The 134,107-nt window shown below is 53.6% G+C and overlaps 6 protein-coding genes and 3 non-coding genes across 22 annotated transcripts in view; 7 read left to right on the plus strand and 2 right to left on the minus strand.

Moving 5' to 3' along the window:
• Positions 1-1,948: 1,948 nt before the first annotated feature.
• On the minus strand, positions 1,949-11,182 carry TRUB2 (TruB pseudouridine synthase family member 2). Its single transcript, XM_021691313.2, is given in 9 exon segments — positions 1,949-2,060; positions 2,063-2,293; positions 3,045-3,181; positions 3,716-3,788; positions 6,466-6,547; positions 7,689-7,750; positions 8,894-8,968; positions 10,576-10,707; positions 11,043-11,182. Coding segments are annotated over 9 exon segments (993 nt in total). The 5' UTR covers positions 11,152-11,182; the 3' UTR covers positions 1,949-1,968.
• A 123-nt stretch (positions 11,183-11,305) lies between these two features.
• Positions 11,306-20,530, plus strand: COQ4 (coenzyme Q4). Its single transcript, XM_021691381.1, has 7 exons — positions 11,306-11,573; positions 11,650-11,784; positions 12,867-12,963; positions 13,502-13,604; positions 18,659-18,788; positions 19,316-19,409; positions 19,922-20,530. Exons 1-7 carry the CDS (start codon positions 11,504-11,506, stop codon positions 20,088-20,090), a joined length of 798 nt encoding a protein of 265 aa, XP_021547056.1. The 5' UTR covers positions 11,306-11,503; the 3' UTR covers positions 20,091-20,530.
• Positions 20,531-25,175: 4,645 nt separating this feature from the next.
• On the plus strand, positions 25,176-39,645 carry SLC27A4 (solute carrier family 27 member 4). Of its 4 annotated transcripts, none has more exons than XM_021691380.1 (13): positions 25,176-25,212; positions 27,325-27,491; positions 30,033-30,427; positions 31,637-31,795; positions 32,940-33,009; positions 33,118-33,209; positions 34,014-34,123; positions 34,333-34,542; positions 34,807-34,933; positions 35,566-35,703; positions 35,870-36,034; positions 36,130-36,276; positions 38,784-39,645. In XM_021691380.1, the coding sequence occupies exons 2-13, from the start codon at positions 27,331-27,333 to the stop codon at positions 38,939-38,941; spliced, it is 1,932 nt and encodes a 643-aa protein (XP_021547055.1). In that variant the 5' UTR covers positions 25,176-25,212; positions 27,325-27,330; the 3' UTR covers positions 38,942-39,645. The 4 variants fall into 4 exon arrangements, with proteins under 4 accessions (XP_021547055.1, XP_021547054.1, XP_021547052.1 ...); XM_021691379.2 differs by lacking the exon at positions 25,176-25,212 and adding an exon at positions 25,735-25,781; XM_021691377.1 differs by lacking the exon at positions 25,176-25,212 and adding an exon at positions 25,853-26,009.
• TRNAR-UCU lies at positions 25,267-25,357 on the minus strand. The gene is given in 2 exon segments: positions 25,267-25,302; positions 25,321-25,357. It is a non-coding gene; the product is annotated as a tRNA-Arg (tRNA).
• A 6,730-nt stretch (positions 39,646-46,375) lies between the features above and the next one.
• Positions 46,376-63,109, plus strand: URM1 (ubiquitin related modifier 1). Its single transcript, XM_021691289.2, has 5 exons — positions 46,376-46,450; positions 50,641-50,711; positions 59,056-59,137; positions 60,446-60,494; positions 60,823-63,109. Exons 1-5 carry the CDS (start codon positions 46,416-46,418, stop codon positions 60,889-60,891), a joined length of 306 nt encoding a protein of 101 aa, XP_021546964.1. The 5' UTR covers positions 46,376-46,415; the 3' UTR covers positions 60,892-63,109.
• An 11,100-nt stretch (positions 63,110-74,209) lies between these two features.
• On the plus strand, positions 74,210-74,422 carry LOC123326597. The gene has a single exon (XR_006541200.1). It is a non-coding gene; the product is annotated as a small nucleolar RNA U3 (small nucleolar RNA).
• Positions 74,423-82,394: 7,972 nt separating this feature from the next.
• CERCAM (cerebral endothelial cell adhesion molecule) lies at positions 82,395-92,964 on the plus strand. The gene is made up of 13 exons (XM_021691415.2): positions 82,395-82,591; positions 83,997-84,107; positions 84,281-84,398; positions 84,957-85,091; positions 85,198-85,402; positions 87,389-87,508; positions 87,838-87,914; positions 88,016-88,122; positions 88,980-89,112; positions 90,780-90,907; positions 91,082-91,285; positions 91,674-91,920; positions 92,410-92,964. The coding sequence occupies exons 1-12, from the start codon at positions 82,395-82,397 to the stop codon at positions 91,918-91,920; spliced, it is 1,782 nt and encodes a 593-aa protein (XP_021547090.1). The 3' UTR covers positions 92,410-92,964.
• Positions 92,965-105,724: 12,760 nt separating this feature from the next.
• ODF2 (outer dense fiber of sperm tails 2) overlaps positions 105,725-134,107 on the plus strand; it is a 33,806-nt gene continuing 5,423 nt past the window's right edge. The window contains exons 1-16 of one of the 11 annotated variants that reach the window (XM_021691534.2): positions 106,348-106,511; positions 109,198-109,288; positions 110,174-110,290; positions 110,572-110,697; positions 116,241-116,411; positions 117,265-117,425; positions 118,212-118,341; positions 118,943-119,074; positions 124,241-124,312; positions 125,993-126,064; positions 126,181-126,297; positions 126,937-127,122; positions 127,756-127,865; positions 129,332-129,467; positions 133,099-133,209; positions 133,306-133,410. In XM_021691534.2, coding sequence (XP_021547209.1) covers positions 106,348-106,511; positions 109,198-109,288; positions 110,174-110,290; positions 110,572-110,697; positions 116,241-116,411; positions 117,265-117,425; positions 118,212-118,341; positions 118,943-119,074; positions 124,241-124,312; positions 125,993-126,064; positions 126,181-126,297; positions 126,937-127,122; positions 127,756-127,865; positions 129,332-129,467; positions 133,099-133,209; positions 133,306-133,410 — 2,001 coding nt within the window. Of the gene's footprint in view, positions 105,840-106,347; positions 106,512-106,836; positions 106,869-107,803; positions 107,836-109,197; positions 109,289-110,147; positions 110,291-110,571; positions 110,698-116,240; positions 116,412-117,264; positions 117,426-118,211; positions 118,342-118,942; positions 119,075-124,240; positions 124,313-125,992; positions 126,065-126,180; positions 126,298-126,936; positions 127,123-127,755; positions 127,866-129,331; positions 129,468-133,098; positions 133,210-133,305; positions 133,411-134,107 lie in introns of those variants that run through there. The other 10 variants (XM_044920544.1, XM_044920547.1, XM_044920551.1 and 7 more) reach the window with 10 other exon arrangements.
• Positions 119,769-119,959, plus strand: LOC123326590. Its single transcript, XR_006541199.1, has one exon. It is a non-coding gene; the product is annotated as a U2 spliceosomal RNA (small nuclear RNA).

Here is a 134,107-nt window from a genome sequence, read left to right on the forward strand (position 1 = left end):
GGCTTCCCCTCCGGACGCAGACTGGAACCTTAGCCAGAGGCCAACTTGCTCCTTTTAGCCCAAATGTTCTGAGTGGGAAAATAGCCACATGGATAGAGGTTAAAAGAGAGCCAGGCCCAAACAAACAAACAAACAAAATAAAACAAAAAAACACCCCATCCACATGGGATCAAAGTGTCCAAAGCCTAGGAAAATCAAATTGGCAGGAAAAAATGGCTAAAAAAAATGTTTTAAGATTTTATTTTTGCAAGAGAGATTGAGAGAGAGAGGGCTCGCCCACGCATGCACACGCCACGAGGGGGGAGGAGAGGCCGAGGGAGAAGCAGACTTCCTGCTGAGCAAGGAGCCCAGGGCAGGACTCAATCCCAGGACCCTGGGATCATAACCTGAGCCGAAGGCAGATGCTTAACCCACTGAGCCCCCCAGGCACCCCCAAAAATTGGTTGTTGATCATTTTCCTGAGGGTATTAGAATAGAGCCTTTTTAAGTAGTCTCTATACCCAGCGTGGGTCTCCAACTCACAATCCCAAGATCAAGCATTGCCTGCCCTACAGACTGAGCCAGCCAGGCTCCCCTAGAATAGAGCCTTTTGACACTGTATGCCCCATATTTATTTAACCAGTCCCTTACTGATGGATGGTAATGGCATTTCCTATTTATTACTATTACATTGTAGCTATGACCATCTAAGTACCTAAAACTGTCTGCAACTTATGCCAGAAGACAGATTCCTGAAACTGTAACTGCTGAGTCACAGAGCAGGAGTATTTTTAATTTTGACACATACTACCAAGTTACTCCTAAAAGGTTACGAAGTTGCACCTTCCTACCAATAGCACAGACTGCCCATTTTCTCAGATCATCACCAATATTGGATATTCTTTTTATTGTTTGGAAAGGCAAGGAAAAGTCGTTATCATTTTCATCTGTATGTCTCTCATTTTTAGAGAGGTTGAGCATCATTTCTGGTTTATGGGCCATATGGATTTCTTTTTATATATATAAATACACAATTCATGTCATTTGTCCAATTTTCTTATCTTTTTCTTATTGTTAATTTTTTGGAAGATTTTATTTATTTATTTGAAAAAGAGACAGCACAAGCAGGGGGAGAAGCAGAGGCAGGGGGAGAAGCAGAGGCAGAGGGAGAAGCAGGCTCCCCGCTGATCACGGAGCCTGACGCGGGACTTCATCAGGGGTGCAGGACCCTGGGATCATGACCTAAGCTGAGGGCAGACACTTAACCGAATGAGTCACCCAAGTGCCCTTTTTCTTACTGTTTTATAAGAACTCTTTATATATTATGGATATATATTTTTTAGATTTTTATTTACTTGAGAGCGAGCGAGCGAGAGCACGGGCACATGCACACAAGCGGGGGGGAGGGACAGAGTGAGAGGGAGACACAGTCTCCCCGCTGAGCAGGGAGCCCCGATATGGGGCTCAATCCCAGAACCCTGAGATCATGACCTAAGCTTAACTGACTGAGCCACCCAGGTACCCCTGGATATTCATTCTTAAACATATTACAAGTATTTTTATCTGTCTTATCATTAGTTTATCATCTTTTCCTCCATATAGAAGTTTCTCCTTTTCCGGGGCGCCTGGGTGGCTCAGTCGTTAAGCGTCTGCCTTCGGCTCGGGTCATGATTCCAGGTCCTGGGATCGAGCCCCGCATCGGGCTCCCTGCTCCGCGGGAAGCCTGCTTCTCCCTCTCCCACTCCCCCTGCTTGTGTTCCCTCTCTCCCTGTGTCTCTCTCTCTGTCAAATAAATAAATAAAATCTTAAAAAAAAAAAAAAAGAAGTTTCTCCTTTTCCATTGGGTCAAGTCTGTTGATTTTCTTTCTTACAGTTTCAGAGTTTTATGTCACATGTTCTTCCCTTACTCTTGCATTCTGCACAGTTATCAGTTCCAGCTCAGAACAATTCTTATCTTATCCATCCACTGTCCCGCCGGCCCCTGGCCTTTCAATGCCCTGCACAGCTCTCCAGCCCCGAGGCAGAGCTTGGCCCCCTGGAGTCCCAGGGCTGGCCTGGACCGGGAAGCTGCTGGGTGCCCAGCCCGGCCTCAAGTTCTTCTCCAGCTCTGCTGCCACCCGGGGAGCTGCGGCCTGGATGGCATCCTGGATGCTGTGTAAATCCCACTGGGTCCTCAGAAGGGCATCGTCTAGGGTGAAAAAGCCATCCCGCGTACGCCGCACTTGGGAACAGACAGCGGTGGTCTTCAGCTCCAGGCCGATCTCATGCACCAGCCTTCTCAGCTGCTTCTGTGTCTCATGCATGCACTGTACCTCTGCCAGGGGCAAACAACGGGTCTGAAGGCTGGGAGCATGGCCTCTGGTATCTGTGCATCTAAATCCACACCCCTGATACCTCTTGGCTGTGTGATAACCTTAGCAAAAGACCTTAGCTCTCCAGGGCTTTGCTATTGGGCCAGCCCTGAAAGTTGATTAGATGTGCAGAATCTTGGGCTCCACCCAGACCTGCAGAATCGGAGTTTGCTTTTTTTTTGAAGACCCCCAGGAGTTTTGTGGGCAGGTTAACTTCCAGAAGGCTACTCTGGTCTAAGACTTGAGGCTCATCTGTAGAATGGGTGGGTGTGAGGAATCTTAAGAGATAATGTACATAAGGTGCTTATCATTGGGAGAGTCCTGATCAGCATTCAAGGAGCCCTTGTTAGTAAGAGGAAGAGAGAAGAAAGGAGGGAGGGGCCAAGCTGGGTGGGACTGGGGAGATGAGGGTGCTGTCTGATGGCCCACTGCAACCTGAAACACTGGGAGGCACTGGAAATGAACCACCAAGTATTAACTTCTCGCTAAGGTCTGGTTTCAAAGTGTAACTTGGCAGCATATAGGACAGGATTTGATCTGAGTGCTGTGTGGATGGGCCAAGTCCAGTCGGGGGCTGAGAAGGAAGCTGGCCCCTGGCGCCTTAGCCAGCAGAGATCAGGGCGGGCGTGTGCTGGGGTCTACAAGGGCATTTCACAATGACTCCCCAAACCCAGGAGCCCCATCTCATTGCTCCAACTTCCTGGGGCAACGTACCAATGAGGAATTCCGGAGGCGCAAAGAAGATGCATCGGATGCCCGTTACCAGCATCGGGGACTTGCCCATGGGACGAATCAAGCCTCTCACAGCCATATCATAGGCCTCCTGGGTCTGCAAGTCCAGGTTGGAGTACCTGGGGATCAAAACGGGGCTGGCGTGGGATGGGGAGCTGGGCCCACTGTTTACCCCTGGCCCTGCCCCACTCATGAAGAGCTTTCCTAAAGCTCTTCTTTCGCTTTCCAGCTTCCCTGCCCCTCCAGCTGCCTTTTTCTGTCTCCTCCAATCCCTAAATGCAGGCTCTGCCCTCCTCTGCAGTCTCCCTAGCTTCCGGTCAAGCACATGCTGCCTGCTCCCGCCCCTTGCTTCTAGGTCATATGATGTGGGTTCCTGGCTTCCCTCTCCACTAAATCATATACTCTCCTTGAGGCTAGCTGGGGTCTCTTGTTCCCCCTTGGTCTCCCCAGGGGCTGGCCTGGCACAAAGAAACACTTCTGCGTGCTATGGAAGGAAGGGCTGGTTCATGTCTGCTTTTGGGCTCTAAAAAGAAGGTCCATGGAACCTGCCCCAGGGTGGGCGGAGCCTACAGGGAGCCCAGTGGGTACTTCTTACTCTTCCAGCACCTCCTCAAGGGCCCCTTTCAGCAAAGTGTGGATTGGGCCCCACTTACATCACCAGGGCCTTCTGATGGGAACCTTGGATCAGGGCCAGGATGCGGTCCAGCTTCTCTCTGGTCACATGGTCTGGAAAAGCCAGGGGATGGTCAGCACACGAGTGCCTGCTGAGGACAGGCAACAACAAACTGGCAAACTCCCTTCCCTCAAACCAGCCCCATCCTTGGAACCTGGAGGGGTCCCAGAGCACCCAGGGCTCCCATTTAGGGGTTATGAGTCCTTTGAGACTCTATAAGCCCAGGAACCTCTTCTCAGAAAGTTATGCCTGAACTCAGCATTGTGAGGACATTTTTAAGGGGTTCACAGACTCCAAGTTAAGAACAGTTTCTTTTGGAAATGAGGCTCAAAGCCGTAATATGACTTATCCAATATTCTAAGCCAAGTCCCCTGAGCCCCAATCTGGGTTCTTTTATGCCAGAGACCCTGGGAGGGAGAGGGCCATCTGTCTGAATGCAGACACAGATGGCAAGAGGCAGTGGCTCTGCCTGCTGGTACCATCGAGTGACTAGGGCAGGCAGCTGCTAAGCCCAGGGATGCTCACAAACTGCTAAGAGGCTGATCCTGGGGCCCAGCTGGGCAAGCGCCAACTTCTGGCTCCAAAGCCCAGAGTTCTGGGCACAGGTGTGGTGATCAAAGGCCTGCCAGCTTGGAAGGGCCTAGCCTAGGCCTCTTTCTTTTTTTTTAAAGATTTATTTATTTATTTGAGAGAGAGAATGAGAGAGAGAGAGCGCACATGAGAGGGGGGAGGATCAGAGGGAGAAGCAGACTCCCTCCTGAGCAGGGAGCCCGATGTGGGACTCGATCCCGGGACTCCAGGATCATGATCTGAGCCGTGAGCCACCCAGGCGCCCTAGCCTAGGCCTCTTATCCCCTCTCTGGCTTTCTTCATGCCGTTGTCTTATCTGAAATGTACCTACCACTGCCTCCTCCCTCCTCATTTACAGCCCAGCTCAAATGCAGCCTCCTCCAGGAAGCCCTCCTAGAGCATGTCACTTCTTTTTCCTGCGTCCTGGGTCTCTTTCCGAGCATTTAATTTGTTTTGGTTTGGGATGCCTGGGTGGCTCTGTTGGTGAAGTGTCTGCCTTCAGCTCAGGTCATGGTCCCAGGGTCCTGGGATCGAGTCCCACATCGGGCTCCCTGCTCAGTGGGGAGCCTACTTCTCCATCTGCCTGCAGCTCCCCCTGCTTGTGCTCTCTCTCAGATAAATTAAAAAAAAAAAAAGTCTTTAATTTGCTTTGGTTTTAACATTATTTTTTAGTTATATAATTGACATATGAATCTTCTTTAAGAAATTTATTTTTTTTAAGATTTATTTTATTTGAGAGAGAGCACATGCACACTTGTGCCCGCAAGGAGAACGGACAGAGGGAGAGGATCTTAAGTAGGCACCCCTCTTCTTTAAGAAATTTAGATCAGGGGGCACCTGGGTGGCTCAGTGGTTTAAGCACCCGACTCTTGATTTCTGCTGAGGTCATGATCTCAAGGTCGTAAAATCAAGCCCTGCGCTGGGCTCCACGCTCAGCGTGGAGTCTGCTTAAGATCTCCCTCTGCCCCATGGGTGCCTGGGTGGCTCAGATGGTTAAGCGTCTGCCTTCGGCTCAGGTCATGATCCCAGGGTCCTGGGATTGAGTCCCGCATCGGGCTCCCTGCTCAGCGGGGAGCCTGCTTCTCCCTCTGCTTCTCTCTCTCTCTCTCTCTGTCTCTCATGAATAAATAAATCTTAAAAAAAAAAAAAAGAAATTTAGATCAGCATTAAAAGCACCTCCCCTTCTCCAAATTCGGGCTTCTTCCCTACTAGAGTGTCAAATTGGTAACTGTCTTTGGACATGTTTTGTATGCTGATACACCCACATATACAGATTATATAGTGTTACTCTGCCACATTCTGAATCCTGTCTAGAAGATGCAGAGGTGTGTGTTTGCTCTCCCTGCTAGACTGGGTTCACTGAGACTGGGGGCCCCATCTGGTTCATCAAGACCCTGGCACATGGCTGGTGCCCAAAAACATCTGTCAAATAAGAAAATGTAATAGATCCTATGGAAAGTGTTAGAACGTAGGGAGGGTAAGAAGTGAAGAATGAGCCATCGAACCATCTATCCACCTCCCCCCACCTACTTCTCCATCCATCCACCCAACCAACAAGCACCTCCCATGTCCCAGGCTCCGTGCTGTGTGTAACCACAGGAGTGGAATGACATGGTCCCTGTTCCCATGGTGACAGTGTGGTGGGAAGACAGATATTAAATAATCACTAATCATGGGGCGCCTGGGTGGCTCAGTCGGTTGAGCGTCCAATTCTTGATTTCAGCTCAGGTCATGATCTCGGGGTCTTGGGATTGAGTCCTGTGTCAGGCTCCACACTCGGTACATACAGTCTGTTTGAGATTCTCTCTCCCTCTCTGCCTCTGCCAACCCCCACCCCACGCTCGCTCTCGCTCTCTCAAACTTAAAAAAAATCACAACCATTAGTTGATTACTGTTCTAAGAGTCCATCTAGTTCATCTGGGGGTTAGTGGAGCTTCCCTGGGGAGGTGACATTTATGCCAGGTGGGGAGGCACCGGGCAATTATACCTGCAAGACAGAATGATGTGCCCAAAGGCCTCCAACAGCCAGCCCAAACTCAGTGTGTTGCAGTCACTGAGGGCTGCAAGGCCTGCGTGGGGGTGAGGAATCAAGGGAGAGCAAATGCAAAGGCAGCCATAGCCACTCTCCTCCCACGGCCCTGGGCGCCTGCGGGCTCTCACCATATGTTGACTTCTCCACCAGCCGCCCATCCTCACAGAAGTCATCTGTTGCTTTGCCCAGGAGACCACGTACTGTATAATCCTGCAGAGATAGGGAGGGGAAGATGGGGTCAGATTCCCTGCTCGCCCTCAGCACTGAGGAGGGAGGTACGTCCGGCAGCTCCCACCCCCAACCTGCTAGACAGGCTCCCCTCAGGGAGCCAGGCACTCAGCCCCCACCCAGCCACCCCACTGTCTCCCCAGGGAAAGGCACCAGACTTCCCTATGACAGCAAGCACCTGCCCGCAGAGGATGGTGACCACCCTGTGCCTCCACGTCTCTCCTCTCCAGCCAGACCTGACAACTTATCATGCCAGGCCCCTCCCAGTGCACCCTGTCAGCTTCTCCCCAGCCTCCAAATATGATCTGTGCAGTTAACGGCCTCTGCCATAAGGAAGGGATGACGACAACAGCAATAATAATTTACTGAGCATTTACCATGCGCCAGTGACTGTGCCAAGTATGGTGCAGGTAGTTACTAACTTAATCTTCAGAGTAACCCTATGGAGGAGGTACTATTATCTCCCCCATCTTACAGACGCAGAAATGGAGGAAGATGGATGTTAAGTAATCCACCTGGGGGCCCACAGCGGGCAGAGGGGCAGAAGCTGGTTTGGCTCCAGATCTGTGCTCTTAACCACTAAAAACGGAGGCTCTCTAACGCAGCACCTCTGTCCCCTCTCATGGTGCCGGATTCCACAGCCCCAGCCCAGATGCAAGCTCCCTGATGCCTGGATGGTGACATCCACCTCTCAGTCTTGGTGGGGTGGGGAGGGGTGGGGGGAATGGAGTGCTGTCATGATCAGGCTCTGGGGTCAGACAGATCCAGGTTCAAATCGCAGTTCCATTCCTTACAGGTTGCACGACCCTGGGCAAATGACATCCCCTCTCTGTGCCTCGGTGGTTTCATCTGTAAGGTGGGTTAACAGCAGATACCACTTTGCGGGGAGGGTTTGAGGCATCCACAAGGGAGTCCACGTGCAGTGCTCAGCAAAGAGCGGCCGGCATGCAATAAGGCCAGCGGTCATTACCATGCTATCCTTACAGTCTCCCCCAGCACACGGCCATGAAACAACGCTGGCTGATGGCCTGGGTATTCCCCCATGCAGTGCTCTCAGCTTCAGATTCCTGCCAGTGAGCCCCAGGGAAATGGGCTAAACAAGCTGTCCCCAGTGTCCCCATACCTTGGTGAGGTGAGCATTGTACATGCTGGTGAGGAGCCTGCATCCATGTCCCACGCCGAGCACTGGAAGACACCCAGGCTGATCTCATACCTGGCTCCCCCTTCTCGTTTCCCTGAGACCTCCAACCCCCACAACTACCACGAGAATCCTTCCATCTCCAATGCTGCTAAAGCCAGCAAGAGGGCAAGGACAGCTTCTTCTGCTGGGGAGCAAGTGAGCTCCCCTGGGTAGATATGAAAATGTAGGTTTCGGGGCCCACCCACTTGTACTGACTCTGACTCATGGAGGGGCCTCGGATCCTTAGTAAGTGCCCTAGGGGGTTCTGATGCACTCCAAAGAAAGGGACCAGGGGCCCAGTCACACAGACCTGCCCTCAAATCTGGGATGGCTCTAAGCATGTCCGTTAGCATCCTTGGGCCTCAAGCTCCCCATCTGTAAAATGGGGATACAAGATCCTGTCTGATCCCTGTGGGTGTTGTGAAGACTGAGGCAATACACAGGAAGAAGTGAGCACAAAGGAAGGGCCCAATAAAGGGGCATTGTGGCCACTGCCTGCCTTTTCCTGGCTGTTTCTCCCTCTGACTGGACGAGAGAATGACCCTCCATTCACTCCTGGAGAGGGAGGACAGGGAGAGGGAGCATGACATCATGTCTGCCTGCCTGTGCCCCAGGAAGTGAGACAAGGGGACTGTGACTACCGCGCATGGAGGATGTGGCCACCACCTGACCCTGGGGACACAGATGGCTCATGACTCAAGGCTTTGTGTGTCCAGCTCCAGCGACATTCAGACCCTGGCCGGTGGGGCCAGAGTCACACGCTTGGCTAACCCACACAAGTGATGACAGTTTGTGCTCCCTGGACCAGGGGCATTCACTAGCCACATGACCCAGACCAAGTCACCTAAGCTCCTAGAGCCTTCTTTTCTCCATAAAATCATAAACTATCTACCAAATAAGGTTGTTGTCATGAAAACACGTGCACGAAGGACTTCATACCACATGTCGAATGCAGGAATCACTTGATAAAAGTGGGCAATTGTGCCATCCCCCCTTCCACCAGCTGACCAGACTTGGGGTAGGAAGCAGGGGAGGAGGGCAGCGGTGGGAAATGGCGGTCAGGCTGGAAGTGGGCGGGGTTCATGGTAGCTCCCTGGTCTTCTCCCGAGACTGTATCACTGCACCCCTGGGCTCACCACATCACCTACCAAGCACCCCAGATGCTTGAGCATCCAGCCGGTGTCCCATGCCAACCTTCAAACTGGTGAATGCTGGTCCGCAGACTAGAAAGAAACAAACGAGGTCCCTCTGCTCAATGAATCCAGCCTCCAGGATGACTTCAGCCTGCGTCATGGCCTCATTCCTAGGATGTAGCCTCATGGAGCCCAAACCAGGATCAGGTTGGACTCTCAGACTTCCCCATGTGGAATCTGGGGCCTCGAACCATTTCCTCGGGTCCCTGGGCCCAGAAAAAGGGCTTGTTACTCTACCTATCACCATTCCCCTGGTGAGAGAGAGGCTTTGAGGGGACTGCGCAGAACATTGGGACTCAACTTTCCTACTCAGCTGCGGCAGAGAGTCCTGGTCACCCCAGTAAGAAAATGGAGGTGGTTAAGTTCCTGAAGGCAGGGCCTGGGTCCCAAGTTCTAACCCTAGAGCCCAGAGCTCATTAGGTGCCTAGGAAATAACTAGTGAGGGACGCCTGGGTGGCTCAGTTGGTTAAGTGTCTGCCTTCGGCTCAGGTCATGATCCCAGGGTCCTGGGATCGAGTCCCTCACTGGGCTCCTTGCTCAGCAGGGACTCTTCTCCCTCTCCCTCTGTCCCTTCCCTTTCTTGCACTCTCTCTCAAATAAATAAGTAAAATCTTAAAAAAAAAAATTAAAAACATTTTTAAAATGTGGGTTTTTGTGTATCAATTATATCTCAATAACGCTATTAAAAAAAAAAGACTGCATGCAGGAATGAGCCAGTAGCATATACACTTCTACAGAACAAGAGGTATCTGGGGGAAGGATACGGGATGGTTAAGCGCCTACTGAATCCAGCCTATGTTACTTAATGTCAACACTGAGCCTCGGTTTCCTCATTTGTGCAATGAGAACAGGAGCCACCTCACAGGGTTGTGGTGAAGATTTAATAAAATGGTACTTGGTAAAAGCTTAACACGGTATCTAGTACAGAAGAGATCCTCGGTACATCATACTTGTTATTGCTACACTGGAGAGTCACTAAATATCACTGCCAAAGGGATTTTAGTGGTTTCCGGTCAAGCCCCTCAGTCTTTCTAATCTTGTCTAGTAACAGGGAACTCATTATAACTAGTTCCATTCTTGGGCAGCTTTGTTGACTAAAAAAGTCACTCTTTCCCAAGAGCCCCAAACTCCCACCTTAGGACTTCTACCTGAGGGTCTCAATTCCCATTTGGAGTCCCAGAATAGTTAAAAGGGGTCAGCAAGCTACAGTCCATCCACAGGCCAAATTCTCAAGCCTGTTTTTTTTTTTAATGGCCCATGAGTTAATTTTTTTTTTTCATTTTTCAATGATCACCCCCCCCAAAATCAAGAAAATAATATTTTGTGACATAGGAAAATTATATGAAACTCAAATGTCACTTTCCATAAATAAAGTTTTATTGGAACACAGCCAGGCTCACTGCATTCCATATTGCCTATAGGTTCTTTGCCCTATGGCAGAACTGGGCCTGCAAAGCCTAAAATATTTGCTATCTGGCCCTTTCCAGGAAAATTTGCCAATTCCCGGTCAAATACTTCATCCCTGCTGTGGCCCTTCAAGGATCTGGAACAAGAGTCTGAGCACCGACTGGGACACTGACTCTGGGCAGAAACTGCCTGGGAAGTGACACCCAGGCCCCAGCCTGAATGTGCCTTACCCAGCGGATGGTTGGTGAAGGTGGGCACACTGGTGGCAGTGAGAGTAAGCTCCTTCTCTTTGCCGTCTCCCACGGGGCCCAGCAGAAAACGAACACGCTGTTCAGGGGCAGGAGCCTTCCCAGCATTGACACCTGAGTACACAAAGGTAAAAGACATCAGGTCAATTCTGTCCGAACACCTGGGGGAGGTGGGACAGGGAGGTATGGAGAAGTAGAAGAGAAAGCCCACGATGCAGCGAATAGCAGCAGTTAAGAAACAGGCTTGGGTTCAAATTCTGACTCTATTACTTATGACATCTGAACGCAGGGGAAAGTGAGGAGTAATGGAGTACACAGATTACATGATTAGGAAAGCGCTCTGTCCAGAGGACTGGGTCACATGACTTTATTTTGCCGGGAGGATCAGAAGCGGAGATGGACTCCCGGAGAACCAGAGCGGGATCGTGGGTCTGGTTCGAAGCGCTCACCCTTCAGAAGCTGCAGCTCCACGGTGTCCCGCACGTGCTTCCATTTTAGCCCCGGGGGCTTGTAGACCGCGAAGAGCCCGTGCAGCCGCGCTAGGCCGCGGGACCCCATGCCCGAAGCCAGCGGCGCCGGCTGGTGAAATAGCTGCACCTGAACGGAAGTGCCGCCCGGTCCCACACCCAAATGTGGTCCGGACCCTGGGTGCCGCCACGTTTCGCAGGCGGAAAAGGTTCACGTCTTTATTGGCCTCGGGGAAAACGCACGGAGGAGAGGGCAGTAGTGCCCGGCGCTGAACCCCGAGCAGGGATCACTGGGGAGCCTTTCTGGGAGTGAGGGGAAATGGGGAGAGTTTTGCTTCGGTGGGAGTAGGTGGTGGACAGGTCGCCTGGGTTTCCTTCTCTTACTTAGCGATAGGGCCCTCTCCTGTCCGTGCCTCCTTCAAAGCCGGCTGGTGCCCGCTGCCATGGGGACGCTGCTGCGCTCGGCTCTGCGCCCTCTCCGCCGAGTCGGCGGCCTCCGGGGGCCGGCTGCAGGCAAGTGGCAGAGGCGGGAGGGAGGCCTGGGGCGCCAGGCTCGTCTGACCGCGGCCTTTTTTTTTTTGCCCAGTAGATGTGCCGCTCCGAGGCGTGCGCCACGGCGCCAACGGCCTGCTCTACCCGGGGCACATCCCCACTTCCCCGCTGCAGAAGGCGCTGCTGGCCGCCGGCTCCGCCGGAATGTCTCTCTATAACCCGTACCGCCACGGTAAGGTTGCCGGCGCTCCCGGGAGGGCAGCGGGGGGTCGGCGCGCACCCTTGCCTGGGGAACCTGGGCAGGTGCCCACCTCTCTCTCTACCCCGTCCCCTAGGGGTAACGAGAATAGACTAGGTCGGGGTTCCCAAATCTGGCTGCATCCCATCATCACGCGCAAGGTTCACAAAAATGCAGATGTCGAGGGCCCACCCTGAGCTCAGTCCGAATCAGCCCGAGCCTGGGGAGGGGAGGAAGGGCCAGCATTTTTAAATAAACTACCTACCGGAAGATTCTGTCATCCAACCACATTGAGAACCTGTGTACTAAACAGATGATTTACGAAGTTTGTTATAACATACATTAAATTATAACACCCCAATAAAAATTAAAGTTTATGAGGTCAGACACCCCGACTGCCCTGTTGCATTGTATCAGCATGTTTTAGATTGTGCCCGGCACATAGCAGATGCTCATGGTTGTATGACTGGAACATCTTAGGGTTCTACAGTACTTTTCTCATTCTCAGGATTCTAAGTCTGGAAAGGATTATTACTCCTACCAATTGAAATGGCAGTGCTAACTGCTCACTGAGCCCTAATGCTGGTTGCTCACTGCACTAAATGTTTTATATGCATGACGTTCTTGACTTTTCACATTAACCCTGTAAGAAAGGTGTTCTCCACATTTCATAAATTAGTGCCCTGAGGCTTGGAAATGTAAAGCATTTTGCACAAGTTCACTTAGACAGTGATTGCACCTGAACCCAAACCTAGCACTCTGATTCAAAGCCTGTAATCAATGGAGGCATGATAATCCGTTGTAATAATGGGTGTAAAAGTGACTTATAAACTCTTTAGAGCACTGTGCTAACCAGAGCCACATCAGCCCGTTAGATAAATACAATGATAATGACTATAGGTACATATATTGAACCCTTACTGTGTGCCAGGTGACTTGCTAAATGTTTAACATGAATCCTCGTAACTAAGAGGTAGATAGGGTTTTGGTTTATCATGTAGGAGACAGGCTCAGATGGGGTCCAGTAACTTACCTAAGATTATATCTTCCATTTGTCCCCATTTCTTTCCTTTCAGACATGGTCGCAGTTCTAGGGGAGACCACAGGACACGGTGCCCTGAAGGTCCTCAGGGACCAGATGAGGAATGATCCAGAGGGTGCTGAGATCCTGCAGTAGGTCCCAGCTGTGCCTGGGGGATTGGGGACATTCTCTGGGGATCCTGACCTCTCTGGAGTCACACTGTGTTCCTCTAGGGAGCTCTTCTTGATGCCCAGGCCATGGAGGGCTGCGCATGCTGGGCACTGCCCAACTCCATGGGTGCCATTCACACACACACTATGATGACCCGTGGGTAGTGCAATGTGGTGGCCTCAGCCCAGATCCCACCACAGGGCCCTCTGCCTTCCCTAAGCTCCCATAACAGGCTAGCTATAACCCCCACCCCCCTGCAGTGTCCTTTGTGGGTACCCTGATCCCACCTGAGGCTTGCTCCCTAGATTATGCCACTGCGGGCAGGAACCATGACCTTGGCTTGCGGTAGTCTCCTCAGTCCCTGCCACTGTCCTGGCCAGAAGCAGGTCCTACAATAGGATTTGTGGGCCCCATCGTTGCTCTCTGCCCCTTCACTTCCCAAACCTTTGCTCTAGCTGGCCTCGCACCTGCCTTTGCTGCTGCCCTCCCAGTACCTAAGTCCTTCCTTCTGTCTTGCAGGGAGCGTCCCCGGATCTCTCTGTCTACCCTTGACTTGGACAAGCTCCGTAGTCTGCCTGAGGGCTCCCTTGGCCAAGAGTATCTCCGTTTCTTGCATGTAAATGTGAGTTTCCAGCTTCTGTGCATTTGGCAATCACTAGGAAAGGCAGAGAAGGGCATGGGAGTGATGTCCTGAGGAAGGAGGAGTCCTGATTGGCCACCATGGGCGGGTGTGTTTTTTGTCTCTTGTGCCAAGGCTTTGTCACGTTCTATGGGACAGGCAAATGGGCCAGGAACTCCAAGCAATAATACTGGCCAGTATCCAGTAGCCGCTTACTGGGTGTCAGCTGCCAGACTCATACCTGATCTTGCTGAACCCTCCCAACAGGAAGGTTCATGCTTGACCCTCCCTGCCGAGTATGTCCTATTATTATCCCCTTTAATAGATGAAGAAATGAGGCTCAGAGCACTTAAGCAACTTGATGATTTCATACACCCAGTATGAATGGAGGCAGTATTCATACTCACATCATGCCTTTTTTTTTTTTTTTAAGATTTTATTTTTAAGTCTGTCTCTATACCCAATGTGGGGCTTGAACTCACAAACCCGAGATCAAAAATTGCATACTCCACCGACTAAGCCAGCCAGGTGTCCCCAGATCATGCTCTTAACTGCTGTACTATGTCCTCGTGTTCTAGAGTCAGTGTTTTCCCCAGGGTATGACAAGTTGTGGCACTCTCTGCCCCAGGCAGGGAGGATAGGAGCTGGTGGGGAGAGTCCCAACTGCTGAGAAACTCATTCATGTGTTCAGGATCTGCCAATTGTCACCCATTGTTCCAGGTGCTGGGGATAGAATGGTGAACCAGACAGACAAAGTCCTGCTCTTGTGGCGCTAATATTCTGGTTTGGGGAGGAAATCAAGTAATAAAAGAAAAAATTTCATATAAAAATTCAGGTCAAATATTTATTGACTCCTTGGAATGTACAGCACTGTTCTCGGTAATTGAGATACAGTGAATGAAACCAGCAAAGAGCCTGCCTTTGTGGAGCTTCCATTCTAGCAGATGGTGCTGTGAGAACAACATCCTGAGAGAGGACAAGGAGGCGGGGTCAGAGGTGGCCACTTCCCATAGGGAGGTCACAGGAGGCCCCTCTGAGGAGACTCGGAAGAGGAGGAGCCAGCCCTAAGGAGAGATGAGGAGGAACAGGGGTTCTGGCAAGTGCAAGGCCCTGTGTGTTTAAGAAGAGGAAAATGGGGCACCTGGGTGGCTCAGTGGGTTAAGCATCTGCCTTCAGCTCAGGTCATGAATTCAGGGGCCTGGGATCGAGCCCCACATCGGGCTCCTTGCTCAGCTGAGAGCCTGCTTCTCGCTCTGCCACTCCCCCTGCTCTCACTCTATCGCTTACGTGTGCGCTTTCTCTCTCTCTCTCATAAATAAATAAAATCTTTAAAAAAACAAAAAAGAAAAGGAAAAATGAAAAAAGGAAAAAAGAAAAGGAAAAGTGAGTGGAGGACAGACGGCCGGTGGCTGGGAGGAGAGCAGCCCAGACCCTGCCAGCCACGGGAAGAAGTCTGTCTTTTGTAATAGGAGCAATAGAAGACACTGAGGGTTTCAAGTAGGATAGTAACGTGATTTATAAAAGGACCTTAGGACACAGCTGGGCCACCTTCCCTGTCCCAACCCTTCCATCCCCGTATACACACATCTCATCAAAGCACCTCTTCAAGTGGTTCTCCAGCCCACTGCAGGTTGCTCTAGAACTAGGCTTCTTAGCCCCCAGCACTATTGACTTTTCGGGCCAGATAATTCTTTTTATTTATTTATTTATTTATTTATTTATTTATTTATTTATTTATAATTTATTTGAGAGAGAAAAAGAGAGCATGAGTTGGGAGGAGGGAGAAGGAGAAGCAGACTCCCTGCTGAGCAGGGAGCCTGACATGGGGCTCGATCCCAGGACCCTGAGATCATGACCTGAGCTGAAGGCAGATGCTTAAGTGGCGGAGCCACCCAGGCGCCCCAGGAACAGATGATTCTCTGTTGGTAGGGGCTGCCCGGTGCTTTCCAGCGTGGTCAGCAGCACCCCTGGCCTCTCCACATAGATGCTAGCAGCACTCCCACTAAGTTATGACAGCCCTAAATCTCTGCAGACATTGCAAATATCCCCCGGTGGACAGTTGAGAAGCTACTGCTCTCGAAGATTATTTGTTCCTGAGAAAATAAACTGCTCCCCATACTCTCCTGACACTTGATCCTGCCCCATTTTCCACCACCTCCTCAGATGTTACCAGGAAGCAAGTTACTTCATCAGTGGGAAACCCACCAGGGTGGCCGCCTTCTTCTGAAGTCCCCAGAGCCTTTCATCTTGCTGCTGTTGAGGGGATGGGACTGCCAGGACCTCCCTGGGCAGCCTGCCCAGTCTCAGCCCTAGTTGTGATAATAGCCATAGAAACTGTGACACTTGTAGGGCACTGAAACCAGCAGCCCACAGAATGTGAAGGAACAGCAGAGATTGAGATCAAAGTTCAAGGTGAGGCCACCTTCCCTGAGGCTGTCATTGGTAGGGGGTATGGTCATCTTGTGGCATTAAGATTATGGGCCTGGGCTCTGGAGTTAAGAGTAGCCTGAATTAGAATCCTACCTCTCTTCCCAGCTTTATGGCCCTGGACAAATCATTTGACTTCTCTGAGCCTCATATTCCTTATTTGAGGTCAGGGGACCTAATGTTTATCTTCCAGGGCACTTACATGGCTTATAATTAATGGATATTAAGGTACTGGCTTTGGAATCCAGTAGACTTTGTTTCAAATCCTGATTCAGCCACTTGATTAGCTGCATGATATTGGGCAAGTTACTTAACTTCTCTGAACCTCATTTTTCTTATCTTTATCTGAGGCTCCTAAAGTATCTACCTCCAGATGGTCATAAGGATGCCTAATGATGATATATGTAAAGGACTTCATACAGTGCTGGCACGTAGTAGGTACTCAATAAATATAATTGCTATCACTCTGATCACCCTCAGCTTTGCACAGCATGTAGAACTCCCTCAAGAAGAAATGAGGAACCGGGACCCAGGGAGATCACAGACACAGACCAAGGCACTGAGCCAGCAGCCCCAAAGAAATGAAGACGTCAGATCCTTTGGCCTCTGGACAGGCTGAGACCATGCTTTGGGAACAGGAACACTAGGCTGCTCCCATTCTGCATGGGTGCTGCTGAGGACTCAGAGAGGCGATGGGTGGATCAGAGAGGGACAGTTCATCCCTTCCTGGGGTCAGAAAAGTCCCTGGAGATAGAACAGTGAACAAAGCAGCCAGCAGCCATGTGCAGCTGAAAGACCACTACGGCACCATTCACAGAAAGCGAACCCAAGCCGATAGGTCACTTCCAGTCTGCTGTTAGACACTTCAGTAAAAGCAAAAAGAGACAGGTGGAATTAACTTTAATAGCCTATTTTATTTAATCCAGTGTACTGAAAATACTATCATTTCAACATGTAATCGATCGTTCTAAATTACTAAGATTTCACATTGTTCTCTTCACACCAAGTCTTTGAAACCCAGTGTGCATTTTATGCCACTGCAGCTAGGTTGGAACTGTCCCATTTCCAGGCTCGGTGGCCACATGGGGTGAGTGGCTGCCATACTGAAAAGTCCAGGTCTAGAAGAGGGGCACATACAATGCACATCACAATACAAGGTACGGGATGCTGCAAGAGACCGTAATGTGGACCTTAGCAGTCTGAAGGTCACAGACAGCCTCCCTGCAGCGGGGACACTTAAGGCGAGTCAGAAAGGACAGGTAGGAATTGTCAAGGTGCAGCTGCAGGTGGTGGGGGAGAGCACCCTAGGCTGGGAGCAGCTCATGTGAAGGATCGGGGCCCGGGCACCTGGCTGGCTCAGTGGGTGGAGCATGCGACTCTTGATCTTGGGATTATGAGTTCGAGCCCCACGTTGGGTGTAGAGATTACTTTAAAAAATTAGGGATGCCTGGGTGGCACAGTCAATTAAGTGTTGACTCTTGGTTTTGGCTCAGGTCGTGATCTCAGGGTCCTGGGATCGAGCCCTGCGTTGGGCTCCGCACTCAGCCCGGAGTCTGCTTGGGATTCTTCCTCCCTCCCCTATGTGTGCATGCACCATCTCTGTCTCTCTCTCTCTCTCTCAAATATATAAATAAATTTTATTTATTTGGGTGAGGGAGAAGCAGACTCCCCACTGAGCAGGGACCCCATGCGGGGCTCCATGACCTGAGCTGAAGGCAGACGCTCAACCAACTGAGCCAGCCAGGTGCCCCCCCCCCCAAATTAAATCTTTAAAAAAGAAAGTATCAGGGGCCCTGGAAACTTCTTTTTTCCTTTTTCTCTCCATTTTATTTCTACTTGTAGTTAAAAAAACATAACATGGTGTAACTTAAGGTAAGATAACATAAGAGTTGCCATCTCAGGGGTGCCTGGCTGGCTCAGTCAGAAGAGTATGTGACTCTTGATCTCAGGGTTGTAAGTTCTAGCCCCACGTTGGGGGTAGAGTTTATTTATTTATTTATTTTTTATAAGTTATACATTTCTTTTTTTTTTCTCAAGATTTTTTATTTATTTATTTGACAGAGAGAGAGAGAGAGAGTGAGAGAAGGAACACAAGCAGGGGGAGTGGGAGAGGGAGAAGCAGGCTTCCCGCTGAGCAGGGACCCTGATGCGGGGCCCAATCCCAGGATGCTGGGATCATGACTTGAGCCGAAGGCAGGTGCTTAACAACTGAGCCAACCAGGCACCCCTAGAGTTTACTTTAAAGAAAGAAAAAAAAAAGAGCTGTCATCTTAACCATCTCTAAGTGGACAGTTCAGTAGCGTTGAATATATTCACATTGTTGTGAAACCAACCTCCAGAGCTTTTCCATCTTGTAAAACTGAAACCTTATCCCCTTAAACATCGCTTCCCCCTACCGCCAGGAGCTGCTTTGCCATAAATTCCAACAGGCTTGGACATTATGTGTGGGGAGCCCATGGGGGTGTCAGTGCCACCGTGTTCTCTACCCGAGGACTCCCCTGTTGGCAGGTATGGACGGAAATGGTCCATGGTATGAGTTTGGTGGGAGTGGTTGACAGTCAAGAAGAGGCTGGCCAGTTTGGCATTGGGAACAGTTGGGAAGAGATCGAGGGGAGGTTCATGGTTGTCAGAGGGTCTCCCCAGATACCCGAGCACCCACCCGATTCGTGGACGATGAGGAGCTAGCCTATGTGATCCAGCGGTACCGGGAGGTTCACGATATGCTCCACACCCTGCTGGGGATGCCCACCAACATCCTGGGTGAGTGGTAGCCCCCAGCTGCCTTGAGAGGGGGGATGGGCAGAGTGGGGTGGGGTGTTGCAGCCAGCCTGTCCACCCGGGTCTGACTCACACTAGCTCAGTGCCTCATTTTCTGCTTTCTGAACATCTTGGTAGCATCCGTGCCACGCAGCGCCTCTCCATCCCACTGCCTCTGTGGTTCCTAAGCTGATGTAGCAGCATCCAAGCATCGGGGCTCCCTGCTCTGAAACCCTCCACAACTCCCTGAGGCCTGTAGGAACCACCCTGGACTTCTCAGCCTGGCTTTTGGAGTCCTCTGCGCTCTGACCCCAAGCTTCCTTCCCAGCCCTTACCTCCTGCTCTTCCTTAGACCCTCACCTTCACCCCAAGCCAAGTGCTCTAAGGCCCAGATGGGCCAGGACTGGGCATGGCCAACCCTACAGAGATCAAAGAGGAGCAGATGCTTTGCGCTGTTCTGCCAGGAGCACCATGGCCTCTCTTCCTGGGCCCTTCTCACCTCCCACCCCATTCCTCGCCCTGCCCCCCAGGGGAGATCGTGGTGAAGTGGTTTGAGGCTGTCCAGACCGGCCTGCCCATGTGCATCCTGGGTGCCCTCTTTGGACCGATCCGACTCAGTGCCCAGTAAGTTCTCAAGTGGTGAGGGGTTGGGGAGAGCTCAGAGGAACCAGGATCCAGGAAATGGGACAAGCATGCAGCCTTCCTGAGCAGCCCCAGTGGTTCTCCAGGAAGCCAGGGTAGAAAGAATGGGGCAGGAGGGTGCAACTGGCCTGGCGCAGGGTCTCCAGTGCAGTGAGTGAAGCCTGGATGTTTCACAGGACTCTAGGGTCTCCCGGGCCAGGCCTCAGTGTTGGTTCAGAACATGGAATTGAGGGGGTGGGGCAGCAAATCCAGTGTTAGTTCCTGGAGTTAGGTAGCCCTTGACTGAAATCTGGGCTTTGGCATATTCAAAATGTATGGCTTTGGACACAAGATTTTACCTCACTGAGTTTCTGTCTCCTCATCTGCTAATGGGGATAATAACTACCTTCTTTTTAAGGTATTTGTGAGGACTGAGAAAATGTACATCAACTTCTGGGCACATAGTGTGCCCAGCCCTGGGGACCTTATGTCTTTTTTCCTCTGCTGCCCCACAGGAGCCTGCAAGTGCTGGTTTCAGAGCTGATCCCATGGGCAATTCAGAATGGGCGCAGAGCCCCGTGTGTCCTCAACTTGTACTACGAGCGGCGCTGGGAGCAGCCCCTGAGGGCTCTACGGGAGGAGCTGGGCATCACAGACCCCCCACCGTGCATGTCAGGGGCCTGAGCTGCTGCCCACACCACCACCCAACCTCCCCTAGAGGCAGAGGATTCTTTGGCCATTACCTTTGTTCCTTTTCTTTCAACACTGACCCTTGGACTTCATTTGTCATAATTTGTCACAAGCACCGTTGAGTGGCTTTGAGGACCACCCCAGGAGGGAGCACGCAGGGCAGCGGAGCTCCCAGGAGAGCCAGGAGCTGCCCAAAGAGCACCAGATGTGAGTGAGAATCAGTCGTCCAGCCTGGTGCTGGGGTGTGTCAGGTCCACTACTCCTGTTCTGGACCCATCCCTGCCAATGAGGGTTTTCTGGGCGCCAGGCTGGGTGTCCTCCAGGAGGAAGGGCTATACCAGTCCCAAAGACCTGAGAAGGGACAGGTGAGTCTCTATTGTCTGAATAAAGTCTGCCATCAGACCAAGTGTCCGCTTCTTCGGCCTTTGCCCAGGGCTCCCCATGGCTCTGGCGGCTTTGGGCCTTTGAGCACCAAGGACAGACATCCCCTCCAGCCTGAGCTTCAGCTACTTGTCCTCTTTCCTTTGGTCTGAAGCCAGACAGACTGTGATTCAAATTCCCAATTCCTCCATTGTTTTCCAGCAGAGGGACTTAGGGCAAGTTTGTTCCCCTTTTCAGCCCATTTCATCATCAGGAAAAGGGGAAGAGAACCAACACCCACTTCCTAGGGTTCCTGTGAGGATTCTGGAAGGGCTTCCAAGGAAGGGCCCCAGGGGCAGAAAGCGATTATTCCTATTGTGTTCACAGGTGAGGAGGCAGCTGTGAGGCTGCTGGTTCATCTTGGAGTGGCACCCAGGCATATTCTTTGGGTCAGGGGCAAGGAGTGAAAGTATCATTGCAAGAGTGGCTAGCCCTGTCTTGGGATTTAGAACCAGAAACACTCTCAAGATGGCAGAGCCTTTAGAGTTTTGGGGGGCCAGCTCCCCATTGTGTGGATAGGACAACTAAGGCCTAGAGATAAGCAAGGAATTGCCTGAAGTAACTAGAACACATGCCACAAGACTTCCTGGGTGTGTTTCCTGTGCCTCAGTTTCCCTATCCATAATAAGGGCTACAGTTCTATAGCTGCACTATGTGCCTAAGCAATTGAGATGCACACATTATTGCACTGATGCCTCCAACAACCCAAAGAGATGTGTTATTACTTCTATTTTACTAATGAGGCAATAGGAGCAGAGCTGGGACTAGAACCAGGGGTTGTCTGAAACCTGCCCCACACTGCCACACCAGGGCCTCAGCCTACCTTGTGCCGACCACATCCCAGCCCAGGGCTCCCAGTGACGGAGGTGGGAGGCTGGAGGCCTACCTTAGATCCAGGGCCTTTTCAAGAGGGAAGCCTTGTCCTGAGCTCTTTGATTTTCTGCAGAAGGAGGAGGAGATTGGGGTGAGCTTTCCAGACCTAATCCATCTTTGCAGTATGGGCCACCTTTCCGGATCTGTCATGTTTCCACAGCTTTCCAGAGTCCAGGCACCCCTACCCCCACATCAGTAAAAGTCAACAGTGCCAGGTTTGAGGGAAAAGGTCAGGCTCACAGAATGCCTTCTCTGCCCAACTGGGGACTTCACCTGCTCCAGCCACTTGGTACCTGAATAACCCTGAGCCTTTACAGCATTGGAGAGATGGGCACTGGGCATCATGATTAGCTGGGAATGGAGTCTGGTCTCCAGATCTTAAGGTGGCATTTTTGCCACCAACTCGTGACTGGAAAAAAGTTCTACTGGCAAAGAGCTACCATTTCCTTAGTTCTCACCAAAGCCCATAAGTCTCTGCCAACTTCTACCTAGAAACTTCATCCTCATCTCAATAAACTATGTTGGCCTTCTTCCTATCTTTGGGAATAGCATTCTGTCCCCAGGTCATCACATGGTCAACTACTTGTTATTCACATTTGTGTTCAAATGGCACCTCCTTGGAGAAGCCTGTCCTGCCCACCCACTTGAAGAAGTGCCCTCCCGCTTGCCGCACCACACCATGTCACCTTCTTTTCTTTCTGGCACTTACCACTCTGAAATTATCTTATTTGTTCATTTATTTATGAGTTCTGTGTCAGCCCCAGGAGGGCAGGGAACCTCGTTCTTTCCCCTCACTGTTGGGAATAGTGCTTGGCACACAGTAGGGGCCTGCTGCTTCATTAGTTGAAAGAGTGGGCGCTAAGCCCAGAGCAGAGAACCCCACAACAACCTCACTTCACAGTGAAGACCGGGGGTCTCAAGTTTGGGGAGCTTGTTCTGGGACACACAGGTCTTGAGTCCTCTCCAGGTAGCTCAGGGAAAGCTCTCTTTCCCTCTGCCTGACAAAAGCCATTTGTAGCTAGCCTCAGAGCAATGTTTGGGGACACAGGCTCTGAGGACAGACAGACCTGGCCCTGGCCCTGCCCCTGACCAGCCCTGCACCCTTGCTGTAGTCCCATCGACCCTTTGAGCCTCTGGCTCCCCACCTGTAACACGGGGAGAGTATATACCTATCCCACAGCAGGGCCATTATGCATGTGTAGTGATTTAGCACATAGTCCGTGTTTAGGAAGTAGAAGCTGTCATTTTCCAGGAAGGTCCTTCGAGCTCTCTGAAGTCACCATGTACACAATGAAGCCAGAGGTGTTTATTTTGCACACACCCAGCGTGTGAGGACTTCCATAGTTCAGAGGTCCTAATGCCAAATGTAACCATCATCTACAGGATAAGCATCCACGGTGTGCCAGGGGCCAAACCACTTCAGTCCCTTGGGGAACTTTAGTGCCTTCGAGTGAGTCCAAATGTCGGTCTCTCATCGGGCAAGCCTGGAGGTTTAAGTGCTGATGTTAATTATCCAACGAAGGGGAGATGGGGATCATGTCAGTGGAAAGGAGCCCACTGTGAGGTCAGCCTAAGCTCAGCCTGTCCCACAAACAATAGCACCCAGCTCCTGCCCTTCTTAGGAACCCTCAGTGGCTCTTCACTGCCCCCAGGATAAACTCCTCAGCCTGGCACACAAAGACCTTTCCAGTCACATTTCCCACCACACAGCCCCCGGTCTGTGTATCCTGACGCACAAGCCCACTAGTCTCTGGTTATTTCCCAAATACCTTCTGAGTGTTGGCCAAATGCTGGGGGTCCCACAGCGATGGAGACAGCTGCATCCCCGCCCTCTCGGAGTTGAGCGGTTACAGCAGCTGAGGGCCTTTGACGTGGGCGCATCATCTTGTTGAGTCCGTACCCAGCCCTAGGAGGCAGGGACCATGATGACTGTATCCCCATTCTATAATGAGGACACTGAAGGGGCACCTGGCTGGCTCAGTCTATACAGCATGGGACTCTTGATCTTGGGGTTGTAAGTTCAAACCCCATGTCAGGCGTAGAGATTGCTTAAAGATAAAATCTTTTTTTAAAAAATGGGGACACCAAGGATCCATGAGGAGAGGTGACTTGCCCAGTGCTTCAGGTGGTGCTAGGGGTGCATGCCAGATGTACCTGACTGGGAAGCAAAGAAAAGTCATAATGTGTGGTGGGTGTTGACAGAAGTATGGTGAGCACTTGGTGAGGGGCAACCTATTTAGTGATCTAATCTCCACTTGCCTCTCTGGGTGTCCAACTAGATTGTAAGCAATTGGAAGACAGACTGTTTTGTTACCTCTGTGTCCCCTCACATCTCCCCCTCAGGCCTGGCCTAGGGTCTGGGTAGAGTATTGCTTTGGCTTCACCATCGTGACCAGGCTGGGTGGAGAGCAGCCGGGCTGGTCACCAGCGCCGTCTTCCAAACTCTCCTTTGCCCACATTATATATGACCTCAGCAGATAATGTGGAAATGATCATGTCTATACCTGTGGATCCTGGCCTGGATCAAGTCAGAGCCTCCAATTCACTCTGCCTGTCATTCATTCAGCAAACATTTATCAAGCTAAGCCCTGTGGACATAATCAGAGGTAATCTTCATGTCTAGATCTTGCATGTGCTTTGTGGTCAGTAAGCTTGTAAACTACAATAATAAATAAAATAGGTCAAACACTAACTCAAAACTCTGTAAGGTTTGAGTACTAGTAGTATGTCCTCATTTTTATATATAAGAAGTAGAGACTTTGAACTTTCAGCTGAGAAGCTGTTCCATATCTGTTGGATGCCAATGCAGAAGCCCATCACCACTGCACCACGCTGCCTCTTGAATGTAATAGCGACGGGGGAGGTGGAGCTTTAATTTACCTAGGTTACCCCAAAGGATGCACTCTATATTCTGGAAGAAATAAGTCCAAGTACTTCTCAGACCAAAATTTCATTTTTTTTTTTTAAGATTTTATTTTTATTTATTTGAGAGAGAGAGAATGAGAGACAGAGAGCATGAGAGGGAGGAGGGTCAGAGGGAGAAGCAGACTCCCTGCCGAGCAGGGAGCCCGATGCGGGACTCGATCCCGGGACTCCAGGATCATGACCTGAGCCGAAGGCAGTCGCTTAACCAACTGAGCCACCCAGGCACCACCCAAAATTTCATTTTTAATCCCTATGACTAGACCCTGAAAACTGCCCCTCTCCCCTTTAAGGACTTCTTCCTGGACTAAGGAATTAGGGGATGTATTTAAGGATAAGTGGTGGGGCCCCTGGGTGGCTCAGTCAGTTGAGCGACAGACTCTTGATTTCCGCTCAGGTCATGATCTCAGGGTTGTGAGCTCAAGCCCCATGTTGGGCTCCAGGCTCAGCATGGAGTGTGGGCTTGCCCCTCTCCCTCTGCTCCTCCCCTGCTCACATGCTCTCTCTCAAATAAATAAAATCTTTAAAAAAATAAATAAAAGGATAAGTGGCAATTGTGCATGCCCAACATGTTTGGTTATCAAGGAACCAAGTTTTCAGAGGCCCAGAGCCACACAGGACTGGGAAGCTGGCAATGACCCAGGACTTGGCAGGTGGCATGACAAATCCGGTCGTAGGCTTGGAAGCTAGTTGCTTTGCTGCAAGGTCCAGAGCCATCAGAGGCCAGTTAGGTACAGGTCTTCAGGTCCGTGCCCTTTGTACCACCAGGTGTGCCAGACTGCTTACAAGATACCATGGATGGGAAAGGACGCCTAGGCACTAATCCTGACGTCACGTTTATCGCTGTCCCAGATGCAGAGATGCCAGCCTCAAGTCTGCAGATCTTCTGAACCATGTGAAGGTACTAGAGGCCGTAAAATATCCACATGGAAGTGAGGGCAGAGCTATCAAAATTCGACTCTGGTGGGACTCGAACCCACAACCTTTGAATCACCACACCAGGATCGGCTAGAAGTCCAATGCGCTATCCATTGCGCCACAGAGCCGGCTACTTAAACTTGCCTCAGCTCACCTCCCTGCCTACACGGCCCTTTCAGCGTTCTTCTAGGTGTGGCGTTGGCCTCTGTGGAGCCCTGCCCTTCTCTGCGCGCAGACTCCGGATTCTCCGCCCACACTGCGGGCGGGGGCGCTCCCCACCACGTGCGAATGCCAGTGGCTTGCAGGCTCTGGGCCCATACTCAGCCCGCCCGTCTCCTTCCCTCCCGGGGGTCTCCGCGGCGGGGCGGGGCTGCGCAGCGCGGACTACAACTCCCAGCGTACCGCGCGGAGCGCCGCCCGGGGCCGTCGCGCGCGCAGGGCGGGCTGGGCCGGGCGGCGTCGGGTGCGTTGGGGCTGCGCGGCGCCGAGGTCTCTGCGGCTCCCCGACCGCGGGGAAGGCGCGGCAGGCGGTGCTGCGGGCCGGCGCAGCCGGTTTGTGTTGCAGGAGGCGGGCGGGGGAGGAGCGCCGCGGGCGGGCGGGGCCGGGCTGCGGGCGGGGCTGGCCGGGCTGCCGGGCCGTGCAGGGCGCAGAGCCGGTGGAGCTCTGCTGAGACCCGGCTCTGCGCGCCCAGGGGCGGCTCATGTCCCCCGCGCTCCCCACTACGCTGCCGCAGCCAGGTCGCATCTGGACGGGGCGCCGCGCGGCGGGGCCGACGCCGGGTGAGCATAGACCAGGCCAGTGGGTCCCGGGAGGGGAATGTGCCTGGCTGGGTCGTGGGGCCGGCTGGAGTGAGGGGGTTCCCTCCTTCTCTGTCTCCTTGCCGAGCGCTCTGCTGCCCTGGCTGCTTAGTTAGGGGCGAGGGCGGTTCGCAGTGACCTGGGACGGGGGCCCGAGGGATGTGGCATCCTCTTCCCTTCGTCCCATCCCCCAGCCTTCCGGGACGGGTTTCTGTTCTCTGCCCTGGCCGGCTCTGGGAGCCCAGAGATCTGAGGACCTTAGAGACTTTGGCACTGGGTGGGGGGGCGCTTTTTTGGCCCCCCCCCCCCCCGGCTTTTGCTTTTTGTGTGGAGAAGGGGGGCCGGGGGCGGAGATGGTCTGTAAGGCCTCCCTGTGGTCCAGACCATGTCTTTATCCTGGCTTGGAGACTGTCGGGCTGCATCACAGCCATGACCTTCAGCTCCTCCCCAGGAATAGGAGAACCCCGAAAGAAAACTGAGTCCTATCTGCTGTCTCTTGAGCAAGTCCCTAAAGCGCCAGGAGTAGAGACCAAGAGTCCTAATCTCAGTCATTCCCCTTCCTGTATAGCCCAATCCCCAAAGATTCATCTGAGTGGCTTGCTGAGTGTGTTTGTAGGGGGTGACTTCAGGGCCCTCCTGCACGCCCTCAACACCTTTCCCTTTTAGGCAGTCACCTCTCAGGCACCTCCAGGCTCTAAACCGTTTGCTCTGTCGCCCTCTGTGGGCCAGCAGATACACGGCACTGTCCGAGTTTGTGAGCTGGGTCAGAGCCAGGCCCCTTCCCAGGAAACTGCCCCTTTGGGTATTGTGGCTTGGCCTGGTCATCCAAAGACCCAAGGAGGTTCTTTGGATGAGGAATCAAGCCAGACACGCTTAAGTTAATACCCCTCTCCAAGCCATTTTGGTTAGAGATCCTGGATGTCAGGAGAGTGGACTGTCCTGTTTTGGCTGGAAGGGCTTCGGAGAGCAATTCCCACTACACCCATAACATAGACGGGGAGACTAAGGCCTGAAGTAGGAAAGGAACTAACCCAAGGTCACAGGGAGAGTTGGAGGAGGAGATGGGACTAAGGGGCTAGAACTCAGCCTCTGCCTCTTAGGCATGGAACTCCTCATCTCAAGTCCCAAGCGTCTAGCCTGTCCCTTCAAGACAGCCCTGGAAAGGGACCGCATTCTCAGGTACCACTCAGTATGACTAATCCTCACTACAGGTTGACCCTTGGGATCATAGTGGCTGCCTGGGCCTGGAGGTAGGGGACATAGACATTTGGCTCCACTGACTGCTCTGTATCCACAGGCCACAATGCTGCTCGGGGCATCCTTGGTGGGGGTGCTGCTGTTCTCCAAGCTGGTGCTGAAACTGCCTTGGATCCAAGTGGGGTTCTCCCTGCTGTTCCTCTACCTGGGGTCCGGAGGTTGGCGCTTTGTCCGAATCTTTGTCAAGACCATAAGGCGTGATATCTTGTGAGTATCTGGTCCAGTCCATCCAGCCCTGATTCTCCTATAACACGATGGGCTCCTAATTCCCAGAATCTCTCCAGATTAGGCCTCTACGAGCACAGGACCCCTGGGCCCCAGAGGAGCAGCCTCTCTCTGCTTTATCCCCTTCCGCTGGCAGTAGTACCTGCTATCTCCATCTCCAAGGTGAAAGTCTTCTCCTAGGAGATCTCCATAACTTGGTGCCGTTTAGCCTAGGGCAGATTTAGGGGCCCAGGACATACACTGAACACCAGGTGTGTCAAGAAGACATCTGCAAAGGGTCCTAAGGCTAAGCAGTAGCTTGTAAGAAAATGAAGAGAAACTCTGTCGGAAGGGCCCTGTCCATAAGTCTGAGCGGGCACAGAGTTCAGAGCAGGGCCCCGAATCAGGTATCTGGGAAACCTGCTCCCCAAAGAAAGTCAGCTACTGTTCACAGGGCTCTCCTGTACCAGAAACACCTGCTGCTACCTGCTCTGTGTCAGGCGTCAGGTTGGCTCTGGGGCCCAGGGAGGAAGAAGGCTGACCTAGTCCTGGGCCCAGCTCAGACTGGTCGGGGAGATAAGCAGGAGATACAGTAAATCCCTAAACTAACAATACCAGCGGGCAGAGACCCTGGCAGTCTTGCTCACGGTGGTGTCCCAGTGCTCAGCACAGTGACCCGCACTCAGAACAGGCAGCTCAGCACCTGTCATCTGAATTGATTTTAAAAGGAGGTGCTGAGTGGCCACTGCAGGAAGAGTGGTAGCAGAGAGCTGTGGGAGTGTGGGGCAGGGAGATGGCATCAGGCCAGGACCTTGGGGAATCAGAGACCACCTGGAAGACAAAAAGCTGTGGTTGAGAGGCATCTCCAGGTGATGGGAGCAGGGGATTCCAGCCAGAGGGCACAGCATCTGACTAGGCATAGAAGTCAGGGAGCTAGAAGCTTTCAAAGGTCAGAGGGGCCAGGGGCAGGGCAGGAAAGGGGGATATTGCCAAGTGATTTTTTTTAAATTATTTTTTATTTATTTTTTAATTTAAATTCAGTTAATTAACACACAACGTATTATTTGTTTAAGCGGTACAGGTCTGTCATTCATTGGTCTTATGTAATACCCAGCGCTCATTACAACACGTACCCTCCCCACTCCGCAATGTCCATTATCCAGTTACCCCATCTCCCGACCCCCCTCCCCTCCAACATCCTTCAGTTTGTTTCCTAAGATTAAGAGTCTCTTTTTTATTTATTTATTTATTTATTTATTTGAGAGAGAGAATGAGATAGAGAGAGAGAGCATGAGAGGGGGGAGGGTCAGAGGGAGAAGCAGACTCCCTGCTGAGCAGGGAGCCCGATGCGGGACTCGATCCTGGGACTCCAGGATCATGACCTGAGCCGAAGGCAGTCGCTTAACCAACTGAGCCACCCAGGCACCCAAGATTAAGAGTCTCTTAACAGTTTGTCTCCCTCTCTGGTTTCGTCTTGTTTCGTTTTTTCTTCTCTTCCCCTATAATCCTCTGCCTTATTTCTTAAATTCCACACATCAGTGAGATCATATGATAATTGTCTTTCTCTGATTGACTTATTTCGCTTAGCATAGTACCCTCTAGTTCCAGCCACATTGTTGCAAATGGCAAGATTTCGCTTTTTGATGGCTGCATGATATTCCTGTACGTGTGTGTGTACACCACATCTTCTTTATCCATTCATCTGTTAATGGACATCTGGGCTCTTTCCATGGTTTTTTTGTTTGTTTGTTTGTTTTGAGATTTAATTTATTTTTTGACAGAGAGAGACAGTGAGAGAGGGAACATAAGCAGGGGGAGTAGGAGAGGGAGAGCAGGCTTCCCGCCGAACAGGGAGCCCGATGCGGGGCTTCATCCCAGGACCCTGGGATCATGACCTGAGCTGAAGGCAGACACTTAATGACTGAGCCACCCAGGCTCCCCGCTTTCCATAGTTTTTGCCAAGCAGTTCTACATTTAGTGAAGCTCTGGGCCCGATACTGAGTGGGGCCCAGGGGACAAGGTGGTGAACAGGATGGAGCCTTACCCTTGGTGGGCTCACCGGGAGGGAGACTGAACAAATCTCAAACTTACCCTTTATTTACTGTGGCAGGGGTCTAGAGAAGTGCAGTGGGAGGTCCCAAATGAGTTGGGACTTTGACTTGGGCCCTAGAGTTCAGGAAGGCTTTGATCAAGCAGCAGACTCAGAGCAGAGCTTCAAGTGTCATAGGTGTTGAACTCTGGAGCCAGAGAGGACCAGGGCCCTGATCTCAGCTTGTGAAGCCCGGGCGAGCCGTGGTGCTGCAGAGCCTTGTTTCCTTCTCTGTACTGGGGAGGGAGGAATCGCCAGGTGCCTGGTGGTATTGTGCAGCATTGGTGGGCTGGTACCTCTGATGGTGCCCGGCACATGGCTGCTGGGAAAGGGGAATGTTGGCAAGTGATTGGGCTCGGGAGCCTCAGGCCTGTGGGACAGCAACCTGGGCCAGGGTATCGGGACCCCCACTCCCAACCCCAATAGTCATGGCTCCCTTGCTTGCTCCCACCTAGCGGCGGCCTGGTACTTCTGAAGGTGAAGGTAAAGGTCCGGCGGTACCTGCGGGAGCAGCGGACAGTGCCCATTTTGTTTGCGTCTACGGTACAGCGCCACCCTGACAAGACAGCCTTGATCTTTGAGGGCACAGACACCCGCTGGACCTTCCGCCAGCTGGATGATTACTCCAGCAGCGTGGCCAACTTCCTGAAGGCTCGGGGCCTGGCTTCAGGCGACGTGGCTGCTCTCTTCATGGAGAACCGCAACGAGTTTGTGGGTCTGTGGCTGGGCATGGCCAAGCTGGGTGTGGAGGCCGCACTCATCAACACCAACCTCCGGCGGGACGCTCTGCGCCACTGCCTGACCACTTCCCAGGCCCGGGTCCTCGTCTTTGGCAGTGAGATGGCCCCAGGTGAGCCCCGGGGGTGTGTCAGGCAAGGAGACCCATAGGATCTTGCACAGACCACAGCCCCCCTCCAGGCCTGGGGGAGGCTGCGTGGCTCAGAGGTGAGGGCCATGAGCCCTGGTGTCAGACAGCCTGGGCTCTGCCACTTGTAAGCTGGAGATCCTGAGTAAGAGACTGGAGATGTCTGTGACTCAGTTACCTCACTGTAGTACCTGCCACCTATCATTTTCAAGAAGATACTTCTCCCGAAGCGCTAACAAAATGGCTAATGCTAGGTGAGCCTGCAGATATAATGGTAACCATTCTTGGTGACTAATTAGGCCTCATTTGCCCCCTCTATAAAATGAGAACAAGAATGTATTCTCTGGTCTCCTGCAGAGCTTATGTTTTATTTGCTGCCACGATGAGCACTGACTGAGTCCTGAGCTTGGTGCTTTACAAAAGCAGCTCTCATCTTCACAAAGCCTGGTGAGGTAGGGATGGCCGTCTTGGCTTTATAGATGAGGAGACAGACGTTCAGAGTGGTGTGAGGAACTCACTTAGGGTCACGCCGAAGCAGGATTTCATCCTGGGCTTGACTGCTGTGGTGTGGGATGACGGCAGGGAAGGTCACTGACGTGCAGGGACGGGGAGAGGAGGGAGGGTTGGACAAATCCAGAGGGAGGCAAAAGTTGAGCCAAGGGGGGCAGGACTGGCCTGTGCCCAGCGCAGGTGAGTATCTAGACCGCTGTCATGCCCAGAGGAGCCTGAGGGAAGGTTCCCACTTTCTGAAGAGGCTGGAGGCTGCTGACCTCTGACCCTCCACACCTCCCTTCTAACTGGCCCCCACAGACGAGCATGGTACAGTGTATAAGGACGCAGACCTTGGCATGCGGTAGAGCTGGCTTGGAGTCCCAGCTCCAGCACATTCTAGCTGTGAGCAGGCCCTCCCATTCTTGGAGCCTCATCTTCTCATCTAGGGTCTGCTGTTGGTGCCTACCTCCTGGGCTGTGTGAGCAGGAGCGCACATGTAAGGAACCCGCTATGTAGTTAGCCCGCAGCTAGGGAGCTCTTGCTCCCATCAGCGTCTTATAACGAGGACCTAGGTGCTTCACCCATCTTCCTCCCTGCACACAGCCAGTCTCCCCTGACAACACGCCAGCCCTGACACGAGCAGAGGTCCTGGGGACATGAGGTTCCCTGCCTCCCTGCTGATTGGCCCTGTCTCCCCTGCAGCCATCTCTGAAATCCAAGCCAGCCTGGACCCCTCGCTCAGCCTCTTCTGCTCTGGCCCCTGGGAGCCCAGCACGGTGCCCGCCGGCATGGAGCACCTAGACCCCCTGCTGGAAGATGCCCCCAAGCACCTGCCCAGTCGCCCTAACAAGGGCTTCACAGGTGGGCCTCCAAACCCACAGAGGGATTCTCAGATGGGCCCTGGACAGAGCACTGGCCCCAGGGCCAGAGGCCTGGGTTCTTCTGCAAACTTGCCGTGTGACCTATAGTGAGTCCTGTCACCTCCCTTTTTCCATCCGGGAAGATGAGGACCGTGACCATGGGGTCACTCTGAAGGCTAAACAGCCAATGTGTGTAAAGATGCCAGGCACAGTGCCAGGTACTTAGGAGCTCACAAAACCTGATCCTTTGACTTGTTGAACAAGCCTTCATTGCTGCCCAATCATGAGCACCAGGATCATGTGGAACCCAGGAAACCACTGGGTCTGAATTTCGGCCGGGGTTGGGCCAGGGGCTAGACCCTCTAAATATTCACTCAGCACTTGTTCGGTGCCAGCCCCTGTCAGCCTGGGGTCCTCTCTCTGCACTGGGCTGCCCTACTTCCCCGTCCCCTCCTCCAGGCAGCCTTCCGACCCTGCAGCCTCTCCTGTACTCCACCCTGTCCTGTGGAGCCCCCGGTTTGCTGCACTGGCCAGAAGCTCGGAGCTGGCGCTGAGTTCATGCCTCAGCCCCACCACTTCCCTTGTGACCCTGAGCCCCTGAGCTGCCCTCTCTCTGAACCTCGGTTCCCACAGCCATAACAGTGGGGCTGGTAACAGAATCGGTTTTATGGAGTGGCTTTGGGGCTTGACAAAGATACAGTGGAAAGCTGGGGTGTGACAGGAAGTGCTCAGGAACCAGTCTTTGTTGGCGTCGTGGTCATTTTATCTCTGTCATGTGTGAATTTTGTCTCCCGGGTGCTTTTGTAAGTGATTCGAGGGCAGGCTCTCTGGAGGGGTCAGCCTGGAGTGCCCATGCCCAGCCCAGAGCTGGAGTCAGCAGGCATCCAGAGGGCGTGAGGTGATTGATACGTGACATGCAGTCATCCCACACGTTCCTGGCCTCCTTAGAACCTCCTACCAGGGGGCTGGGGGGTGGCTGAGCCTCTGCAGAAACGAACGTGACAGTCCCCCATCTGGGCCACAGGGTGGGGTAAAGACATGCTCTGCGGTGCAGAAGCTCTGTGGACACTCTGCTCCCTGCAGCCAGTGTCTCCCTAGCCCTGGGCGGTCTCTTCTCACAACCGCTACTTGTCTGTTTTCTTCAGATAAGCTCTTCTACATCTACACATCGGGCACCACCGGGCTGCCCAAAGCCGCCATCGTGGTGCACAGCAGGTAAGGAGCAGGTGCTGGGGGGGGTGGGGCACGCTGGGGGGCAGAACCTGGGAGCCCCTCCTCCTGCCTCCCAGGGGCCTGCGAAGCGCTCTGTCTGTGCCCTCCCAGGTATTACCGCATGGCTGCCCTAGTGTACTACGGATTCCGGATGCGGCCTGACGACATTGTCTATGACTGCCTGCCCCTCTACCACTCCGCAGGTAACACAGGGCCCACCCTCTCAGCCTCCGGCGCCCCGGGGCCTCAGGAACCCCACCCTTCTTGGGGTGGCAGCATCTTGTGGGTAGAAATCTGGAGTCAAATCTGGGTTCAAATTCAGATGTGGCCATTGACTGGACTTCTGAACGAAGTCGGCCACACCAGCCTCACAATGTGTGTGGCCGTGTCCCGCAGTTCTGGCCCGGCAGTTCGTTTCCACAGGCGTGCACAGCCTTGCGGCTTGGGAAGGGAAGCACAGAGAAGAGCAGAGATGGAATAATTAGAGTTCCTGCCCTCAAGGTGCTTAGAGTCAGGTGTGGATTTAGGGCAGGATGAAGAATTGGAACTCATCTGACTTTAATACAAGAAATGGCATTGTGAGTATGGAGACAGGCAGGGAGCAGGAGCTTAGCTCAAGAGAAGAGCCCAGTGATGGTCAGGTAGGCTTCCTGGAAGAGGCGCTCCCAAGTCAGGCAGATGTGAGGTGCTGAAGCCAGGAGAGCTAGCTTGCTCCCCCTCTGGCTGAATGGCAGCATTACAGGTACAGGAGCAGGAGCTTGGGGCCAGCTCCAGGGGCCCCAGGGACAGTCTAAGGAGCATGCACTCGATCCCACACTGGGGAGGCACTGGGGAACCATGCGAGGTGTCTGACGAGGGGAGAGGTGTGATTAGTTTGTGTTAGAGAAACAGGACAGGAAAGAGGGACTGGGGAAGGGCCTTTGAGGAGATGGGCTGGGCAAGAGGAGATTCTGGAAGGAGGGGTCTCCTAGCTCCCTGACCTCCATGTGCCACCCCTTCGCCTTCAGGAAACATCGTGGGAATGGGGCAGTGCCTCCTCCATGGCATGACAGTGGTGATCCGGAAGAAATTCTCAGCCTCCCGGTTCTGGGACGACTGTATCAAGTACAACTGCACGGTGAGTGAGAAGGGCAGAGGATGAGCGTCCCTGTGCTCTCATGACCCATCCGCCCCATTTGGGGACGTCTGCCTCACAGCCGAGGCCGATCGTTCACTGGGGGCAGCATTTCCGTTGTTTCAATGGGGAGACTGAGGCCCAGGGCCTGTGGGATTGGGAGGTGAAGTGAGAGCAGCTGTGGGCCAGCCTCACACCAGGTCCGCCCCCAGATTGTGCAGTACATCGGTGAGCTGTGCCGTTACCTCCTGAACCAGCCGCCCCGGGAGGCAGAACACCAGCACCGGGTGCGCATGGCGCTCGGCAACGGCCTCCGCCAGTCCATCTGGACCGACTTTTCTAGCCGTTTCCATATCCCCCAGGTGGCCGAGTTCTACGGGGCCACTGAATGTAACTGCAGTTTGGGCAATTTCGACAGCCAGGTCGGCCGTGGGACAGTGGAGGGTGGGCGGGGTGCAGCGCGGAGTGTGGGCGCCGGAGCCCCTGCTGTGTGGTCGGGGCGGGCGGGGTGCAGCGTGGAGTGTGGGCGCCGGAGCCCCCGCTGTGTGGTCGGGGCGGGTGGGGTGCAGCGCAGAGTGTGGGTGCCGGAGCCCCCGCTGTGTGGGTGGGGCAGGGCAGTTGTGGGAGTGTGGACACCAGGCCTCCCAACACTGTCCAGTCTCAGGCCCAAGTCTTGGCCTTTGCAGGTGGGGGCCTGTGGCTTCAACAGCCGCATCCTGTCCTTTGTGTACCCCATCCGGCTGGTACGAGTCAATGAGGACACCATGGAACTGATCCGGGGGCCCAATGGCGTCTGCCTTCCCTGCCAGCCAGGTGTGCCCCAGGGTTGGAAGTGGGGTCAGAGCAGGAGAGATTGACCCGGGAGGGAGATGGCACTGGGCTGGGTGAGTGGGGAGCCCTTTTCTGACCAGTGGCCATCACTCAGCTCTTAGGGCCACAAGTCATTTATTTTTTGTCCATCTGTCCTTCCATTCCTTATCCCCTCTACCCATCAGTCCATTGATTCACTGTTGTGTGGAGGACCCCCAGGTTGATCCTGGCCCAGCCCCTCAGCTCTGTGCCTGAGTCCTCTCATCTGCGAGTGAGGCTGACGGCAGCACCATCTCCTGGAGTTGCCCTGGGGATCATGTGTGCTAAGGAACACACAGAGCCAGGGGCCCAAGGAGTGCTGGCTCTGGTCAAGCTGTCCATGTAGAGCTTGGCCACCCTTTCGTATCGTTTGTCGTTCCATATGCTCCGTGCCCAGACGCTACTGAGTGCCTCTGTGCATCAGACCCGCTGGGAGCAGCTTCCCTGCCCCCGGGGCTCCTGCGCCAGAGCGGGATAGCGTTTCTGTGGGAAGCAGTGTGAACAGAAGTCAGATCAAGATGCAGAGCGCATTTGGGGGTGGGGAACGGGTAGAGGAGGCCATCAGAGTAAAGCTGCTTTGCCTTCTCTGCCCCCAGGTGAGCCGGGCCAGCTAGTGGGCCGCATCATCCAGCAGGACCCCCTGCGGCGCTTCGACGGCTACCTGAACCAGGGTGCCAGCAATAAGAAGATCGCCAAGGATGTCTTCCAAAAGGGGGACCAGGCCTACCTCACCGGTGGGTGGGCACCAGCCCCTTTGGGGGTACAGGGTGGAGAGGAATGAAGGGGCCCTCCCCCACCTTCAGAGAATACTGCCCCAGTCCCAGCCCTCCCTGTCAAGCAGATCCTGGGGTCTTGTGAGGCCGGCCGGCCCAAGCCTGGCCTCATACTGCGCCCCTGTAGGCGACGTGCTGGTGATGGACGAGCTGGGCTACCTGTACTTCCGAGACCGCACGGGAGACACGTTCCGCTGGAAAGGGGAGAACGTGTCCACCACTGAGGTGGAGGGCACACTCAGCCGCCTGCTGGACATGGCCGACGTGGCAGTGTATGGTGTCGAGGTGCCAGGTATCCATGGGGGCGGTGGGAGGTGCCAGGCATGTGTGGGGAGGCCCTGCTCGGGGGCACCGCCGGCTCCTCACGGTCCACGCTGCCGCCCCCAGGAACTGAGGGCCGGGCTGGAATGGCTGCTGTGGCCAGCCCTGCTGGCAACTGTGACCTGGAGCACTTCGCACAGCTCCTGGAGAAGGAGCTGCCCCTGTACGCCCGGCCCATCTTCCTGCGCTTCCTGCCTGAGCTGCACAAAACGGGTATGTCCCCGCCCCTGCTGAGCTCCCAGGTTCCAGGCCTGTGGCCCTTCTTGGCTCCTTTTGGAGAGACCTGGGGGGGCTGTCATTTGCCCTTCAGCCACAGCATTGCTGTGTCATTGGTAAACAGACCTCCCTGTGTACAAGTGAGCGGACTGAGCCCTCAGAGAAGGTTCACACGTCCATGAGCAGAACAAGCGTTTACTGAGTACCTACTATGTGTCTGCCAGGCCCTGTGCTAGGCCTCGGGGATTGAGGTGACAAATTCTGATGGGACCTTTGCCATCTTTGGGGAGGAAGCACAGGCAAAGGAATTCCAAGGGCAAAGAACAGAATACAGATCGAACCGACAGAAAAGCAAACAAAGGGGGGTACGGTGCCTGGGAGGCTCCCTGGAGGAGGTGACCTTTGAGCTGAGACCTGAAAGGAGTGGGAGGCATTCCAGGCTGGTCCCTAAGACCGGAGGGCACTTGGGCACGAGAGGAAGGGAGGGAGGCCCCCGAAGCCGGAGCCATGGGGAGCTGTGGGCAGCGGTGTCAGGTGGGGCAGAGAGGCCAGTGGGGACCAGAAGACTGTGGGCTGGGGAGCCTGGGCTGTGTTGGGGCAGCAGGGAGCCACAGAAGTGTTTGCGTCGAGCAGTAGCCTGGGTCAGGTGTGTGTGCCATGTGGCCCTCTGGCTGCTGTGTGGGGCGCGGGCGAGGGCTACAGGCAGCCCCGGGGGAGCACGGACACTAGCAAGGGGCCGTTACTGTTAGGAGAGAGGTCAGTAGTGGGTCCACAGTCACACAGCAGGGCGGTGCCAGCCTCCTGTCTGTTGGGTCACTGACGGGTCCCCTGATGGGCAAGAAGTCGGTCCTTGCTGCCCTGTCCCAACTCCACCCTCACACACACACCCCCAGCAGCTCACCAGCTGCTCAGCCTCAGGCCACCTCCCTTGTGCTCATCATGTCACCCCCTGCCTTGCTGGAAGGCCTTCCCGGACCCATGTCACCCCTGCCGGCTGGTAGGCTCCTAGCAGCACCTGAAGCAGTGCCGAGGGTCTAATGGGGACACTGGTGCTGGGCTCGTGATGGAGCCTGGGAAGCTCCTGAGGTTTGAGTGACAGCTGACTTCTCTGTGCAGGAGAGAGGCAGGGAAGAGACCTCAGGTTTCAGAGGCTTTGCTGCAGCACACACGTCCCTAAACTTACTTTAGTGCTTAAAACAGCCATTTTTTTGCTCTCAGTTGTGGGTCAGCAACTTGCAGTTCAGTTCAGCTGAGCGGTTCTTCCGTCAGCCCCGCCTGGAGTGGAAGAGCTACCATCAGTCGTGACTCGACTGGGGCTGGAGGGGCCAGGATGTCCTTACTTACCTGCCTGGCTTCCAGCTGGTCGCTTCTGCAGCGCTGACCAGCAGAGCTGTCTGCGCTGATGATGGCGGCCCATGTGCGCGCTGACCGGCACCGCGGCCGCTAGCCCTGTGTAGCTGCTGAGCGCTCCAGCTGGGGCCAGCGTGACTGCGGACCGGAATCTTACGTTTCCGTTCATTTTAATTAAATGTATAGAGCCCCTCATGGCCAATGGCTATCCTGTTGGATAGGGCCAGTCCAGGGGGCGTCCCTGGGCTGTCTCACCTCCGCTCTCTGTGGCTCCTCCCCCTTCAGAGACTACACTGGTATCAGGCACCCCCTCCTGGAGTGGGAGCTGCAGGGCCCCTTAAGGCCTGGACCCTCCGAACTCTCATGGTCTGTGGGTCCAAGCAAGTCACAAGGCCAGTTCGGATTCAGGTGGGGGCTGAGAAAGATTCCAGCTCTCACTGGGAGAAGTGGCTAAGCCACCAGGCAGTGGAGTGTGCATCCAAGGAAGGAGGGAACCTGGCCATTTCTGGCAATCCGTCATAGCCGGGTTCAAATCCCAGCTCCAGCGCTTACTAGCTGTGTGGCGTTGGCCCGGGGGTGTGCCTCGCCACGCCAGTCTTCTCCTCTGTCCATTGGGCTGATGCCAATGACTGAGAAATACAATTTCCGTGACCTACAACTGAGAAAACATTGCTGCTGTTGAAACTATTTCAGAGATGTTAAAAGCTGAAAATACATGCATTGTGGAAGCCATAGAATACTGTGGCGCACCTGCCCCAGGAATTTGCGTGCAGATTAGATGAGCTCACACCTGTACCTGGGAGGTGCTCAAAGCACAGAAGGCCCGGGCTCTGGCCCTCCCTCTGCTGCCAGTCAGGGCGTGTGGCCTTAGATGGATAGTTTCGCCTCTTTGGTTCTCAGTTTCCCCAGCTGCAAGCAGAAGGTGGGTAGCGTGGCCCCCTACCGCAGCGCCAGGGCTGCTCTGAGCAGTGGTACATAATATAATTAGCTGGAGCCGCCTTTGCAAAGTGCACCTGTGTCCTGCTGTGCTCCGTGCCTCATTCCTGTGTTCTCCCCAGCCCTCTTCCTCTGCCCCTCTTCAACTTTGGTGTGCGGCTTCCCGAGGCTCAGGCCGCTGCCCTGCACCCTCTGACCCATCTTCCCTGCTCCCTCAGGGACCTTCAAGTTGCAGAAGACAGAGCTTCGGAAGGAAGGCTTTGACCCAGCAGTTGTGAAAGACCTGCTGTTCTACCTGGATGCCCGGAAGGGCCGCTACGTCCCGCTGGACCAAGAGGCCTATACCCGCATCCAGGCAGGCGAGGAGAAGCTGTGATTTGCCCCGAGTCCCTCTAAGGGCCAGCGGGTGCTGGATCCAGAGCCCCAGCTCCCACCCCAGAGGGGTCATGGGCAGTGCCAGACCAAAGCAGGCAGGGCCCAGCACCTCCGCCCCGAGGTGCTGTGGCCCCCCTCCCCCTCAAAACTGCCAAGTGACTCACTGCCACCTCCCCCTGCCCCCCAGGAGGCTTTCTGTGAAAGCCTCAAGTCCATATTCCATCTTCAAGGCCAGGTGGGGCCTCTGGGCCCCGAGACAGACCAGGCCCCTTAGGATGATGTCTTGGGTCAGGGCAGGGGTAGGTGGAGGGTCGCCCAGCACTCCCCAGAGCACAGGGAGCTTGTAAATGGGACCAGGGCAGAAGCCCCCAGACTCAGGAAGCCAGCAGAGTGGGCAGGGGCTGCAGTGGCTATTGATCAGGTGGCCAAAGAGGAGGATCCTGGCCCCAGAGCTGTTCCAGTGTCACTCAGCACTGCCCGCACCTCCAGGAGGATCGGAGGAGGACCCCGACCTGCAGCAGGCACCCTGACTGAGTGCCCTCCGCCCCGCCATCCTCCTCTCCTGGGTGGCAGCCTGGCTGCTCCTCAGGCGGGACCTTTGTCCTTGTGGGTCTGTCCACATCACTTTCTCCATCGCAGTCCTGGGCTGGCTATGAGAGGAGGAGGGGTGGGGGGGGTCGTTCAGGGGCCAATAAACTGCCTTCACTCCCCCTAGCCTGTGTGCATGCCACCTGAGCTCACAGCACCTGCTCAGGCCCCACCTCCTGCCCCTCCAGCCTATTCACTCACTCAGACTTAGGGATACAGCAGGTAAGACGCCCTCCTTGAGTTGGCAAGGTATTTAATAGCATGAGCTTGAAAGTCCAAACCAGCTGTGTCACTTTTGAGTTTGTGGTCTAGGGCAAGTGACTCAGTCTCATCTGTGAAAGGGGACTATCGAGGATTCAGAGAGCACAGGTACTCATGTTGAGAAAAGGGCTGTTCAGAGCCTTTGAGGAAGAAGAACCTAACGCGGGGCCTGATCCCATCTCCAGACCCTCGCCCGTGCATTTCCCCGGGGGTCTGGGGGCTGTGCGAGCCAGAGCCGGGCGGCCTGACCAGCTCTGGCAGAGTCCAGGAAAGCTTCCCAGAGCCGTGTGCCCAGGGCTGCAGGACCGGCCGTGCCAGTGGAGAGGCAGCTGTCCCCGAGGCCCTGTTGCCGGAGTCACACCCAGGCTGGAGACGCACGGCCCATTGGGAGAGGGGTCCCACCCAGCCCAGGGCAGTGGGCAGCACGTGCGCCTGGGCCTTATCTTCACTAAGCTTCACCGCAGTCTGTCAGTCACTTGCTGAGGTCACACAGCCGTAGGGGGAGCTGGTGGGGGGGCTGGAATGCAGACCGAAGCCCTGTTGCTTCCTGCTGCTCCACCCACCGCCTGGTGCAGAAGGCCAGGGGAAAGCCAAAAGAGCTTCCATTCCACCCGTGCCTGTGGAGCCCGCTGCGGCCCCGCCCTTGGCCTGCAGCGGAGGGCCAGGATGAGATCCGGGATGCCTCCTGGAGGAATGACTCTGAAAAAGGAATCTGATGCTCTTGGGGGAAAGGGGGGGGCAGAGCTGGAGTCCTTGGAGAGAGGTGCTGAGGAGGTTTCCGGGACCGGGGCCTGGGGGGGGGCGGGGGGGGGGCAGTCATGGTTGCAGTGTCCCAGTGTGACCAGCAGAGGGCATGCAGAGCTTAGAGAATCCCATCTTGGTCCTTTGCACTCAGCCTCCAAAAGTGGGAAGGAGGGGCTGTGAGTCCCACCTCAGGCCCAGGCAGGTACCCAGCCCAGAGCACCCCGTGGCAGGGCTTTGAGGGCCTAGGGTCAGATTTCCAAGGGGCTGGACCTGACAGCGTGGCTTTGTGTCTTTAACCCTTAGCAGTGAGTGCTTTCCAATGGGATAGCGCCCCCCGCCAGGGGGCCCCATTCCTTCCTTAAGGTTGAACACAGTCACCAAAAGGCAGTATAGAGTGATGGTTAAAAGCTCCAGCTTGAACAGGCATGTGTTCAAGTCCATTCGCCAGGCTAAGCCTCAGTTTCTTCCCCTGTAAATGGAGATTACAAGATAAAAAAAAAAATCTATATTCAGGTGTTAAGACCCCAGACTAGGCCTGAATTGGCCACTTCCACACCACTCTTCCACCCCCCCTTGAAGGGCCTTGGGAGCTCTCCCATCTGCCTCTGATCATCCTCAACCACTGCTGTGTGAATCATCATGCACACACAGTAGATTCTCAGTGTGTCCTTGTCACATTCACGACTGCTTATTGGGCATTTCTTGACGTTTATATGGTGTTTCACGGTTTACAGAGTACGGTGTAAGTTCATCTATGGAGCAGATTCTAAAGACCTACGCAGGACGGGGGACAGGGGGCAGAGGCGGTGCATGGTGGGCAAGAGAGACCTGGGAGCCGACTGTCTGGGGACGGGAGAGTAAAGCTAGCGAATAAAGAAGCAAAGGGTGTGTGGTTAGCTACACCTACTAACCCAGGGCCCTTGTGGGGTGGGAAGTCCTCTTTCCTGGTGAAAGAAGCTTTTCAAGGAAGAGTTATCCAAGAATTAGAGGTAGAAGAGTGTTCAGACAGAGCAGGAGGAAAACGTAAAGGCCTGGAAGTCCGTGGTGAGCAGGGCAGATTACAACAAGCTGTGAGGCTGCAGGGGAGGTTGGGGGTGGAGTAGAGCTGAAGCAAGATACGAAAAATGAGTCCTTTGTGGGCACTTGTACTTGCACGCTTCCAGAGACTGAGGGCTATGCTAGGAGGTCCCTGCATCGGTCAGACCCACTTCCTTAGACTCGCTAATGGCCACCACGGGTGGAGCCCCTCCTCTGTGCCTGGTGCTTTGTGTGCATTGGTTCATTAAATCCATACCACAAAGCAGCTACTATTTTCATCCCCATTCCACAGATGAGGAATCTGAGGCTCAGGGAGGCAAAGCCTCTCCCAAGACCACAGAGCCTGTGAATGGCAGCGCTGGGATGCAAACCGCCTTCCCTGAGCCTCAGTATTCGCATCTGCCACAGCGCCAGGGGGAGGCTGGAAGGAGCCTGTCTCGAGCATCCCCGGAGGTCCTACCGCCCTCAGGACAGGCAAGTGGCCGACCAGGCCAGTGCTTGGCGTATCACTTTCGATCCCTGGGAAGAAGGTTAAATACCTCCGAGGGGCCCATTGAGGCGGTGGCAGTAAGGGAGGGGGTGACCAAGTGACTTTCAAAGGGGCCTGAATGCGTGGCCGGCCCCTCCCCCACAAGGAGGGGGCCCTGCTTCCTCCCAGCCTAATGATATTCTGGGCTCAGCCCTAGTCTTTGGCGGCAGTTTAACCCGAGCCGGGGCGGATTTCTTTCTCACTGATCTCAGCTTGACACCCAATTAGCACAAGAATGGGAGGAGGAAGCCTGAGAGAGGCGCCTCCCAGCCTCCCGGGGCGCACGAGGGGAGCAGGCGGGAAGACAAAGGGCAGCGGGCAGGGGGGCACCCGCGCCCTTGCCTCCCCCTTTGTCTCCCTAGTTGCTTCAGAGGGGTTGGAGGCCGACGCCCGGGCTGGCCGGCCTGCTGGAGGACTGGGGATGGGGCCCAATTCCCCTCGTCTGCGTAGATCCCAGGGGAAGGCATTTGGGTGATCCGGACCCAATGGGAAGCCGTCAGGGTCAGTGATACTGAAGGTGCTACAACCTGGGGTTGAGGCCTGACACTTAGGGACCATGTGCAAACCACTGGTTCTGAGCTTCAATTCTCTCAATTTGGAAAACGGGGTAAGAGTAGTCCCTGTGAGCAGTAAATCAGTGTGCATGTATAGCACCTGGCAGGTGTGAGGTGGGCATTCAATAAACACTCTTAGAATGAGTATGTTAAACTAATATTGTTACTAATTAAAGAGGTTGAGTGGCGTAGGTTTGGGGTCAGGAGAAGGAAGGACTTTCTGAGACCCAGGCATTCACAGAATGGGCTGATTTTTTTTTAACTTTTATTTATTTGAGAGAGTGGGCGAGAGAGAGAGAGCGAGGTGAGGGGCAAAGCGAGAGGGAGAAGCAGACTCCCCGCTGAGCAGGGAACACGGGGCTTGATCCCGGGACTTCAGGATCATGACCTGAGCAGAAGGCAGACGATCAACTGACTGAGCCACCCAGGCACCCCCAGAATGGGCTGATTTACCCAGAAGGGAGCTCCCATTTCTGGGACTATGCAAGAAGATAGAGGAATCCCTGTCTGTTGAGATGTGGGAAGATGCCTCCTTCCTAGGAGCCCTCTCCCTCCCACCATTCCTTTGGATTTGGGCTTGGTGTGACTTCCGGGAAGACTTCCCTGATCCCAGTGCTGGATTAGGGCGCTCCTCCAGCCCCACAGGGCCCCCATATGCCCCCTTTATAACATTGATCACACCACGTGGTCCATTTTTACATCTGTGTCTTCTCCTAGAACAGTTCCAAAAGGGCAGGGACCTGTTGGTTTTGTTCACTGTTGTGTTCCCAGCACCAGCACTGGGCCTGGTGCTTAACAGATACTCAGTGAATGTTTGTCAGATGGCTGAAGCCCTTCAAATGCTCCCTAGCTCTTGTGTTCCAGCCCCAGGAGGGGTCAGTTCCTAGGGTGAGAGAATATTCAATTCATAGAGGTGAGCTGAGATCAGAGGCTCAAGGGCTCTGAACACCTTCTAGGAAGGCCCTTACCTTTGGCAGAGAGAAGCCAGTGAATGACTGAGCAGGGAGTGATGTGTTCACTCACTCATTCAGCAAGCACTTATCAAACCCCTACAATTACAAAGCTCCCTACCACAAGCCAAGGATCAAAGATGAATCAGGCAAGATTACTGCCCTACAGGAGCTGGGTCTAGTGGAAGAAACTTCGAATATTTTTGCTGAAAGGACCTTAGATCATTTGGTCCCCAACCTTCTTTACAGATTGGGGAAACTGAGTTCCAGAGAGGGAAAGTGACCAACCCGCACAGCATGGTACACGTGGGGCCTTTCCATTTACCGCAGGATTCCTTTGTGCCCTTTGAGGACCAGGGATGTGTCTCATTTGTCTTCACTTTGCCAGTGCCCTGGAACAGTGCCTAATGCATTGAAATGGCTCAGGGGTCTCCATGGAGTCAAACTGTGCAATGAAGCCAAGGCCAGAGTGAGGGAGGCGGGAGGCAGGCAGGCAGAGAAGCAGGTACAGGTGCAGGTGATGGCGGTGGTGGTGGTGGTGGTGGTGGTGAAAGATTTGGGGGGTTGCAAAATCAGCTGAGATGGGAGATGAATCCAAATCTGTGATTTGAATATGGGAGAGAATTACGAACAATGCCCAAAGTTTCTTGCTTGAGTGTTTCAGTGGGTGGCAGTGGTATCCTTGAAATGAGGAACACAGGGGAGGGCCTGTTTTAGGGAAAGAGGCACTGTGCCAAGAACTCATTTAGTCCTCGCTACAACCCTATGAGTTAGGGGTTGTTATCCCCATTTTACAGATGAGGAAACTGAGGCACAGACATGTAAGTTAAGGGACTTACTTAAACAGCTAGAAGTGGTGGGACTTGGATATAAAGCTGGCAGGTGAATGCCTAGCTCTTTTTTTTTTTTTTTTAAGATTTTACTTATTTCTTTTAGAGAAAGAGAGAGAGAGAATGAGTGGGGGGAGGGGCAGAGGGAAAGGAGTCTCAAGCCGAGTCCCCGCTGAGCACAGAGCCTGACCCAGGGTTCAATCTCACAACCCAGAGATCATGGCCCAAGCCAAAAAATCGAGTCTAACCGACTGCACCATGCAGGCACCCTGAACTCCTTGCCCTTAACCATTTTATCACTCCACCATTGACCATCAGCCTACCCCACCGTACGCTACCAAAGCTAAGTTCAATTTGGAAGTGTGTTTTAGACACTCTGGGGACATCTACTTTACTCCAATTCTCCCCTGGGCTTTTGTTTACAGGCTCTAGTAGTCTTATCTTCTTCCTCGTGCCCCTTCAAACCATTCACACTGCAGCAAGTAAGGATACTTTATTTTACTTTTTTAGTTTAGGTTTTTGTTGTTTTGTTTTGTTTTTTTTAAGATTTATTTATCTGAGGGGCGCCTGGGTGGCTCAGCCGTTAAGCGTCTGCCTTCGACTCAGGTCATGATCCCAGGGTCCTAGGATGAGCCCCACTTCAGGCTCCCTGCTCAGCGGGAAGCCTGCTTCTCCCTCTCACACTCCCCCTGCTTGTGTTCCCTCTCTCGCTGTGTCTCTCTCTGTCAAATAAATAAATAAAATCTAAAAAACGAAAAAAGATTTATTTATTTGAGAGAGAAACCGCACACAAGTGGGGGGCGGGGGGGGGCAGAGGGATAGGGAGAGAGAGAATCTCAAGCAGACACCTGCTGAGCTCAGAGCCCTACTCGGGGCTGGATCTCAGGATCCTGAGATCATGACCTAAGCTGAAATCAAGTCAGATGCTCAATCAACTGAGCCACCCAGATGCCCCAGGTAAGGATATTTTAAAACACAGTTCAAATGTCACCCCCTCCCCAAACCTTTCTGAGGCCTCCCACTGCTCTTAGAATAGAGATTAAATTCTTACCTGGCTCCCAAGGTATGATTTGGCCCCTGCCCCCTTTCTAGCCTCATCTCTTACCAGGTCCTCTGCTTCCCAACTTCCACCTTCCCTTCTTGGGGTGCTCCGGCATGGTCTCCCACCCAGAGCCTTTGCATCTTCTGTTCTCCTCATTGGAATGCTCCCAGAGGTGTTTCTCTCCCCCTCACATTCACCTACTCTACTCAGGCTTTAGAGCTCAGTTCAGGTCCAGCCCAATCTGTTTTCTTTTTGAAGTTCCTGTGACTTCAGATCACTTCTTTCGGTTTGAGATTTTATATTTATTAGTATGACTGGTTCGTTTATTTGATTAGAGCTAGCTTCGCCCACTAGCCTGTGAACGCCCTAAAGGCAGGAACCTTGCCCATCCCGTTCACCACACACACCTGTAGCACTCACCAAGATGCCTGGTACACGGAGGACATGCAATAAATATCTGTTGAATGAGTAAATCCCAAATCGATAACCAAAGGGGCAGGTGCATAGCGACTCGATAGCTCAGGAGAGATTGCTGGGCTGGAAATAAAGATTTGCAGTCACTTACAAATCAAGTCAAGACGAATGGACGGACGGGCTCACCCAAGCGGTGTGCGGGCTTAAGAGAGATTTGTTAACTTTTGCAAGATAAACAGTAACGTGGCTCACAGGTACCGCACAAAGATGCCCGGGGCCCACCTCGCTACAGCTCGCACAAGCCGCTGCCCACCCAGCCCTCTGAACCCCGTCACTAAAAGGCAGAGGAGACCGAGAGTCTCCAACAGCGCCGTGACCTCCCCTCCGCTCTTCGCTCTCCGCCTTCCTCCAATAGCTGCGGAGGATGGCTCCCTGGGTGCCGCCTCTTCCGTCCGCGCCTACCGGAAGTGGGGCGGGAACGCCGGAAGTTGAAAGGGAGTTTCCTGTGAGCTCGGCTTCCTCAACATGGCAGCGCCCTTGTCAGTGGAGGTGGAGTTCGGGTGAGTCACAGAGCTTGGGCGCTGTGGGGATGGATTGAAGTCGTAGGGCCCGGAACTTCCCTCCCTCTGCTTTGGTCCCCGTCACGACCGAATCGCCAAGGCTCCCGGTGCCTTCCCAGAGCTACGCCACCCGCCTCGGAGAGTCTGAGAGGTTCGGTCTCCCTTGGCGACGAGGCCGTATGTCCGGGAATAGAGGCGCAAGCCCAGTCGTGGAGGTCCTCTCTGGGCACTCCTCAGTGCCCTGTACCCTGCCGGACCCTAAAGGCGTGACGGTTAGCTGGCGGCCTCCTTACCTTCCTTGCTAATCCCGTTTTGGACCAGGCCCGTGTGTCTGGCATCTGAGCTCCTAGAACCGAGAAGGACCACCCTTCACCCCCAGATTTCTTCTTTCGCGCAGCAGTTTCCGCCTACACGGTTCCTAGAGCCTTGTTTCTCGTGGGATGTGTAGCCAAGACGGGACTCCTTCTCTTTCTCAAGATTTGGGAGTGTTAGACCTGAAACCCTTTCAGGACCTTCAGGAGACTTGCTGATTGCCTTCTGCAGATCTTGAGTCAGGTGGAGATACGGGGACAAATAAATAGCACGGTGGAGGAGGCTGAGTTGGCAGTACAGCATGCACAAGACGAGAGGAGCAGGCTTGGGGCACACACACCACTAGCTAAACAAACCCAGATCAGGGAGGAAGTCTCCTCAAGCCACTATCTTCTGTCCCCTACAAACAGGTTTGTCATGTGATTTCAGAGCTGAGAGAAACTGCAGAGCTTGGAGAGAAGGCAAAGAAACTGAGACCCAACAGATGGGTGGTAGAATTTCAAGTCACATGGGAAACGCCGGGACTAGATGTGTGTGTGTGTGTGTGTGTGAGAAGATAAACAAGCCAAGGCTTATATGAAAGGGAAAGTCTGAAATGGTAATTTAAAACCTCTGGCCATAAATGCCTTTCCTTCCATGGGGTGCCCCCAGTTTCTTTCATGTTTTCCCTTCACTGGATAGTCCATTCAGTAGCCATTTACTGAGTGCCTATCATGTGCCAGGCAGTGAGCCAGGCACTGAGGATACAAAGATAAATAGAACTCTGTCCATGTCCTCCAGTGTTCAGTGTTTCTGTCCGTTAGAATAAGGGAGTAGTCTCATGAATGTTAACTGCATTTTAATTGACAATATTGTCTGGCCCCATGGGTCCAATTAGAACGATACTGGTCTGGCCTCCTGACTATTTTGCTTCACTGACCCTTGGCTCAGCTATACACCCACCCCACCCCACCCTCCTATAGCTTGGTTCTAGGAGGATCCCTGCTGTTTTGACAGGCTTCAGCAGAGCTGAGAAGAGCTGCAGACTGCCGGTGTTAAGGTTTATCTGCAGTCAGCCTACCTTTCGTCCTTACTGAGTCAGACATGGTACTTGTTCATCAGGAATCTCTGTCTGCCAGGTACTCTGCTGGCAGCAGTGGGGAGTCCTACTATGAGGAAGATAGGGTCCCTGCCTTCCAGAGCTTACGGACTAGCTTAATTACCCCTTTTCTAGCCTAAACATCTCTAGCTTCAGCCTCCCTCACCCCCAAGAGCAAGAGTGAGCCCCACAGCATTCCTCCCCTGTCTCCCCATCTCCTAACACCTCCTCTCACCACCTCAGTGTCCCGTGAGAATGGCAGCTTCTCAGGAAGCAAGAATGTCTAAGATGTATGCCAAACCCAGATTCCTTCTCTCTTTGTCTCAGTGCATGTTTTCGGCCCTGGCTTCTCTTTCATTATCTACGTTTCTTAGTGGACTTCCTTCACCCCTCACTGTGAACCTGAGCAGATTTGCCAAGAAACCGCCTTGCCCATCATTCTCTCCCTTCTGTCCCTTGAGTGCCACTCTGGTCCTTGAAGAGTCCATTTAGGATTTTGCCTCTTTTCCCTGAGTAGATGTGGTCCTGTCAGTCCGACCAGCTTTGATAGACTCTCTAGAAGATCTCTCACACCATTCACTCTCTTGTGAGGAACGAGTTCTGCCCTCCTTTGTCTTGCCTCCTGAACTGTCCTGAGCGGTGCCTTTTCTTAGATCACACAAGGTTCAAAGTATGCAGTAGAGATATGTTGTGTGTCCAGATGTGAGATTCCCTTTCCCTCACCCCTTTTCTTTCTTCCTGAGACTTGTAGGTGTTGGCAAAGGGAGGCAGGGCCATTGAGGTCAGAGAAGAAAGAAGAATGGGCATTTTCATTCATTCAGCAAATATTTCTTGAGTGCCTACTGTGTGTCAGACCCTGTTTTAGGCAGAGCTTGTACTCTAGCAGGTAGAAAGGAAATAAATAAACAAAACAAAAAATACATGAGATGAGCTGATGGAGATAAGCTAGAAACAGGGAGGGCAGTTTGGGGATCGTCTGTACCAGCCACTGGTGCCAACAAACACTCCCATCAGGAATTAGGGGGTAAAGGGAAGATGAAGTAGCTTCAGATGTAACTCCTTAGTTGAGTTTGAACAGCAGACCCTGTGGGACATAAGAATGTCTGGCTTTGGTTCTCTTCTGGGACCAAAACAGGCCCCTTGCCCGCCTCCCTAAATCTCTCCAGAGGCTGGGTGTTCACCTTCCTCCCCTCCAGATGTGCTGGCAGTAGAAATGCTAGCCCCTCCCTTGGGAGCTAGTGAACCCAGTGGTGACGGGTCACTCTGAGCGAGACTGCTTCTCCCTTTCTCCGCTTGCAAAGGGAAAAACAGCCTTGGCCTCTGAGCCTGGCACCACCAGGTTTGGCCACTCTTGGTTGTTTGCCTGGGTCCCAGTGCCTCCAGTTCCCACCCCTCTTCTCTGACCCCCAACTCCTGAGCTCCTTGCCTGTCACCCTCCCCCACCCCAGCTGCTGCATGTGCCAGCCCCCACCCAGGAGAGAACGAGGCTCTTGGAAGGGGATAAATGGAGGCTCTGTGCAGGCTTGCAGCTGAAATGGCCCTGTGCGCGGCCACAGATGGGCCTCCTCTCCCCCTCCACATTTCTGCATCAACAAAGCGTGACCTTGTTTGGATGACAGTCGCCCCATGTTTCCCCCATGACAATGCTTGCCTTGCCTTTGCCTCCCAGTGGACTGTCTCAGGACATCTCTGTTCTCCGAAATTGGGAAAGGGTGGTGGGGTGGGAGGCGTCACATCCATCAAAAGTCTGTTAAGGCCTTCTCAGTTAAGATCCATGTGAAGTCTGAGATGGGGATCAGGAGACCCAGAGGAAGAAGCACTGTGGGGCATTGAAAGAGCCCTCGTGTCCGCATCATAAGCCCCAGCTTCTGGACTTGGCTCCAAGCATCTCTGCTGTCCCAACTTCCCCTTGGCCAGGTGCTGGCACACGGAAGTGAACCAAGCTGCCTTCAAGGGGCTTTCTGACCTTTGGGGAGTCTTGTTTTCTTTCTGTCAAGGTTGCTGGGGCTGAGCAGAAACCAGTTGGAATTTAGATCCTACTTCAGCCACTGCCTCTGTGACCTTGGGCAAGTCACTTAACCTCTCCAGGCCTCAGTCTGCTTCTCCATCGGATGGAACTGATAATGTTTGCCTCTCTGACTCCTTACCTGGTTTGCCCTGTGGATGAAATGAGATGAAGAGTGTTCTTGTAAATGGCAAAGTTATTGCTAAGCCCAGTGGAGTCTCAACCTCCAGCACTGTGGTGTGCCCACCAGGCCAGCAGTGTGTGGCACAAGCTGGGCCATTTCAAACCCTCCCCTGGCCAAAGGAAACCCCTCAACACACAGGGTCTCCATCATGTCTGATAGTGGCTTCTCAACACTTGTGTAGATGGAAAGAGATGGGCATTTTGGGGCACATGGGAAGTCACATGTTCTCAAGCCTCAAGGAGAACATGAAGTCACGTGCCCAAGGTCTGGGCATCAGGCAGAGGTGGAGTGTGGTCTGCATCTCGGGGCAACGGCTCCAAAGCTTGTGCTCTGCACCCATATGCTAAGCTGCCTCTTGAGAAAGTAGAGGAGTAAAAATGAGAGTCTGCAAAGTTGGGTGCCTGGTCATTGGTAGGACTTATTTACATCCTACTTGACCATATCAGGAAGTCAAATTTGAGAATCAGTCACATACTGGTACTCGAGCTGTCCCTGAGCCTCAGTCTGTGCATCTCTTCAGCTTCTAATGTCAGCCCCCTCCTCAGTTTTCAGTCTTGGCTAAGTTTTTGCAGGAGCTCACCTGGCTGTCTTTCTCTGGCCCTCCTTTGCAGAGGCGGCGCAGAACTCCTTTTCGACGGCGTAAAGAAACATCAGGTCACCTTACCTGGACAGGAGGAGCCCTGTGAGTATGCGCTTTCTGGGCCCCTCTCTGGGGGCTGCTGAGCGGGAATCTAAGGCGTCACTCAGCCCTGTTCAAGAGGGAATGGGTAGGATTTCCCTGGCCAGAGGGAGAGAGGAGAGTAAGGAAGAGACATCACTAGAGTACCCTTCCCCCATGCTCTCTAAGATGAGCCAGCTTTGCAGGAGGGAGGTAGCTTAGCTTCGTCCTTACAGATGCGGGTTCTGTATTCAGACAGACTGGAGTTTGGATCTCCTTAGAACCTTAGGCCAGGGGCCTCACCTCTCTGAGCTTTAGTGTTCCTACATATGAGGTAAGGACGGAAGGCCCTATGTGCTAAAAGCCATAGCACGCATCTCCATTGTTACTCGATGGCAGCAGAGAGGCGTCCTCGTGAAGGGGGTCACCTTCATCAAGAATGGAACAGTGTGGATGGGCTCACATGGTGAGAGGGTTTAGATGAGGCGGAAAGTATCCAGCCAGAAAGGATTGGGGAAGTTGACTAAGGGAGACAGTGAGATGTTTTTGTTTGTCCATTCAAGTACTTGCTCATCATCCTTTAACAAGTATATGCTGAGCACCTCCTGTGTGGCAAACCATGTACCAGGCACTGGGGAGACATGCAAATATGAGCCAGTCTCTGCCTTCACACTGGGCGGGGGGGGGGGGGGGGGGCAGCGGTTGAAGAGGTAACTTGCAAGAGTCCAGCTGGGTAAATATCCATGTAGCCTAGAGGCAGGGGCCTGGGCATCACAACCCCAGAGGTGCCCTGCAGCCCTAGCAGTGGGTCCTCACAAGAGCAGAACACTCAGAGGCGCCTGGGTGGCTCAGTCGTTAAGCGTCTGCCTTCGGCTCAGGTCGTCATCCCAGGGTCCTGGGATCGAGCCCCGCATCAGGCTCCCTGCTCTGCGGGAAGCCTGCTTCTCCCTCTCCCACTCCTCCTGCTTGTGTTCCCTCTCTTGTTCTCTCTGTCTCTCTCTGTCAAAAAATAAATAAAATCTTAAAAAAAAAAAAAAGCAGAACGCTCAGAATGGGAGCCCATCTCCGCCTAAGGCTGAGATACTTCGGGAGGTGGGGGGATCGATCCTGTGAGGAGGCAGGGGAATGGGGTTCATGGAAGCAGGCAGTTGAGAAATGGTCATGAGCTCTGACGGGGTTCTTCTGGAACTGGACACACATCTGCCGGGAATCAAACAGTTGTCCAAATTCACTGGCTGCCAAGGCTGTCTGTGACCCTGCCTTGGGGTGGAGAGCAGTGGCACAGGGTGGGGTTGTTTGCCACATTCCGAGCCGGAGGACGTTAACCGAAGCACAGGACGCTGCCGTCCTTGAACTGGGAGTGGGCATGAGGCTGGGGTGAAATGTCAGGACTGGGGGACAGTGTGCGTCCCCGGTGAGGGAAGACCCGGGAAGATAAAGGTGACTGGTTCTTAGTTTGACAGATGGCCATACAGCCTGGGGAGGGAACAAGGGGCTCTCAGAAGAAGCCTCTCAAGGATCCAGCCGTAAAGACCTGGCCAGGAAGTTAGTAAAGTCTCATGAGTTATGATTCATTTCCCCCGCGATTGCGTGGCTCAGATGTCCCCAGGGTTAATGATTCCAGTCCCCCTCATTCGCCCATTGGCTGAATGGTTACCATGTGCCAGAGCTGGAAGAGGTACTCACTCTGTGGTTGGGGTTGGCATATCTTGTTCTGATGCCTCCTTTGTATCAGGCACTGTACTAGTTGCTGGGTATTCGGTGGTGAGCAAAACAGATGGGGCTCTTGCCCTGCATGGAGTGTAGTAGAAGTGGAGGCAGGCAGCAAACCAGGAAACACCTAGTGTGGTGGGCATTGGCATGAGGAGAGCAAACAGGTGCTTTGAAGGAGAGCACGGGGTAAGGGAAGATCTCTAAAGGGATGACTTTGAGGTGAAGGCCTGAAGGGTAAAAAGTGGCTGGCTGGTAAGTTGGGAGGGAGAGCAGAGGTGCTGGGGCCCATTCCAGGCAGAGGGGGTAGCTCTTGTGAGGGCCTCTTGGTCAAAGGCCTCAGGGTGGTCTAGGAACTGAAGAAAGGCCAGTGTGATGAGGACCACAGGCTGAGTTTGGCATGGTAGGCACAACCCTGGTTGGTTGTGCAAGTAATTGTCACAAATTCTTAGGTGGTAACTGCCATTATTATTCCCAGTTTAAAAACTGGAAACCGCAACTCAGAGATGCCAGGGGTCGTCTTAGTCCACACCATATGGTTATTTAAATGGCAGAGCTGGGATTTAGAACCAGATTTCAGGGTCTCCAAAGTCCTTACATGGAGCCACGAACTCCCTGAGTCACATGACATCTCACACCTGCAGTATATTTTCTGGTTTCTACACTTTTCTTTCTTTTTTTTTTTTTTTTTTTTTTAAAGATTTTTATTTATTTATTTGACAGAGAGAGAGACAGCAAGAGCAGGAACACAAGCAGGGGGAGTGGGAGAGGGAGAAGCAGGCCTCCTGCCGAGCAAGGAGCCCGATGCGGGACTCGATCCCAGGACCCTGGGATCATGACCTGAGCTGAAGGCAGACGCTTAACGACTGAGCCACCCAGGCGCCCCTCTACACTTTTCTTTCATTCGTTCATTCATTCATTCGTTCATGCCTTCAACAGCTACTTGCTTTGATTTTTGTAATGACCCCAGTGGATATTATATATGATCAAGAAAACCAAACCTCAGAGAGAGAGAGAGAGACAGTGACCTGTCCAAAGTTACGTAAGTAGGGAGGCAGGGCTAAGACCCAGGTATTTGATCTCTCGTCCTCCATTCACTGCTTAGTGGGTAGAGGGAGCCTCCCCTCCCCTCTCCGGGATGGCAGAAAAGCAAGCAGGGGAGAGAAGCTGAAATGGCCCCTTGACTCCGTCTCCGGGCCCTTGGCTGTGGATCTCCACCCCTGGTTCCCATTTTCTCCCTGCTGCGCCCAGAGGCGTAGGTCACCCTGCAGCCGCAGAGCCGGCTGCCAGCTGCCAGGCACTACCCTGGCACACAGGAGCCCAACGGGTGCTGCCAGCAGAGTCCCACTCTTCCCCCCAGCCCGTGCCCAGCTCTGTCGACTGGCAGCCTTCCCAGCCCAGGGGCTGCCACTTGGCCAAGCAGGTCTCGGAGACTCCAGCAGAGAAAATAGCAACCATAAGATTATGGATTGTGACAAGTCTCACAAACAAGGGGACTCCAGGGCCCTGGGTCCTGGGCCAGGGGAGAGCTTCCAACCCAGCCAACTTGGGGAAAGAGGATGGGAAGGCCAAAGGGGGCGAGCCTGCAAGAGGAGCCCTGGCAGTGCGCATTTGCAGATCACTTACTTCTGCGGGCCTCTTTTTTCCCATCTGTGAAACGGGAGGTTGGGCTAGATTTAGTCTCTATTGAGCTGGTTACCCATTGGACATCCACAGTTTGGAAAAGTTGCTTCCAGATCTGAGCCCATAATTCTGGGCATCAGGCTGTGTTGTTGGTGAGAAGGTATGCTTATTGAGGGGGATGTCCTAACAGCCATCTCCTTGATTGGCAGGGGTTGGTAGGCGCCATCAGTTTCGGACATTGCGGCCACTGGGGGCTGGCTTTTATACATCAAGGGTCTCTTAACGCAAGGCCCCCAGCCCATGGTTGGTCAGTGGCCTGGAGCAAACCCAAAATGTCAGGGAAGACAGACTGTCCCCGTGTGGGCCTTACCTGCCCTGGTCCCCAGGAGGAGACAGTAGGCCTCACCTTTCCCTGCCGTTCTCCCTCTGCCCTGCCTTTGTATTACACGGTGGCCGGCTAGGGAGCTGGAGGGAGCTCCCGGCGCTTTAAACTGCTTAGCATGCATTTCACAGCCTCTCTGGGGCCAGCTGTTCCTTTCTCCGCTCTGGGGCCTGTTTGCTGATCCCCTCCCCACTGCCCTCCTCTCCCCCAACCCCTCCCAGTCCCTGTGCAAAATTGCTTTTGAAAAGATCCACTTTCTGCTTAATTAAACAATGAGGAGCGTCCCCTGCACATCTGTAAACCTCCTTCTGAGGCCAGTTTAGCCCACAAACTGCTCCATTCTTACCCCCATTCACTTGTAAATGGACCCTCTGATGTTCCCTCTACCCTCTCTTCTTTACTCCCCCCATCCCTGCTCTTTCTTTTCAACTAAGGCCTGGGGTGGGCTCCCAGAAGAGCCTGGAGCCTGGTGGACTTGGTGGGAACTGGAGCGGTTTAACCTTATGGAGGAGAAGACTTAGGGGATCCAGCTCTCCCAGATCTGAGTGGCATGGGGAAGAGGGGCCGCTTTTGTTGGTGTGGTCCCCATGGACCAACCAGGCTCCTTGGGAGTGTCAGGAAGACAGATTTCTGGTTAGGAGAAAAGTTCTCCCTGGAGGTGATCAAAGAGAGGCTGGATGTGGGTCTGTTGCAGTTGGGGTTCATTATCAGATAAGACCTTGGGATTGTTCTCTTTCAGCCCAAGAAGCTAGGATGGACACCAGTGGAGGGCCCCTGCCACAGTGGATGGTCAGTGTCCCCAGACAAGGACAGTCCACTGGGGTGAGCAATCCTGGTGGGAGCTTTTGTTGGTGCTCTCTAAGAGTGGTGTGTGTGGTGCCCCTTTGCCGGCAGCCTTCAGGAGAGCGGTCTGGCAGCCAAGAGGATAAGGAGCCCTGAGTCACTGTGGGCAAATGGACATTTGTCCTGTGCGTTGGACACTCCACAGGGCCTGCTGCTACCTTATGCCTGAACCCTCATGGCAGTGCTTTGGGGTTTGAATTGCTGTCCCCATTTGTCAGAGGCTGACACTGAGACTGAAAGGCAAGGTGACTTCCTGTGCAGGGCATCTAGCAGCAGCCCAGGGTCTCCCGGCTCCAGAACCCCAACTCTTAACCACCCTGCCACAGCGCAGCAGCTCCCACTCCTGCTCTTCCCCAAATGCGCGGGCCAGACTTCCTCACGGAGACCTTGTTTTAGGTGCCCATCCAGCGCCGGCCTTCTGGCCCCCACAGCCTCAGAATGTGAGTCCTTCCACCTCGGTTGTCCCGGGAGCATGTTAGGGGTCTGAACATCTAAAATGGAGGAAAGGGGGCACCTGGCTGGCTCAGCAGAGCATTGAACTCTTGATCTTGGGGTCGTGAATTCAAGCCCCACGTTGGGTATAGAGGTTACTTTAAAAAATAAATCAATAAAATGATTTTTATAAATAAAATGGAGGGAAGGCCAGTGTCTGGGGCCCCCTCACCGTTCCCAGTCCCCCCCATTCCCTCATTGTCCTCGCACTTCTGATGGCGAGGTAATGGATCCCTCGGAAAAGCCCCAGCCAGTCCCAGCACTATCCCATGAGTGCCGGGCTGTCGCAGCCCATCCCCAGGGGGCCAGGGGCCTGAGCAGAGCATGCAGAAGCTCAAGACATCGGGAGAGGGCAAAGGGTACAGGTTTTCCCTCTGGATCACAGAACAATTACGGCACGGATGTGCCGGGAGCTTTATATGGATCATCTTACTCGGTCCTCACAACAGCCCTGTGGGGTGTTCTTACCATTCCCCCAAAGAAGGAAGCAGAGGCTCAGAGAACCCCACAGCCAAGGTCATAGGGCCAGGAATTAATGGCTCAAACTCAGAACCAGGACTGCCTCTGTTCTCAACCTCTCCTCCGCCCTCTGCAGTTGTCCGCATTGTCAGCAAATACGTCAGGCGGGTTCTGTGTGGGAGACTGCGCGGGGTCCTCAGGACATGCCGGGCATTTGAGCTGGATCTTGATACCGAGCGTCACCAGAGAAACGTGGAGCAGCGGCCCAGACAGCGTGGGTTCTGTACCCACAGAGCACACTTGGGGTTCACGAGGAAGGAGAGGCCTCTTCCAGAGCAGACCTGTCACAAGGCCCCTGCATGCCCCGCATGGTCCGGCCTGCTCTCGTGCTGATCTTCTTGTCTTCTCTGTTCTATTACCTCGAACCTGCCAATTCCATCCTGCCTCAGGTCTTCGTGTATGCGCCTTCTTCTGCCTGGGGTGCTTCCCCATCCTGCCCTACTCATCCTTCAGGCCTCAGCATCAATGCAAACATCTTCCGAAAAGTTTTCCTGCCCCCGCACTCAGGAGATAGCATTTATCGCGACTAATTGGCTGTCTTCCCAGCACCTGGCACATAGTAGTTGCTCAATAAATATTTGTCTTGTGAGTGACTACATGGGATCCCCGGAGAGAAACCACCCTCAGTGGAGTGGGAAGGCAGGAGGACCTAGAGGGGGAAGGTGAACGGGAGATTCCCCAGAGCCACCAGTCCCTGACTCTGCTCAACCCTTCCTCCTCCCCTGGGCGCCTTTGGAAGCCGACCATCTGGCTTGGAGGCTATTTGCATATTGTCTGGGCCTCAGCAAGCCTAGCAAGATGTCCCTGGGGGTGTGTTTCAGGCCAGGCCGTGTGGCCCTTGCAAGGCCTCCCTGCGAAGGGAGCAGCGAGTTCCACCTCTCCCCACCCCCAAATCCAGGCATGGGGGAACAATACGGCGACCTCACCATGGAAACAGGCTATCAAGAATGTGGGCAGGCCTGGGGGGCACAGAGGAGGGAGGGAGTGACCTCAGCAAAGAGGAGCATCATGATAAATGAGCCCGTACCGACAGCAGACTCACCCCCCAGTCCACCCCTCTGGGACTCCCTGATGGTGCCATCACTTGGATGACCCCGACATGACCACTAGCCCTCCCCCCTCCCCTCAGCCTATCCAGAGTGGAGCAGAAGCCCCCTCCTTTTGGAGGGAGTCCGGGCCCTTAACCCAACTGGGTCCTGGTTCTGTACAGGCCAGCCGGGGCTGTGGAGGTGCATCTGGTGGCCCTCGGGCCAGGCACTGCCCAGTGCCTCTCGGCTCCTCCACACACACAGGCACAGCCCCGCCTGCCACGGCTGGCTGATGGATGCATCAGACCCCATCGGCTGTATCGAGCGGCCACAAGATGTATGGGCTGGCGGCCCACCAGACAGTGCCAAGATGGAGGCCGAAGGGGAGCCTCTGAGACCAGGCCTCAGGGAGGAACCCAGCCAGGAGTCCAAATGGACTGCAGCTAGTTGGAGGCTACACTCTGCATCCCCTGCCCGCTCCAGGGACCATGAGGACTCCAGTCTGCTTTGTTTAAAAGCAGGAATTACAACTGAAAGGCGGCAGCCTCAGATCTTGGACACTTTGCCCATGGCCCCGTGCTCTGCTGGCGGACAATCCAGGGAAGTTGGCATGGAGCAGAGTGAATGGGTCCGTCCCGGGTGCAGCCTGCCTGCCTCTCAGGAGGGTGGCATGCAGGTCAGGGAGAATGCCTTAAAACCCTGCCCGAGGCTGGTTCTGTGGTGGAGACACGCTTCTGGGCCAAGACTGGGGCAGAGCGGAGCTTCTCAGGCCGGGGCTGTCACTCTGCATGGAGAAACCAAGGCGCTGCCTGGGCCCTTCTTCAGCTTCGCCTCTGAGCTCTGCTCAGGCGTGGGTCCAGGACAGCAGACCCCTCCGGGAGACTAAGTCAGGATGGAGGTGGCTGGCCTCAAGCCCCTGTGACTTCCTAGAGACTAGTTGTCTCCCCGGGGCCTTCAGTCCTCAAGTGGTCTCAAGGAGAGAAGGAACTGCAGCCTCAGGAGACAGTCTGTTGGAGGAAGAGACAGTTGGACATTTGAGGGCTGTAGGCTTTGAGGTGTTTATGGAGCCAGGTTTCAGTGTGCTGTGGCCTGGGACCTGCTCCTAGGAAAGGAGAGGTGATCTAGGGGACAGGTAGCTCTGAGCCTCCACATGATGTGCACAGAGCTCATTGGCTGTCCCAGAACCCCAGAGTGGCTGACCTCAGTGTCCAAGCTGAGCAGGAGAGGCCCTTTTGATCCTGAACCTCTTGCCTATTCAGGGTGGCCGTCCCTGGCCTGGGGGGACTCTCTGAAGGTGGGGGTACCGGGGCAGTGATTTGTCAGCGGCCCTGGCTGGTGAAGGATCCTTCTCTCCCTCTGCCAGAGGAAATTAACTGATGTTATCGGCTCAGCAATTGTTTTTCTTCCCTCACAAAGGGAAATATATGCAGACCCCTCTGAGAGCAAAGCTGAGTCCTCCCCATCTGGGACTGGCTGGAGAGAGAAGGGTGGAGGGGGTCCTGCAGGGCCCTTCAGAAGCCTGTCTGTCTTGAGGCCCCGTCACCTCTTTAAGCCTTGAGCAGCACCACTTTCTCTGAAGGCCTCTCTGGGAGGATGCTGGTCACCTAGCCCCCTTCCTCACTTTGGGAATCGGCAAGTCCAGGGGTCACAAGAGCCTGGTCTAAAAGAGGCCTCTAAGCCCCATGTTCACTTCCTTCTGATCCAGGCAAGGCTCTGGAGGCCGGGAATCATTGGGGTTTGACACGAGCTTGTTCTGTGCCTTCCTCTCTAGGGGACATCCGGAACCTCCTTGTCTGGATCAAGAAGAATTTGCTAAAAGAGCGGCCAGAATTGTTCATCCAGGGAGACAGCGTGTGAGTCCCTTTCTTCCCTTCCCTGAGGAGGGCAGGCGGGGGCAGGGGGGAAGGAGGTTTGAGCCCCTATCCTTGGGTTCACCCGCAGCCTTCTTGGGGTCCTGTTCTCCCCTTTATCCTCCCTCTGTCTCTGGGCCTCAGCTACTCTCTCCATACAGGAAGTCCTGAGAAAAAGATGCTGCCCACAGTCCCTTGCATCCCTCGACAATCTGGGACTGTGGTTGTCCTGTAGAACGTTCTGTGATGATGGAAATGTGTATTCTGTGCTGTCCAGTGTAGAAGCTGCAAAGCACATGAGTCCGTTGAGCCCTAGAAATGAGAATGGTGCCTCCTAGATGCCGTCCTGGAGGGCACAGGTCTAGAATCCCAGGGAGTCACTGCACGCAGGTGCACGCACACAAGCGCACGTTCGTGCTCACTGGGGTGAGCACACCCCTGCCCCTAGCCCAGAGCTTCTGGACCTGTCCCGGACCTAGCCCGGCCTCCTGGGAAGAGCCACACTCCGTGTCACAGCCAAGAAGTCACTCTGCTTCAACAAGAAGGAGGCCTAAGGTGTAAGAGAGGTGGGCAAGGCACTTTTGGGAGCCAGTCACCATCCCCTTGCAGTGGAGGTCACCAGCAGGCCCTGGGTGCTAAGGCTGCCGTTCAAGCCCTGGCTCAGGTCACGGTCCTGCCGTCCCGGAGGCCACCCCCTAAGGACAGTAGTGCTCCTTGGGCTGCTGCCAGGCGGGGAGCTGTCCAGATGTCAGCCTCCCCTGCCTTACACCAGGCAGGGCTGCTCTCGGGTATGTGGGTGCTTGAGGCCCCGGGCAGCCTTCCCTGGTTCCGAAGAGCCAAGATAGCCTCATCTCCGGGACGGGACTGCGGGAGGCCCAGGAGAGTGAGGTGAGAGCCCTGGAAAACTGTGCTGCTGCCAGTGGTTACAGGGGTAGACACAGGCAGGCAGGTGCCTGCCATGCATCGTCCCGTCTCATTCTGGCGCAGACCTGGGAGGACGGCTGCATAATTTGTGCCATTTGCAGATGAGGAAACTGTTGCTCGGAGAAACAAAATGAGTTGCCTGAGGTCTAGGAGGTGGTGCTGGAATTTGTACCCGTTTTCCGTATCACCCCAAAAGCTACGACTGTCTGGCCTGGTTTCCTTTAGACTCAGTGTCCCCTCCACTTCCTGGGTGATTTTTCATCAGAACCTCAGGAGGACAAGCTCCCACCACACTGTCCTCCAGCCCAGGTGTCTCAGCCTCTATGCCCCTGCTGCCGACTGCCTCCTGCCCTTCACTCCCAGCTCCTCACGCCCTCTTTCCCACAGGCGGCCAGGAATTCTGGTGCTGGTTAACGATGCGGACTGGGAACTGCTGGTCAGTACCTCGGGAGACATCCCTCCCCTCACTGCTTCCCCAGGACAGCCTTGGGTCTTTCATCAGGCCCAGCGGGGTTGGCTGGCTAGTCCCGGTCCCACTTGGCTTCCAAAGTGGGGCCACTCAAGTCTCCCACCCGAGGGAGGAAGGAGCAGGTAGCTGGGGGAAGTGGTGTTCTCGCCTCCATCCCGAAGATTGGCAGGTTAATATGCAGGGCACCCATTTTTCTGGTAGATTTTATCCTTCTCTCCCAAAGCGACCAGGCCCCCTTCTCCCCTCCTGACAGCTGAGGAGAAGCCCCTGACGTCTCCTTTCTCTCCTGGACCAGGGCGAGCTGGACTACCAGCTGCAGGACCAGGACAGCATCCTCTTCATATCCACGCTGCATGGCGGCTGAGGGCCCCGCTCTGGGCCCGGGTTCCCTTGGCGTGGGGAGAAGAGCAAAATCAGACATCCCCTGGGGCCCTGCTTCCAGGTCTCCCTGTCCCCCTTGGCTGCTTTCTTCCCTGCTCTGTCCCCCGAGCTCCCTCCAGGCAGGGAAAAGAGGCCAGGTGCTAAAAATGAGCCTTTCTCAGGCACGTGAGTGGGGGCAGGCAGGCTCAGCCCTGCCTCCCTCCCCAGCAGCTGAGGTGGGGGAGGGTGCCCCTCTGCTTTGTCACAACAGGAGGGGGCTCCCTGGCCAGGTGACCCAGCTGCCTTCCATTCCTTGTGTCTCAGTCTAAACATCGAGTGACCACTGACGAGGCACTCCAGCTCCCGGGCTGTAGTGTCTTCGTGGGGAAGATGAATGGACAGGAATAGCTGATAGGAAGCCCCTCCCTTCTCCAAGATGGGAGGAGTCTCTGCCTCAGTTTCCCCATCTAGACAGCAGAGGGCTCTGGCTGTCCCCCACTGATACCATTATGGAACCCCAGCTGGGGTCCCCTATTCAGTGCTGACTCCCCCCTCCCAGCAGCTGCTCTTCCAACCACACCCTCCTCCTGCTCCCCCATCCCCAGCCCTTGACCCTGGCTGGCCTTCCCCCCCACAGGCCACCAGATGGGCTCCTAAGACCCTCCCCCAGCAAAAGGCTGCCTGCAGCTCATTCTGGAGAGAGAGAAAGAGGAGCAGGCAAAAGCTTGGACTGGCACATAGAGGCCTGGGATGTCAGAGTGCCTCAGTTTCCTCCTCAACAGCAACTGAATGTTTATAAGTATCTGAAAGCAGGTGTGATCCTTGATGGCACAAATGTAGACTTTATCTCCTTTCCCACCTCCTGCAGGAAGAAGGGTGGGGGCAGGCAGCACCTGGTAGGCAGGATGGTTTGCCCCTCCTCCCTTCATCCCTTCTGGAAGTCTTGGGGCCTCATTGCCTGCAACAGCTGGCCTTGGGCAAATAAAAGACTAGGGTGTTTACTAGCTTTGCCTGGAGCTTCATCCTTAGAAACCAGTGGCACTCCATATCCCCCCAGCGGTGGTCCCTGGTCCAACCTCTCTGCCCTTAGCCTAGGACTTTCAGAGCTGCCCTTCACCCAAAAAGAGGGCAGGGGTTCAAACCCAGACTACACAGACTGTCTGGGAGAGAATGGTCTGATAGGGCCATCTGGAGAAGGGGATGGCAGAGCCTGTCTGTGCTGCCCAGTCTGGGTCCCAGGACACTTCTCTACTTGTCCAAGGCCAGGCTTTGTCCCACCAGCTGCAGCCCGCAGCCCCAGAAACCAGAATGGGGGTGTCATGTCAAACTGCTGAACCTCCCTTCCCATGACCTGGAGAAGAAGCTTCGCTGGGGAAAAAACCTCAAAAAAAAAAAAAAAAAATTAGGGCATTAACATCATCCCACCCAAAACATTGTTTTTCATTAAATGTCAATAATTTAAGGTAGAACCTCTCTCCTGTGGAGATGAAAGTGCCAAATGGTTGTCTCAGCAGTGTTGGGGGTGGAGGGGATGTGTATGCACATCATTCTCAAGGCCTAGAGGACACACGACCCCTGGCTTCTGGGCTTCTCTCCAGCAATCTACGGGTAGAGACCCTCTGGGTATGTGTAGGTGGGGGCCAGCCATGTTGGGGTTATGGGTAGGAGCTGGTCTGAGTGCAAATTAAGGCCAATGTTGGGGTCCAACTGCTGTCTAGAAAGGCTGTTATGACCAATGAGAACTAGGTGCTGCGGTTAGGGTCTCCATGTTAGGGAACGGAGCAAGGGATTTGAAATGGCCCCCTACAGTCTCATTGATTCCTGTATCCTGGAGGTTCCTCCTTGCCTCCAGCCCCACTGGAGTGGCCCATTGTCCCACCTGGGATTCCAAGTCCTGGAAACAGGACGATAGAATTCCTTTCCCGCCTGCACTGGGAAGAGGGAGAGTAGATTCGGGATATCCCTTCTTCCAGGGCACCCCAATTAATGCTGAGGAGTAGGGCAGGAGGATACACTGAGAAAACCAGGTTCTCCCGGGTGGGGGATACCAGCACCATCGCTGAAACTGGCCCAAGCCCCGCTCCGCAGCATTTTGGGTCATTTTCAGTCCCCAGCGGAATGGGGGTCAGGAACAGGTGACCTGGGCTCAGACCCAGCAACACCCAGCTGCCCCCCCCACAACTCCTGAACCCCCACTTTTGAGGAAATAAACGAATAAGTAAACCCCACTATCTCCGAAGATTTGTCTTTAATGAAAAGGATTCGTTTGTCCAAGTTGTTTCCAAAGCCGAGGCGATTGCCCGGCTGGAGCGCATCATTCTCGACGCTTCTCCGACTCCTGACTCCTGCTGCGGCTGGAGGAGGCTCAGCCCATCGGTCCGTCTGGAGGGGCTGGCGGGAGGGGTCGGTTTATTTGGGATTTAGGGGTTGGTTTAGGCTTTCTTGTTTGGGGGGCATTGGTGGGGGCTAGGTTAAAACCAATTCAAAACGAATTAGCGAGCGCGTTCCGCCGGCATCTTCTTTCGCCCCCGACTTGCTGCGGCTCGGGCCGAGGGCGGGCTCCCCGGACCACAGTCATGCCCCGCCGCGGCGTGCCAGCTTCGTTCCCGGCCGAAATTTGAAAAAGGGAAAAACGACGCGATCGACTGGAGGCCCCCGCCAGCCACGACTGGTCACCCGCAGAGGAGAAGGAGGAGGACGACGACGACGAGGATGAGGATGGCGGCGCTGGTGGCAGGGACCGGCGTCCCTCTTTTGCGCTCCCGGCTGGGGCCGCGATCCTCGCGCTGGGGCCAGCCAGCCGCCTCCCCGAGGGGTCTCGCCCGCGCCGAGCTCGGTCCCTGCGGCTTTCGCCCCTGTTGCGCCCGGAGCTCAGCCACAGATGTCCAGCCACAATTCTCGGTTGGCCGCAGACTCGTACAAGAATTGCGTTTGGACAATCAGTGGCGAAGCCCCCGAGTTCGGGGCCCCGGTTTCCTGCGTGCGGGCTTCCGCTTGGCTCCTTAAAAGCGCCGGACCAGGAGATCTCCGGAGCTGCGCGTCCGACTACCTCGCAGACGCTCAGCGGTCGCGGCCCATCCCGCGGTAAGGTGGACGAGCAAGCACGCGGATCCCGACCCTGCGTGGGGATCCCCATCGCCCCTGGCGTGTGTCTCCTTCGATCGCGGCCCGGGGTCCCTAGAGTAGCCCGCGTTGGGTCTCTGCGCCGCCCTGAGTCGGGGGAATCTCCTCTGTCAGGGCCGGGGAACCCCAACTCCCCTCTCCCCGCCCCCAGCCTGGGCTTCCCGGGCTCGCCGGGAATCCGGAAAGCAGGGGCCCGAGGCCGGGTCGCGTTTCCGAGCCCGGGGTGCGGGCTGCTGGACTCGTGGGGTCCCCGCCCCCGCCCAGCCCCGCACGCACCGGCTCCGGCGCTCTCCGCTTCCCTGTGGCTGAGTCGCGGCCGGCGGTGGCGGTGGCGGCGGTGGCCCGGGCGGCGGGGAGCGCTGGAATGCGCCGCCGGGTCACCTGCAGCGCCCGGGGAGCCGGGCTGGGAGCCGGCGGGCTGGCGAGGCGCAGGGCTGAACCCGAGCGGGCGCCTCTGGCGGCTCGGGGCCGGGGCGGGCTTTTAGTGGGCCGCTCCAACAATACGGGCCTGGCGCGGAGAAAGGGGCTCGGCTGCAATTGGTACTGGATTTGAATAACGCCACGGGGCCATCAATGGTCATTGTGTCGGCGGGTAATGAATCTCCGCTGTCTCTCGGGCTGGCCAGGCAGCTGCAACCTGCGCTCAGGCAGCTCTTAAAGACATAGCGTGCCCCTCCCCGGGGCGCCCCCCTCCCCTGCACCGGCCGGACCCCTCGCCCTCCCACCCCCACCCTGGGCCCTAGACTCCCAATGCCCCGCCTGCTCCCTTGACTGAACCCTTTGCCCATCGCCCCCTCCCTTGTCCTGGGCCAGGCACCCGCATCTCGGCGCTACACTCCCATGGACCTGACTCAGGCCCCCTGGCCTTGGCTGAGCTCCCCAGGAGTGCCCAGGGGACCCCAGAGTCTTTTCAGGCCCAATCCTGGCCTCCCATCTGCAGCTAACCTGAGGCCTCCGGAGCCCTCCTTCTTTAAGCTGCTGCCCTAGGGACTTCTAGCTGGAGGGTGAGGGGGAACAGTGTGGAGGTCAGAGGGTCACCCCCTTAAAAGGCTCTGCTGAAGGATAAGGGAGGAGGGCATGCAGTCCCAACCCCCAGGCTGAAGATGCCATCTCCAGAGACCACACCCCCCCTAGGGATCTGGAGACTGCCCTCTCCCCAGACCAAGGACAAGGGCTTGATTCCCAGGATACCTCCTGCAGGCTTCTGGATACCTCAGCTCTGGCAGGAGGCAGGGGGCGCATGGAGGTGGGGGAGCAGGGGGAGGGCGAGAGGGGCGTGAATGCTATTAATGCTTGTCTTGTCATGTCTCTTCCACTGGACAGCCCACTGTTTTGGGAGGCTTGGGGCTCTGTCTAGGTCTGATGTGCCTCCCACCCCCAGCCCAGCCAGGTCTGGCGCAGAGAAGGTTCTCAGTCAGCTGGGGGAATACATACCAGTTTCTCACCCGCAGAGCTCAGCCTGTCTTTCCCAGTGAAGCTCACACCCTGGTGGGGAGTGCGTGGCCATTCCACCCATACATCCTGCCTTCCTCCATCCACCCCAAAGATCCCCAGACACTCAGAGGACCCCTGTCACCACCCTGAAATCCTCTCCTCTCCCCACAGTTTGTGGGCCGCCTAACTACGCGCACCCATTGGATTGTGATCATTGGTTTGTCTGTTCTCCTCAGACAAGAAGTGGATCCTACTAATCTTCAGGCTTCTGGAGCCTAGTACAGTGCCCCCCTCCCATACACACACACCACCCATCATTGAATGTCCATGAATATCCACCGGTGGCTTAAACATGAATCACATACACTTCTTGGAGTTTCTTACAAAAAGTTGAAAAAAAATACGGCTTCTGGGGAGTAGTACTTGAAGTCAGGGTTTCGTAGAGAGAGAGCCCTGCTAACCAGGTCCCAACTCTCGGGAATGTGCCATCTGCTAATAATAATAGCCACAACAAAATGCTTGATGTGCCAAGCACTAAACGCTTTTAAGGTAGTAGCCTGTGGACTGCTCACAACAACCCTGAGAAGTGGGTACTATTAGCAGCCCCACTTTACAGATGAAGAAACTGAGACCTGTGACAGTGATGTTGGTAGCCGCTAGCCGGCAGGCGATGGAGCCAGAGCCGGAGCTCAGGGCTGGGGAACTCACTGCCCACTGGTTTCCAGCCTTTACTCACCACAGCAGAGATACTGAGGGGACTTGTGGAAATGCATATGCAAAGTGGTAAGACCCACAAGACACCCGCGTCTTCTTACAAATCCAGCCCCGGCCCCGGCCCGGTCTGACAGGAACACAACCTTACTGGAGCTGGCCAGTGTGGTCTCTGCACTAGTGCCAAACTCCCAGGCCTCGTCGGAAAGCCACATTCTACAATCTAATCTACATTTTCCACCTCCGGGGTATGTCCGAGCTATTTAAAGCCATCAGTCCTGGGCAGAGAAGGGTCAATTGGCCTCATCCTCATCCTCAGGGAAACTGAGGAGCCAAGAAGGGTCTTATCACTCCCGAGTCATTGAAAAGATATTTCTGGAATGCCTACTGTGTGCTGGCGCGGGATTCAGCAATGGGCAGTGTCCCCCAGAGGCAGACCAGCGGAGGAGGAGACCCCAGTCCCCTGCGAGTGGGGAGTTGGGCACTGTTACAGGCAGGGGGCATGGCACGCCCCAAAGCTAAGGAGCAAGGAAGAACTGGGAGAGTGGGAAGGGAAGCACGGAGAGGAAGTGCCAGATAAAGCCAGGGTTGACCCTGCCGGGCCCTGTAGGACATTGGGAGGATTTGTGATTTTATCCTAAACACAGTGGGAGTCCTGGAGGGTCTGACACATTCAGATTTACATTTTTAAAGGTTTGCTGGGGCTGTTGTGTAGGGAATGGGGGTGGGGCTGGGGAGGGGGCAAGCTGGATGACAGGAGACCCATTGAGCTACTATTGCCAGTTTGCAGGTGACAGCTGGTGTTGGCCTGGATTAGGGGATGGCCGAACACGGTCCCAAACTGTGTCCTTGACAGGCAGGTGACCTCAGGTCGCCTGGCAATGAGTAACATTTAGTGAATATCTGAAGTGTACTCTGTGTGCTGGAGGTGGGGGGGCAGGGCGAAGAGAAAGATGGACCGTCTGCTGTTACCTCTCCAGAAGTATCCGTTCACTGGACAAGTGGACAGACACACAAATAGCCGGCCAGCCCCCGTGAAAGGAGCAGGAAACTCTCTAACTGAAATATTAGCAGAGCTATGGGGGATTATAGACCAAGCAATTCATTCCAACAGGACCTGAGGAATCTTCTGGAAGAGGCAGCATTACTTTGGGCAAGTGAATTCCAATAGACTGAACTGAAATCTAGTTATTGCCTCTGTGAAATGGGGCCATTATGCCTGCCCTGCCTCCTTAGAGATGGTTGTGGTGTTGGGAGAGTCCAAACACACACCTTGCATTTGCTTGCAGTGAGATTTTATCATTGCCTCCTAACACACACAGACACAGACACACACACACACACACACACACACGGATACATGTTCAGGCTCATGCATGCATTCAGCTATTGTAATTTCTGCTCTACCTTCTCCCTTATTAAGACCAACACAGGGGCGCCTGGGTGGCTCAGTCGGTTGGGCATCTGCCTTCGGCTTAGGTCATGATCCCAGGGGTCTGGGATCGATCTCCGCACTAGGCTCCCCGCTCAGCAGGGAGGCTGCTTCTCCCTCTCTGTCTCCCTCTCCCTCTGTGTGCTCGCTTTCTCTCTCTCTCTAATAAATAAATAAAATCTAAAAAAAAAAAAAAAAAAGACCAACACATCAGGAAGGAGGTGACAAAGTTGTCCACACTGCCCATTAAGCATGCCCTATCCCCCAGGACTGCCCCCAAACACTGCCCAGCACAAAGGACATGCTCAGTAAACGCCTATTGAATGAATGACTGAATGGGTGCTTTATTGGAGGAATAATTAAATGAATAGGTGGATGGACAGACAGATGATGAAAAAACAGATGTTGGGACACTTGGATGGAAGATGAATTGAGCGCCTGGATGCATGAATGTAGCCAGTCAGCTGAGGTTCTAGATGCAGATCAGGACATGTTGCTGTGTGAGGGCTCAGTGAAGGAGGCTCTAAGAGGCTTCACGAAGCAGCCTCGTCTCTGCGGTTCAGAACCCTGTCCAAGATGTGCAGCAGGGCAAACGAGTGCCCAGGGAGTGGCCTGGGGACCCGTCAGTCAGGTTGTACCTCCGGGCAGGATATTTCCAAACCTGGAATCCTGTCCCCAAATACTGCTGTCAATCCCCGTTTCAGGGTGGCCTGGGATGGAGCAAAGAGCCCTGCCCCCGCTCGTCGTGCCTCCCCAGGCCAGGCCCTGCCTGTACAGAGTTCTCTAAGAGCAGCCGAGGTTCTTACACACTGATGACCAAGTGGCCTGCCTTCATAAATGAATTGCCAACCTGAGAATGTCCCCGTTCTCAGAAGATAACAAAGTGAGGCCACCGTCCCCACCCAGAGGGGACCCTAAGAACCCCTGCGCCCTGCATAGCATGTGCCAGTTTATAAAAGATGATGTTCCTGGCTGGCTCAGTCAGTGGAGCATGCGACTCTTGATCTCGGGGTCTTGAGTTCAAACTCCACGTTGGGTGTAGAGCTTACTTAGAAAAAGTTCCTCTGCAGGAGATGACAAGGCAAGGAAGCTTTCCCAACGAAGCTTTCCCAACCCCCCTGGGTTGCTTCATCCCATCACTTGTGCTCTTGTCTTCATCACACATATCGCTCTGAAAGCCTGTCCTTCATCGGCTGTCTTATTTGTCCACTAGAATGTGAGCCCTATGCGGGCAGCAATCACGTCCTGTCCGTTGTTCTATCCCCGGCACCTAGAACAATGCCTGAGCCTTAGATGGTGCTAAATTTGATTAAATGCCCAGTAAAGGGATAAATAGATGGGTGCATGGATCATTGTAATCCAGTCAGCAGCCACCATTTATTAGCACTGGCTCTGGGCTGAACACTTTTCATGATCCCTACAGGTTTGTGAGAAATGCCACCACTCACCCCATTTTACAGATCAGAAACCTGAGGTCTGGAGAGAGGAAGCCACTTCCCCCAGGTACAGGGCTACTGAGTGGCAGAGCCAGGTTTTAGACCCGAGTCTGTCTAACAGCAAAGCTCACGTTGGCAACCATGATACCTGATACTCTGTCACCCCAGTACCCAGTGAGCTTAGAGCCATTGGAAGTAAAGAGTTCGGACGGAGACATATTGTCTGATTCCATTTATAGAAATATCCAGAATAGGCAAATCTATAGAGACAGAAAGCAGATTAGTGGTTGCCTAGGATGGGAGGCAGGGAGAGTTGGGAGGGAAGGGGGAGTGAAGGCTAATGGGCACAGTGATTCTTTTGGAGATGATGAAAGTGTTCAAAATTGATTGTGGTGATTGCACAACTCTGTGAACATACTAAAAACCATTAAATTGTACATTTTAAAAGGGCGATTGCATAGTGTGTGATTTATACCTCAGTAAAGCTGCTATTTTTTTTAAAAGATTTTATTTATTTATTTAACAGAGAGAGAGAGAGAGAGAATAGTAGAGGGAGAGGGAGAAGCAGGCCTCCCACTGAGCAGGGAGCCTGACACGGGGCTCGATCCCAGGACCCCAGGATCATGACCTGAGCCGAAGGCAGACACCTAACCACCAAGCCACCCAGGCGCCCTTAGTAAAGCTGCTCTAATGGAGTTGGGTAGGAGCGCCTGGATGGCTCGGTTGGTTACTTGGTTACTCGGTTGCCTTCGGCTCAGGTCATGATCCCAGGGTCCTGGGATCGAGCCCCGAGCCCCGTGTTGGGCTCCCTATTCAGCGGGGAGTCTGGTTCTCCCTTTCCCTCTCCTCCCCACTCATGCGCTCTCTCTCTGTCAAAAAAATAAAATCTTTAAAAAAATAAAAAAGAGGGGCGCCTGGGTGGCTCAGTTGGTTAAGCGACTGCCTTCGGCTCAGGTCATGATCCTGGAGTCCCAGGATCAAGTCCCGCATCGGGCTCCCTCCTCGGCAGGGAGTCTGCTTCTCCCTCTGACCCTCCCTCCTCTCATGCTCTCTCTCTCTATCTCATTCTCTCTCTCAAATAAATAAATAAAATCTTTTAAAAAATAAAATAAAAATAAATAAAAAAGAGTTGGGTAGGGGCGCCTGGGCAGCTCAGTCATTCGAGGGTCTGACTCTTGGTTTCGGCTCGGGTCGTGATCTCATCGATCCTGAGATTGAGCCCCACGTGAGGCTCCACACTCAGACGGGGTCTGCTGGAGATTCTCCCTCCCCGTTCCTCCCCCCACTTGCACTCGTGCACTCTCTTTCTCTTTCTAAAATAAAAATAAATAAATCTTTAAAAAAATAAATAAAAATAAAGAGTTGGGTAGAGGGGAGGGAGGTGGGGATGGGCAAAATGGGTGAAGGGGTGTGGGAGGTACGAGCTTCCAGTTACGAATGAGTAAGTCGTGGGAATAAAAGGCACGGCACAGGGGACACGGTTTACGATACTGTAATAGTGTTGTACGGTGACAGATGGTAGCTGCACTTGTAGGTATGGCCTAACTACGGAGACGTTGAATCACCGTGTTGTACACCTGAAACTAATGTCGCAGTGCGTAACCACACTCAAATAAAAAATGTTTTTTTAAAAAAGAGTTGGGGGGGCCGGGGCGCCTGACTGGCTCAGTCGGTAGAACACGCAACTCTTGATCTTGGGGTCGTGAGTTTGAGCCCCACGTTGGGCACAGAGCTTACTTGAAAAAATAAAATAAATAAAAAAGGAGTTGGGGCTGAAGTGTCTCACCGTCATTTACCTGCTTGCTTGGCAAGTCACTTCCTGTCTCTGAGTGTCAGTTTCCTAACCAGTAAAACGGGAAAAATAAATGTCTCTTGGGCTTGACGCGAGCATTAAATGAGATAATAGTACACGTCATTATCCCCGTTTTGTCGAGGAGGAAACTTAGACCCAGAGGAAGCAAGTGACTTGGCCTGAAAATAGAGCTGGTGGGTGACAGGTGAGGGACTCACCAGGGGTCCCTTGGCGCTGCTTCTTTCAGCATTATGTAGACTGGATCAATGTCTGTGCACGCACCCACCCCACCACTCCCTTCCATTCTCCACCTTCTCTGGGGCTCTGAGTCTCCCCACTGCCCAAGCCCAGAGCACACCAAGGTAGTGAGGTTCCCCCCAGAGCATGGGACGCCCTCTCCCCAGCCCCCACCCTGCTCCCCTCCTGGGGCCATGATGCTGTCTTGCTTTTACTTGTAATAAAGAAAATATCTCAGCTACCCTTCCACAGTTGCTTGGCAACCCCAAAGGGGGGTGGGGGGAGCCAAGGGGAGGAGGGAAGGGGGAGGACTCTGGAGCCAATCTGGAGACAAAGAGTAGGATTTCGGTGACATGGAGCCGGTTCTTAGTGCTAACCTGGCCTGGCCACGAGGCGGGTGGGGTGGGGGCTTCCTCCCACCGCAGCGGCTCACACCAATAAATATGCATTAGGGAAGTGGGCAGAGTTTTTCCCACAGACCTGAAAGGCCGCAGCTGACCTTTCTACCCCCTTTATGTACCAAAGTGACAGTCAGAGAGAGCAAAGAGTAGGACCCCCTGAGATGCCTCCCCCGTGGCCTTCGGACTTGGGGAAACTTTTCACCCTCCTCCTTCCCCTGGCCCCAGACCAGGTCACAGCCTCGCCCGCCCGGGGCCCCTGTCCCAGGGATTTCAGGTGGGAGTCAGGAGCGCCCAGCCCCAGGGGCGGCCTCAGGCCCTGTCCAGCCTTGGCGGCAGAGAGCCAGGCGTGAGGCCCTGTGCAGCCTGCAAAGGCGCTCCCTGCCTCCTGGGTCAGTCTCTGCCTGTGGCTTCCCATACTGTGCCCCTCCCCGCCCCACCTCTGCCTGGGGCCTCCTCCCTTAGGAGCCCCTTTCTCTGGTTCTCTGCCAGTCCCTTCCGCGGCCCCCTGTTCGTCTTCTCTTTCCCGGCCTCACCTCATGTCCCTCTTCTCTCACCACCCACTTCTCCATTCGGTTTCCCTCTTTCCCTCTTCTCCTTTGGGGTGGGCCCCTTCTTCCCCAGCCCCCCTACTTCTGCAGTGCCCCCCTTCGAAAACTAGCAAGTCCTGGGAGATGCCATTTCCCTGAAGTGAAGATGGCATTGGGGGGGGTTGCAAAGGATGGAGGGTGGGGGCGGTGATCTCTCTCCCTGGTGCCCTGGCTTGCTGGCCGTTGGCCGGGGGTGGAGAAAGTCCGCTCTGAATGGAGTCAGTGTAGAGACAGGAAAAGCAAACACCTCAGCCTGGGCCCTGCTGGCCCTGTTTGGGGGTGGGGGGGGGCGGGCAGGATGGGGCAGGGGCCTGGGCTCATCTCAGCCTCTCCCGGATCAGCCCTCTCCTGGCTTCCTGGACCCCTGGCCCACAGCATCCAGAAAGAAGGTGGGTTTAGGGGCTGCGGACAAGCCCTCTAGGAGACACCTTCACGGGAATCTTTCCCTGCCCCACTGCCCAACCCCCAGCCAGTGCCCTTCCTGCCAGGAAACCTTGTGTCTAGGGGAAGGACGGGCTGGCACCTGAGGGCCTGCTTGACCAGCCCTTCCAGCAGCGGGAACTGGGTGGGGAAGTCACCTTGTGCCAGAGCCGGCCCCAGCAGTGCCATCTGCCTCCCGGGCCGAGGGGACCCCAAGATGCTCTGCCCAGGTGAGTTCTCCTCTGGCCCCACAGCCAGACGGTGAGGGAGGGGGAGGCTGGGACCACCCCCCAACCCCCAAGAATCCATGACATTTTCCATTGGACTGTCTCAGCCTCCGTCTGTGATGCATGTGTCGCTGGGACTTGGGCGAGGGGAGCCAAAGGGAAGGATGGCTAGAGAAGCTGGAGGTGAAGTCTGAGGTGGAGGGGAGACAACAGGGGCTGGAGTCTGGGGAGCAGGACTCCTGGGCTCCAAGCCAATTTTGTTACTAGACTTGTGGACTCACAGAGGCCCCTGTGATGGTCTCCTTTGAACACTTTGGATTCTAAAAGACTCTTGGAATGAGCTCAGAGAGGGGCAGCGACTCATCCTGGGCGACACAGCAAGTTGGCAGAGCTGAGCCTCAGACCCATGGGGCTCCCTTACGAGGCTGAGGGTAATACTGTTGGCGCTGTGGACACCACACTGGGCCACCTCTCCTTCACTTTCCACGTATAATTTGGACCCTCTGGATTTAAGGGGTGGAGAGGGGCAGACTCCGAACAGCACCTCCCAGGGCCCCCTTCCCTTCCTGTCCTCATGGCCTGGCCGCGGGGACCTGGGCGGGGCACCATGCCCAGGGCTGGCCAACCCCTGCCACAATCTCTTCTGACTGCCCGGGAAGCTTGGTTGGTCTTTGCCTTACAAGTCCCAGAAAACAGGGCCCCCTTTGCTCTCGGTGTCCGACCAGAAGACCCTCATGCTGTAATCAAAGTACAGCCATTTCCTGGGAAGGAAGGTCAACAGCTGACTGCATGCCACCAAGTCCTAACAGTGCCCACCTTGAGGTGTCCTGGCCGTTGGACTTGGCTGCACGGACCTTGCTAAATAGAAACCGGCAGCCCTCACAGAGTCAGGCGCCGTTCTAAGGCCTTCTAAGTAGTACACTGAATGGTCAGCACACTCCTACAAGGTGCGTTCAGTTTTACAGGTGGGAAAACTGAGGCACAGAATGTTGCAGGAACTTGTCCACCATGGACCTACTACCAGGAAAAATCAGAGCTAGGATTGGAACCCATAGCCTGGCTCCAGAGCCAGCAGCCCTTAAATGTTTCAGCCTGCTTCTAATGCCTAGGAGGTCTCCGCTAGAGGTCATTTGGTCCAATCCCCTGCATCTGTGTGTCTGCCGGGCCAACCTCTGTTCACAGACAAGAATCAATCTCGTTTTTTAAAAGCACCTGCTCCAAGGGTGGAATTCCCCCTGGGGGTAATCAGACATTTATTTATTCAGAGCCTTCTGGCCGTGAGGAGAGGCCCTCCCACCCAGAACTCCCCAGGGTCCAGCTGCCTCCTTGCCTCTCTCCTCACTGCAGTGTAATCAGAAGTGAGCCAGCCCTGTCTTGCGTCTCGGTTGCACAGACTCCAAGCTGTGTGGCCCTGGACAAGTGACTCAACTTCTCTGAGCCTCAGTTATCAACTGTCAACTGGAGTTCATGATGCAACCTGCTTTGTGAGGTTGCTGAGAAGGAAATGATCAAAGGGGATGACAAGAGTGTAGTTTTCAGGGATCATTTCTATAGTTTGTTACTGGAGAAGTTTCTCTGAACCGTCTAGAGCCTCAGAAACCACAAGGAAGATGCAGCATTCTCTCTCAAGTGTGAAGCCAGCTCTTGGTGTGGCTTCTGCAACTGCCATTTGTCATCCATAATTGTCCTTCTCTTCCTTCGGGAGAGCAAGAGGGAGAGGATGGTGCAGAGTGGTCTCTGTAGTTTAAAAAAAAAAAAAAAGGTGGCGGCCAGAAAGGGGTTAGTGATCACAGTGCCTGGCACCTGTGAAGTGCCCCGAACCAAAGGGGACAATACTTCTATCACCATATTGCCATCATCATCATGGAAATCCCTCTCCTTGCAAGATCCGAGCTTCATGCTTTCGGCCTTCTAGTTTATAGCCTCCTTATTACAGATAGGGAAACTGAGGCCCAGAGTGGGGAAGGACTGGCCCAGGGTCACGTGGCAAACTGGTAGCAGAGCAGGAAGCAGCTCTCAGGCCCCCTGGCCCCCCAGGGGATCCCCATCCCTTCTCCTTGGCTCCCTTGCCAGTTCAGGCCCTCCTCTGGGGAGCGCAGGGTCGGGGTCCTGGCACCCAGTCCCGCCCAGGCAGGGCCGCCCGGCCCAGGAGAGAAGTGGTGGCAGTGCTTAGAGGAGTAGGCGCAATAGGCCAGCGCGTTCTCAGCCCTGGCTCTTTGTCTGCTGCTTTGTGATGGTAAGTGCCGCTCCTAAATCAGTTCTGTGACACCGTTATTGTTGCCCAGCGCGCAAAGAGTCTAAACTTTTCCCCTGAGGTCAAGAATGTGGCCGGTCCCCAAGCCGCCAGGAGCAGGGGCCTGGGTGGCTGGGGGTGGGGCTGGGGCCTCACCCCGAGCCGGGCGAGATGTGGAGGGGAGGGGGTCAGCGGGAACAAAACGCTTTGAAATGCCTCCTCTCCATCACTGCCAACATTGTCCGCTGCCCGCGGGGGGCCTGGCACCGCCTCGCCGGGGCTCCGGCCCCCAGCCCTGGCCAGGCCCGGCCCGGCATCTGAAAATGGACAGAAGGTTATTGTCCCCCTTCGCAGTCCTTTGTCTGCTCCAGTTCCAGATGTCTAGGCTGGGACCAGGGAGCTGACCCATGGTGGGCAGGGGGGAGAGGACAAAGGGGGAGAGCACGGGTCACTGCATCCTGAGGGGTCGTTCCCAGACCCTGAGATCCCACCCAGCCGCGGCCCAGTCACCTTCTGGGCTGTCTCAGCCCTGGGATTGTCCCTGTTCCCTTGTCCCTCCTCCCTCTCCCACCAGACCAGGTTCCTGCCTCAGGAGGGAAGGCCACAGGGGTGCAGGAGTTAAGAGCTGGATGCCTTGGGATCCCCGCAGCTCTATCTCAGTCATTGTGATCTTGGGCAAGTTGGATCCCTCTTGCAGCCTGCTGTCCCCATGGAGGTTCCACAGACCAGGGTTCATTGATTTACAAGGAGCGACAGAGCCCTCCTGTGTGGCAGCTCCATGCTGGGCGTGAGGGGGCACAGGCCTGGGTGGGCCACTCAGACCCTTCCAGATTGCGGTTAGTAGTCCTAACAGAGAGGGGTAATATCCCCCCCTCCCCCGTGTCGGGTACTGGGCCAACCATCTCACCTGCCTTATCTCATCCTTTTCACAACAAAATCAAGGGCGCAGAATATTTTCCAGCTTTGGACACTGAGACTGGGATGTCGAGTCAGTTGCCCAAAGCCGGGCTGCCGGAAACAGCAAAGCCGGGATTCTAGCCCAGGCTGACCCGCAGCCACCGACAGGAAGGATCTGCTAATAAACTCTTGGAAGGTATTGAGCACAGAGCCTGGCATGTCTCCAGGGCGCTGGTGGTGTAAACTCCACCCATCAGTTATCTATCCCATTCCACAGATGGCCCTTACCGGTGCCCAGACCCGGGGAGGGGGCGGGGCATTGGGGATGGGAGGCAAGGAGCTGGGGGGGAGCTGAAATAGCACCACCACCAAGGGCTCGGATTCAGGGAACCGCCAGGGCAGCCCCGTTTCAAACCCCAAGTCTGTGCGGGCTTGGGCAAGCCGCTTAGACTCGCCACGTCTCCGTTTCCTCATCTGTAAAATGAAAATCTTCCCTGCTTCACGGACCGTTGTGAAAATTAAGTCAGAGAATACATTTAAAGCCCTTAGCCCAGCGCCTGGCACGCAGCAGGGGGTTCATGATAGCTATTATTATTATTGGTAGTAGTAGTATTCTGAATGGGGCTCTCATTTGGCCCTTTGAACCTTCTTACCTGGGGTCACCTGAGGACAAGGCTCCGTGGCGGGGAGGGGGTGTCTGGTTAGCAGTCGTTGAGGGGGGCGGGGATAGCAAGGCTCGGTCTTCTTGGGGTCTCTGGAAGTCCCCCCCCGGGCGGCCTGGGGGGGGGGGGGGGGCAAGGGAGAAGGGAGCTGGGCCCAGAGGAGTTAACAGCCCGCAGGCCCCGGACCAGCCAGGCTGCCACGCTGCAGCCACAGCCACGGCCATGGTTTCAGCTGGGGAGCCAGGGCTGCTCCCTGATGGGCAAAACAGCTGGCTGCCCGGGGAAAGCAGCTGGCCTAGCCGCAGCTTCCTGCAGACTGAGGCAGAACCTCAGAGGAGGCTGGCTCCCCATCTGGGGTCCTGGGAGACCCGGGCATGGCCAAGAGGCAGAGGGTGGGCCTCTGGAGTGGGTGTGGGCGTGGGCGTTGGGTGGGACCCCTGGAGATGAGGGGGTGTGGGCAGATCCCTGGAGCAGAGACCAAAGCAAGCAGCATGGACAGAGTGACTCCAGCTGGGCGAGGGGTCTCAGCCTCCCCTCAAGGAGGAAAGATGAGGGGCAGGGGAGCCGATGGGGGCCAAGCCTGCACGCAGCCCTGGGTCCTCTTGGAACGGGACTTGGAACCTGAGCTAGGAAGGAACCCAGGCGGGTCTCCTGGATTCCTATCTGCCGAGCTGCACCCAGGACCAGGAGCAGGGCATGGGCTCCTCCTCTGGGCAGGAGGCTGGGCTCCCTTGACCACAAAGCAGGACAGGGGCCCAGAGAGCCCCCAACCCAGGAGACGTGAAGCTGGCAGCTGGTAAGAGCTCCATCCACGCATTCTCTCCGCCGTGGGCCCCTGTTCCTAGCTTGCTTGGCTGCTAGGCTGTGAGGAACCCCAAACTTGGGGCTCTGTCTGGGCCCCAGGGTACCTCCAGGCTGCCCCCGCCCATGGGCAGAGAAGGAGCACCTGAGACCTCACCTGAGGTTGGGCAGGATAGGCAGAGGGTTAAACGGGTATAGCCAGAGGCAACTGGACCAGAGCCGCCTGCCTGGGCTCCTGGCCCCCAAGCCCCACAGGCCAGACACCCCTAATTTCTTCCTGACTAAGGGGGCTTCTCCAGCCCACCTTCCTAACCTCCAGGAAGAAGGGGTTGGCCCCTACCTTGGGTGTGCCAGCCTCAGCGCCCCCCTCCCTGATGAAAGCCACCCTGCAAAGCCTTTGCCAGTGGGCAGGCCTTGGAGCAGAGGCTGGGGGGGGGGGGGGCCAGGAGGGCGGGGGTGGGGTGGGGAGAAGGCGCAGGGGAGGGGGACAATTCTTCCTGGGTCTCTAGCTCCCGAATCCAGACGAAAGCCTGAGGCGCTGGCGCCACCCCCTGGCTCTGGCCAGAACCACAATGGCTGAGAGATGGGAGTGAAGATGCTGTGTTTTGGGTGGGGTGGGGGTGACCCACAGCCTAGTTAGATGATGGTTCAGGGGTGGTCTGGACCTATTCAGCCAGATGGGCCCAAACCATCATTTTTTCCCAGGCATATAGTCTACATGGCCTGGCCATGGGTCCCAGAGAACAGCGGCTTCAAACCAGCCTGCATCACAATCACCTGGAAGCCTTATTGGTTTAACCTCTGCTCCCACAGCTTCTGACTCACTAGGTGTGAGGAGGGGCCTAGGAATTTGCATTTCTAACAATTTCCAGGTGAGGCTGATGCTGGCTGGTCCAGGGACCATGTTCCGACAACCCCGCTTCAGCGTTTCTGTGAATTTGGCCCAATATTACCGCTATAGAGCAATCTTTTTAAGACAAATCACATCACTTCTCTGCTTACCCCCTCCAGTGTCTTCCTATTGTGCTTAAAAATATATATATATCCAGGGCGCCTGGGTGGCTCAGTTGGTTGGGCGACTGCCTTCGGCTCGGGTCATGATCCTGGAGTCCCTGGATCGAGTCCCGCATCGGGCTCCCTGCTCGGCAGGGAGTCTGCTTCTCCCTCTGACCCTCCCCCCTCTCATGTGCTCTCTCTCATTCTCTCTCTCTCAAATAAATAAATAAAATCTTTAAAAAAAAAAAAAAAAAAATATATATATATATATCCAGGGGCGCCTGGGTGGCTCAGTCGTTGAGCGTCTGCCTTCGGCTCAGGTCATGATCCCAGGGTCCTGGGATCGAGCCCCGCTTCGGGCTCCCTGCTCCGCGGGAAGCCTGCTTCTCCTTCTCCCACTCCCCCTGCTTGTGTTCCCTCTCTCATTGTGTCTCTCTCTGTCAAATAAATAAATAAAATCTTAAAAAAAAAAAATCCAAACTCCTGTCTCAGCTTCAAGGCCCTAGTTGATCCTCACCTCTTTCCACCCTCCCCTTGCTCACTGGGCTCCAACCACTGGCTTCCTGGCTTGTACCCCCCGCAGGACCTTGGCCCGACCTGTTCCCTCCCTGTGGAACACTCTTCCCCCAGAACTGCCCTTGGCTGGCTCGCTTGCACCCTGAAAGAGATCCACCTACTCTTCTACTCAATGTTGCCTCCCACCCCCAGCAGTTCTCTGTTCTTCTTAACTGGTTTTATGTTGTTCACAGCATTTACCCTTCTTGGAAACTATCTCGTAATTTATCAGTTTGCTTGCCTGCTCCCTGTCTGTCCCCTCACAGGAATGTGAGCACCCTAGAGGCAGAGGGGCACCTTCTACCTGCACATATAGTGAGTATGTGCTCAATAAATACTTGCCAAATGAATGGGATTATATAGGATGCCATGTCAGGGTATGTGCCCCCGACATGACATGCGGAAGGTTTTCCATGAGAAGCAAGTTTCAGCGGACACTGGAGGGCCTGTAGGAGTTGGCCAGAAAGACCAGTTCAGGCAGAAGGAAGCAAAAAAAAAAAAAAGGATGTGGGACGGTCCTAAAGCGTGGAGTGTTCAGGAAACTGTACCTTGTCTAAATTGGCTTGAGCAGGAGATTAAAGGGGAAGGGAGGGGTGGGGGAGGCGAGAGGAGTTGGAGAAGAGTCACGCAGGCCATTGCAGGGCCTCGGTGCTCCCAGTGGGCAGTCCCTGAAGGGTGTTAACCGCAGACATTTAGAAAGGGTGGCTGAAGGCAGAATGGTTTCTAGGGCGAACACGTGGGGGCCAGGTCTCTGGGAGACGCTGTGGGCCCCGTGAGTGGTGCTGGTGCCCTGAGCCAGGCGAGTGGCAGTGTGGAAGGAAAGAGGTGGCCACGTGCAAGAGATACTGAGGAGGCGGGCCTGCCCAGACAAGGTGATGGAGTGGGCTGAAAGAGGGACCTGTCACTGGGGACACCGGCTCTCCAGCTCGAGGGACCTGGTGGCCGAGGTGCCATTCTCTAGACTGGGGAGGCCAACAGAGGGGGAGCATGTTTGGGGGAAAGGTTGGGGTTCTATTTTGAACAGGTGGAATCTTGGGGCACCTGGCTGGCTCAGTTGATAGAGCATGTGACTCTTGATCTCAGGGTCGTGAAGTTGAGCCCCATACTGCGTGTAGAGTTTACCTAAAAAAAAAAAACCAACAACCAAGAACAGGTGGAATTGGGGTCCAAATGGGCAGTGGAGACAGTCGGTTTTCCAGAAAGACAGAGTGGCCCATGTGGTCAGGTGCTGAAGGGAGCCCTCTGGATGAGGAGGCAATGAGCGTTGAGGGGAGTGGCCAGGAGGACCCTGGTCTTAGCAGGAGCAGTTCGGCTAGAGCAGCCTTGGTGTGTGTCAAGCCATGATGGGAGATGAGGAAGGGAGACCTGGAGCAAAGCACAGATCCCTGTTCCAGAGGTTCGGGAGGGAGAGAGAGATAAGGATGTGGCTGTTTTCTTATTTTAAGCTGGGGGAGATTTAAGTCCTTTGGAATGTCAAAGGAAGCACCCAGAAGAGAGGGAGGCTGATGATCCAGGAAGGGCAAGGGGATGGCATTTGGAGCTTCGGGGCTGTTCCACCATGAGGAGGGTGAGGAGGGGGTGCCTCTTCCCTTGTACCAGGCAGTGAGAGCTGAGGCAGGCTTGGCGGAGGCTGGGACGCTGGAAATGAGAGCTCCCAGGTGAGGGCTTCTCTTTTCTCCAAAAAGTAGCAGGGAGATCCTTGCTGGAGTGGGGGCTTCAGAAGCTGTGACGTGCCACAGAGAGGGGGCAGGAGCAAGGGAAACTGGCCCGTTGGGCCTGGTGAGAGTCCAGTTGAGAGTGGAAATCCTGAGTCAGCAGTAGTCCCACCGTGCTGAAAAGCAAGACGGTTATAGGGTTTTCCTGGGCAGGGATGATGGGAGACCCCACGGGCAAGGGAGTCAGTGACAGGATGGGTCACTGGATGGACTGGGGAAGGAGGAAGGGGACAGGGGGAGGTGTGAATGCATTCAGAGGAGGAGAAGGAGACTTGAGGCCAGAGAAGAATTTGGAAGCCCCTGTGACCAATAGGATGGGCAGAGGCTCTGGGATGACTCCGGGATGGGTCAGGTGGGGCATACTGCTTGGCTTTAGAAATGGAATCCCCATTCTGGGGATGGGAGTGCCTTCTGGCCAGAGGCTACCATGCAAGGGAATGGACTCTTCTGTGAGGCCTCAGACCTTTCATTGCAGGGCCACTGGCCACCGGAGCTTTGACTGGGGCCTGGTGGAAGCTTAGGAGCCACGCTGAAGACCAGGACTCCCGGGTTCAGTGCCCCCACAGGCTGCCCCGTCACCAGGCAAGTCCACTCCTTGCTGGTTCCCCATCCCTCCCCTCCCAGCAGAGATAGTGTGCACAGGCTTAGCCCTCTTCTCTGACCCTGGGAAGAGCCTGAAGGGAGACCCAAAGCTGCCATAGGAACATAGGCCTCCAGGCGGGTGTGGGGGGGTGAATGGAAGGGGAGCCTGGCTTCTCCAGTCCTGTCTTCGCCTCAGCAACTCTTTCCGGGGTCATGCTCCATGCAGAGAGAAGCGTCCAGTGCGTTCATTCTCCTTGCAAACCCATCCAGATGAGGACAAGAGGCTCAGGGAAAGTGGCCTGTCTGGGATCACAGCAGATACTGAGCTGGAACCGGCTTGGGGCCTTCAGGCCCCTCCCTTTCTGCCCTCTCCTTAAGGGAGGCTGGAGCCCCCTTCCCATCTCAGCAGGGGCCTCAGGACTCCGATTCTGCCCCAGGGGAGGCTGTCCTGCTTTGGACAGGGCTGGGTCAAGGTGCGGGCTCCGTGGTGCCCCCTGGACCTACACTCCGCCTGAAAGTGGGCTTTGCTCTCTTAAAGGGCCAGAGCAGCGCCGGCGCTGGCGGCGGAGGCGAGGACGACGGCACGCGGAGGACGCCAGGCTCGGGACGAAGCTGGATGGCGCGCCCAGGTCCGGGGGACCCCCGCCCGCGCCCCCCCACCCCCGCCCGGGCTGTCACCGCGCAGGTCTGCGAAGTTCCGCGTGGGTCCGCCAGAGGGCGCCCGGGGGCGGAGGCGGGGCGGGAGCGGGGAGCCGGGCCAGGGCTGCGGCCGGTCGGTCCCGCCCCGCGGGCTGCGGCTCAGGTCCGAGGGTCGGATGCGAGGCCGGGGAATCCGGACTCAGGGGCGTCGGACGCTCGGTAGAGCCGGATTCCGGGGGCTGAACTCACCAGGCTTCGGAGTGGAGCGTTCTCAGGCGCCGGAGAGGCTCGGATGCCGTCCCCCCGGACCCTCCCCTTGTCCCCCGTTTCCCCCGCCGGCGTCCAGCCGGGAGGGGGCTGCCCCTGGGTCGCGCGTGGGGCGGGTCTCCGGGCCCTGGCCCTCCGCCACCCCGGGTTGAGGAGAGGACACTTGAAAATCAGCGCGTAGCGGGTGGGAGGGGGAGCCCAGTCTTTGGGGGTACGCTTCCCACCCCCCCGGCCCTTGTCCGGCCGCCTCGGCCCCGCCCTGGCCCCAGGCCCCAGGCTCCGCCCCGTGCGGCCGCCCCGCCCACTCCCCTCCGCCGGGCCCGAGCCCCGGGGGCAGCCGCCGCCGCCCCAGCGCCCGCCATGCCCGTCGCCCCCGCCGCCCCGCTGCTTCAGCTGCTGCTCCTGCTGGGGCCGTGGCTCCAGGCTGCGAGCGTCGTGGAGCCGCCGCTGCCCGCCGTGGTCCTTACCGTCCTGGCCCGCAATGCCGAGCACTCACTGCCCCACTACCTGGGCGCGCTGGAGCGGCTGGACTACCCCCGGGCCAGGCTGGCCCTCTGGTGAGAGAGACCGGGCATTGGCACCCTCTGGGCATGTACCCCCCGCCCCACAGATAGCCTCCACTCCCGATGGCCCCGTCTGCTCCGTCCAGACACCACCCAGACAGGCCCCTCCCCTGGCAGACAGGCCCTGCACGGCCCCGAGCCCCTGGACCGGACCCCTTATCTCCTTGGCCCTGCAGACTGACCTCTGAGGCTTTAGGTTGACCCCGGCCCTTACTCCTCTGGGGACCTCCTCTGGCTTTAAGTGAGGTCCTCTTGCCCTAGCCTCACAGCCCAAACTCAAGCCCCCGTGGGCCCTGGGGTTGGCTTGACCTGGAGTGGAGCCAGCAGGAACAGCTGGCCTGCCCTGGGTCCCCACGTGGCAGAGATCAGCAGGCCTGGGGGTGCCTGGGGAGCAGGTGAGGGTGCTGTCTGCCTGCATGCTGCTCTGCAGGGGGGCGTCAGACCTGCTCCTCCTTCCCCGGCTTGTTCCGGCCTCTCTGGAGAGTCTGGGTCCCGCCAGCCCAGGGCAGAGAGCCCCTTCCCTAGAGTCTCTCCCCCAGGCATCCCCACAGGGCTCACTGGAATCGGGGGCCCCAGTGTGTGGAAGCCAGAACAGGGAGGAGTCCCAGGCTGAGGTTGGGGATAAACTGGAGAGAATTGACAAACTACCCCCCAAGGCACACCAAAGTTGTGCTGAGGGTGGAGCTGGGGCCTGGGGAGGCTGCCCACAATTACCACAGTCTGAGTTAGTTAGTTCCCACCCCTAGGAGACTTGACACGTAGTTAGTCTTCACTTCTGGGGAATTGGCTTAAAGGGGCAGCATCACCTAAAACTTGGGATCTTGGCTAAGCCCTCTGCACACACCCCCGCCTCCCCATCTGGGGAGCCCCCTCCGCAGAGGAGAGGTTATGCTCCGTGGCCTTGGAGCTCAGGCGCATCAGCACTTCTCAGGGGTGTTCGGAGGAGGGTTTGGTCCTTACTAGGATTTTCGGGCAGAGGGAAGCAGCAGCTCTTCTGTCCGGTCCTGACTCAGGGGGAGGCACGGACCTGTGGTCTCCTGGTAAGGAAGGAGGGTGGCCAGGGCATGTGGCAGGTGCGGTCCTCAAAGCTGACGTACTTTGTCTTTCAAATGCGTTCATGTTCTGGGGTCTCAGCCCATGAGCCAGGCAGGCCAGCTTCTGGTTCCAGAGGGAGAAAGTGAAGCCCAGAGATGGATGGGACTCGCCTGAGGTCACACAGTGGGTCCCAGACCTGTGCCTGGGACCGGGGTGCTTGCCTTACTCTGGAGCACACCTCCTCCCCTTGCAGCACCCAAGCGTCCAGCCTCGGAGGGGTTGGTGCTCCAGGGGTCAATGCTGCCTCGGGGTCTGGCCCTTCGGTGGCAGGGCCCCCTCACCCTTCTTCCTCCCACGTCCCCAGGTGTGCCACGGACCACAACATGGACAACACCACGCAGATGCTGCAGGAGTGGCTGGTGGCTGTGGGTGACCACTATGCGGCTGTGGTCTGGAGGCCCGAGGGGGAGCCCAGGTGGTGACTGGAGGGAAGGGTTCTTGGGAAGAGGGCCAACAGCTGCCACCCAGGGAGGAAAAGGGACAGACGCAAACCCCCACCTCCAGGCCAGGGCTCTCTCCACTGCCCTGCCGCCAGGGGGACCGCGGGCATCTGCCCCTGGCGAACTTCTCATCTCTTTACCCTCTCAGGTCCTACCCAGACGAAGAGGGGCCCAAGCACTGGACCAGAGAAAGGCACCAGTTTCTGATGGAGTTGAAACAGGAAGCCCTGACCTTTGCTAGGGACTGGGGGGCTGACTACATCCTGGTAAGAAAGCCTGGCTAGGATGGGGTTTCCCACAGGTGGTGATATCTGTCCCTGACAGCAATCTCGGTGTGACTTAACTACCTGTAGGCTGGACCCTTCAGCTAGCAACCTGGGTCAGAATCCAGACTGGATATTGAGCTTGGATCCCTATGCTTGAGCTCAGATTAGCTGTGAAGCCTGGATCCATGAGACAGATTACCGGGTGTATCCTGAGCCTAGGTTCCTGGGCTAGAGCCCGGAGTATAAACTGGGCTTGGTTCCCCAGACTAGAACTCAGCGTAGGTCTTTGGCCCTACTCCCTAAGTCAGATCTAGAATAAAGCTCTTAGATCAGCAACTCAGGTCGAATCTCTGGACCTGATCCCAGAGCCATTGCTCCAGACAAGATCTTTGGTCCAGAAATACACCTATTGGTTTATAGGTTAGAACTCTCTAACGGGATGCCATTGGATCCTGGGAGACATGCAGGGTCTCTGGCAATCTAGAGGGATCCCACTCAGTGACTCCTTGGGGGTACAACCCAAATAAGGCTGGGGTCTGTGACACCCCCTCCCAAAAGTTTGCAGATACAGACAACATTCTGACCAACAACCAGACGCTGCGGCTTCTGATAGAGCAGGGGCTGCCCGTGGTGGCCCCGATGCTGGACTCCCAGACCTACTACTCCAATTTCTGGTGTGGGATCACGCCCCAGGTAAGGCTGGGGACGGAGGCCTCGGGGTCTATGGGCCATGGCAAGGGAGGCAGTGTTCTGGGGATGGAGGGGCCCCATCATAGTTCAGAGCAACCCCTTTCCCCAGGGCTACTACCGACGCACAGCAGACTACTTCCCCACCAAGAACCGCCAGCGCCGGGGCTGCTTCCGGGTCCCCATGGTCCATTCCACCTTCCTGGTGTCCTTGCGGGCTAAGGGGGCAGCCCAGCTCGCCTTCTACCCCCCTCATCCCAACTACACCTGGCCCTTCGACGATATCATCGTCTTCGCCTATGCCTGCCAGGCCGCTGGTGAGGACCGGCTCTCCGTGAGCAACCCTGGAGGCCTCTAGGTCTTCGCATATGCTGTTCCCTCTGCTTTGCACACCCTTCCCCAGTCTCCCATCCATCCTGTTAAGCTCCTGTTTGGGTCGTAGCCTTTCTTGAGCCCGTGGCCCTGGGAGGTTAGATGTCCTTCTGGCTCCCATCATGGCACTTTCACGTATGCCTTCATTAGGCAAATATTTATGGAGGACCCACCATGTGCGTGCCAGGTACTGGGGAGACAGTGGTGAGTAAAGTCAGGCGGTCTCTGCCCTCCTGGAACTTCCAGTCCAGTCAGTCCAAGGATCACACAAATCAATGTCCAATCGCAGCCATGACAGGAAGGAATGCTTCTTGATTCTGTGTGCTCAGGGAGCTTAGGCCAGAGTAGATCTGGGCAGGGAAGGCTTCCTGGAGGGTGTGAACTTTGAGGCTGAGATCTGAAGTATGGGAAAGCATTAACAAGAGCAAGAAAGAGCATTTCAGGCAACAGGACCAGCAGGTGCAAAGGCCCTGTGGTAGCAGGCAACGTAAGAAGGCAGGTGACGGGGCGCCTGGGTGGCTCAGATGGTTAAGCGTCTGCCTTCGGCTCAGGTCACGATCCCGGGGTCCTGGGATCGAGTCCCGCATCGGGCTCCCTGCTAGGCGGGGAGCCTGCTTCTCTCTCTGCCTCTGCCTCTCTCTCTCTCTCTGACTCTCATGAATAAATAAATAAAACATTAAAAAAAAAAAAAAGAAGGCAGGTGATGGGAGCATAATAAGTGAAGGGAGGCATGGCAGAGGCTGAAGCAGGAAAGGTGGGCTGGGGCCAGCCTGTGTGGACCTGACGGCAAGCATCTGGTCTTTAGCCTGACAACACTGGGCAGCCATCAGAGGATCACGCGATTGGCTTTGCACACTGAAAAGAACACTCGGGTGTTGGCATTATTTTTAAGATGAAAATTACCGCTAAGTGTTTGGGCTCTGCCGGGATAAATCCAGTCCTGAGGAAGAGTCAGAGATGAGAGTGACACAGAGACGCCCGGTGTTGGGAAAAGGATCTTGAGAGGACTGCACAGGCCAATTCAGGGAAAAGGAGAAGTGACGATGTAACCCAGGAGCACTGCACCTGAGCAAGCAGTGTGCCCACAGTGGCCAGAGGGGGACATGTCATTGGCTTTTTCGTGCAAGAGGTGTTGGTGGAGTCTGCTGCAGACGTGCAAGGCAAAAAAAATCGTATCAAGTGCAAAAGGCGAGTGAAGGAAAAACAAACCCATGGAGGATCCATGAGAAGAAGCAGAAGCGTTCCCGCGTTTTTGTCGTTGCTATCACTTCGGGTGTCAGCCGCTGTTAACTGGTCAGCAGTTTGCAGGGGGTTTCGTCCCCGTCGTTCAGGCTTCCAGCACCCAGCTACTGAGTCCCCACGCTGGCGCAGGCTTGTGCCCCATACTGGGCGTGGGGTTGACTTTTAAGCGGATTCTGTGCGCCTGCCACTCAAGAGTTCACAGTCTATAGGAGATAAAGGGGAAAGAAGTAATTGCAGTAAAGGTGACCAATATTGAAGAAGTAGAAAAGGCCACTCTGGTTGGTGGGTGGAGGCAGGAGAGAGTGTGGCGTCGCTCATAGGGGTCTGGGCATGAGGTGATGGTGCAGGATTCAGGCGGGGCGGCGAGGCCAGGAGGTGGGGAGCTTTAGCGGGTGGAGCGACGGACTGTCCTGAAGGCTTGGTCAGGTGGGAGTTTGCTTTCTCCTGCCTCCCCATGATCCCCCAGGGGCAGGGCTCTGTCCTGCTCACCACCATCCCCCGGCACCCAGCTGGTGCTCTAGACCAGCATAAGCCATCTCAGCTAGAAAGGTCCCTTAGATATTGTTTGAGTCAAGCCTTTTCTCCCTCCAACCCCACAGGGGGGACACTGAGTCCCAGAGAGGATGCCTGCCTTGGGTTCCAAGAGCCCTGCCCCCCTGCGCCAGCACTCACTCGGTCTCTCTCCACAGGGGTTACGGTCCATGTGTGCAATGAACACCGTTACGGGTACATGAACGTGCCTGTGAAATCCCACCAGGGGCTGGAGGATGAGAGGGTCAACTTCATCCACCTGATCTTGGAAGCACTAGGTGAGGGCTGGGAGCCAGGTCACTAGCCTGCTGCCACGCTAGCCTCCCACCCCCTGTGCCCCTTCTCCCAGGCCCCGGGCCTGACTGGGCAGTGGGCTTGGGGTCCCAGCCTCAACCTCTAACTTACTCCCTGACTCTGGGCAAGCCCTTTTCCCCGCTGAGCCTCAGTGTCCCCATCTCTATGATGGAAGCAGGTGGATCCTATGATCTCTGACGGCCCTTCCTCCTGGGTGTTCCAAGGGGGCAAGGCGGGGGCGGGGCTGGGACTCCAGGGTCACTGCTGACAAGAGTCCGTAGGGATTCATGATGGGGGGTACTTCCCTCTGCAGTGGACGGGCCCCCCATGTGGGCCTCAGCGCATGTGTCCCGGCCCCCAAAGAGACCCAGCAAGATGGGGTTTGATGAGGTAAGTTCCCTCAGCCTGCAGAATTGGGGTCAGGAAGTGGGTGGGCTCTCCCCTCCCGCTACACCCACCCCTCCCGCACCCACCTTCCCTGCCTCCTCTAGGTGTTTGTCATCAGCCTGGCCCGCCGGCCCGACCGCCGTGAGCGCATGCTAAGCTCGCTCTGGGAGATGGAGATTTCTGGGCGGGTGGTGGATGCTGTGGACGGCCGGTGAGGCTCCCCGGGGGCGGGGCCCTGGGCAGCTAGGGGAGCAGTGTGGCCCACTGGAGCCCCCTGGGATTGGGAAGAGCAGACAAATGAGTGGAATGAGTTTGCTGTTCCAGGAGGTTATCAAACAGGGCCTGAGGGATTCTGTCTTAGAGAGCCCCAGGGCAGACGGAAGCAGGACCTACCAGAGGGAGGAGAGCACGGCGGTTAAGGCCCAGAATCTGGAGCCCCTAGGCTTGCGTTCCAGCTCTGCCACTTACCAGCTGGGTGACCTCTGGCAAGTCACCGCCACCTCCCAGCCCTGCTGTGTGAATGGCAGTTAATTGTGCCTTCCTCTTAGGACTTCTAAGGGCTCGGTGAGGACTTAGCCAGGGCCCGACACAGAGGAAGTATTCCAAAGGTTAGGTGTCTTTATTATTATCAGGCTTACTCTTCTCTGTCTTGGACTTAGGGTCCTGATGGGTGGGGGTGGGGGTGGGGGCCAGTCCTGTAGCCCTGGGGAACCAGAGGTCACATGGCTGTGCTTGCCCACAGCTGTTGGCCCCTTGTGCCCCCAGCCCTTTCGACAGCAGGATGTCCATCCTCTCCTCGGGCCTCTGCCCGAGAAGCAGATGCCGTGTCCCCCCATGTTCATTCTGGGGAGCATGCCCCTCAGGCTGCTGCCCATCTCCCCATGCTTCTATTCCCTCCCTCGAGGGTCACCCCGGCCTTAGGTGGCTCTGGTTCCCTGGGTTGTCACAATGTCTTCAGGCCACATGAAGCAGTAACGAGGTTGACACCTTTAAATTAAACTCCAGTGTGACTGCCCCCAGCAGCCACAGGCCAGGCACCCCTCGCCCCATGATACCCGTCTCCCTCAGGACACTCAACACCAGTATCATGAGGAGCCTCGGCGTGGACCTGCTCCCTGGCTACCAGGACCCCTACTCGGGCCGCACACTGACCAAGGGCGAGGTGGGCTGTTTCCTCAGCCACTACTCCATCTGGGAGGAGGTGAGGACGCTGCCCCCGCAGGGAGAGCTGTGGCGGGGGGGCACCCTATTCGCTGCTCTGTGCTCAGCGCCCAGGGGAACCAGTGGGTGAATGCATATACTGAGGAAGACCTGGCCGGCAGCTTTAAACCTCCTATGCATTCAACCCTGTGCTGTATTCATTCCGTAGTCTCTATGGAGCGCATCCTGTGTGCTGGGAGATCTGCTGCTGAAAATACAGAGGGGAATAAGGAAGAGGCCCCTCTTGCCCTTCCGGGGCTCAGGGACCAGGACAGGGCACAGAAACTGGGAAGAAGCAAGCTAGTCGTGGAGGGGAGATGTACAGACTGTCCTGGAGTGTGGACTGGCCTGCATTCCTGGCCTGGTATGGGGCCGGGGTGGGCCTCACCACCGAGGTGCAGCGAGAAGAGCCTTCTGGACAGAGGAAAACGGTGGGGCAAAGGCTCTGAGGCAGACTGGATCTGTGTGTTCGGGGGGAAGAAGGAAGGCCTGGTGCTTGGCCCAGGAGCCTCAGCTCAGAGCTGGGGGGGCAGGTGAGCGCCAATGAGAGGTCACTGCCTGGCCCCTGCAGGAGGGACCAGGGGACTGGCCCTCCAAGGGGCGGGCACCCCCTCCAAGAGGCAGCACCCAGACCCACTCCTTGTTTTTATTTTCCACCATAACCAAAATATAAGCACGTGAGCTTATATTTCTGTTTATCTTCTACTGTTCCTTTTTTTTTTAAGATTTTATTTATTTACTTGACAGAGAAAGAGAGAGCATAAGCAGGCAGAGCTGCAGGCAGAGGGAGAGGGAGAAACAGGCTCCCGCTGAGCAGGGAGCCCGATGCGGGGCTCGATCCCAGGACCCCGGGATCATGACCTGAGCCGAAGGCAGACCCTTAACCGACTGAGCCAGCCAGGCGCCCCATCTTCTACCGTCCCTGAACAGGTTGAAGGATGACTTCCATTTCACCGTTTACTAAGCTGATTTCACGTTCTTTTCACATTTCCAGAAGTTACAAAAATAACTTTCTCTAGGGGCGCCTGGGTGGCTCAGTCGTTGAGCGTCTGCCTTCGGCTCGGGTCGTGATCCCAGGATCCTGGGATCGAGCCCCACATCGGGCTCCCTGCTCCGCGGGAAGCCTGCATCTCCCTCTTCCACTCCCCCTGCTTGTATTCCTTCTCTCACTGTGTCTCTGTCAAATAAACAAATAAAATCTTAAAAAAAAAAAAAAGTAACTTTCTCTTAGGGGTCGTGGGGGCTGGGGTCTTCCCCCACCTCCAGCCAGGCCAGCTTCCTTGAGGACAGCTTAGGAGGCCAAGTGAGGAGCTGGGCCTGGAGTCCAGGACGGGGACATCATGCGTCCTGCCTCCCGAGGGTCCCAGGGATATGGCTGCACTCAGTGAACGCAGCAAAGGTTATGATTGCCATCAGAGTCTACTTGGAGAGCTGGACTGGGGGCCTGGAGGACCTTGACTGCCAGAGCCAGATGTTGGGACTTCAGTCCCCAGGCGGTGGGAGCCCCAGCAGGCTTTGGAACAGCTGAGTGACGTGGCCGGGGCTGAGCCTTTGCCATATAATGGAGGCCAGGGAGAGTCTGTCAGGCAGATGGAAGGGGACGCCTGAATCTAAAGAGCCTCCCCCCGTGTTGTGTGTCGCTCCCCCCACCCTGCCCCATTATTGCAGGTGGTTGCCAGGGGCCTGGCCCAGGTCCTGGTGTTTGAGGACGACGTGCGCTTTGAGAGCAACTTCAGGGGCCGACTGGAGCAGCTGATGGAGGAGGTGGAGGCAGAGAAGTTGCCATGGGACCTAATGTAGGCAGCCTGCACCTGCGGGATGGTGCGGGGTCGGGGGGCTCTGGGGCTCTGCCTTCTCCTGCTGGGAGCCTGGCCAGTCCTGCCCCTGAGCCTGGCCTGTGATCGGGGAAGGGGTCCTCGGACACCCCAGGACCTGCCGTGACTCCTGGTTGCCCTCGCTGTCACCTGCAGCTACCTGGGCCGGAAGCAGGTGAACCCCGAGGAGGAGGCCGCCGTGGACGGGCTGCCACATCTGGTGGTGGCCGGATACTCCTACTGGACCCTGGCCTATGTCTTGAGACTGGCAGGTGCTCGCAAGCTGCTGGCCTCTCAGCCCCTGCGCCGAATGCTGCCTGTGGACGAGTTCCTGCCCATCATGTTTGACCGGCACCCCAAGTGAGTCTCAGATGGGGGCTGGGCAGGGTCAGCTCATCCGGGGAGCCCACCTTGGCGAGGGCAGCCGGGAAGACTGAGGCTGAGTCACTTCTTCAAGGTCGCCAAGGAGTAGCCCAGCCTGGCCCTGGAGTCAGACCAACCTAGGTGTGAATTTTGGGCTGCCCGAGTGGTTCTTAGTCAAGCCACGTCCCTCTTGTGAGCCTCAGTTTTCCCGTCTGGAAAGTGGGGAGAATAGAGACCCTGCTTCTTGAGTTTGTTGTGCAGTCTTGAAGGGGAGGGCGGTGAGGTGAGGTGCTTCGGGCAGGTGAGGTGTCCGGCTCCAGGCGGGCATGCGGTGTGGCTGGCGGGACCCACCTCAGCCCTCCTGAGCCTTCCCCCTGCCTCATAGTGAGCAGTACAAGGCGCACTTCTGGCCGAGAGACCTGCGTGCCTTCTCCGCCCGGCCCTTGCTCGCTGCCCCCACCCACTATGCAGGGGACGCTGAGTGGCTCAGCGACACGGAGACATCCTCGCCCTGGGATGATGACAGCGGCCGCATCATCAGCTGGAGTGGCTCTCACAAGACCCTGCGTGGCCCCCGCCTGGACCTGGCTGGCAGCAGTGGGCACAGCCTCCAGCCCCGGGATGAGCTCTAGGTGAGGGCGGGCCTGGGAAGAGGACCCCAGCCCCACGCGCCTCGGTTTGCTCTCCCCTTCTAGGCTGGGTCTGGGTCTCTCTTGTCCCCTTCTCAGCCTGCCTTCTTTCCTCCCTCTCTCTGGCTCTGCTCTGCAGTCTCTGTGGCTCCCTGCATTTCTCTGTCTCAAGCTTTCTTTCTCTCCTTCTGCCTATCTGTGTCTCTCAGAACTTCTCTGTGTCTTTTTCTTTTCTTTTCTTTTTTTAAGATTTTATTTATTTGAGAGAGAGAGCATGAGCAGAGGGGAGGGGCAGAGGGAGAGGGAGAAGCAGAGCTGAGCAGGGAGCCTGATGTGGGGCTCGATCCCAGGACCTGGATTCATGGCCTGAGCCGAAGGCAGACGCTTAACTGACTGAGCCACCCAGACACCCTGTCTCTTTTTCTGTCAGATGCCTCTGGATATCCAGCTCTAGTTCTTTCTCTTTCTCTCTTGCCTCTTCTGTCCCACCAGAGCCAGGCGGTGACTCCAGAGGAACACCCAGGAGCAGGCTGTAGCTGGCCAGGGAGGAGAGTTGGAAATAGCTGCAGGAACCACCACCAAGAGCCACAGACCCCACAGAGACCCAACTGTCACCTTAGGCATGGCCACTCTGCCCTCTGGCCCCATCTTGCTTCAGGAGAAACCACTCTGAGATGGGTCCCCTTCCCTGAAGGTCATGTAGAGAAAAGGCAGGGCTCACAGGCCCTCTCACCCTGCCCGGCCTGACTCAGGGCCTGGGGTGGAGGGAAGGAGGGGGGGCTCCCCAGCCTTTGGTTTCAAGCTGGACAGACACCAGGAGCCCTGCCCTCTCCGCGGACCCAACTGCTGGGGCCCCTCCACCACCTTCTACCTCCACCTCAGCCCCCTCCCCACTCAACACCTGGGTCTCAGCTGCCTGGGCCCATCCTCTCCCCCTGGCCACTGGGAAGTGCAGGGAGGTGGGAGGAGGGCCCTGGCAGACCTGGTGCCCAGCACATAGTAAGCCCTCAGTAAAAGCCAGCTGGTATTTGCGCTTTATATTTTTAACTCCTGGACAAGCCTCTTTGTGTGTCATGAGGTCTGGGAGGGAAGGGTTCCTGATCTATGGATGAGCCCTTGGAGAGACAGAGAGGGGAGGGCAGCCTGGGGGAGGAGTCAGGCCAACCTGGCATCACCATCTCCTTGCTAGGTGATCTCGGATGGATGCCATCCCTCCCTGGGTCTTGGTCCGCTTGGTGGTGAAGTTTACGAGGAAGAGAAGCATGTCAGGGGCTGGGTGGGTATAGAATGGCCTGGCCCGGAGCCCAGCCCACGATAAATGCTCACCTACTGGGCCTGTCTTGGGCATCACCAGCCTCACCTTGCTGGGTAGCGTGGGCCCGGACCCAGGGCTGCTGAGCCTCCTCCTCTTTGAATCTTCACTTGTGAGGGTGCAACCCTTCCCTGGAGAGAGACGGGGTAGATGGATGCAAGGCTCCCCTCTGGCCCTAACCCGTGTGAAAGAAAAGCAGAACATGGACCTTGTGGGCCGGGGTGCCCTCTGCTGGTGTGGGCCCGCAAGGGGAAAGGGAGCCTGGGGCATTTGGAATGAGCCCCTTGTGCTGGCCGGCTACCTACAGCAGCTCCAGGTTCTCCAGCTCTCTTGCTGGGGAACTGCTGGTCTTCCCTCTCCATCCCCCCTCCATAGGGTTCGGCTTCTGAGCCCAGCTACTGTCTCCAATGCCTGAACTCAGGCAGCTGGAGGGGGTAGGGAGGTGGCTCCTGGCCTTGGCCTCCACCAGCACAAGGCTGTGGCACTGCCATGTCTAGGCTTCCTTCTTCAGAGGAGCCCCCTCCCAGGGTAGCCCCTTGACTTGGTTGCACAAGCACCAGGGTCCTGGCAGAGTTGGACAGGCACCCCCTGAGGCTGGGCTATCCCTTGCTTCTGTCCTGGGGATGAGGTCCAGCTGGCCTGGCTTTGGTCTCGGGACCTGGCATGGCTGGGAGAAGGACTTTGGGGCAAAGCTATTGGACGGGTGCTTTGTTAGTTCCAAGAGTGAAGAGCCATTGATTCCAGATGGTGATGACCTTGAGCAAGTCCCTTCTCTCTAGGCTTCCGGTGTCCCCTTCACTCATTAAAACAACCATTTATTGAGCCCGTCCTATGGGCCAGGTTTAGGCATTAGGGATACAGCAGTGAATAAAAGTGCCCCCCAAATCCCTGACCTGGTGCAGCTGACATTCTAGGAGGGAGACAGAAATAAATAAGCAAATATTAGAGTGGTAGGTGCTATCGAGCCAAATGAGGAAGGAGACATCAAGTATGGTTTGAGAAGTTAACATCTGAACAAAGACTCGGAGGTGAGGGGGCAGGCTGTGGGGATAACTGAAGGAAGCCCATTCCAGACCAACGGAACAGCACATGCAAAGGTCCTGAGGCAGGAGCAGGACTGGCAGGTTCAAAAGACAGCAAGGAGGCCAGTGTGGCTGGAGCTGAGTGAGCAAGGCCTGGAGGGCCTGGAGATAGACGATGGAGCCAAGGTCAGGGCCAGAGCAACGAGGGCCTTGGAGGACATTCTGTCTTTTACTCTGGAACGGGGAGCCCCCAGAAGGTTTGAGGCCGAGAAATGACTCTGTTATTTTAACATGAGCACCCTGGCTACAGTACTGAGAATAAACTGTAGGTTGGCCCAGGGGAGAGAGAAGGAGAGAAGTTAGGAACCCATTGTAATCATCCAGGTGAGACACAACAGTGCCCCAGACCAGGGTGTTCGCTGGCAGCGGGGCAGCGAGAAGGCAGAGCCAACAGAATTCTAGAGCAGGACAGGAAGCTTTGCAGATGCTGACCCCGCCACCCAGAGCGACCCCGCCACCCAGAGCCTCCCCGCGCTGCCCAGCCATGGTCAATCCCACCGTACTCTTGAGCTGCTGGGCAGCACCGCCTTCCAGTTGTTTGTAGACAAAGTTCCCAAGACAGCAGCAAACTTGCATGCTCTGAGGACTGGGGAGGAAGGGTTTGGCTCCTGCTTTCCCAGAGGATTCGCGGATTTCTGTGCCAGGGCAGTGACGTCCCATGCCATGAAGGTCCTGGGGGCAAGTCCATCCACAGGGAGAAGTTTGATGATGAGAATTTTTAACCCAAAGCACACGGGTCCTGGCATCTGGTCCATGGTCAATGCTGGGCCCAACACAAATGTTGCCCAGTTTTTCATCTGGGCTGCCAAGCCCGAGCGGCTGGATGGTGAGCCTGCGGTCTTTGAAAAGAGGACACAGACACCGTGGAGCGCTCCGGATCCAGGAACGGCAAGACCAGCCAGGTCACCAGGGCTGTCTACGGACAGCGCTAATAAATTGGCTTGTGCTTTATCTCGGGAGGGCACCCTCTCCCCATCTGCCCGCAGAGTCCTATGGTCTTCGTGCTCTCACAATAGATCTTTGGGTTCCACATGTTCCTTATCCCCTTCCCAGTCCAGCTGGACATAAGAGTTAAGTTGTGAAATAAAAATAAATGACAAGACAAAAAAAAAAAAAAACGAGAGAGGAATGGAGGATGATGTCAAAGTTTGGGGCCTCAAATTCTGGAGGAATGGAGCTGCCATCAATTGAAATAGAGAAGACTATGGGTGGGGCTGGCTGGGGGGAGGGCGGCGGGCAGGATCCAGGGGCAGAGGGCAGGTGGTCGTTGATGTACGAGCCTGGGATTCAGGGTTCAGGTCTGGGCCGGAGATAGAAGCTTGGAATCCTGTCCTGACCCAGAAGCCTTGGCCCCAAACCACACACTGCAAACCACTCCGCTGCCCCATTACCTGGGGAGCTTGTTAAAATGCACCTTACTGCCCCCCTTGTGCTTCCCCCGAGCCAGGTTCCGATTCAGTAGGTTGTGGGTGAGGCCTGGCTTTCTGAACTTCCCACCCAAGGGATTCTGAGGAGTGGACAGCTCCAGGAACTCCTGCTAAATCAACACACAGTGAAATTGACTTTGATGATTTCTGACAAATGTCAACAGCCCTGCCACCACCACCACAATGGCGATGTGGAATATATACCCCAATTCCCCCACGCCAGCCTGCAGTCAGCACCCTTCTCCCACCCTAGCCCCTGGAAACCAGAGATCCAGTTTCTGCCCCGATGGTTGTGCTGTTTCCACCCCGTCGTCCGGACGGACTCATACAGTATGTGGCCTCTTGTGTCTGCTCTTAACGGGTATGATGTTTTATTTGGAAGTTTTATACAAAACCGAACTTTAACACCTTCCCTAATACGTTACACTACAGTTTATAATCCTAACATGTTATGAAGCATGTATTCTGAAATTTTCATCAAGACTTCCAAATATCTCCCAATACCGTCCACGTGACTCAGATGCTGTGTAAATATTTTGGTTTTCTATGTGTGCCCTGCTGTGAAAATGTTGGGAAGCCTTGCCCTGAGGCACGGCCAGTGCTTGGGGGAGGCACAGATAACTGAGGGAAAGCGAGAAAGTTGGGATGGGGGCGGGTTGCTTTTGCTCTGCTCTGCCCCACCCCGCAAGGTTGGTACATTTGTTTGCAAACGAAGAGACAAGGGCTTTTTTTCCTAGGAGTAAATAGCAATAGCTTTGGAGCATTGCCTTTTTGCCAGCTAAACGTTTTGCCGATTCAAGGAGATTTCTATCTCCCTTCTGGGGTCTCCGCTGGATTGTAGACGCTAAGGAAGAGCCCTCCCTGGATGGTGGTGGTCTCTGCAAACTTCGGTGCTCCCGCTAGCCCCAGCATGGGCCCCCCTGGGGCAGAGAAACCTGGTGTGAGTGTTCTCTGTCCTTTCTAGTTATGTGACCTTGGGCAAGTGTACTGAGCCTCCTCGAGCCTCAGTTATCTGCTCTGTAAAATGGGGTTAGCCCTCGTGCCAAGCTGACTGGATGTGGTGCAGCCTCGCTGAGCTCGTGCAGGTGAGCACCCTGCCTGGCACAGAGGGGATGCTGCGCTGATGGTTGCCCGCGTCACGGCGACACTCAGTGACAGAGTGGATCAGGATGGACTTGGGAGGTCTGCTCGAGTCAGAAGAGAGTCGGGGGCTCTGGAAACAGATAATCTAATTTCCAGTTTCCCCTCTGCCACTTAATTGTGCCACTTGAGTCAGGTGCCTCCCCTTGCAGTAAAACCCTTCTGTTTTCTCCTCTGTAAAATGGAAGAGGCGTGATTTTTTTTTAAGATTATTTATTTATTTATTTGACAGAGAGAGAGAGAGAGAGAGCACAAGCAAGGGGAGCGGCAGGCAGAGGGAGAGGCAGAAGGAGGCTTCCCGCTGAGCAGGGAGCCCGATGCGGGGCTCCATCCCAGGACCCTGGGATCATGACCTGAGCCGAAGGCAGACGCCTAACGACTGAGCCAGCCAGGTGCCCCAGTCTCAAACTTTAGAGGTCATCTGAACCACCTGGAGAACATGTTCAAACACAGGTTGCTGAGCCCCATCCCCAGAGTTCCGGATTCCGTAGGTCCAGGGTGCGTCCAAGATTTGCACCTCTACCAAGTTCTCTGGTGGTGCTGATTGATGCTGGCGGTGTGGGGACCACACTTTGAGAACCCCTGGTTTGGGCAGCTGCCGAACCAGGACCCTCAGTGAGCCCAGGGTCCATCCAGTCTCAGGGGCCCAGGGCCAGCGAGGGGCTGGCTGGACAAAGGGTCTAAGAGGAGCCAGGCCTTGATAAGGCCTGGGAGAATTTTGTTTCCACCAGTTTCACCCACGGCTTGAAAGAAAAAGCCAGGCCCACCCTGGAGCACAGAGTCCTCTCCAGGGCATTACTGTGAGGGTTGCATCAGGGCTCTGGAAGACAGACTCTGGGATGGAAATCACTGATAATCGGGCCCTTGGGCAAATGGAAAAGCTGGAGCTGGAGCTCCTAGCAGCTCCGTCTTCCCCTGTGGTTCTTTCTAACAAGAGAAGCCCACATTCATTGTTGAAATTTGGAAAAACAGAATGAGGAAAATAACATCATCAGTGTTAACATTCTTTTTTTTTCCCAAAGATTTTATTTATTTATTTGAGAGAGAGAATGAGATAGAGAGAGCACGAGAGGGGGGAGGGTCAGAGGGAGAAGCAGACTCCCTGCCGAGCAGGGAGCCCGATGCGGGACTTGATCCCAGGACTCCAGGATCATGACCTGAACCGAAGGCAGTCGCCCAACCAACTGAGCCACCCAGACGCCCAAAATTGTCAGTGTTAACATTCTGAGATAGTGTCTTCTGTTTTTTTTTTAAAAGATTTTATTTATTTATTTGACAGAGAGAGACACAGCGAGAGAGGGAACACAAGCAGGGGGAGTGGGAGAGGGAGAAGCAGGCTTCCTGCCGAACAGGGAGCCCGACGTGGGACTCGATCCCAGGACCCTGGGATCATGACCTGAGCCGAAGGCAGACGCTTAACGACTGAGCCACCCAGGCGCCCCTTATTTATTTATTTGACAGAGAGAGACAGCAAGAGAGGGAACACAAGCAGGGGGAGCGGGAGAGGGAGAAGCAGGCTTCCTACTGAGCAGGGAGCCCCATGCGGGGCTTGATCCCAGGACCCTGGGATCAGGACCCGAGCCGAGGGCAGACACCCAACGACTGAGCCACCCAGGCATCCCCCCCCCCAATTTTTTTTTTTTTACGTAGGCTCTACACCCAACGTGGGACTTGAATTCACGACCTCGAGATCAAGAGTCACGTGTTCTACTAAGCCAGCCGGGTGCCCCTAAAAAATGTTTACTCTCTTATTTCTCTTTTTTAAGAAAAGATTTTCTTTTTTTTTCTTTTTTTAAAGATTTTATTTATTTGACAGAGAGAAAGACAGCCAGAGAGGGAACACAAGCAGGGGGAGTGGGAGAGGGAAAAGCAGGCTTCCCACGGAGCAGGGAGCCCGATGCGGGGCTTGATCCCAGGACTCCGGGATCATGACCTGAGCCGAAGGCAGACGCTTAACGACTGAGCCACCCAGGCGCCCCAAGAAAAGATTTTCTTATTTTATTTTAAGATCTCTATACCTAACATGGGGCTTGAACTCACAGCCTCTACCGACTGAGCCAGCCAGGCACCCTGCAATCTCTTATTTCTTAAGCTGAGTGGTGGCTCCATTTGTGTTTATTTTATTATTATATCTTTAAACTGAACATGAGCAGTAGGTTATAGGTTGAATTGTGTCCGCCAAACACAATGTTGAAGTCCCAACCCCTAGTACTCTGGAATGTGACCTTATTTAGAAATAGGGTCATTATACACGCAATTAGTTAAGATGAGGTCATATTGGAGTAGACTGGGCCCCTAATCCAGTATAACTGGTGTCCTTATAAAAAGGGGGAAGTTGGCCCCAGATGTGCATACAGGGAGAACGTCCTGTGTGGACTGGAGTTCTGCCACCGAGGAACCTACCAGAAGCCAGGAGAGAGGCCCGGAACAGATCCTTCCCTAACGCCTTTGGAGGGAGCACTGCCGGGCTGACCCCTTGCCCTCAGACATCTCACCTTCACCACAGTCGGTGCATTTCTGTTGTTTAGGTCACTCACTTTGTGGTATTAAAAGTACCACAGAGAATATACAAGAGGGACATAAGAAATACCCTCTACCAGAAACTTGCATTCTTTTCTCTATGAATTTCTCTCTTTTTTTAATTTTAATTTTTTTTTAAAGATTTTATTTATTTATTTGAGAGAGAGAGAATGAGAGACAGAGAGCATGAGAGGGAGGAGGGTCAGAGGGAGAAGCAGACTCCCTGCCGAGCAGGGAGCCTGATGCAGGACTCGATCCCGGGACTCCAGGATCATGACCTGAGCTGAAGGCAGTCGCTTAACCAACTGAGCCACCCAGGTGCCCTAATTTTAATTTTTTAAAAAGATTTTTATTTATTTATTTTAGAGAGAGAGAGAGAGGGAGCACAAACATGGGGCAGGGGCCAAGGGAGAAGCAGACTCCCTGCTGAGCAGGGAGCCTGATGCGGGGCTTGATCCTAGGACCCTAAGATCATGACCTGAGCCAAAGGCAGACGCTTAATTGACTGAGCCACCCAGGCGCCCCTTCTCTATGAATTTCTATCTAACTTCTCCCCAGCCTCCCAAACATCTGCATAAGCCTTACACCGAGCTTGCGATTTATGACCTCAATGTGTTTTTTCTGCACTATCTCACTACTCTTTTCAGCAAGTTTGTAATCTGTTGATTTTGTTTTCTGACTACAAACATGTTCCCTTGCAAAAATACTTTAACATTATAGGGATGCCTGCTGGCTCGGTCAGTAGAGCATGCAATTCTTTTTTTTTAAGACTTTATTTATTTGACAGAGAGAGAGAGAGCACAAGGAGGCAGAACGGCGGGCAGGGGAGAAGGGGAAGCAGGCTCCCAACTGAGCAGGGAGCCCGATGCGGGGCTCGATCCCAGGACCCTGAGATCATGAGCTGAGCCAAAGGCAGACGGCTAACCGAGTGAGACACCCAGGTGCCCAAGAGCATGCAATTCTTGATCTCAGGGATGTAAGTTCAAGCCCCACATTGGGTGTAGAGATTACTTAAAAACAAAACTTAAACATTACAGAAATTCACAATGTACTAGTGAAAATCTCTCTCCTAATTCCATCTTCCATCAATCCTAACAGTTCAGTGTGTATTCCTTCAGATTCTTTTTATCTGCTGGTAGTAACATACTCGGGTGGTTTTCATGCAGAGACAAAATTATGGCCCTACTCAGTTTAGCACCTCATCTTTTATTTCTCTCAGTTACATGTCTGGGGATCTTTCTATGCCTGAATAATCTGTCTTACCATATTTAATGGCTGTGTAGTATTTTCTGAATATATGTAACATAATTTATCAAACAGCTAGGATTGATTTTTCATCCTTCCACAAATATTAGTCATTTTAATTAGGTCTCAGGCTAGACAGACCTGTGTGTTGAGATCTGGGATCTATGAGATCCTCCCTGCTTCACCCTCACTATCCTCTATTGTTTCTTTTTCTTTTCTTTTTTTTTTTGCCTTTAAAATTATTTATTATTATTGTTAAAATTGAAATATAGTTGACACACAATGTTACATTACTTTCAGGTGTACAACATAATGATTTGACAAGTTTATACATCATTCTGTGCTCACAAGCGGAGTTACTATCTATCACCATACAAGGCTATTAAAATATCATTGAGGGCGCCTGGGTGGCTCAGTCATTAAGCGTCTGCCTTTGGCTCAGGTCATAATCCCAGGGTCCTGGGATCGAGCCCCACATGGGGCTCCCTGCTCCGCGGGAAGCCTGCTTCTCCCTTTCCCACTCCCCCTGATTGTGTTCCCTCTCTTGCTATGTCTTTCTCTGTCAAATAAATAAATAAAAATCTTTTTTTAAAAAAAATCATTGACTATATTCCCTGTGCTGTGCCTTTTATTCCTATGACTTGCTCATTCCATAACTGGAAGCCTGTATCTCCCACTCCCCTTCACCCATTTTGACCACCACCCCCCCGACAAGAACTATCAGTTTGTTCTCTGTGTTTATGGGTCTGTTTCTGCTTTTTGTTTACTTATTCATTTGTTTTGTTTTTTAGATTCTACATATAAGTGAAATCATATGGTATTTGTCTTTCTCTGTCTGACTTATTTTACTTAGCACAATATCCTCTAGGTCCATCCATGTTGTTGCAAATGGCAATATCTCATTTTTAAAAAAATATTTTATTCATTTATTTGTCAGAGAGACAGCACAAGCAGGGGGAGTGGCAGGCAGAGGGAGAAGCAGGCTCCCTGCTGAGTAGGGAGCCCCATGCGAGACTCAATCCCAGGACCCTGGAATCATGACCTGAGCCGAAGGCTGACACTTAACTGACTGAGCTACCTGAGCATCCACAATATCTCATTTTTTTATGGATGGCTGAGCAATATTCCATTGTATATATATATATATATACACACACACACACACACCCCACATCTTTATCCATTCATCTATCAGTGGACACTTTGGCTGCTTCCACATCTTGGTTATTATTAGTAATGCTGCAATAAGCATACAGGTGCATATAACTTTTTGAATTAGTGTTTTCATTTTCTTTCTTTCTTTTTAAAATATTTTATTTTTATTTATTTTTTGTTAGTTATTTTGAGAGAGAGATCAGGGGGAGGGGCAGACTGAGAGGGAGAGAGAGAATCTTAAGCAGGTTCCATGCCCAGCGAGGAGCCTGATTCAGGGCTTGATCCCGAGACCCTGAATCATGGCCTACGCTGAAGTCAAGAGTCAGATGCTTAACCGACTGAGCCACCCAGGTGCCCCTTAAAAGCTTTTATTTTTAAGTAATCTCTACCCCCAAGATGGGGCTTGAAGTCATGACCCAGATATCAAGAGCCACATGCTCTACCCACTGAGCCAACTGGGCGCCCCTATTTTTAATTTTTTTGTGGAACCTCTCTCTACACTGTTTTCTACAGCAGCTGCACCAATTTACATTCCCACCAATAATGCGTGAAGGTTCCTTTTTCTCCACATCCTTGCCAACACTTGTTATTTCTTGTCTTTTTGATACTACATTCTGACAGGTGTGAGATGACATCTCATTGAGGTTTTGAGATTTTATTTTATTTTATTTTTTTTAAGATTTTTTATTTATTTATTTGACAGAGAGAGAGACAGCAAGAGAGGGAACAGAAGCAGGGGGAGTGGGAGAGAGAGAAGCAGGCTTCCAGCCGAGCAGAGAGCCCGATGCGGGGCTCGATCCCAGGACCCCGGGATCATGACCTGAGCTGAAGGCAGACGCTCAACCGACTGAGCCACCCAGGTGCCCGAGATTTTATTTATTTATTTATTTAGACAGCTTGAGCTGGGGTGGGGGGGAGGTAGGAGGGGCAGGGAGAGGGAGAGGTAGCGAGAGAGAGAGAATCCCAAGCAGATTCAACACAGAGCGCGGAGCCTGACATGGAGCTCTATCCCATGACCCTGAGATCATGACCTGAGCCAACAATCAAGTCTGATGTTCAACCAACTGAGCCACCCAGGTACCCCTCATTGACATTTTGATTTGCATTTCCCTGGTGATGAGTGATGTTGAGCATCTTTTCATGTGTCTGTTGGCCATCTGTATGTCTTCTTTGGGAAAATGTCTATTCAGGTCCTCTGCCCATCTTTTAATTGGATTATTTGTGTTTTTTTGGTGTTGAGTTGTATAAGTTCTTTATGCATTTTGGATACTAAAGCCGCATTGGATATACCATTTGCAAATATCTCCTCCCATTCAGAGTTTGTCTTTTCATTCTGTTGATGGTTTCTTTCACTGTGCAAAAGCTTTTTTATTTTGGGATAGTCCCAAGAGTTTATTTTATTTTATTTTTTTAAAGATTTTATTTATTTATTAGAGAGCGAGCAAGAGAGAAACAGCATAAGGGAGAGGGTGAGAAGGAGAAGCAGGTTCCCCACTGAGCTGGGAGCCCGATGTGGGACTCGATCCCAGGACTCCGGGATCATGACCTGAGCCGAAGGCAGTCGCTTAACCAACTGAGCCACCCAGGCGCCCCCAAGAGTTTATTTTTGTTTGAGGAGACATATTGAGAAAAATGTTGCTAAGACAAATGTCAAAGAAATTACTGCCTGTTTTCTTCTTTTTTTTAAAAAAAGATTTTATTTATTCATTTGACAGAGAGAGAACACAAGCAGGGGGAGTGGCAGGCAGAGGGAGAGGGAGAAGCAGGCTCCCCGCAGAGCAGGGGGAGCCCGATGTGGGACTTGATCCCAAGACTCTGGGATCATGACCTGAGTTGAAGGAAGTCGCCTAACCAACTGAGCCACCCAGGCGCCCTACTGCCTGTTTTCTTCTAATTACTCTCTATTGGTAACTGCACTGTGCCACTCATCCTTGCACCAGCTTCCAGAGAGAAATAATATGCACAGGGTATGCACTGTGCAAATGCCTATTGCCTGTTACTAATTGGCTTTTGCTCCAAACCCGTAAGGCTTCCTGGTCCATGTGAAGCCCTCTTTTTGCCTGGGCTACAGGCAAGCCTGAGGGACACCTCGCTTGTCCTTTACCTGAGACTCTTACTCCCTTGGGAAGGTAAGGAGGGGTCAGTCCAAAGACGATCACATTGAGGAAAAGAAAGGCTGAAAGGAAATTTCTCTTTAAGGTCTAAATGTTTTCCTACCTTCTTGATTATTATGTTAAAGTTCATTCCTAGGGGTGCCTGGCTGGCACATGACTCTTGATCTCTTGATCTTGGGGCTGTGAGTTCGAGCCCCATGTTGGGTGTAGAGATTGCTTTAAAAAAATCTTAAAAAACAAATAAATAGAAATAAAAACCTTAACACTAACATCCTCTTAGACCCAGCTGTTTAGAAACACACACACACACACACTTAGGAATATATATATATATTTAGGAATATATATATATATATATTTTTTAAGATTTTATTTTTAAGCAATCTCTACACCCAATATTGGGCTCAAACTCACAACCTGTTTAAGGTTTTTAAGATATAATGTCCAGTTGTTCTGTTAAAAGATAACATCAATTTTAATTTTTTTAATTTTTATTTTTTTAAAGATTTATTTATTTGAGAGAGAGAGCATGTGCGGGAAGTGTGGGAGGAGGGCAGAGGGAGAGAAGGAGACTCCTCGCTGAGCATGGACCCCATCCCCAGGCTCTATCCCACAACCCTGAGATCATGACCTGAGTCAAAGCCAAGAGTTGGATGCTTAACTGACTGAGCCACCCAGGCACCCCAAAAGATTACATCAGTTTTTAATCCTACCAGCAACATACGAGATTGCTTGTTTCCCAATGTCCTTGTCAGTGCTGGGTGTCACTCTTTTATTTTATTTATTTTATTTTTTAATTTTTTAATTTTTAAAGATTTTATTTATTTGAGAGAGAGAGAGAAACAGCATGAGAGGGGATAGGGTCAGAGGGAGAAGCAGGCTCCCCGCCGAGCCGGGAGCCCGATGTGGGACTTGATCCCAGGACTCCGGGATCATGACCTGAGCCGAAGGCAGTGGCCCAACCAACTGAGCCACCCAGGCGCCCTGGGTGTCGCTCTTTTAAAAAAGTGGCCAATCCTGGCCAGGCGACTGAGCCACCTGGGCGCTGTGGGAAGGGGAAAGCTTTAACCATGTTATCTGGTCACATCAGAGAGGTTGGCCATGGGCTCCTCAAAGACTAGGTAGGGTGTGTTGGTTGTTTCTTGGGCTGCGTTTAGCACATAGCAGGAACTTAATAAATATTGGTTCAACGAATGTGGGAGCATTGAGAAATGATCCACAATTCTGTGCTGGGGGTAGCAAGAGACATTTTACAGAGATAACTGGCCTAGGCCTGGCAGCAAGAAGTTTACCTTGAGCAGCAAGAAGGACATCTCTTCCTCCGAAGGGGGAATTAAAGGATGGGGGAAGTTAAAGATGAGGGCAGGTTGGGAGAAGGTAGAGGGAATTCTACTTGATGGCTTTATTTTTCTCTATGAAAAAGGAGAGTTGGAGTATGGGATGGTAAGAGGCAAAGGTTTGGAAAAGCCACTTGGGGAGAGGGAAGGGATCTAGGGACAAATGGAACAATTCTGGGTGGTGGTGAGGACTCAAGTGAAGGTGGAGGTAATGACGTGTGGGTTTCATCCTTGAAGAACCTCAGGGAGAAAATGAATGGACGTGGAGGGCTCCCTAACACGGGAATGAATATGGTGGGCACTAGCCGATGAAAACGAAGCCAGAAAAGCAGGTACTATGTGGAGAAGGGGAAGCTGGAATTTCAGATTTCACGTGGACCAGTTGCGTGGCCCTTGGGGTGCATGGCTGAGGTGCAGAGGAAAGTCATGGACACGAGGATGTCGAGGGACTGAGGCCAGGTTTGTCTGAGGATGTTAAAGTCTCCCAGAATCCAGGGCGGCGCCGTGAGCCACGTGACAGCCCGCCTTGATTGGTCAACAGTGGACATAGTTGAGAAGATGGCGACTCAGCAAGAACCTCATCAAAGTAGGTCTGTACACACAGCAGCACCCAGTGTGCAGGAGGGCGGTGAGGGGCAAGGGGAACGCGGCCCCTTCCTCTGGTCTCGACAAGGACGGAGGAGGCGCTGTGGGAAGGGGAGAGAGTCTGGGTGGTGTGCACCAACAGTGGAGTATTGACAGGGTTGGATTTCCAGAAGCAGCGCGTAGCTCTGGCCACAAACGTGTTCTGTGTCCCCTGTCTGAACCCGGTCTCCTAACATGTATCAAAGGGTCTGGGGTAGAGTTTTAGCGCTCCTTCGAGTTAGGGGACTCCAAGAGGACCAAGATGGGGTAAAAATGGCGGAGGGTCAGCTGGGCCTTGAACGGCAGGGCAAGCCGAGGCAGGGCCCGCTAGTGGCGTCGCGCGTCTCCACGGCGACGGGACTCGTGGCCCGGACGTGGGCGGAGCTTCGGGCGGGGCGGGGCATCTCTGTGACGCCAGGGGCTGGGCCTAAATGGCGAAACCCGAGAGGCTCCCGGGGGGGTTTGAACTGGCCAATGGGCGAGCTGCCGACCGGGTGTCGGAAAAGGAGGCGGAAGCGGGGAGGAGCCGCCGCGGGAGCCGGACTGCATCCGCCGCGGCGTCTCCATGGCACGGCCCTGGCCTCCGACTTCAACGACTTCATAAGGAGACGTTTCTGGGCGCAGCCGTGTCGCTCCTGGTGAGAGGCCGCCGGCAGGCGGGATCCCGGGCGCCCCGGGGCGCTCCGCGGCCACCGCCGGGCCGCGTCCCCACGGGCAGCATGGCCCCCGCCCGGGTCGTCAGCCCCCGTCGCCCCCCGCCCCCCCGGCGGCCGCCCCCGCCTCCAGCCCCCGGGCGCGCTCGTCCGGCTCCGGTCAGAATGTGGCCCCCGCCCCGCCCCCCCGGCGCGGGCCTTCTTCTCCTCCCGCTAACGGGCGGGCCGGCCGCCTTCCTCCTAACCTGGCCTCCGGCAGGACTCTGCTCCCTCCTCCGCCGCCCTCTGGCAGGGCTTCACCCTTCTCTCTATGGGCAGAAACTGGTCCCCTCCTGCTCGCTGGTGGGTGGTCGTCCACGGAGACAGGCCCCGCGCCCCCTGCCCGCCGGTGGGCGTCGCCCCGGCCGCCTGTCCCTCCCTGCGGGCCGCGGCTCGGCAGTTACTGTCCGCGCCTCGTAGGCAGCGCTATCCCCCGGCGGCCGCCTCCCGGCCTCCCGACCCCGCGGGAGTGGGATCACCCGTCCAGGGGACGCCACCGGGGGTTCCCTGCACCACCCGGCGTCTGACCCGCTCCAACTCGGATACTGAATCCTAGTGGTCGCTGGCGGCTGCGCCCGGGAGGATTTTCCCTCCGCCGTCGGGGGTACCCCTTGCGGCCGCGAGCACCTTTCCCCTGCAGCTGCCGCCCCTCCCGCCTTCAAACACTATTGGTCCTCTCTGGGTGTCTATTCTCCCGGGAACGCCCCTTCTCCTAGGAGACAGTTGCCCTGGTCCCGCCCCGAATATCCCTCCAGCTCCCTGCGCGGGTTTCGGCCCTTTGGGGCCCACTTGGGGGCCTAGCGGTGCCCGCCCGCCCTTCACGCACGCCAGCCGGCGCCTCAGGTTTTCCCTCTGGTGGCCCACCCACCTTCTCTCCCGGGTGGGGCCTGGGCGTGGTGGTCCTTGCCTCCGAAGTTCCGTTCCCAGCCCCTCCCTGGAGAGGGGCGCTCCCTCCGCGCCCCCCACCACCTACCGGCCACCCACGCGCTGCTCCGCAGGTCGCTCAGCCTCTCCTATCTCCCCCCACTTTGGCAGGACAGTTGCTGTGCGACTTGGACAGTAGAGGAGCGCCTCCCAAGTTTTCATCCAACTGCCACCCCTAAAGCTTCCACCCTCCTCCCCTCAGAGAGGACGTTTGATGCCGGGCCCCTGAGATTCTCATTGACAAGCCCCTCTGGGTCCCCCTGAGCAGAGCCTGCTGACCCAATTGCCCACCTTTGCGGCTTTGATGCCTAACCATGTCTGCCTCATCCTCAGGCGGCTCCCCCAGGTACTGCCAACGTGGGGGGCGCCTCCGCAGAAGGGCAGGGGCAGGTGGTCAGGGTCCCCCAGGCCAGGCTCGCTGGAGGCTTCTCTTTTCAGCTTCCCTGTTCTGTGTATTGAAAGTCTGGAACAAAACATTGAAAAATCATTTTTAAAGGGAAGGAGGAAAAAAGTGCTTGCTCGCAATCCCAGCTCTGCCTCCCTCTTGCCCTCCCTTCCCCAGGTGCCCCAGTTCCTCCTAGCAAACAGGGCCCCCATTGTCATCATGGAGTACTAGGCACAGGTCCTTTTTGAAAGGAAGCTACATGTAAATAACAGTGATGTAGGAGTTAATAAGGTGTTGATGCTGTCCAGGTGATTTGATGGCAAGCCCGCAGGGGGAGACAGATTTCCCAGATCTGTTGGCTTTTAAGTGAGGAGGGAAAAAAGAATCTGTCTACTCAGATTTGGTATTCCTCACCTAAATGATGAGTAAGATGCAATAAGTATTTTTTTCTTTTTCGTCAAGGTGTGCTACACATACAACAGGATGCATGCTAAAGGGCTCGAGCATTTTTCTGTTGCATTTTTAGGTTGCATTATTCTCCCCTAAGTATTTGTGGGGAGGACGGAAGTCCTATTTGGAGGCTGTCAGGAGGTAGTGGGATGGATCAGATGAATTTTCCAAGTCCCTTTCCGTCGTGGAATTCTTGGATGCTCTGCTGCCAAATATTGGAGATGAAACTTTTGCTATATTTGCAGACCTGGTGATGGGGCTGTTTATGTATGAACATGCTAAATTGCACATAGTATAAAACAAACAAACAAAACCTCTCCAAAACAAAAATAACCCTCCTTCGCGGGATTTTAAAGGGTAGCAAGTAGAATATTTGGGGACATGGTAACTTTCCATCAGCTTACTTGAATATGTGACTGTTAATTTTATCAATTTGAGTCACAGGGACTTTGTTCCTGGGCCTGCTGCTCTGTCTTTTGATGTCTGTCACTTCCGGAGCATTTTTCCAGGGCCACTTCTGCTCTGGGCACAGTCCTGGGCACTTTCACCCTTGGCCACACTAGTACCTTGCCTGGTGCTCCCATGCTGCCTGCTTTTTGTCATCTGACAGGATGACAGCTGGGCTTTTCAGCAAAAGGTCACAATACTTGTGATGCGACCGCAGAGGTTAAAAGGCCAGCCCTGCGAATGCCCATCACCCCCTGTTTCCATCCCCCTGCCGGGTGCACCATGTGTGTTCGGTGGCCGTGTAAAGGGAGCCAAGTGATACCAGACTGGTTCTCCTAGCCGTTCACTCGTGTCATTTCGGGAGATCTAAGAGATAGAAGAGCCCTAGTTTTCTGCTTACAATCTGGTTCTTGTGCCTGGGTGCAGGTTTCCATCGTGTGGGAAGAACGGAGTAACAAGTCTCACGCAGAAAAAGGTCTTGAGGACACCTTGTGGCGCACCCAGTGTGACTGTGACGGTAGGTGACGTGCCCACGAGCAGCCCTCCGGTCTATGACCCCACCAAAAATGCTTCCGCTCGCCTTTTCCAGGAGCTGCCTTTCCCCGCCCCCACCACTGTGGCCTAGTGCTCTGCTAGAGGCTTTCCTGCATATCCTGCTCATTGGGGGGTTGGTTCTGGTTTTGGTTTTTTTGCTTGTGGTAAAGCTGCTGGGTGTGAGGAGGATGTCTTCACCTAATCCTTCCAAATTCCAGAAGTCCTGAGAACACATTTCCCAAAAAAAAGAAGAAGAAAAGAGAACGGGGAGGGGACGGGTTGTGGGTAGTGGGCAAGGGGTGTGTGTGGCTGGGGGGGTTCGGCCCTGCTCGGGTTCTCTTCCGAATCAATACAACCTTCTCATCTCGGCATTTCCTTTAGCCTTCCGTTTTCCTCATCTTCCACCCGCCTCCTGCCTGCCTGACTGTGCACTCTAACCATGTGGTGTGTGTCCTGTGCTGCTGTGCATGCGCAGATCAGATCACGGGGCAGAAGGAGTCCCCTGCTTTCCAGCTGTGCTACACTAAGTCTACAGAGGAGCTCTGCCTTCCAGCAGGCTCGGAAGGAGATTCGGCTCTGAGGACCCCGGGGCCTGGGTTCGCACTCTTTTGGGGAACCTGCAGGTCTTGCAGACCCCTGTCTTGAGTGGACCTCGATCGTCCAGGTGGTCTTCAGCCGGGATCTCTGCGGGAGTCTGCTGAACAGTGCTACTACCCTGGTTCCAGCCTGCATGCCAGTAGTTGGTAGCTGTCCTGCTCGCTTGGTGGCTAGGCTTCAGTGGCCCCCAGAGGCTGTGAGCTCGGTTTTTTATGCCAGTTTACTCATCCACAGATCAACCTTTTTTGTGTTGCCCTTCCCCGCCTGCCAGAAGCGAAGCATGAAGGACCGCTCTTCAACGCCCCCCTTACATGTTCATGTGGATGAGAACACTCCTGTCCACGTCCACATAAAAAAACTCCCGAAACCATCAGCGACCAGCGGCCAGGTAGGAGCATGCCAGTCGGGCGAGGTGAAGGCTGTGGAGCAGGGTGACCCCTCCCAGCACGGCCTCCTCGGGTTTCAAACTCCACAAAGGTTTGGGAGACAAATGCACTTGCTTTCAGAGGTCGGCTGCCTGGCTAGAAGGTAGGCGGCACTGTCATCTAGAAATGGCAGTGGTAGCCTTAGTCAGAAGAGGCTCCCCTGCAGAGTTGGAAGTGGATGCCACCAGAGGAGACCACGGCCAGCTGTGTGGGGAAGTGACCCTGGGTTTGTCCCTTTCCACAGAAATCTCATAAGCGCGGAATGAAAGGGGACACCGTGAATGTGCGGCGGAGTGTCCGGGTGAAAACCAAGGTACCTTGGATGCCCCCTGGAAAATCATCCGCCCGGCATGTGGGATGCAAGTGGGAGGTAGGCTCATTCTTGTTCAGGCTTTTCTTCTCGGACTGGTCAGGTTCTAGCAGGCCTCAAACTCGGTATGATTCAGGGTCAGCTGTCACTATTAGAGATGTCCCAGTAGGTCCTGTTTAGTGAGCGGCCTGGCTAAACCCTGAAAGTATGCGAATGTTCTAGAGCCCTTAATACCACTGCCAGGTGGTAGGTCTCACTCTCCCCATGGACAGATGAGGAAACCAAGGCTCAGAGAGATGAAGTCCCAGAGAAAGTAGCAGAGCTGGAGTCAGGGATGAGGAGGCCTCATTCTAGAAGTTGCACCCTTGGCCTCTCTGATCTGTGTGTGCGGAGCCACATGTCTTTCCCCGTGTAACCGTGATAGCATCTGAAGCGTAACCAACAAAATATATACCAGGTGCATATTTAAGAAAGCACCCCCTCTTTTGAGGTAGTCCTCATAAGAGATCATGCGTGTATTCCACAGATGTCATCAAAAGCACTTTTGGAACAATCTCAGGGAATGATTGCCTTCCGTATCAGTTGTCAAAGTGCCAAGAGAATTACTGTCCTTTTTTTTTTTTAGCCACACCTCAACATGTTTTGCTTATCCATCCATCCATCCATCCGTGCATTAATTCTTGCAGCATATGTTTCTTGAGACTTGGTGCCAGACACTGCGGGGCCCTGGGGTGACAGCCGCAGACTCGCAGGCATACCCCTCCTTAGGCTTACATTCTAGTCAATTGCAATGAAAAACCTCAGTGATGAGGCAAGACCTTATGGCTGCATTTTAGACAAAGATCTCGTAATTGGGGCGAGTAAAAAAGACCTGAGGCTGCTTTGAGGTGGTGATGGTGCCTGGCTCGTTTTGAAACATTCAGTCTTTTGCCGATAGTTGATTACTTTTAAAATTAGAAATAAAAAATAAAAGTAATTACTCTGAAGTCCTACTTCACGGGTGTGACTCCCTGATTTACCAGTTTTTCCTAAGAGACAAAGGGAGTATGGGGTATTCTAGGGAATAAACGATACAAATAAAAGTGTGCTGACCAGTATGTATGTATGTGTGTGTGTATATATGTGTGTGTGTGTGTACATATATGTGTGTATATATATGTGTGTATATATATACACATACTTATATATATGCAAATACTTATATAAGAAAGATTGGAATTAAAATGCTGTCTTCCATTTTTCGCTACATGTACCTCACTAATAATCAGTGAGACATAAATGAAAAAAAACTATATTTTAAAAACAAACACAAGCTCTCATTTTTGTTGAATGGAATATAGTTAAAAAGCTCACCGATATCTCATGTTGACAAGCATATGAGAAATCAGCAAACCTTTTTAGACCATTTTGAGAGGATGGTGAAGCCATTTAATAGCTGTGGAGCATTTATCTAAACATTGATGCTATAGTTCGGGTTTTTAAAATTTTTTTTCCAGATATTTAAATTTTTAATCTCTTCACCCCCTGTGGGGCTTGAGCTCACAACCCCGAGATCGAGATTTGCATGCTCATCGACTGAACCAGGCAGGCACCCCAGGGATGCTATAGTTTTATATCTAGGAATTGATTCTGTAGTTTTAGGAGGGGTATGCCTGCGAGTCTGCGGCTGTCACCCCAGGGACCCGCAGTGTCTGGCACCAAGTCTCAAGAAACATATGCTGCAAGAATTACTGCACGGATGGATGGATGGATGGATAAGCAAAACATGTTGAGGCGTGGCTAAAAAAAAAAAAAGGACAGTAATTCTCTTGGCACCTTGACAACTGATACAGAAATTTATCCTTAAAAAGTCACAGAAGAGTACAGGGATGATGTATCAAGATGTTTGTAAGAGAGAAAAATTCGAAGCAACCTAAATGTCTATCAGGAGGTATTGGTTAAATGATGATACACTCATGCAGTGTACATCCATACAATCCAAAGATGGATTTATAAATGATAATGAAGCACAGAGCCACACAGCATGTAGAGTTTGGCCCTATTTGTGCAAAAAAGGGTGTCTGTGGGGCACCTGGATGGCTTAGTCCACAGAGCATGCGACTCTTAATCTTGGAGTTGTGAGTTTGAGCCCCACATTGGGCGCAGAGCTTACTTTAAAAAAAAAGAAAAGAAAAAGAAAGGACATCTGTATCCATGTGTATATGCATATGTTTGTATATGTATAACATTTTCTGGAGGGATATACAAGAAGTAGTAAGCAGTGATTACCTCTGGGTTGGAGGGGGCTTTATTTTTTATGGTCTGCTTGAATTTCATTATAACAAGCATATTATATTTTATAATGAAAATTGCTTTTTAGGGGCACCTGGCTGGCTCAGTTGGTGGAGCGTGTGACTCTTGATCTCAGGGCCTTGAGTTTGAGCCCCACGTTAGGGGTGGAGATTACATAAAATAAAAAAATAAAATCTTTAAAAAAAATGCTTTTTAAAAAACCGAAAAGACTTGGTAGTTTTGAAGTATACATTGAAGATCTGCTACTATGGAAATTGACCTCCCTGTTGACCGAGGTTGCTAGGAGCTATGGTCCCCCCGGAAAGCTCAAATGTCTGCTTTCAGTCCTCTAGCTGCAGAATCCTAGGAATGGAGGAGCCCAGGGAGGTGACTTGTCTCTCAAATAGTAGCTGTATTTCATGCAGCCCTCTTGAGCCAGTGCCTTTCCCCTTCCCAGTGGTGCTCTTTGTTTCTGGAAAGACCTAGCCTGACCCTTTCCATTGTGGACAAGGGAGAAAGACCCTACGATGAGGAAATATGGGATGAGCTGGGCATGGACCTCAGAAGCTGCTATGTACATGTGGGGATTCTTGTTTGATTTTTTACAACCCCTTCTGGTATAGATTGATCACCTCTGGGAGAAAGGAGGTCTGGGTTTTTTCTCTACCCTATTATTGAAAGTGATCTATTTTTTATTATGGGAAGTTGAAAATACAGACCAATAGACCGTCACCTGTAATCTTACTACTCTAATGCGGCTGCTATTAAGTTTTAAAAGCTTTGTGTGAAAAGTATTGGAAAGTACACACATCAGAAATGTATTGCTTGATTGATGAATTTTTACAAACAATATACCGTGTAACTGCTTCCCCGCTTAAGAAACCACATCATCACCAGCTTCCCCAGAAGCTCCCCTCTGGTCCTGATGCTGTCATTACCACCCCTCAGGGGAACCACCCTCCTGAAACTGCTAACATTTTGGTATATTTACTGTCACACTTTTTCCTGTGCATAGTTTTGGGTTTTAAAATATCATTGTAATCATACTACATATTGTCCTATTATCTTTCTTTTAAATATTGCAGACTTTCTGTCTTAAAAAAGCAATGCATGGTCGCTGTTGAAAAATTAGAAAATCCAAACCAACACAAGGAAGAAAGTAAAAAACACCTGTCATCCCACCAGTCTGAGAAGAGCTCTGGAACTTCTCGGTGGAAGTCTGCCTGATCTCTTCTTATGAAGAGACTCCTTGTTTTGATTTTTGTAACAATGGGACCATATTTCACTTTTTAATTTTATTTTTGATTATATTCTTTTTTAACATTTTGACTATATTTACATTGCACATTATCTTTTAAGGCAGTATTCCATTGTGTGTATATTTGTACCGTGATATATTTAACCAATACTCTCTTGTCATACGTTTGTCTCTATCCTTGCCTTGATTTTATTTTTTTATTATTTTTTTATTTTTTATTCTTTTAAAGATTTTTATTTGTCAGAGAGAGAGAGCACAAGCAGGGGGAGCAGCAGAGGGAGAGGGAGAAGCAGGCTCCTCACTGAGCAGGGAGCCCGATGCGGGGCTCAATCCCAGGACCCTGGGATCATGACCCGAGCCAAAGGCAGACGCTTAACGACTGAGCCACCCAGGCGTCCCATCTTGCCTTGATTTTAAATATTGATTCACATTCATAAATATTCTTGATAAGTCCCTAGAAATAGAATTGCCAGGACAAAGGGCACATGCAGTTTTAACATTGTACCCTGTAAGTCCTACTTGTTTGGCACAAGAGTTACTCTCTTACTGAATACTCCTTTTATTCTTCTTCCCCTGGAAATTGGCACAGGTTGGCCACGTCAGCTAAAGAGGAGCACAGAACTGTACAAAAAATGAGAAATAACAATTACTTAATGCAACAGAATAAACTTACAGACTGAGAGAGTCAAGTTCAACATATCAGAAACCCATGGAGACCCTGGCTCCCAGATTATGATATCTTTCTATCTGGAGTCTTAACAAGCAAAGGGTTATACAGCTTTACATAAACTTTTCAGAGGGGCACATGCCTTTTTTTTTTCTAAGATTTTTATTTATTTATTTGACAGAGAGAGATACAGTGAGAGAAGGGAACACAAGCAGAGGGAGTGGGAGAGGGAGAAGCAGGCTTCCCGCCGAGCAGGGAGCCCAATGCGGGGCTCGATCCCAGGACCCTGGGATCATGACCTGAGCCGAAGGCAGACGCTTAATGACTGAGCCACCCAGGCGCCCTGGGGCACATGCATTGGATTTAAAAAATATGTATTTATGCTGATGCATTTAAATAAATATTTTCCAGACATCATACCCTTTTGACCCCTAAATTATTCAGTATGCATTTCTTTTTTTTTTTAAAGATTTTATTTATTTATTTGAGAGAGAGAATGAGATAGAGAGAGCATGAGAGGGCGGAGGGTCAGAGGGAGCTGAGCAGGGAGCCCGATGTGGGACTTGATCCCGGGATTCCAAGATCATGACCTGAGCTGAAGGCAGTTGCTTAACCAACTGAGCCACCCAGGTGCCCCTCAGTATGCATTTCTAATAATATTTTTCTACGTAACCAAAATAACAGTGATTAATCCTAAAAACTTTATTTCATATTATCATATATCTGGTGCATACTCAGATTTACCCACTTGTCCCTAAAATACCTTTCATAGCAGATTTGTGTTACTCGCAGCTATCCACTGTCACACATTCATACTCACTTAAAAGACTTTTTATTTTTTTTATTTTTTTAAAGATTTTATTTTATTATTTATTTATTTGAGAGAGAGAGAATGAGAGAGAGCACATGAGAGTGGGGAGGGTCCGAGGGAGAAGCAGACTCCCTGCCGAGCAGGGAGCCCGATGCGGGACTCGATCCCGGGACTCCAGGATCATGACCTGAGCTGAAGGCAGTCGCTTAACCAACTGAGCCACCCAGGCGCCCCTCACTTAAAAGACTTTTGACTTATTTCCCTTTTACCTAGGTATATGAAAACATCCCTTGCCCCCAAATTTTGCCAACGTGGGGTATTATTACTATTTTTGCCAGTCTGTTCTATCCTTTATTTTAAACTTGACATTGTAACACAGGTTTATTTCTTGGTAGAGAATCTTCAGAAACCTCATGTAAACGTGGGTAGGTAACGTTCCATCGAGAAGGCCCGGTGCACTGTCCGTCCTGGGGTGTCTGGGGCCGGCCCTCAGCGGTTTAGCTCTTCCCGCCTCCATTGGACAAAGCAGGTGCGCTGGAACCGATGCTTGCGGCCTTGCCTTATGAGTTCACGTGTCTCTCCTTCCTCTGCATCAGAATCCACCTCATTGTCTGGAGATCACACCACCATCTTCAGAAAAGCTGGTCTCGGTGATGCGGTTAAGTGACCTTTCTACAGAAGATGATGACTCGGGTCACTGTAAAATGAACCGTTATGATAAGAAGATTGACAGTCTAATGAACGCAGTTGGTTGTCTCAAGTCTGAGGTGAGGGAGGTGGGGGCTGGAGTCGCTAGGGCCCTGAGGATGTGACAGACCGCCCAGGTCGGTTCCTGGTGGCCTGCTTCCTTGGGGCTGTCCGCCTGTGGGCCTCCCGCCCTTCTCAGCACGCTGCCCAGGGCTTCAGATGCCTCTGAGGAGGTAGCCCCGGGGCACCGAGCACTTAGCCCGGGGCCTGGCTCTGACCCCACCTGGTGCTCTGTATGGATGCGCTGGTTTGACTTGTCACAGCAGTAGGTGAAGCCAGTGGGGGTATCGCCCCCATTTTGGAGATGACGTGACTGTGACACTGGAACCTCTGTTCCCCATTTTTACACAGCAGTTTGGAAAGAGAACAAAGCCCCAAGGAGGTGAAGGAAGTTTGTCGTCAGTTGGTAGGCTCTGTCTTTGGGCAATATCAAGACCCAGGTCTTGACAGCTGACATGGCCTGTGTCTTTAATCCCCTGCCCTGCATTCGGGGCTCATGGGCCCACCTGGAGAACCTGGGGCTGGCTGCCTGGCAACAGCCCTTTCTCCAAAGCCCGCGGAGCATGGGCCTTTTTGTGACACCTCCCCTGTGGTGTGCCAGTGAACCACGGTCTGTATCCTGGCTCTGTCCCCAGCCAGCAAGTCGGTCACTTGGGCTCTCTCTGTACTCGGAACTCAGTAACAAGGAAATGAGATGAACAGTGTCTGTCCCTCATCTCTGGGCTGATTAACTGAGATTGTGCCCAGCAGGACCTAAGTACCTATGTGTCTGTCACTCGGAGGTGCCCTTAACTGGCCCAAAGCAACGGGCCTAGCAATGTGGCAGAGAAGGAGCCCCTCCTCAGCGGCCCCTGCCCGCATGCTCCCGCGCAGGTCAAGATGCAGAAGGGTGAGCGCCAGATGGCCAAGAGGTTCCTGGAGGAGCGCAAGGAAGAGCTGGAGGAGGTGGCCCACGAGCTGGCCGAGACCGAGCATGAGAACACGGTGCTGAGACACAACATCGAGCGCATCAAGGAGGAGAAGGACTTCACCGTGTAAGGCGGCCCCGCCCCACAGTGTGCTCCTCCCGCCCGGCCGCCGCAGGCCCTGGGAACGGCAAGCGACGGAGGCAGGCCCAGGCGCCGTCCCCGGGTCACAGTGCACCCAGGCTTACGGCTGGTCACCAGCCACAGGCTAGTTACTGGTTCACGCTGTGAGGGAGGACAAGGACCCCACAGGATGCAGTGGGGGCAGGGAAGCTTTTCTGGAACAAGCGACGTTTAAGGAGAGCCCTGCAGGGTGGTTAGAAGATAGGCAGTAGGTGCTGGGGAAGAAGGCGTGTGGGATCACGAGTGAAAGCCCCAAGGGAGGAGTTTGCGACTGGGAATTGGAAAGTGGGCCATAGTGAGGAGACGGGTGGGCAGAGGGCAGGGGTGCCATGGAGGTTGGCAGGGGCCATTCTTAGCAGTCGCTTTGAGGAGTTTGCATTGAGGGGCCACGGAAGGGTTTTCAAAGCGGGGAGTGGTGGGGCCAGACGTGGCTCCAGGGTGAAGAATGCATGGGATGGCTCAAAAGCGGATCTGAAGGTGGTGGTTACGAGACTGTGGCGAAGGCTGGGGACAGAGGTGATGCTAAGTGGCTGAGAGGCAAGCAGGGCCACAGATGGCATAATGTCAGCTGAGATGAAGGCCCAGGTGGCCTTCCAGGAGCCCTCCCTCCCCCTCCCCCACTGTTCCCTGACCAGGAGATGAGCCTCGCAAGGCATTGTGAGGCGAGCCTCAGAGCTCTGAGTGGGCCGGGGCCTGGGAGGGCTCACAGAGCACTATTCTCTCTGGCCCCAGGCTTCAGAAGAAACACCTCCAGCAGGAGAAGGAGTGCCTCATGTCCAAGCTGGTAGAAGCTGAAATGGATGGGGCTGCTGCTGCCAAGCAAGTCATGGCCTTGAAGGATACTATCGGGAAGCTAAAGACGGTAGGTGGCAGGCAGAACCACCCAGCCCTGGGACTGGGCCCAGAGGCAGGCAAGTTGCAAGCTAGGGAGGGGTCTTTACGCAGTCATCAGGCTGACTTTATGACATCTCCAGGCCAGGCGAGGGCACACTTAACTCCGCAGCCCCCACTCCCACTCTCACTTCCAGGGCCTGATCCTTGAGGATGACCTCTGGTGGCCAGGGTCTCTGAGGAGACCTCAACATGGGTCTCCTGGGATCACAGTGAGTCAAGGCCTAAGTCTGATTCCTGCAAGTGTCAGCCACAGTTTGATTCCTGCGAGTTATCAGCCACCAGGTGTCGTCCTCTTCCTCTTCCTCCAGGAAGCCTGCCCTAACTGCACTTGCCTACCCTGAGCTCCCCAGCCCTTCTCCCCACTTGTTGCTCTCAGCTGACTCAGCTCCTGCCCCCGTCCTTCCAGGTTCATCTCCTCTGGGAAGCCTGCCTTTGACCCCTGTGGTCCTGTACACAGCCAAGGGCTTCTTACTGGGCCTCCCGGCACCAGCACCTCTTAAGAGGGGCCTGCCTCTGCCGCCTCCTCCCTTCTCCCCGTGTACCTTGTAAGACTGCCTGCTGTCTTCCAGGAGAAACAAATGACCTGCACGGACATCAACACCCTAACGAGGCAGAAGGAACTTCTCCTGCAGAAGCTGAGCACATTTGAAGAGACCAACCGCACCCTCCGAGACCTGCTGAGGGAACAGCACTGCAAAGAGGTGAGCTCCTGGCCTCTGCAGGCCCGTCTGCTCTGAACCTCAGTTCCTCGTCTGTGACAAAAAGGTACTCTCCGTGCCCGACCTGAGAGGGCCGTAGAAAGATGTGACCAGTCTTCCTGTGAGGTGCTGGTCACCCGGCAGAGGGTGCTGCCTTCATTGTTGAAGCTGGGGCTGGTGGCGCGGGAAGGAGCTGAGGCGTCAGAGGGGGGAGGCCCGGCCCTTGGTTAAACAGAGGATGGCTCGGGGCTGGCAGACGCCAACTGTAGGGTAGCGCTCTGTTTTCTTAAAAGGTGGGTTCTTGGGTGCCTGGGTGGCTCAGTTGGTTAAGCGACTGCCTTCGGCTCAGGTCATGATCCTGGAGTCCCGGGATCGAGTCCCGCATCGGGCTCCCTGCTCAGCAGGGAGTCTGCTTCTCCCTCTGACCCTCCTCCCTCTCATGCTCTCTGTCTCTCATTCTCTCTCTCTCAAATAAATAAATAAATAAATAAATCTTTAAAAAAAAAAAAAAAAAGGTGGGTTCCTAATGATGTTCTGTATTAGCAAATGATTCTGGAAAGACCAACGGTATAAATAGCTGTCTCCCTGTTGGGCTCAAACCAGAGACCATAGTATGGTGTTTTATTTTTTGTTTTTTTAGCATTGTCAACTTCTTGTTTGGATTTTTTAAAAAATTAGCATTTAATATTTTTATTTAATTGCTTCTCGGCTTTTTGGCTAAATTCAAGTGTAGTATCTGTTCTTGTCAGTTTAATATTTTTATTCATTTAATGTTTTTTAAAAGCATTTATTTATTTATTTATTTGAGAGAGAGAGGGAGAGCCCAGAAGGAGAGGGAGAAGCAGACTCCCCACTGAGCAGGGAGCCCAACGCAGGGCTCGATCCCAGGACCCTGAGATCATGACCTGAGCTGAAGGCAGACGCTTAACTGACTGAGCCACCCAGGCGCCCCTATTTAATTTTTTTTAAGTGGGCTCCACACCTGATGTGGGGCTCGAACTCAAAACGATCAAGAGTCACATGCTCTACCAATGGAGCCAGCCAAGCGCCCCCAGAAATTAGTATTTAAATAAGTAGTATAAAACCGTGTGCGCCCCAGCCAGCTTTCCAAACAAACTCTTATCCAGGTAGTTAAATCCCTCTTGTGTCTCCTTTGGTGATAAGCTTATCAGAGGGATCCTTTATCTTCAATCTGATCATCTTTATCACTTACGTATACATGACATAATACAAACTTTACGTAAATGGTATGGTTCCATGCGTATTATTCTGAGTTTTCTTTTTTCACTCAATATATTTTTTTCAAAGATTTATTTATTGGAGAGGGAGAGAGAGAGGGAGAGAGCAAGCAGGGGGAGGGACAGAAGGAGAGGGAGAGAGAATCCCAAGCAGACTCCCCGTTGAGCAGGGCCCTACGCGGAGCTCGATCTCAGGACCCTGAGATCATGACCTGAGCCAAAACCAAGAATCAGACGCTTAACTGACAGAGTCACCCAGGCGCCCCCACTCAGTATTTTTGAGATTCATCCACTTTTATCCCTGAGGCCTAAGGTAGTTAATTTTCACCGCTATGTTCCATTTTAATGACTACCAAAATGACTACCTTTCTTCTGTTGATGGAAACATATTTTCAGTTTGCTTTTACAAGCTGTGTTATTTTGGGTCTTCATGTACACTATCCTGGTATACCCAAGAGTTTCTAGAATATATTTCTATCAGTTTTATTAGTTACAGCTAAATTACTCTCTTAAAATCATTAATACCTGTTTAATGTCTGGCTCAGTGTTCTTGGGTGGGCAATTTTTAACCTCTCTCGGTCTCAGTTTCCCACCTGTAAAATGGGAATAGCATCTTCCACATGGCGTCATGTGAGGACACGGATGAGGGAGTGTCATACTGCTTAGCACCCAGTAGGTGTTTGGTGTGTGGTAGGTGGTAGGTGCTGCTGCTATTTGTCCTGGGACCGTGGCCCCCCAAAACCTCTTCTACCCAGTTTTTTCCATTTTGACCCCTTAGCTTCTACTGTCCTGGAATCCTAGAATCTCCCATTGGAGATGAAGGGTCAGCCAATTTGGACTCCCACCCACAGCAGGTGCTCCATGTTTGGTCCAGGTTCTCATTTCCTCCTGCCCATGTGGCACTTGGGACGGGACCCCTCACCTCGGTGCTTGCTAGGGACACTTAGTGGAGTCAGTTGGCTTAGGGCCCAGCTCTGCCATTTCCAGCTCTGTGATCTTGCGCAGCTCACCTCACTTCTCCCAGCCTCGATCTCCTCTTAAAAATGGGGGTGGTGTAGTACATGGCTCTTTAGAATGGGGGATTTGGTGTGACTGTGTTAATTTGTGTAGTGTCCCCTTGGAAGCTCAGAAGACATGGCATTAAAGGGCAGTGGGAGCCCCATCAGGCCTAAGCTTTCATCCTGTGTTTGCCTCCCTGTTGCTGGAGAAACCACAATGCTGGCTTCTCACCGCTCCCTGTCTTGTCCTGGCTTGTGAAGGGAACCTGTGAGCCTGAGAGGGAAAGGGAGGGCGACCCCCCCTCTAGGGAAGAATACAGAAGGTTCACAGACACAGCCTGTTGGGAAGATGGGCAAGGGGAGCAGCAGTTGGGGGAAGAGGGAATTCAATGGCTGATAAACATATGAGTAGTTAGAAAAATGCAAGCTAAAACAGCAGGAGTCTTGCTGGCAAAGACTGGCCTGCCGCCCAGGGCCCTCCTGTCCTGCCTGTGGCCATGCACATCCATGCAGGCATTTTGTAGGTCATTTCAGCTCACAAACCTGGCCCAGTCATTCCTCCTCTTGGTATCAACCCTATAAAGACACTTATTCGGGCCCAGCCCAGCACCGTACATTGCTACAATGTTTGCAGTTGTGCAACCTGATGATGAACAGCCCCATTGCCCAGAGGCTATGCATGGGGAGAGGTTAAAAATGTAGTGTCATGCTGGAGAAAAGGCAGATTAGTGGTGGCTGGGGGCTGGGGGAGGGGGACAAAGAGATTACTTCAACAGGTCCAGGCTTTCCTGTGGGATGATGAAAATGTTCTGGAATTAGCGAGTAGTGATGGTTGCAGAACATTGTGAACGTACTATATGCCACTGAATTTTACACTTAAAAAATGGTAAAAATGGCAAGGTTTATGTTTTGTTTTTTAAGATTTTATTTATTTGAGAGCGAGAACGTGCAAGCACAAGTTGCGGAGGGGGAAGGGCAGAGGGAGAGGCAGACTCCCTGCTGAGCAGGGAGCCCAGTGTGGGGCTCAATCCCAGGAACCTGAGCCGAAGGCAGAAGCTTAACGACTGAGCCACCCAGGCGCCCCTGGCAAGGTTTATGTTATGAATGTTTAACCACAATTAATAATGCAATATGCCAAAAACCATTGAGTTGTGCATTTTAAATGGGTGATTTGTGATGGTATCTGAATTTTCATCTCAATAAAGGTTTTTTTTTTTTTAAGATTTTATTTATTTTTTTTTGTCAGAGAGAGAGAGAGAGAGAGAGAGAACAAGCAGGGGGAGCAGCCGGCAGAGGGAAAAGCAGGCTCCCCGCAAGGAGCCCGATGCAGGGCTCAATCCCAGGACCCCGGGACCATGACCCGAGCCGAAGGCAGCCGCTTAACGACTGAGCCACCCAGGCATCCCTGTTTGTTTGTTTTTAAAGATTTTATTTATTTATTTGACAGAGACACAGTGAGAGAGAGGGAACACAAGCAGGGGGAGAGGCGGAGAGGGAGAAGCAGGCTTTCTGCTGAGCAGGGAGCCCGATGCCTGGCTTGATCCTAGGACCCTGGGATCATGACCTGAGCCAAAGGCAGACGCTTAGTGACTGAGCCACCCAGGTGCCCCGGTTTGTTTGTTTGTTTTTGTTTTTTAAAGATTTCATTCATTCACTTGTTTTTTAAGATTTTATTTATTTATTTGACAGAAGAGATAGCGAGACCAGGAACACAAGCAGGGGGAGTGGGAGTGGGAGAGGGAGAAGCAGGCTTCCTGCCGAGCAGGGAGCCCAATGCGGGGCTCGATCCCAGGACCCTGGGACCATGACCCAAGCTGAAGGCAGACGCTTAACGACTGAGCTACCCAGGCGCCCCGAGGTTTTTTTAAATTTTTAAGTAATCTCAAGAGTCATTCACTCCACCCCCTGAGCCAGCCAGGTGCTTCTCAATTAAGCTGTTTTTAAAAAAAACAAGTAATCTGGGGGTGCCTGGGGGGCTCAGTCGGTTAAGCATCCGCCTTTGGCTCAGGTCAGGGTCCTGGGGTCCTGGGATCGAGCCCCGCATCGGGCTCCCTGGTCAGCGGAGAGCCTGCTTCTCCGTCTCCCTCTGCCTGCTGCCCTGCCTACTTGTGCTCTCTATCTCTCTGTCAAATAAATAAATAAAATCTTTAAAAAAAAAAAAAAACTTAGGGCGCCTGGGTGGCTCAGTTGGTTAAGCGACTGCCTTCGGCTCAGGTCATGATCCTGGAGTCCCGGGATCGAGTCCCACATCGGGCTCCCCGCTCGGCAGGGAGCCTGCTTCTCCCTCTGACCCTTCCCCCTCTCATGTGCTCTCTGTCTCTCTCATTCTCTCTGTCTCAAATAAATAAATAAAATCTTTAAAAAAAAAAAAAAAAACAACTTAAAAAAATCAAGTAGTCGGGGCGCCTGGGTGGCTTAGTCGATTGAACATCTGCCTTTAGCATGGTCCTGACCAAGCCCTGCGTCAGGCTCCCCACTCAGCGGGGAGTCTGCTTCTCCCTCTGCCCTTCACCCTGCTTGTGCTCGCTCTTTCTCACAAATAAATAAATAAAATCTTAAAAAAAAATTTAAAAATCAAGTAGTAGCACAAAAACGTAATATGTTAACCGTTTTGGTAAAACCACCCATAGATCCTTTCCCCCCCCACCCCAGCCCCCAAAAGATACTGTTTCTCTAGGTGTAGCTATATATAAATGCATAGAGAAAGGGTGGGCAGGACATTCATCAAACTAAACAGTGGAATGGGGTTTGGAGGTGGATGAGGGGACTTTAGCATTACTGGTTCACTGAATATTTTATAATGAGATTGCAATTTATTTATGACTCTTATAATTGCAAATACAAATTTTGGAAAAGGAAGAGAATCCAGAAGGGATGTAGACATCTGGGTTCATTGCTTAACCACTTGGCTCTCGCTGTTCCTTTCCTTGAAGGATTCGGAAAAGCTGATGGAGCAACAAGGAGCACTACTCAAACGGCTGGCGGAGGCGGACTCAGAGAAAGCGGTAACACAGCGCCCCCTGCCGGCTCTAGTGGTTTACGGGCGACAGTACACAGAGCGGCTGGCCCGGTGCCGCCGCGCCGGCGCCTCGCTCTGACGTTTGTTTGGGTCTTAATATCATGATCTATAAGATGGGCCGATGTCCCCTATCCTGCCTGCTCCACTGGCTTTGTCTAGTTGATCACTTGGGAGCTTGAACACAACATGAGGGATATTGCCGCTGCTGCTGGGTTTATTAACTATCAGAGTCTGTTACTTGAATTGCCTTATTTGTATTATGGATTAAAAGCCATCAAAAGGTTCAGACTTTTTACTCAGCAGTTCCAGTTCTAGGAATCTCTCCCAAGGCAGCACACTCCAAAGTCTGGTTCATGGAACCCTAAGTTCCTCACGATGTTAATGGGTGCCAGAAACAAAAGAAGGGAGTGATGCGAGGCCAGATAAATTGGGAAATGACTGGCTGGCCTGTACAAAAAGTTCACTGGGTTAACTCCAAAACCTTTTGGAGCATTTGAGGTATTAATGCCCACGTGAGTCTCCAAGAGAGAAGGAAGATGGAGGCCACATTTCCCAAGGTGTGGCCCTTGGCTCTTAGAGCCTCTCCGAATACCACAGTGGGAGATTTGGCAATGAAGGGGATAATGCCTAAATCTGTATCCCCAGCTTGAAAGGCTAGGAATCAAATCATGATACACCAGTAAATTGAAACTTTGAGCTGCTGTTTCAAAAGAAGTAGAAGATATAATCACATTACAGTAAATGTTGTGGGATTGTACGTATGGAACTACATACGCATAGGACTTTTTAATGTGTTTTAACAGTGGTTCTTTTGGCTGGGGGACTATGGGGATTCTTTTTTTATTATGGGGATTCTTTAGCATTTTTTTGTTTTTCATTGTTTTCCACAGCTAACATTATTTTATTTATTTATTTTTAACATTTATTTATTGGAGAGAGCGAAAGCGCATGCGTAAGTTGGAGGAGGGGCAGAGGGAGAGAATCTTGAAGCCGACACCCTGCTGAGTGCGGAGCCTGCTGAGGGGCTCAGTTTCACAACCGTGAGGTCATGACCTGAGCTGAAAGCAAGAGTCAGACACTTGCTCAGTTTGTTAAGCTACTGCCTTCGGCTCAGGTCATGATCCTGGAGTCCCGGGATCGAGTCCCGCATCGGGCTCCCTGCTCAGCGGGGGGTCTGCTTCTCCCTCTGACCCTCTTCCCTCTCGTGCTGTCTCTCATTCTCTCTCTCTCAAATAAATAAATAAATAAATCTTTAAAAAAAAAAAAAAGTCAGACACTTAACTGACTGAGTCACCCAGGCACCCCTATTTATTTTTTAATTATTATTATTTTTTAAGTAGTCTCCATGGCATGGAGCCCAACACAGGGCTTGAACTCATGACCCTGAGATTAAGACCCGAGCTGAAATCAGGAGTCGGACACTTAACCGACTGAGCCACCCAGGCGCCCCTCACATTATTTTAAATTGCAAGATCAATACCTGTCTGTCGTCTTAAATATTTAATACAGATGTTGGGTGCTTCCTGTCAGGATCTCTGTGACATGGGCTGGTGTATTCTGGACCTTGGGCCCTGGTGGCCAGGCACTCACAGGAGTGGCTGTCCCCCCCTGGGCCCGGCTTCTTTGCCCTTTCCCGGGAGTTCATGACTGTGTGTGTTCTCTCTAGCGCCTGCTGTTACTCCTGCAAGACAAAGACAAGGAGGTAGAAGAGCTACTCCAGGAAATACAATGTGAGAAGGTACCATCCCTGACAGTTTCCTTACGAGCTAGTAGAGCTTCGTGTGTAGAGTGTGCACTGGAACTGGAAACATGCGTTCACATGCTGGCTCTGTCGCTTTGTCCATCTCTCCAAAGGCTCAAGCAAAGACAGCGTCCGAGCTTTCTAAATCCATGGAGTCCATGCGTGGGCATTTGCAGGCACAGCTCCGGTGCAAAGAGGCAGAGAACAGTCGCCTGTGCATGCAGATCAAGGTACCTGCCGGCGCTGCAGGTGGGGAAGGAGGGGCCGGGGCATGGCAGTCCCAGGGCGGTGAGCCACACTCAGGAAGGCTTTGCCCCGACGGTTTATGGGGTGCTTGCTGCCAATGCCCTCCTGCTTCAGAGAGACTCTGGGACAGTGGCAAGAGCAGTGGACCCTGGAGGCCCTGGGTGCCCTTCCCTGCAGTGACCGGGTTTGGTGCCTTGACCCAGCCAATCACTTAATCCCTTAGGCCCTCGGGTCTTGTAACTCCTCCCCTGGGGGAGGGAGTGGTCTCAAATGCTGCTTGCCCGGGCGAGCCAGGGACCCTCTGAGGTCACGGCTCTGCTGAGTGACTGAGAGATACTTCGGACCACAGTACTGGGAGTTGAAGGAAGAATTCGAAAAGAGAGTACTGTCCCAACATTCAGACCCAGTGGGTTCAGCGATCTGGAGAGGTGCCATGGGGCGCTGGGAATGGCCCCTGTCCCTGGCCTGCATTCGGAGAGCTCTGAGCACCTACACAGTTGGTGACCCATTTTCTTTCTCCCTCTTCCTCACCCCTTCTTTCTGCTGGTCCCCTTTCCCCTCTCTCCTCTTCACCCTTGTTTCTCTCCACCCCTCCCCACCTGCTTTTGGCCCTCCCCTCCCAGAACCTGGAGCGCAGTGGGAACCAGCACAAGGCAGAAGTGGAGGCCATCATGGAGCAGTTGAAGGAATTAAAGCAAAAGGGAGACCGAGACAAAGAAACCTTAAAGAAGGCCATCCGAGCCCAGAAGGAACGAGCTGAGAAGAGTGAGGAGTATGCTGAGCAGCTACACGTGCAACTTGCTGACAAGGTGGGGGGCCTTCCCTGAGGGCGGCCGGGGGTGGAGGCTGGCAGCGCTGGCTAGGCTGTGATCAGAGGGATGCTGATGGTGGAAAGGGTGACTGTGCTGGGGGGAGGGGAGGCAGTGGGTGAGTAAAGGGGTAAAAGGGTGAAAGCAGGGTGGGCGGCTGGCTGGAGACGCTGGAGGGGACAGTTGAGTCTGCATCAATATCGTACGTAGGAATGGTGGTTAAGGAAGGACGTGCAGGGCGCCTGGGTGGCTCAGTTGGTTAAGCGACTGCCTTCGGCTCAGGTCATGATCCTGGAGTCCCGGGATCGAGTCCCGCATCGGGCTCCCTGCTCGGCAGGGAGTCTGCTTCTCCCTCTCACCCTCCTCCCTCTCATGCTCTCTGTCTCTCATTCTCTCTCTTTAAAATAAATAAATAAAATCTTAAAAAAAAAAAAAAAAAAAAGAAGGACGTGCAAGTAAAGTGCATGTGTGATTGCTGGAAATCTAGAAGCTACAGCTGGTTTCGGTCACCCTTGGTGCTGTCTGGAAAGGGACTGTGGGGGTGAGGAACCGTCCAGGGTGAGCCCAGCACCCAGCTCCCTCGGCCTCAGCGCTGTCACCGGGCTGACGGGCCCTGTTGTCCCATGTTCCCAGGATCTTTATGTCGCTGAAGCTTTATCCACTCTGGAATCATGGAGGAGCCGCTACAATCAAGTTGTGAAAGACAAGGGAGACCTCGAGCTGGAAATTATCGTCCTGAACGAGTACGTGTGTTAGGAGAGGGCGTGTGGGCTGAGGGAGGGAAGCGGGTGCACAGGTGGAAGGGGCCTGGCAACGTGAGGTGGGGCCCAGCGCCCTCATGGCTGCTGTGTGGTCTTGCCCGTCAGGGGCTGCACTGTGGAGGGGCCCGGCTTCTCTGCTCACAGAGGGCTGGGAGCTGCTGGAAATGGCCCTCTCTTCTCTCTGTTGTCTGCCTGGTGATAGCAGCTGTTTTGCCCAGCATTCGGTAGGTCAGAGTAGGGGGCAAAAGTGGTCTCAAGTGGTAGGGGACTGAACTCACACCTTTCTCGCCACTGGGGACCAGTGACCATTCAGACATTGTCAGTGTCACCCATAATCATGTATTCATTCATCTGAAAAATATTTATTGAGCATCTGCTCTATACTAGGCTGTGTGCTGGCCTTTAGGGTCACCACAGAGACAAGACAGATGCATTCCCTGCCCTCATGGAGTGAACCCTGTGCTCTAGTAGAAAACACCAGGCTACAGAGACCCGGACTCCCAGGGTTCTGGACGGGTCACAGGGTTGCTAGCTGAGGAAGTGTCTTTTGCTGGATTCAACTCAATTTAGCAAACATTCGGAGAACCTGCTATGTGTCGGGCCCTCTGCCAGGTGCTACCTTCCCAGGGTTCTCTGGTAGGAGAAAACAGATAATGAGGGTAGAAGGGTACATGGTATAGAGGAGGGGGATTGGGGAAGAGAGGCTCTGAGGAGGGAAGTCTCAACTGGGTTTCTAAGGGTGAGGAGGAATTTGCCGGCTAAACCAACATGATGTGTTTGCTTGGGCCTACTCTGTGCTTAGCACATATTTGCTGAATGAACTGTAACTGATCATTCCTGAGAGCACACACTATGTCAAGGTTCTGTTTCGGGCCTGTGGTCAAGATAAGCATCTGCGAGCCCGAATGCTGCTGTGAGGCCGCGGTCTCTGTTGCTGGACTACAGCCTGCTGAGTGACGGGGGGAGGGGAAAGGGGGTCAGGGCACGTGAGCACATGATTTCTTTCCCTTTGTGCTGTATGCATTCACATGCGTGAACGAGGGAGAGGGATGTCTGGGGGTGTCCCTGACCACCCAGCCTGGGAGTTCTGTCCTAACTTGAAGACCTGCTGGGCTAAGAGATCCAAGGGGGATCATGGAGAGTTGGGAAGGGACCCCGTCTCTGGTTCTTGTCTTCAGGGCGTGTCTTGGCTTCATGGGAGGATCAGAACACAGAAGGCTTCTGGAAGGGGGGGTATGGGAGACAAATCTAAAGGCTGATAGAAGAGAAGGGGGTATGTGGGAATGCTCCAGGGCAGAGCAGGGCAGTGGAGTGGAGAATGGGGAGCAGACAGGACACCAAGAGGTGGCCCTGGGGAGGAACACTTGGCCCCACTCCACACAAAGACCTGGCTTCTCAGAACCCATGTAAGGCTTCTCTTTGTCTGCTTTCTGTCTGCGACATTCTAGCCGGGTGACAGATCTCGTAAACCAACAACAAACGTTGGAGGAGAAGATGCGGGAAGATCGGGACAGCCTGGTGGAGAGATTACACCGGCAGACAGCCGAGTATTCCGCGTTCAAGCTAGAGAACGAGAGGCTGAAGGTCTGTAGTGAGAGTGGGCCCACACTGTGGGCATAGGGCAGCAGGGCCCCTGATGGGGCACTCCGGATGGCCCCCAGAAATGACTCAGGGGTCTTCAGAGGGCCTGGAGGCAGCGACATGATTAGGAGGGCATGTGCTGGAGTCAGAAAGGCCTGGATTCGGGGTGCCTGGGTGGTTCAGCCAGTTAGGAGTCTGCCTTCAGCTCAGGTCATGATCTTGGGGTCCTGGGATCGAGCCCAACATCAGGCTCTCTGCTCAGCGGTGAGTCTGCTTCTCCTTCTCCCTCTCAAGTAAATAAAATCTTAAAAAAAAAAAGAAAAAGAAAGGCCTGGATCAAGTCCTGACCGCCTTTCACTAGCTGCAGGCTCTAGGCTAGACGGTTTATCCTTTGTCACTGTGGTTTCTTGGAGGAAAGGAGGCTCTGATGAGAACGTGGTAATGTGTGTGAGACACTTAACATGAACACCCAGCCCGTGTGCGTGCAACACACCCGACTAGAGGTGGACACTGACTGCTGGGGGGCTGCTGCCCCCTTGATGTGCATCCATTCTCCCTAACGTCCCAACCTCCCAATAGTGAGTAGTTGTCTCTACTTTATAGAATAAGGAAACAGGCTTAGAGAGGGGTCACGTTTGTTGCCTGGATTTTGCCCCGGAAGTGTTGGCATTAAGATTTGAAGCCAGTCTCGTTCTGGAGCCTGACCACTTGCTCCACACCCTCCTGGCACAGTAGAGGCAGAGGCACTGAGTCAAGGTTCATGTTTCAGAGCCAGGTCGGATCTTTTTAATGATCTGGACAGTCAAGTCTAGGTTTGTTTATTTTTTTAAAGATTTTATTTTTAAGGGGCGCCTGGGTGGCTCAGTTGGTTAAGCGTCTGCCTTCAGCTCAGGTCATGATCCTGGAGTCCTGGGATCGAGCCCCACATTGGGATCCCTGCTCGGCAGGGAGCCTGCTTCTCTCTCTGCCTGCCACTCCCCCTGCTTATGTTCTCTCTCTCTCTCTGTCAAATAAATAAAATCTTCAAAAAAATTATTTATTTATTTATTTATTTAACAGAGAGAAACACAGCGAGAGAGGGAACACAAGCAGGGGGAGCGGGAGAGGGAGAAGCAGGCTTCCAGCTGAGCAGGGAGCCCAATGTGGGGCTCGATCCCAGGACCCTGGGATCATGACCTGAGCCGGAGGCAGATGCTTAATGACTGAGCCACCCAGGTGCCCCTAAAAAAAATTATTTTTAAGTAATTTCTACACCCAGCGTGGGACTTGAACTCACAACCCTGAGCTCAAGAGTCAATGCTCTACCGACTGAGCCAGCCAGGCACCCCTAGGTTTATTTTTTTTACTGCTTTATTTAAGTATGACATATGGAAAGGTACCCCATTCTAGACTTTTCACAAAGTGAACACGTTTTATCCATCATCCACCCTGATCCAAACCTTACTAGCATCCCGGTGACCTCACCCACTTACAAACACCTGTGCCAAGGTGACTGTCGTCCTGACTTTAGTCAGCACAGGTCAGCTTGCCTGTTTTTGAATTCCGTGCCTGGCTTTCATTCAGCGTTCTGTCTGTAAACGATCCATGCTGTGTGGCAGGTCTCAAGGTCCGTGCTGTCCGGTCTGCCGCTGTAGGATCACACCCTGCTACATTTATCTCTCCTCTCAATGGACATTTGACTTGCACAGTATCTTCATACATCTTCGGGTGCACCTATTTGGGGTATTTTTATAAGTTAAATACCTTGAGGTAGAATTGCAGGTCATTAGATGGTGAGCATAAATCCAGCTTTGGTAGATGTTGCCATAGAATAAGGCAGTTATACAAAGTTACACTGCCATCAGGGGTTTGGGAGAGGTAACAGTTGCTCCATGTCTCCTGGGGGACCCTTGGTATTGTCAGTCCTCCCTGGAGACATTCTGGCGGGAGGGGCGGCCCCTCATTTGTTGTAGTGAGGTTGCTGGGAAATGAAAGGCGGCCTCCACGTCTAACAGGTGGTTAGGGGATCAGTTACAGTATGGATGTCTGTGGCATGTAATACAGTGTGGCCATTCAAAATGATGTTTGTAGAAGTATATTGTCTTAGATGATGTTCTCCAGGAAAAGTTTAAAACATTACAAAAATGTGATATAGAAGTGATGGTCTTTGTGAACTGTAGATACATATTTTTCCAGGTTTTTTCCCCCAATACTAATAGAGATATTCAAACACATACACATCCATTATTCTTTTTTTTTTTATTAAAAGATTTTATTTATTCATTTGAGACACAGAGATACAGAGAGAGAGAGAGAGAGAGAAACCATGAGCAGGGAGAGAGGCAGAGGGAGAGGGAGAAGCAGGCTCCTCACTGAGCCAGGAGCCCGATGTGGGACTCGATCCCAGGACCCTGGGATCATGACCTGAGCTGAAGGCAGATGCTTAACCATCTGAGCCACCCAGGCGCCCCCACATCCATTATTCTGCAGCTTGCTTTTCTCATTCACCCATATCTCATGGATATCTTTTTAGGTCAGGTTATTGTTTTGCTTTGTTTTGGTTTTGGTTTTTAGCTTTCTCTCTTTCAAATGACTGCAAATTGTTTTATTGAGATACCATGATTTCTTTTGTCCCATCTACTAAGGTGAACATTTAAGTTGTAGGAGGACATTTGTTGACTTGAGAAGTAGGTCAGGTAATTGTTACTTGCAAAAGCATGTTGCAAAGCAGTAAATACAATATAATCCTATTCCTGTTGAAAAAAAAAATAAAGTATCTACTCAGCTACAGACAGATAGCCATAAAGCAAGGCATCAGATTGGTTTTCCTTGGTGTTACCTCCATTTTCTTTTTCTTTTTTTCTTTTAAAGATTTTATTTATTTATTTGACAGAGAGAGAGAGACAGCGAGAGAGGGAACACAAGCAGGGGCAGTGGGAGAGGGAGAAGCAGGCTTCCCATTGATCAGGAAGCCTGATGCGAGGCTCGATCCCAGGACCCTGGGATCATGACCTGAGCTGAAGGCAGTTGCTTAACAACTGAGCCACCTAGGCGCCCCTTACCTCCATTTTCTTTTTTTTATTACCTCCATTTTCTTTAATGATTATGTATTGCTTTTGTAGTAAGGACAAGAAAGCATAAGAGTTGCTTACTTGCATCTACAGTTGACCCTTGACACACGGGTTTGAATGGTGTGAGTCCACTTATATGTGGATTTTTTTTTTATAAATACAGTTTAGTACTGTATTTTTTTATGATTTTCCTAACATTTTCTTTGCTTTAGCTTACTTTATTGTAAGAGTACAGTATATAATACATATAGCATACAAAATATGTGTTGATCAACTATATATGTTATTGGTAAGGCTTCTGGTCAACAGTAGGTTGTTAGTAGTTAAGTTCTGAGGGATTCAAAAGTTATAGGTGCATTTTCGATTGTGTGGGAGGTTGGTGGCCCTAAGCCCTCCATTCATTGTTCCAGGGTCAACTCTTTATTCACTTGAGTTGCCCTGGCACCTGTCTGAGGAAAACTGCTAGTGTGGGTTTGAGTAGGTGGGGCTTCCCTTGGCTGGCCCCTCGGAGTGAGAGGTGAGGGTGGGATTGCTGCCTGCTTTGGGAACCTTCTTGTGGGTTACTCACTAGCCGCCCCCTCCAGGCTAGCTTCGCCCCGATGGAGGACAAGCTCAATCAGGCGCACATCGAGGTACAGCAGCTGAAGGCGTCAGTTAAGAACTATGAAGGGATGATTGACAACTATAAGAGTCAGGTAGGCGGCTGCCCGGGACGTTGACCTCTCCCAGGAAGGGTTGGCTGTAAAGGTGTTTTTCACCGAAACTCTGCCCAATCCTCTGCTGGCCCCCAGGTGATGAAGACCAGATTGGAGGCTGATGAAGTGGCTGCCCAGCTGGAACGCTGTGACAAAGAGAACAAGATCCTTAAAGATGAGATGAACAAAGAGATTGAAGCGGTACTGCTCCCCTTCCTTGCTTTCTTCCGCCACCCAATCCCATGTCTGTCCCCCTTGGTTGCCTGTGAGTCTCCCAGATTTGGACCAGAAAGATTGACGAGTTTTCTCATTGCTGGGCTGGTCCACAGTACCATGCACGTGCGCTCTCTCTCTCTCTGCTGCTGCTTTATTCCTTTTCCTCCTGGTTTTTTCTTTCTTCAGTTTCCTTAAAATAATCTCTCCTCCTTAGATCATCAAAGTGGATTCAAATGCTCAGATCTGCCAGGTCTTAAAAGTTGCCTATTTCATTCTGCTCAACCCAAAGATGTGCCTCCCCTCCCCTTCCCCTTTTCCCCAGAGAGCCTTATTCTAGAGATAAAGGGATCATCTTAATATTAACCTAGGAGAAGGGCTGAGTCCAGGCCCAGCCACTCATCTGTTACATAGCCTTAGGCAAGTCCTTGCCCCATCTAGTCCTCAGCCTCCTTGTTAACACAGACATGGACTAAATCAGAGAGCTCTGACCTGTAGCATTAGGATTGCCTTCCTAGGGGCATTGGAGTTAGACTGGACCTTAATCCTGGCTCTGTCAGTTTCTAGCTGAGCAACCTTAGGGAAATGACTTTGCTCCTATGATCCTTAGAGCCCTTGTATTGGGAAAACAGCCCCCACTTTATAGGTCGTTGTATGAATTAATTGAGAGAGCTCTTAGCACGGG

Source organism: Neomonachus schauinslandi, chromosome 13 (assembly GCF_002201575.2).
Source record: "Neomonachus schauinslandi chromosome 13, ASM220157v2, whole genome shotgun sequence".
In the NCBI taxonomy this organism is placed as follows: domain Eukaryota; kingdom Metazoa; phylum Chordata; class Mammalia; order Carnivora; family Phocidae; genus Neomonachus; species Neomonachus schauinslandi.

Coding starts and splice junctions, on each gene's coding strand:
- COQ4 (XM_021691381.1), top strand. CDS start 11,504: ATGGGGACGCTGCTGCGCTCGGCTCTGCGCCCTCTCCGCCGAGTCGGC. Junction 13,605..18,658: donor TCCGTTTCTTGCATGTAAAT/GTGAGTTTCCAG, acceptor CATGGTTGTCAG/AGGGTCTCCCCAGATACCCG. Junction 18,789..19,315: donor GATGCCCACCAACATCCTGG/GTGAGTGGTAGC, acceptor CCTGCCCCCCAG/GGGAGATCGTGGTGAAGTGG.
- SLC27A4 (XM_021691380.1), top strand. CDS start 27,331: ATGCTGCTCGGGGCATCCTTGGTGGGGGTGCTGCTGTTCTCCAAGCTG. Junction 30,428..31,636: donor TGGCAGTGAGATGGCCCCAG/GTGAGCCCCGGG, acceptor TCTCCCCTGCAG/CCATCTCTGAAATCCAAGCC. Junction 31,796..32,939: donor CCCTAACAAGGGCTTCACAG/GTGGGCCTCCAA, acceptor TGTTTTCTTCAG/ATAAGCTCTTCTACATCTAC.
- URM1 (XM_021691289.2), top strand. CDS start 46,416: ATGGCAGCGCCCTTGTCAGTGGAGGTGGAGTTCGG. Junction 50,712..59,055: donor ACCTGGACAGGAGGAGCCCT/GTGAGTATGCGC, acceptor CTTCCTCTCTAG/GGGACATCCGGAACCTCCTT. Junction 59,138..60,445: donor TTCATCCAGGGAGACAGCGT/GTGAGTCCCTTT, acceptor TCTTTCCCACAG/GCGGCCAGGAATTCTGGTGC.
- CERCAM (XM_021691415.2), top strand. CDS start 82,395: ATGCCCGTCGCCCCCGCCGCCCCGCTGCTTCAGCTGCTGCTCCTGCTG. Junction 84,399..84,956: donor GGGGGGCTGACTACATCCTG/GTAAGAAAGCCT, acceptor CCCTCCCAAAAG/TTTGCAGATACAGACAACAT. Junction 85,092..85,197: donor GGTGTGGGATCACGCCCCAG/GTAAGGCTGGGG, acceptor CCCTTTCCCCAG/GGCTACTACCGACGCACAGC.